The following is a 121,896-nucleotide window of genomic DNA, read 5'->3' as shown; positions in this document are numbered from 1 at the left end:
CCTTCCCTCGGCACCTGTGGGAGGGGGAGCGGGGCGGGGGCAGGGAAAGTTTGTCCCTGTGGTTGGCTGCGCGGCCGGGCTGAGGAGGGGGACGGCGGCGACGGCGGCGACTGAGGCGGGCGGCTCCCTCGCTCCTGCCGGCTCCCAGGGCAAGCCAGCCAGCCAGCCAGCGGGGAAGAGGCGGGCGAGGGCTGCTCGCTGCTTTGCCTCGCACTCGGGTTATTGCTTTGTGGCCCCACCCCCTGTTGGAGGCTCCACTTTAGCTGAGGGTCTGCTGGCTCGCTGACCGACTTGGGGGGCTCCGGCTGGCTGGCTCTCGGCGCGCTTCTTGCCCGCCCCCAATTCTGGACGCAGAGGCATGGGGCACCGAGGGGAGGACGCGCCCCTTCTGCTGCTGCTCCTGTCGCTGTTTGGTGAGTCCTTGGAACCTGGGGAGAGAGGGGGTGGGTGGGAAAAAGAGGGGTGGGATGTGCGAGTGGGGGTGGGGGGCGAGAGCAAGGGAGGGAGACACTAGACGATGGGCGATGTTAGCGCGTCCCGGGTGGTGGGGATCCTGACCTGACCTGGCTTTTGGATACGCGGCGTTCCTTATTCGCATGTAGCTCTGTTGCGGGATGTGAGCAGTGCCTGGGTTTTTTTTTTGGTCTTTCTTTGTCCTTTTTAAAATCAAATCATCAAGGGTTGAACTGTAGGGTTGTTTGCTCGAGAGCCATGTTGTGACCCTTTGAAGCCTGGAAAAATTGTTAGTGGAGGAAGGCACTCTGCCCATGCTTGGAGGTCTCTCCCCCCCCCCCCATACCCGTGCAGGACCCAGCTCTCCAGTGAAGCGACCCGGCACACTTTTGGAGTCCCAAGTGATTTCTCTGACTGGAGGAGGCAGCCCTACTCCGTAACCAAAAATGAGACCCCCTCCTCCCCAGTGCCATATTCCTCTTATGTCCTCAAAAAAACATTAATGCAGCTTTAATCTCCACTTTATAAGCGGGTGTTAAAAGACTGGAAACAGATCCACTCTTGTATTCTTCTTCATCTCTCTGTCATAGCAGAGGTAACTAAACTCTGTGTCCAATTCCTTCCTTAATGTAGCGGGAGGTCTAGCTTTCTATCTAGTCTTCTCATGAATAGAGAATGGTCACCTTTGGGGGAATAGGATGGCTGGCTTTAGCGGCTGCCCTTTAAGGTGTGAGTTCATTAAATCATTGTGAACTTCTCTGTCTAAAGCTTTGGTACTTTTAATGATTTGGGGGAAAGGCGTCTTCTTACATTGTTCATATACGGTGCTTAGATTAAACCTTTCACAGTTTCCGTCAGTATATTTTATTCACTTCTTTCATTTTGGAAGCTGCCATGCCTGCGCGTCCAGCAATTGATTTCACTTCCTAGTTCTTGCTATGACACCTAGTTTAATGGAAACATGCTTCTGCTGAAATTTGCCCACATAGCTTTGCAGCATTAAAGAACTAGCATTAAAGAGTTTTGCATGCATTGGGTGTGTGTGAGAGTGTGTGTGTGTGTTCTGGTATTCAGAGGTGTTCTGGTGTTCAGAAGTGCTTTGGCGCTAATTTTAGTGTTGTTAATTTGAGTTCTGAATATACCATACTAATTAATGCATGGCACATCTATAATTGCTAAAAGTTTGTAGACTCTGTGGAACAGCTGCCCTGGTGTGTTTTCCGGTGCTAGACTAGGAGTGTTCCATACTTGGCTTTTGGGCTCTAGTGTTTGGAGCACTTCAGAACAACACATTTTAAAATAAGAACCATGTGTGGGAGAGTGAAAAAACCTAGAAAATATAGAATGTAGAGGGATTTTTAAATGAGACTGCTAGTGCATCACAGCTTAAAGAGAAGAGCTTCTGTAATTAACCTATAAGATATCGGTTATACAATGCAGTAAAGTTTTATAGAAAAGCTTCAGTGTTTAACATGTCAAGGTTTACAATAATTTTATTGGCTTAAGCAGAGGGTAATGGGAATGGAGGCCTTGGGGTGCATAATGGAAGAACCATTTCTCTTAAGGATTATTCGTTTTCTAAAATCATTTCTTCAGTCCTTAGATCTTCATCAAATCAGAAGTTCTTGGTATTTTCATATGCAAAATATTGGATTTATTATAATTTGGACACACCATTTTTCATGTCTCCAGCCCCCTCCTCTAAGATAAAATGAATGGTTTAAATCAGTGTTCCCCAACCTTGGGCCTCCAGCTGTTTTTGGACTACAATTCCCATCATCCTTGACCATTGGTCTTGCTAGCGAGGGATGATGGGAGTTGTAGTCCAAAAACAGCTGGAGGCCCAAGGTTGGGAACACTGGTTAAAAAAATTCCTTAACTTAAAATATTTAGTGGACCTGGTGTTCCTGTCCGTTTAGTTCAAAGAAGACAGATCTGCCCTTCATGGCCTAGGGCTGTGTACATGTACTAGTTTTGTGGCAGACTTGCTTGTTGACCCAAGTTTGTCCAAATAAGATAAAAAGTAATGGTGTTGGACCCAATGGTTTCTTGCCTTTTTAGAGAAAAGGGGCCACGTGGATGCATATCTGAGTGCTAAACTTACTTCCTTGCAGTTTATTTTCCCCTCCCCATTTCACTCCTCCAGCTGGCCTCCAAGAGTGGAAGTGAGAGGGGCTATGTGAGAATCACAAGGCGGAGGTGGTAGAGGGAAGAGACTACAGACAGGTAAATTGCAGGTATAGGAAGGTTCATTCTTCCTTAATCTGTGTGTCCCTCTTGATCTAAACATAAGACTAGTCCTGATATGAACAGACCTGGGTGTCATCACATATAGTGTGATAATAAAAATGCTAGTTCCAACATTCAGTTGTGCATGTGGTACTGCCCAGTAGAGATGTAGGTGGCGATGTGGTCTAAACCACTGAGCCTCTTGGGCTTGCTGATCAGAAGGTCAGCGGTTCAAATCCACGCGACGGGGTGAGCTCCCAGCTTCTGCCAACCTAGCAGTTTGAAAGCACACCAGTGCAAGTAGATAAATAGGTATCCCTGTGGCAGGAAGGTAAACAGCATTTCCATGCACTCTTGTTTCCATCACAGTGTTCCTTTGCCCAGAAGCGGTTTAGTCATGCTGACCACATAACCCGGAAAGCTGTCTATGGACAAACACCTGCTCCCTCAGCCTGAAAGTGAGATGAGCGCCCCAACCCCATGGTAACCATTGACTGGACTTAACCGTCATGGGGTCCTTTGCTCTTTTTTTTTTTACCTTTTCACTGCCCACAATGCTGATGGAAGATCACTTGTTTTAAAGTGCCCTTGTGTTAACGTTGGCCACAGAGAGAAGGCTGTAGACAAATATTTTAAAAAATAATACTCTCATTTTTGCATGATTGTACAGTGGTAATGAGAGGCAAGTTTGTTGGGAGTTTGATTCTGTCTCCCTCATATGAGTGAATAGGGTACAGGCAACCTGCCATTTATGCGCGTTCAATTATGTGCACGACCGTGCATGCATGCATTGCACCGAACCTGAAAGTGATGCAAAAAGTCACCAAAATGTCCACAAAAAGGGATAGGGCAGGGGTGGAACAGGGTGTTTTTAGGGGTTTTTGTGTTTCAAAAATACACAATTTCACTGATGCGTGCAGTGCCTCGGAACACGTGTAAATGGGAGGTTCCCTGTATCAGAAAATGTCAAGCATATGTAGTTAGGCCTTGCGTCTATCAAGGTTGAAGTTTAGGGAAATAATTTGCTGATATATTTGCAGAGGTTTGGTATGGCATGTATAGGGGACATGACCAAAGGTCTTTCCTGCTATCGGGGTAATTACCTACCGTAGTTATATATTTACCAAACCAAGTAAGTGTACAAGGAAATGCGTCACTATTTCTGCCTTCAACAGAGCGTGTCTTCTAACTATGGTTTGATAGGGAAACAGTTGAGGTACATGTTTTGGGAAGGTGGCTGAACCTGCTGATGGCATGTGGCATTGCATTCTGAGCATGAGTGCTTCAGTCTTTAGTTTACCTGTTAACAGCATGAGAACTGCAGGAAAAAAATTAAATACCCACAAGTAGGTCTGTTTTTTGCCAAACCACGTGGAAAGCCACCTTGCAAGTACTTATGCAAGTTGTGTGTATTTGATCTGTAACCTGAGCAAATGTCAGCCTTTCCAGTCCTAATTAAGATAACTGTTCCATTTAATTAAAAAACTGCTTCTTTCTTTTGGTGGGAAAGGGCTTGAGGGAAAGCAGGTGACTCATGTTGTACCACAGCAAGAACATTCCCAATCAACATTCAAAATCCCCAGGTAATCAATATTTGTCTTCCATGCCTCAGAAGTTCTTGCATTGCTTTTTCTGTCTAATCTCCAGTTCCTGGCTAGCATTAGGGATCTTTCAGAGAGCTTCATTTCATGTCCATTGTTTGCAATGGCTTGCATTTCCAGCTGTTTGATTTCTTTGATGCTACAACAGTTAGTAATTTGAATCAAGGTTTAATTCAAAACCCTGCAGTTAAAGGCTTCCAGTAATTAGTTGCTTGTCTGCTTGTAATCATGAACCTCATGAAACAGTGTTCTTTGCAATGCAATTACGGTAAAAAGTCAAAGCAAGAGAGAGTGTAAAGGGCTTTGCCCATTAGATATGCTATTTCACTGATCAATACTAGAAATGAGTATGCAGAGGAAAGATATGGGGAAGTCCTGATGCTTGAAAGGATTAAAGGGTGAAATTAATATGTGCTGAGTTACCTGTTCTTTTCCAACTGCCAGCAACCTGATATTACATTTTCCTCATTCCTCTGTGGTAAAGAATAAAAACAATTCTGCTCTGTCATCCAGCACTTTTAAGAGTAGGGTTTGCCCAACTTGGTATGAAAAGAGAGATCAGTGCGGCCTTGCTTCACTGAGATCAACCACTTTTTGCATGCTCTTGCTCTTCTCCTCTGTTCCTAAATTTCAGAATAATTTAAGGCTCTGCAAAGTGATTGCATCCAGGTGGATGGTGCAGATATTTTTCACACTAATTATTTCCCATTATTGACCATTGCTGTTGTTGGCATCCATCTGTCTCAAGAGGGAATGGAGTATGCCTCCAGGGGTAGAGTCAAACCACTGTGTTAGCAGCACCGATGTGATCTCCCTGGGGTGCAAGCCTAGGCAGGGTGTATGGAGGTCCTGGGCTACCCAGACAACAATACCCCCTTTCTTGGCCACTCTGATGTGTGGAGAGCAGAGCAACATGTTTGTCACCAGCTTGGCTGCAGAGGTTGCCAGAAGGAGATGTACAAGGTGCCGTCCAACCACCTTAGGGACTCAACTCGGGATTTGTGTAGCCTTTTCTTCTCCTGAAATATCTCGCAAGCCAGCAGAGGTTTAGGATCAAAGTTTTCCTTCTCCTAGATGGGCTGTCTTCCCAGGTTGATGATGCCCATCAGCACCTTACTTCCCTCTACAGCACATGCAGAAACCGCCCTCTTGGCCATTGCACACATTATTGCTCTTGTCTGCTCAGTCTGCCGGAGCTTGTCTTCACATGCAGGGGAAGTTTCTAACTCGCAGAGGATTTGAAACCTATCAGCTGCCCATCAGCTAGCCAGTTGAAGCCATTTCCTGGGGTGTGGCCACTGTTGCATGCTGACAGCTTCTAGGAGCCCCAGCTGAGAGCTGTGCGCAGTGTGGGGACCCAAGGTGAACTTCGAAAGGAGCATGACATGTCCCCCACCAGAAGTACTACCCTTCCCCTAACCTCCCAAACACAGGTGAAATCCATACTTCAGATAAATTGATGTAGTCCCTTCTTGCTGCTTGTAACAACTGTCTGAGCAGAATACACACGGAATTTCCATTTTGATATTTAAAATATATATATTGAGGCTGCAAATTATAGAACTTATTTATGCACATGAAGCAGATAAAATAGTCCTATCTCATTTGAGCAACAAATACACTTTTGAATGTACAGTTCACAATATGAGCTTGAATACTAAGAGCGTAGAGAGAATTGTTGGCGGCTGACTGCTGTCTATGGTGCCACTTTTGGATACTGTTTACTATTCTGAAGCATTCAAGAAAAGAATGCCTACAAATTTGTAGAGTGTTTAAAGTGTTTTAGACTCCTTTTTCTGGACTGTGTTGTAGATGGTTGGACATGATGGAGGTTTACAAAATTGTGTTGGCAAGATGATGGATAGTGTTCTTTTTCTATTCTGTAACCTTGGGGTTGCCAGTTGAAGTTGAATTGAAACACTTGCCAAAAGTACTTCTACGAGTATTTAACAAAATACGTTTTCTCCCATGAGATGCAGCAATGGCTACTAGCTTACATGGCTTTAGAAAATTAAACACATTTATGAAGGATTGGCCTCTTAATGGCTGTTAGCCTTGAGAGAGCCATTACTCTGAGAGGGTGTGTGCTTCTTTGAGTATTAGATGCTGGTGCAAGCAAGAGAAGACAATTATCTCCATTCCCTGTCTGTGAGTTTCTGGAAATATATAGCTCACCAGTATTGGAGGTAGTGGAATTTTGGTCTCAAGGGAATTTTGGTCTCATCTAGTAAAACAGCTTCTTATGGGATAGTATTCATTCATTCATTCATTCATTCATTCATTCATTCATTCATTCATAAAATGTATACACTGCTTGATTGTAAAAATCAACCACCACCACATCAAAGTGGTTTGCAAAAAGTACTTGGAACTCCCACAGAGGGGGAAAAATTCTTAATTTAGCAGTATATAATTTTCTGTATTTTCTATATCCTTGTTGATATCATCGTTTGTCTTAAACACTATCTTTGCTGAGCCCTTGTGGGTTCAGTTGATTATTGATTTAAATTAAATAAAATGCCAGTGTGACTCCATGCTAATATCTCCAAGGACACAGTGCCCTTAATAGTTTCATATTGCTATAGTGAAAGCAGCTGAGGCAGTTTGTTAAATAAGAAGTTGGGAAAATGCTAATGAATGAGAAATGATGGATATGGATGTGGATGTGGAGAGCATATCTCTTCTTAAACTATGTATTGGAATAAAGACTCATGCAAAACATAGACAAGTAAGTCTAAAGCCAATAAAATATTATTTAGTTTCCCAAAAATCATGAAATATGAAATCCAAAGATATTAAACAACTTTTATGCACATCTGGCAAGTGAAGAACTGTTGAAAAATGTGTTGCGGATATAGGATGCAAAGTGCTAATAATGAAGGAAAGCAGATACAGGGTATGTGTGTGAGGCGGGAAGATATTTGGTGGAGAATGTACTAGGTTTAATTATAATCAATGGATTTACTTACACTATTGGTTCACCCAATACTAAGTTGAAACTGAATTTTGTCTTTGACCTTCTCACAGTGCCTATGCTGAAAACATCTGAAAATCTAAAGAGGATCACATTTCTCTGATAATACTTGGCTTGCTGCATGAAATTTAGCACCCTTGTGTCTGGGGGGAGAAATGCCACTCTGTGCATTGCCATCATTGTTGTGATCTGGGACGTGAACTAGTCTGACCATGTACTCTCAGTTTTACTCTTCTTGATGCATGTTTTAATATTCATTGTGGACTTGTGGTGCAAAAGGAAATTAACATGTGCGTTGTCCACCTGATCTGTGTATCGGGTTTCTTTTCTTGTGGTTGCTGCTCATTTGTACAATCTGCAACATTAACTGGCCCTGTACTGTTTCAGTAAAGTGGGAGGTTTTAATAATGTGTTTCTCCATGGAAGAATCTTCGTAATTTGGAGAAAAAATGAGGAATACTATATAGGAAGGCAAGAGTAAAACTTCTCATGTTTCTGGGATGGCGTAAGATAGAGGCCACCAAATCTTGGGTGGGCTTTTTGGCACAAGTTATTGCATGAATATAGATAGCTGTTCTTATGTTTTGGCAGCAGATAAAGGGTAGATTTCCCAATACAAATGAACTTCAGGTTCTGTGAATCATTGAAGCTCAGGGTTGATTTACAGTTTACTGCAATGTTAGACACTTTTATAAAATGAAAATGGTATTGTGAGTGAGTCTAAAGAGATTGCATAGTTCTTTAGAGCTGAGAATGAGGAAATAATTGAGAGCTGCTTGTTTGAACAGGGAATGCTATCTTGGAGGTGTGAGTCTGCGCTGAAATGCAGTAAATGGCCAGGATGGGCTGATGGTTCTAATTTTGGGGTTTGCTTTCTAGTAGGACTCTGTGATCACAACACAGTGCTGAGTTTCCACGAAGAGAAAATTAATAGTTTGTGGTGGTTTATCATATTTTAAGAATAAACATACTGTAAAGGTAGACTTCTCTGAGGCAAAGTAAATGGGCTGCAATGTAGGGTAGAGTTTGAAAGATGACAAGCCATGTTATTCAGCCACTATTGACACACTTGACAGGCATGTGACTCTAAACATGTCTGACTACTACTTAGTTGGTGTTCAAGGAATAAGCTCTTGTTGAAGCTGAGTATTTGTGGGGATGCTCAAATGGTGTGGTAGGAGAAACTCATCCTATTGCCATCTTGGTCCTGCTCTACCAGATGGCAATTTGCCAGATACTGGTTATGATAGCACACTAACCAAAACAAAGGAGTTAAATGTGTAACTGGGATTGTTATTACTGGGTAGAGGAGTGCCCTTGCAAGGTGCTTGGGGAGCAGGGAAGATGCCACCAGAGTCTTTGGCATTAGTGACTTAGCCTTCCTGACCAGGAGGAACAATGCCCGCTATCTTTCCTCAAGCAGTTCTAGGGTAATATGTGTGTCTGCAATAGGATTCTGCTGCTTCCTCTGTCTTCTAAGCCTCCTTTAGGAGACAGGTTCAAGAGGAGGAGTAACTGATGGATATACAAATGTCTAAAATGCCCCTTAACCCCTTTTACTTCTTGAAGGATTTTGGGGGAGCAAGTAGCATGGTCAGGTTTGGGGAAATAGGCTAGCCTCCTCACTTCTTTTCTCTTTGAGACAATGGGAGATGAACAGTGTGAAGGAAGAAGTAGTAGAGAAATGGTAGTGAAGTATTATTTGCCCGCCTGTCAAACTTGAGTATTTGACTAGATCTTAATACTGAAGCATGCTCATAACTGGGAATGACAATTCTGTGCCAAGGAAGGATTTATTGCTATGTGACATTCTTTCCATCCTCCTTCACCTGCATCTCTTCTGTTATTCTCTGCTTAGGCCACCTTTAGAAACTTTTGCTGCTGCAGTGCAGTCCAGTAGTGTATGTTCTTTGAGAGCCGTGCTTCAAAGGACCATCTCAATTAAACGCCCTTTTTATATATGTCAGCAGTCCCAACTTCTGACCCTTTATGTAAGCATAAACGTAGCGTGAGAGTTGACAGATCCAGGTGGAACAATTCCTGTTATCTCGGTAGGTGGAATTGCTGTTAACTGCGTATCCATAAGGACCCAGATGAACACTCTTCACATGAATACTTGCTGCGGATGGTTGAGACTGCTTGCGTAGAACAAAACTGTCATATGAACTGGTCCCAAAGGAGTGAACATTCTGTCTGAATTGCCATCATATGAGGCACTAACTTGCATATTTAAAATTGGTCTTGGTACTCTATAACAGAAGTGCAAAACCTTTTGTTGTCAATGTCAAGGGCTGCAATCTGTCAGGGTGTGCATGCCAGACATGGGTGTGGCAAAAGCCAGTAGTGGTCAAGCCAATCTCTTCTCTTCTCTTTTATCTGCCCCCTTTCTGGATTGTATCATTCCTACTCTTATATCTGGGGACGAGGGTGGCGCTGTGGGTTAAGCCACAGAGCCTAGGACTTGCTGATCAGAAGGTCGGTGGTTTGAATCCCCGCGATGGGGTGAGCTCCCGTTGCTCAGTCCCTGCTCCTGCCAACCCAGCAGTTCCAAAGCACGCCAAAAAGTGCAAGTAGATAAATAGGTACTGCTCTGGCGGGAAGGTAAACGACGTTTCTGTGCGCTGCTCTGGTTCGCCAGAAGCGGCTTAGTCATGCTGGCCACATGACCCGGAAGCTGTCTGCAGACAAATGCTGGCTCCCTCGGCCTATAGAGCGAGATGAGCACCGCAACCCCATAGTCGGTCACGACTGGACCTAATGGTCAGGGGTGCCTTTACCTTTACCTTACTCTTATATCTGCTCTTGCTAGAGTCCTGGGAGAGTGAGAGAGGTGGCCCTGCTTGCTGTAACTAATGTTCTGGGTGGAGAATGCAAAGCAGAAGGGGGTCTATGTGGTGAAGAGGAAAACAAGAACCCCAAAATGGTGCAAAACACAGAATTAACCACAAAACTATACCTGCAAGCTTACAGTCTAAATGGAAACATGAAAAAGGGGGTAGGGAAAGCTAATGAAGGAAGAAAAGAACTGTTTTTTAAACATTTAAACTATGAAGAGTGTCAACAGGTATAGTGCTGAGTTTCTGGAGTCTTATTTTGAATTTACCTCCTCTGTTTCAGAATCTGAATTGCATTCACATTTCAAGTCTTGAATCTGTATATAGTACCTAAAACCATTTCCCCCTCAAATGCAACTTGAAAGGCAATATTACGGTTTGTATCCATGTAACAGTTAGAGGAAAGCTGGTATTCCAGTAATCTGACTTAATGGTAGATTGCAGCAAGTGTTGACAAATGTTGTGTGCTCTCACTTCAGTTTTGCTCATGATAGCTTGCTTTGTAAACTTCTGTAATGGCAGGGACGGGACGGGGCAAGTGTGGGCATATCTCACTTGGATACAGCAAAGTATTATGCACAGTGGATGCTTAAGCATTTGGCTGGCATAAGGCCCATTAAGCTCAGTGAGGTGTGAGCTGGCAGAGCGGCTTCTGATAGCACTCTAAGGGCAAAATGGGGAGAGAGCATCAGTGGGATGTTGTGCATGTGTCAAGGACATTGCACTTTTGGTACATGGTTCTAAAGCATTTCAGCCAAGAAACAAAATGGATGTGTTTTTCTCCCCTTGTACAGTCGTACTTTGGTTATCGAACGGCTTAGTTGCCGATCAAATCTGCTTCCGGACGCCGCAGACCTGGAAGTAAGTGTTCCGGTTTGTGAACATTTTTCAGAAGCTGAACTTCCGACACGGCTTCCACTTGAGTGCAGGAAGTTCTTGCAACCAATTGGAAGCTGTGCCTTGGTTCTCGAATGGTTTTAGGAGTTGAACGGACACCCGGAAGGGATTAAGCTCAAGAACCAAGGTACCACTGTATTATGGAAGAAGGGGTGTTTACAAAGATCTCTTCTTTACCTTATCCATTGTCTCCCCCATATTTCCTCCAACACCATTAGAATATTCAAAGAGCTAAGAGGGGCAGGATTACTACACACCTTTTAATCTCAGGCCCAGGTGGCAGATGTAGTACTATTTCCCAGATAACGTCAGTTGCTTACTAAGTAAATAACACTATTTGAGTGGGAGGGAATAGGAAGGGGAAAGGAAGAAAATGGGTAGCTCTCAGCTAATTTTTTTTTCCTTTTTAGGAAGTGGAATATATCAGGAAAGGCAGGAAATTCTGCTTCTTGGTAATAACCAAATGCACAGATGGGTATGTGTAACGTCTTGCTACCCCAGGTCCTGGAAAGGCAATCTTCCTCTCTCTGTGTATTTTGCCAATACATTTATTCAGCTAACCAACATCACAAAATGGGGTACAAGCTTTTGCGTTCTCTAGATCTTCATAAGGCCAGATGGTTAATGGACCAAGGGGAAGAGAAAAATTGGCTGGTGTCCAAGTTATCTGAGGCTTGTAAACGTCTTAAAGCGGAGTGTGGGAGGAGGTAGCAGACATTCAAATGAGGCTCTTTAGGTGCTGTGCAGGTTTCACCAAGGGCTTCTGGGAAGGACACATAATGGCAGATTCCCCATCTCTAAATCCTGCATTGCCATGATTAACTTTGCTCGGCATACCAGCAGTAACAACTATGGCTTGAGTCAAAACAGCTACTTCAGCTCTGGCAAGGAGCTTGGGCTAGTTTAATGGGATTTTTGGCTTGAAACAGCTGACCTCAATTCTAACTGCAAGCTGCTTTTGAACCTCCTCTCAGTTTTAAAAGCAATTTGCCATGCATCATCAGGTGGTTGCAGAGGTTGTGGTTAGGCCACGACTCCAAAGAACCATGCGGGTGATCGGAGGGAATTACAGAACGCTAACTCTGGTGTTGCGTTATATGGGATCTTTTGTTTCATTTGGCTGATGGTGCAGTTTTGCTTCAGAAAACGGTTATGTGAATTAAATATACGGTTGAGTAAATAAAGGGTGGCTTACTGCAGGCATACAGCTCCTCTGTGTCTATATATAGTACTCTTAGAAAGGACTCTCGGTTTTTAAGCTTCAGAAAGAAAGAAGTCTGTCATGGCTTTCAGTTGGAGCTCATGATAAACAATTGCATTTCCTGACTATGATTTGACTTGTAGTTTGACTTGCAGTTTGAACTCTGTCTGCCATTATTAACTGGAGCGCTTCCCTAGATAGTCTTGGCAGAACTGTGAAACAAGTGGCTTTTATCAGTTCGTTCTGAGTTTTAAAAGGGGGAGTGGGTTCCAGGGAATCGCAACTGACAGAAGCAGCAAAGGTGTGATGCTAATTTTAAATTGTGTGCTGGCTTCCCACAACACACATTTTCTAATGTAATTGGGTTCGAGTGATTAGGGACACTTAGATGACTCCTGGTCTGTGTCATATTTTCTTCCTTCAGTTGAAGTGTAAGCAGTGTTGAGTGTGGGGATCTTGAATAGAGAAGAGGTGGTGAACACCCTATCCATTGTTGGTCTGCTCCAAATCGATCTCTTCCATACAGCTTTAACTCCATGGAATTCAAAATCACCTTTGAAACGTGGGGTTAAAATTATGTGTGGCATTATGGGGGTGGACTTGGAGCAGATAAAGGGAAAGGGTTAAGGATCTCCATTGCCACTCAAAATCCCAATCTTCAAGGTTGCCTTTCTTTTTTATAATGTTTGCCCTTAATGTTTACTTTAGCCCATTGGTCCCAGAGAAAACAGGATGCTCAATTCACCCCTTCCCCAATTTACTTTTCTTTAAGAAAAGCACAGAAAGAAAAGCAAGTACCAGGGCTTTGCTGTGCATATTTGCTCATAACATGTTTCCCCAAATCATTTGGAAAACAGTGATTTTGCATTTTTGATTGGAAATTGTGTTACTGTTGGAGTGGGGGTTGGTAATTAATCATTGGTACTAAGGTAGCTTCTGTTGGCATGATCCTGTATAAATTCAGTGTCTTTATTTCTCACACGGATGAAGTTTGCATTCAAAATGTTGCAGCTTATTCCAACAAAGGATGGCCCTTCCTTACGACAACACAGCAGATCTCCCTGCAGCTGCATAATGAGAATGATACACACCTGGCAACTCTATATGGAAGCACAGGCTATATGGGGTGTAGTACAGAGGCTTTTGTTTGCAGGGTCAGGCCTATAGCTGCTTTCTTGCTCTTAGCTTAGAAGCACTGCTGTTTAGCTCAAGATGACTAGGTGTGTTCATACTGTATAACTGCCAAATGGAGGGGGGGGGGAGGAATTATGCACCCCCTGTGTAAATAAATCTGCTGATTTCTATTAGCATTTTAATGTTCTTGTTTTGCTCTTCTGCTTTATTCTTTGTTCATTTTGTTCACTTTTGATGCAGTTTAACGAGCACTGTAGCACCTCCTGGAAGAGATGGGAAAATGAATTAAGCCTGCAGTTTAGTGCTAATCTCTTGATTTGAGTTCTGTTGTTCCACCTAGACATGTAAATGCACTAAGATTTTCTTAGTGGAAAGTAGCATGGTGGGCTCAACTTGAGAGATGAGCTGTAAATGGACCCGGCTGTTGAGAAGTGCAGGCCATCTGTTCTCTGTGAAATAAAACTTGCGTAAAGTTTCAGAGATCAGGCACTTGAGGACTGAGTCAGAAGAAAGTAGTCCCTGTTCACAAAGTGTTTGAAATATTGCTTTGCTTGTATTGTGATAATGGTCTTATTTATTAGTTTTGGGGACATTTATTAGCATAAATGGAAGAGTAGCGATTTTCTGAGAACTGTAATTTAGGGTTGGCATGTGTTACTATAGTTTGCTTAGTAGAGTCTCCTAAGTAAAAGAAGTTTAATTTGATCCCATCCCTCTATTCCATTTTGTCGAAGACTTATTTGAATAGACTGCTTTATTTAAATGGATTGTAACACAATCTTACAAATGTCTGCTCAGAGGTAGGCCTTGCTGAGTTGAATGGGGCTTATTCATGGGTGAATATAATGAATGGATCTCCTTGCATGTTTACACATGTATGCCTGAACCCATCTTTTACGTGCGTGTTCACGGAAGCACTGTATTACTTTGGGGGATAATAATGTATTTATACCCTGCCCATCTGGCTGGGTTTCCCAGCCACTCTGGGCAGCTCCCAGCAGAATATTAAAAACACGATAAAACATCAAACATTAAAAACTTCCCTATACAGGGTTGCCTTCAGATGTCTTCTAAAAGTCAGATAGTTGTTTATTTCCTTGACGTCTGATGGGAGGGTGTTCCACAGAGTGGTGCAACTAGAGAGAAGGCCCTCTGCCTGGATGTTACTTGGAGGTGATTATGTACCACATACAGTAATAGAAAAGGACACAATTACTTTTAAAATACTAACGTTTTGTTGGCTTGGTGGGAATTAACAAATGCCAATACAAACATATATAGGATAAATATTTACCCCAAATGGTGGATGGTTAATAAAATGGCTTTGTGGCTTGAAGTGCCAGTTTAGAGGGGGGGGGGGATAGCAAGATGGTCCATTGCTACAAATTGCACAGGCAACCCAAACCCATTTAGCCTTGCGCCCATAAGCTTGAATTGTTTCTATCACAGAGACTGAGAGAGGTAGGGATATTGCCTTATATGGAATGAGGTAAGCACTAGAGAGCCAAGCAAATTGCAGCATAAGGTGCCTGAGTGTGCCAGGTTATTCAAAATCTTGAATACAAATGACTGCAGTTTGGGCTTGTGTGAGGTTTCAGAGACAGCAAGATTAGGGCAATGAGAAAGAGATAGAAAGGAGATACTAATAATTGCTTGTCCTGATGAAGGGAAGCTGGTACCTTGTCAGACGATGTCATCCCACTCATCACTGCAAACAGATTTGTTGTAGTCTGCATGTGACATTATGTCTAGATAACTATCCCAGAAATTCTGACTATAGCCTGTTGTGAGTAGCTTATAAATTCTAGCTTAAATATTTGATAGGTCTTGTGGCAAGGATGACCTTTTAAATTCTTTATTCATAAGAATTAAAAATCCTTTCTGGTGCTTTCACAACTTGAGCATAATGCAAAGCTAAACCTGATTAGTTTTGTAATATTGGGAAGTTCCACAAGATCAGTATCTTACTGGGAAGATCACTACCACCCGAACTCTGTGCTTATGTGCATTCCATCTTTCTTAAACATATTTATCCAGTTTTTGTTCTGGAATGCATTCAGGCCTGATTGAGTGCTGATTCTGCCCCTCCCACTCCAAAAGTTGGAGTTAATTATCGTTGATGTGACCATGTTTTAAGGTTTATTTGTTATCTGCCTTGAGTTCCCGTTGACGAAAAATTTATAGGACATAAATTTTAAAAATGAATAATGCTATCAATAGATGTAGCTTCAGAGCTTAAAATATAGGCCCTTAGACCCTGAAACAAGGTCTTTAAATTTGTGCAAGCACAAGTTCAAGACTCTGCATAAGCGAGTGAAGGAAGGTTCTTGCCATAAATCAGCCTTGGAGATTAGAAAACCCATGGACAGCTTTGACTGACATCATCCCTGACCATTGACCATGCAGGCTGGGGCTGGTGGGAGCTGGAATCCAGTAACGTTAAGAGAGTCCTGTGATGACTGCCCCTGAACTAGAATATTGCTACCTTTAACAAGGAGATATATCAAATGCAGAATAAATGCTTGCAGAATTAGCAGCAAATATCCAGCAAGCAAAAAGATGGAAGAGATGGTTGGGTGAAGAGACCTGTTGCTGGCTTACGGATGTGATTGAAGAACACAAGGCATAAACTTCATAAGGCGTATACTTTGTGCTGGTCACCTGGGCACAGTAGTTGGAAGAAGCACTGAATTCTGACTTCATGGTATTTCTTTTGCTTTTATGACAGCTCTTATTGAACACTCTCTTTCCATGACATCTAAGCAAGCTAGGGGGGCAAACTGCTTCTTCTTCTACTCAGTGGATTGTTTTCCCCAGAGTAACTTTTTGCTGGCTTTTTATGAAGTGCCTTGCAATGAGCCAATTCGGGGAGTCTGTTTCAGGTCCTTCAGCACCAAGTGGCACTTTTAAAGCACATTTATCTCTAGACGTTGAGAGCAAGCTTGCTGTCCTTGGCAAGGAAGAATCATACACGTGGCATGATTAGAGAAGGGCTCATCTCTTACTATTTTGCATGTTCAGTTTTGCAAACCAAAGAAGGAGCTAAACATAGTTAACAATAGTTATTGGGAAAGCACACGTTTCTGGAAGGGAACTAGGGAGGCAAACAACTACTGATTCTACACAGTGGATTCCCCCCCACCCAAGTAACTTTTTGCTAGCCCTGCAATGAGCCAATTTGCTATTAGGTCACAGGGAGTCTGTTTCAGGTCCTTCATCACCAAGTGGCACTTTTAAAGCACATTTATCTCTAGCTGTTGAGAGCAAGCTTGTTACCCTTGGCAAGGAAGAATCATACACGTGGCATGATTAGAGAAGAGCTCTTCTTTTTCTTACTAGTTTTGCATGATCAGTTTTGGAAACCAAAGAAGGAGCTAAACATAGTTTCAGGTTATTGGAAGAGCACACTAATTCTAGATATTCTGGTAAATGTGCATGCATATTAACCAGTGATATAGCATCTGCAGTCCCATCAACTCACCATAGTATATTTTAGGGGTATGTAGAGGGGCATGGGGGGTGGTGCTGTGGTCTAAACCACAGAGCCTAGGGCTTGCCGATCAGAACGTTGGCGGTTCGAATCCCCACTACGGGGTGAGCTCCTGTTGCTCGGTTCCTGCTCCTGCCAACCTAGCAGTTCGAAAGCACGTCAAAGTGCAAGTAGATAAATAGGTACCACTCCAGCAGGAAGGTAAACGGTGTTTCCGTGTGCTGCTCTGGTTTGCCAAAAGCGGCTTAGTCATGCTGGCCACATGACCCTGAAGCTGTACGCTGGCTCCCTCGGCCAGTAAAGTGAGATGAGCGCCGCAACCCCAGAGTCGTCCATGACTGGACCTAATGGTCAAGGGTCCCTTTACCTTTACTAGGCGGATATGAGGGGAAAGTCGCATTTGTGCCAGTGGGATGCCACAAGCAAACATCACCCATTATGTAGGCAAGCCATGCAACAGTCTTGTAAAGTCCCCTGGTAATTATCTCCATATTGCAAGGATGGATGCTGAGAAAAGCACACTCTTCACAAGGGCTTTGAACATGTTTGAATAGCCAAAACTTATCCTGGTGGTGGAACATGATTAGGGATGGGTAGAGTGGGGAATCTGTTTTTTCTTAATTGAAGTTGTACTTGGATTAGCAGAATCTAGCACTATTAGCATCTGATCACATTTCTGAGGCTTTGCTTAAGATGCAATATGCTTTATTTCAGCCTGATGGAGATAATAGGTTTTAAGCAATTATACCCAGGCTAATTCCTTTGATAAGCACTTTGCATTATCCATTAAAAGAAAAGTCAGTCGACAAGGGACGAGCAATGCATGCATATCTCAGATGGCTTCTCTTGTTCACCTTTCCCAAATACCATGGGATAGTAATTCTTTAGATCTGCTGGGACATAAACTCCTGCTTGAAGACTGCAGCAAAACTGTATTGTATGCAAGTGACATTTGGAGCATGGCATTTAACCACTTCTAGGCTGATTATAGCTTAGCCATAAAGATTCCCGTTTGGGCTCTTCTAACGGAGCTTGTACTGCTTTTGCTGCACAGCGCCTAGTAAGATGGCAGATTTCTGTGCTGGACAAGGCAATCTGAACACCATTGCAAGGAAAGAGTATGACCCTTTTTAAGGATAGACACTGTGCCACATGCTGTAATGGTCTGCCAAAAAAGAAGGGATTAAAAATCTAAAGGTCAAAGTGGAAGGAATCTATGGGGTTAGGGCAAGGCATACTTCCTTAAAGCAGGTTTATGCAATTGTATTTCAAATGGCTAGTAGAATTTTGACTCTCTGAAATTCTGTTCTGACTTCCAACCATTCTACATGCTTTTGTCCGACTGCAAGCACAGTATATAGTAAAGGTTGTTATTGGATAGATTCTCTTCCTAAATGGTACCGTAGGGATAACCCCACTATATTCAGCAGTTTTATAACTCTAAATAGTAGTGTTCATAAGCTTTTTCTTCTTCTTTCGTTTGTGGGGAAGGTTGGTGGGAAATAATTGTCGAGGTCAGTTCTTAACAAGTTTAGAAACAGGATGGCAATGGCACAGAAGAGCTGATGAATTACATTTGAGTTTATCACATCACTTTGCATGTGCTTTTGACACTGTTTCCTCCATGTGCACATGTTAGCACTATGCGTACAAGTGCACATCTAAATTGTGTGTTTTCGGATATTCGTGGCAGTGCAATTTTTGATCACAACTTACTGAAGAAGGAGCCATCTGCTCTGGTGTTGTTAAGAAATGCATTGTGACAGATAACAAAACAAGTAGTCTAAATAATCATCTATGAATATGGTACCATGCACAGAAGTATAGAGAAAACTGTGCATTGTGACATATCAGAAGGATATGGAAAACAAATTTTGGGGAGTATCTAAATGAATTGCTGGAAACGGTTAGTGGGGTGAAGTTGAAAATTACTGAGAAAAGTAATTTAAGACTGCTATCCTATGTGGGAGTAGGGTCAAATGAAACTTGCACTTGAATAAACATATATAGGATCCTACTGAAGGTATTTTTCATTTGACCCCAAAGAAGCCAGTTGTAGCCTTAGTGCCTTTCATATAGAATCATAGAATCTCAGAGTTGGAAAGGATCCAAGGGTTATCTAGTCCAAACTTCAATGTAGGAGTCTCAGCTAAAGCACCCACGACAGATGGCCATCCAACCTCTGTTTAAAAACCTCCAAGGAAGGAGAGTCTACCACCTCTCGTGGAAGTCTGTTCCACTGCTGAACAGCTCTTACTGTCAGAAAGTTTTTTCCGAATTAATTTTCACCATGATGGAAGAGCATAAGAGATTGGCTTTTATCATATTTGCAAATGACCTAAAGGATAGATAGGATGGCTAAAAAATTATGAGCACAAGAAGGCAATGTACTCTAGATAATTGGTACAGAGGAGGCTATTACGAAAACATGCTATAACAAAATGAAATGGAGGGTTGTTATTTAAATACAAAATGCATTGTGTTCAGATTCTTGGTTAGTAGCCATCGTTGTATCTTGGAAGCAGTGGGTGGCCAGGTGAGTGCATGCATTTTAAGGTGTATACAGATGTATATACCGTTAGCAGTGAGCCTGCTTTGGAACGATACTTGATGCATCTTCCTCCCAACCCCCACATTGCAGACTGTTCTTGTTTTCAGCAGGAGCAGGATTTGCAAAGCACTGATTAGCCAACCCTTGGCATCAGTCATGGAGATGCCTCAAAGCAGTTTTTAATAAGAGTTGGGCTGAGTATTTGGCCTAGACTCTTTCAGAAAGTGTGTGTGTGTGTGTGTGTGTCTGAATGCCACTGCTGAATACTGGTATTATTGGGAGGTAGTTAGCCCATGGGGGCAACCATCATTTCCCCCCAACAATGCCCCTTTGATATAGCATTGTTCCTAATCAGACATTCTTGAGGGTAGAATGCAGCTGTTGATTGCATTTCTGCCCTGCCTCTGCTTTTCATAAAAGGAGGGTGAACTTGAGGAGCTCCTCCATCACCTTGTATTATTATAGTCAACCTCGCCCCCCCCCTCCATACAGAATTTGCCTCCCATGTCACACAAGCGGCAGAAAACATCTCTCCCCTTTACAGGCCCTGGGTTTAAAAAAAGGTTAAAAGGGGGCTTTAAAAAACCCCCAAAGCCCTGCTGAACGAACGCTTGAGCAGATGAACCTACAATGCATTTGGGGGGAAACCACAAAAGTGGATAGTCCATTTGGCTCGGTGACGGGGGAGGTAGATAGGATAGTTTTTAATTTGAAGGCAGTATATGTGTGCTTTTGAAGGTGTGCTTTTTAGGGGAACAGAGCTCACTCAGCAACAGAAAAATGAACACCTCATAACCTGTATGGAGATTTTTATACAAACCTTAGAATGTGCTGCTGCTTTAAAATATCCAGAGTTGGGAAGGATAAAAATCACTAATTCAAGGGAAGGCAATATGTGTGGCCCTCAGGCTTATTAAGTGGGTCATAGCGGGGGGGGGGGAATCACTTCGTATTTTATTTTTCATGTTATAGTATAATATGCTTTTAAAACATACTGGATGCTTATTTATAAAATTGTGTTTGTGCCAGTGTATGTACCACTATCACTTTAACTGAACCCTTATTCTGAAGAAGTAGCTTTTATAATTAATGTGTGTGCTTTACGTATTGGGGCATTGGTATTCAGGTTCAACAAATTTTGCAATAATGGTTCACATTTTGTTCCGGGGTGGCATAGGTGACAGGAGGGAAAAGGAAGTGGGGTGGGGATGTTGTCTTTGACTTAGTCAGACTCTGCAACATAGTATATTGGCTGTGTAATATACCTGAAGTTGTTTTGTTAGTACTGTGGATAAATCTGAGTTAAATCAGACAGAACCCTGAAGGTTTGAATCATTTATAGACAGCAGCTAATTCCTTTTCTTATGCCAGATTCAATTTTCTTAAAACCCTTCAGAAAATTCTTATAAGCAGCGTTCTTTTCCTCCTCTGTTCCTTTTGAAGGCAGAATAACCTTTTGCTTCCCCCTCCTCACCAAGTGCTTCAAGATTCAGTGCTTTAGTTGACATAGAAGAGAGCCTTACTGACCTTTGCAAGGATGGTAGAGTTGAACAGAAGCTGCTAATCCTTGTATAAATATGCAGGCCTTGTTAGAAATAATTCCTTTGATGTCTCCATTTTGGAATGTTGCTGTTTTGGGGATGAGCAACTACAATCTACAGCCCAACGAAAAATGCAACTTCCTGTTTGTTAGAAATGTGAGCATCTTCTGTGAGAACCACGGAACACTATGTTTTTCTGTAATAACTTGATTGTTTTTTTTAAAAAAAACTATTGTCAACCCCAGAATATTTGGATTGTGCCTGATTATCTGGTGGTGGTAGGGTGTGTGTGTATTTGTGTGTGTGAATCTTTCTCCTTAGCCTCAACATTGAACATCTCTGCACTAAATTTTGATTTGGTGGAAGCTGTCGGCAAGCAGCTCGATTCTTTACTAATGAGAACACACTTGACTGAACGGGTTTTATGAGGACAGTGTCAGCTAAAGGATGGCTGATAGGTAAAATCTGGACTTTCCTGTCAGCTTCCCTATAGTTGTTTTAATGCTATAGTTTAATGCTATAGTTGTTTGAGATGCTTGTGTGGCTCAAACTGGAGAATAAAATTATTGATGTGTGGTACTCAGCAAATCCTCCAAAACCCTGTATCTCCTACCTTATTTGTACTCCTTCTACTTTTTTCAAAGTTAAAATGTCCCCCTTTTAGCAGTTTGTATCATTAGATTTCTATTTAATCACATGCAAAGTACTTGGGATTATTACATCACCAAGGTTAAAAATGTTATGGCATATGAACTGTGAAGTTATCTCTGGTTCCCACAGCATTAACCCTGCTGCATTATGCAGATGTACAGTAGAAATAAATGTCCTTGCAAAATGTATTTCTGTGTCTGGCTAGATATGCCCTGAGGAAAGTGCATTACAAGAAATGCTGTGGTGAAGATGATGTAATAATCTGTTTTATTGGTTGGCTGGGCTGTTACAGAAAACTCTCATGGGTTGCGTGCCTGCTTTTAATATTGGCTAATGTTCCTGATGGCCTGCAGAATGGGATCCTGATCATATGTGACTTGAATCATAGTTGTCAGAGGTAACACTGGAATAATCAGTTCAGTGAAACAGAGGCCATTATCGACAGGAATGGATTGTGCAGCATATGCTTCATAGAATGGAGAGAAATAATTATTGTCACTGTCAAATAATTATTGGCAGCAAGGGGCCATAGCTCACTGGTAAAAACATATGCTTTACTAATAACACGAGATGAACTCTGCTGGACCAGACAAAAGTCCTATCTAGTTCAGCAGTATGTTCCCACATTGGCCAACCAGATGCTTAAGGGAAACCCATAAGCAGCACATGAATACAATAGATCCCTACCACTCATTTCTCATAGCAGCTGGCTTTGCCTCTGATACTGGAGATGATATACAGCCATCATAACTACAGTCCATTGATAGTCTTGTTGCCCATGAATCTGTCTCCTCCCCTTTTAAAGCCATCCATGTTGATCACCATTGCTACATCTTGTGGAAGCAAATCCCATAATTCTAACTGTGTACTTTGTGAAGTATTTGTTTGGTCTGTCCTGAATCTCCCACCATTCAGTTTCACTGGATGGCACCATACCATTCGTAATTTTATATAGAGACGCTTTCTATGTAGAAGCTCCCAAGTTCAGTCTCTTGCATTTCAATCTATAAGGATACCGGGTAAAAGAAAGAACCTTGGTTCAGGGCCAGGGTTCAGCAGTCTGATGTGAGCTGGGCACTGGGAACCAGCAGTCATTGGATGGAAACAGGAGTCTGGGCTGAAGAGCAAATCAGTGCCAAAGGGAACAATGAAAATATATAGAAACATGCCAGAGCTTAGGAAGACCTTGGTGACTGAGCAGGGCTTAACTCATGGATAGGGAACCTGCTGTTCTCAGTTGTTCTTAAACTCCATGACCAATGGCCAGGGATGTGGTCCATAATAGACATCTGGAGGGCCATCCCATCTCTGGCCCAGGAAGTTCTCTTAGATCAGGCATCCCCAACCTTCGGCCCTCCAGATGTTTTGGACTACGATTCCCATCATCCCTGACCACTGGTCTTGTTAGCTAGGGATCATGGGAGTTGTAGGCCAAAACATCTGGAGGGCCGCAGGTTGGGGATGTCTGTCTTAGACTCAGGGCCAGCCAAATACATTTTCCCACCTGAGGCAAATAAGGAAATGGCACCCCCCCCCCAGACTCCTGGGAATTGTAGGGGTTTTTTAAGAATACAGGAAGTGGGACTGAACAGTGTGGGGGTGACTTCCCGTGGGGACTTCTCTCTCCTCCATTCTTTCATCTCTCCCTGTCCAACCTGGCCCATCTTGGGGATAAGGGGAAAGGAGTGGGGGGGGGAGGGAAGCGGGGCAGTAGCAGTGGTGGCAGCTCCTAAGGTCTGGCCCAAAATGGCCTGCTGCAGTTGTCTGAGAGGGAGGGGTGGGTAGGACAAGGCAAGAGAAAGAGAGGGTGCTGGAAAGGCCTGCTGGTTGGTGACAAGGCTACAAGATGGCTAGAGTTGTTGACAGCTGCCGCTTGGCATGGCAGCATGTTGGGGGCAAACGAAAGATCACTGTCCGCTGCTGAGCTTGCTGTGAGACTGAGCTGGCAGGGCGGGGATAGGTAACTGCATAGTCAGATCTACTGTTGGAAGTACCAGGGAGTGGGCCAGAACCACGGCTGCTCAATGGAAGTGCTGAGGAGTCAGGAGCCGGTTTATGCTGCTGCCTCGCAGCTAACTGCCACCAATAAAACAGCCAAAGGAGCCACACGCTCAAAGAAAGCACAGACACGGAAACCACACACTCAAGGAGAAGGGAAAGAAAAGGAAACAGGAGACAGGGAATAAAGGACTCATGTGCTCACCACAATACTGTGAAGTAATCAGGGAGAATAAAGTTAATTCGGTCCACTCCAGGTGGTGACAGTATTGCTATCTTGTCCATTCATGTGCTGCCATGGGCCTTCCCAGACCCACCCTGCCTTCCTTGAAGGCTGCTGAAACGCTTCCTCTTCAGCTGCCTGCTTGTTTTCCTGGGAGAAGAAAGCTGATGTAATACTGGCTTCCACACCTTTATCCCACGGCTTTCCCCAGCCCTAATTGTCTAGGGAAACTGTGTCTATGTTTAAGGCTGTTGTGGTATTGAGAATTGCTGTTGAGCTGCTGCAGCATTTTGGGGTGCTACTGTGACAGTCCTGCAAGAAACCCAGCACGCATATGACAGTGTGGGATTAGACATCCTTAAAGTGATTTTGTTTGGAGGCTGAAATTGAAGCATCTCTGCAGCTGAAATGGTTATTCCTTTTATGGAAAGTCTTGAGCTGCAAATAAAAGCAGTGCTTGCTTAGCATTCTTAGGAAATGAGAGATCCTACCAAAGCCCATTTGTAGCTCTTGGAGATTTTTGGGCTTCAAAACAAGCCCACTGCAAGGCAGAAGAGGTTTTGGCTTTCCACATGGGCTGACTGAAACACTTAGGACTTGTGAGGAGCAGTGTTCTTCTATGCAGGGTGAATTGATTCAGACCAAAGTGATTTAAATCAGCAAGATGTAAGGCTAATTATCATTGATTTTAAATTGAGTTTCCTGTTGATGCTACTTCATATACTTCCTAAACTGGGCCTCAGAACTGGCCACTATACAGTGTTAATTTACAACTAGAGAATTATTTACACTGTTTCATTCTTAGAACAGCAGCTTAGCATTTTTCACACTGTATACATCTTGTATGTGAAAGATCATGTCATGGCTGACATTATTAGGTCCAGTAATAGTGTTGCCTGAGTAGATATGTGGACATATCTGTGCTTGCTCCAGGGTCTGATCCCTATATTTGTGTCTATTGTAGCTGGTAAGCAGCTGTTTTAGGGTGGGGTGGGGGCTGTCTCTAAGAAAATGCTTCCCTACCACCAAAGGCCTGGGTGAAGAAGATATAAATACCCAGGATAAGCTGTTGATCATTGATACATTGGGGTGATTTAGATGGACAACAAATGGCTCTGTCACTTTCCCTTCTAGGGCTGTCCTGTAATACAGTGGTGCCTCTAGTTACGAACTTAATTTGTTCTGGGGGTCTGTTCTTAACCTGAAACTGTTCTTAACTAGAGGCGTGCTTTCACTAATGGGGCCTCTTGCTGCCACTGTGCCGCCGGCGTACGATTTCCATTCTCATCCTGGGGCAAAGTTCTCAACTCGAGGTAACTCTTCCAGGTTAGCAGAGTTTGTAACCTGAAGCGTTTGTAACCTGAGGTGTTTGTGACTCGAGGTACCACTGTAGGTTGTTCCTGAGTTATCAGTCAAGTCTTCTTGTCCTGATGTAAATCCCTAACTTGTGAGTCTTTCTCAGTCCGAAACAGATGCAGTTCTGCCATGGGGCATGGCTACAGACAATGGATTATGTAGGATATGCTTAGTGCCCTGTATGTCGTCTTGCTCCCTGTCTCTCCAGCAGCAGCTCTAGATGCTTGACACCAGTGAACACTGAGATGGGAAATAAGGGTTGCATTTCTTTTGTGTTTTCCATTTGAAATATTTGAACCCCCAAAATGTGGGTGTCATTCTTACAATGAAAGCTCAAGGGCTGTAGGGGGCAGATATCTCTTCCACTCCATGCTGTTGACTTTCATATATATTTAGATGATCATGCATCAAAAACACAAGCATTGTGAAATCATTCAAATTGCAACACTGATGTTTTGTTTACTATGAATGAATAAAAGAGAAGCAGGAGAAATTCTTTGATTGCTATTTATAGAAGAAAAGCACAAGGCATACGGTACTTTGTAATTTGATTCAAAGTTGCAGTTTTGAACTTCCTCTTCTGTTAACATTAAATAATCACTTACGTCCCCAACTTAACACAGCAATGAAAATGTTAATAGCATTAACTGATGAGAGATGTCTAAAACATTAAAATGCTGCAAAGCAAACAAACCCTTGGTGGCATGCCTCTTTAACCAAAATGGTTAAAACCTTCAGAATATCTAGGCACCAGAATATCACCAGAATTGGTGGCTCTCTTTTCAGTCATGGCCAGGCAGCTCATTTCAAATGACTTCTGTTTCTGAAACAAGACACACCATTTCATCTGCAAACTAGATGAGGTGGTAATTGGACTCTTTTAAATTCTTGACTCAGTTTTGTTAACTCTTCTAAAGTGGAGCTGTACATAGTGCAGATGAAAGGGAGGATCAAGGAAATCATGTTTGTGGAAAGAACAAGAATTCTTAAATTGTGGCTGACAGTATTCACAATCCCAGATGGCATCCAATGACAAGTCGAATATGGATGTAGTGAAGAGGAGCAATGTCCCAAAGGCCACCCATTGCATTTCACAACTAAGCAAGGATTTGATCTTGCCTTCCGCCATTTCAACCCACTGCGCACTCTCCTAATTCACTGACAAACATTTTCACCTTAAACATTGCAATATACCATCAATTAAACGGCAAACAATAGTGTCCTTTTTACTTTCCTCCCCATGGCTCCCTTTATGTATATGTATATGTGTGTGTGTGTGTGTGTGTGTGTATTACACACACTCACTCTCTCTTGCAATTTTAACTTACAATCCTTTGTTTCCCCCCCTAGCTTCCTGCCATGGGCGTATTGTGAAGGTGCCTGCAGGTCCTCTAGTGCGAGTTGAGAGCACAGAGGTGGTGATTCCATGCAATGTTAGTCAATATGAAGGACCCAGCGAGCAGAACTTTGACTGGGAGTTCTCTAGAATCTCTGCTCTGGACTCTAAATTTGTACAAGTAGTGAGTACTTGGGACCCTTGGTTCACGTCTCAGGAATATAAAGATCGGGTTGACGGTAAAGAGATCACATTGAGGCGAAACAGCAACAACTCTGTGGAACTCGTGATTGGAAACATCCGTCCCACTGACCAAGGGATGTACCGATGCACAACGCCCAGCACAGATTCTGTTGTTCAGGGAAATTACAACGCTGTAGTCGAAGTCAAAGGTACTTCTAAAGGGTGAGGGGTATTTACAATTGGTATTGGGTCTTAGTGTAATTTTGCAAGCGATACGTGAAATGGCTGGAGTAGATGCAATCTAGCCAAATACACTTTTGTATAACCTGAAGGTGGACAGTGCCCCATGTCCCATTGGTGCCACAGCATTGTCCTGTGCTTGCTTAATTGAAGCAGTGGGTTGGTGACTATCTCAACAGGATCATTTGAATTTATAAAACAAAGCAAAATGCTCAGAATAGCTCCTGTTATATTCCAGTCTCTTCCACCCTTCTTCGCTGACATTTGTTTTTAAACAAAGTATACTGGAAGGGGAAGTTTCTCTGCTAATAGATTTACTTGAAGAGGTAATTGTGGGTGGAGGTCTTTCTGAAGCTGAATAATTGATTGAGTTAAGGGAGAAAGTGTGGTGTGTGAAAACACTTTTTTGCTCATGCTTTCCAATGTGAGTGATTTGTTTTGGCTCAGCGTACTCATTATGCTGCATAATTAGTCATCTCTTTCATGACAATCTACCACAGCTTGACTCTGTTTCATCGTTGCTTTATGTAAAGCCATTTATTATAACCCACACGCTTGATAACTTTCTTTTCTCCGAATAGTGATTGCGGATGGCTTAACCGTTGGTAGGTCAACAGCCCGCTCCACATCTACTTGGAACTTATCGGAAGGAGATGCATTTCAGTTGCGCTGCTCAGCGTCCACCAATTCTTCAGAACACACACATCTGCATGTGTCTTGGGAATTCAGAAACGGGTTTGCCTGGCAAGAAATTCTCTCCTTGACGCATGAGGGCAAGTTCCAGCCTGGTTCAGAGTATAACGAGCGCTATATCAGTGGAGATGTGCGTTTAGATGCCATGGCCAATGACATTTACCGCTTGTCTGTGTCCCAAGCTCTTCCAACAGATGAAGGTGCCTATAGGTGTCGAGTGAGTGAATGGGTTAAAGGTGCAGATGCTTCATGGCAGAAGATACAAGAGAAGGCTGTGGATATAGCAAATGTTGTGGTGCAGCCAACAGGTGAGCATGCGGTATTCATGAAATGATGTTGCCTGTATCAGCATCTATGCTGTGACACCATTGTGGCTGTGGGACAGAATGTGCAGGCCACCAACATTTGGTGTAAAGCCATAGTGGCTGCTCCCTTAAGTATCTCAGCACAGTATATAATATAGTAACAGTGTGTACTTTCCTCAGTACATGTGTTAGATATGTTGTGAAGGCACTGCAAATAAGAACTTAGATATTTGTATTTTCTTTGAATACCTACTGCATAGTTGTGTTTGGAATCTATTTAAAACCCAGGCTTCATAACAGAGGACTCTTTTCTTTTTCAGTAGTTTGTATAGGATATTTGTGTAAAAGGTCTTGTTACCTGGCTTTGGGGATTGCCTAGGGCTAAAGGAGAATTTAAATCTACAGTTGTTTTAAGTTCGCAACTTCCCCCCAATAGCTTAGCTACTAGACAGTAGTCTTTAAATGACTGTTCCCCTCCCTTTGTTTAAATATACCTGTGTGCAATGCATGTGCTTTAAAGGATCATGCCAGGCTGCAAAATGTGTACGTTGGTAATTTTGGAGAAGGAAGAATAAGCAAGTTGGCTTCTTGGCAGCAAAATGAAATTATATGTTTTTGCAAGTATACTCATACTGGACCTTTAATCCTTTAATCACCACACAGAGAATTTGAAAATGCCACAGCAATCATTCAGATGTGGTTCAGTTCTTCATAGTAGTTAGCTTGTAAAATCTGATTTGTATTCCTTTGGGAGTGTGTCTTGGCTTTAGGTGTATTCATTATGAGAAACAACATCTCTGTGATGGTGAGAGACCCCCTTGATCTTCCCTGTGCTTGAAGTTATAATGCTTGTTATGTTGGAGTAGGTAGGCATGTGAGGTGTTTTTCTCCCCTGGGCGGATTAATTGTACGTAGCAAAATGTAGAGCCATTTGGAACACCTTCTGTTGGAACGATGTCATAGCTAGACGTAAATTGTGTGAAGCTGGATTGACAGTGAATTTGATTAGAAAAAAATTGTTGTGTCCTTGCATTTCCCTGCACAAGGCAAAGGTAGCTGTTTTTTTATTCTAAGAAAACTGAAATTGCACAATGATTTGCTTCAGAACATAGAATTAAATAAGTAGTGAAACTTGGGGAAAAAAGTTCACTGCCTGTTTTTCTATAGTTCAGCAATAATATATGTGAACTTTGCCTGTAAATATGTAGGCGACTAATTAAAAAAGCAGGCAGCAGAAGCCAACAGTTAGGCTACCTGCTGTATTAAAGAGTTGAAAATAACACTTTTTTGTCTTGCTTCCCTCCTGCCAAAAGCTTTAGGTGTGTTTATCACCAGAAGCAATGTATCTGTGACAGAGGGGGACTCCCTTGACCTTACCTGCAACTTCACAACAGACAGAAGTGGCATTTTCCAAGCAGAGGTCAGGTGGTACTTCAGTGAATCACCTGATAGCACCATGGCAGAAGCTCAGGTTTTGCTAAGTGCAGACCGTGATTCTGTTGTTAGTGATTCTACCCTCATCAGCCTCAGCCATGTGGATCGGAGTTCTTACCACCTATTGGTACGTGATGTGAGCACTGAAGATTCCGGTTACTACTACTGCCAAGCAACTCTCTGGGTGCCACAGCACAATGGTAGCTGGCACAAGGTAGCAGAGAGGACATCTGTCCCTGTCACTGTGGAGGTGTTGGCATTAGGTGAGTAGCTGGGTGGTGATGCTATAAAGTTGATGGATAATTTTTCTTGTGTAATGATAGGGAACCTGTGGCCCTCCAGAGGTGGTGTGCTTTGAACTTGCATCAGTCCCTGCCAGTATGACCCAGTGGCAAAGTGATAATGGCAGTTGTAGTCCCAACAGCCTCTGGAGGTTCACAAGTTTTCTATCCTGGGTTTATACCACAATATGGAAGTGAACAGAAAGTGGCATTCAATAGGAGTGATCCCTCCTGCCCTGGACTCTGTGTTGGAAGAAAATTATGTAGTTCTTAAAAATGCTAAACCCTTTAAGACTTACCAGTTCATGCTCATTGGTGGTGTGTCCAACATGGTCTCTTAATTATACCAGCCATCCTGGGCTTTTTTCATGACTAGTCATGGATGCCTTTTTGTGTCTATTGTATCAGTCCTGAGAAAACATTTTAAAATGAAACATTTGTTCTGATCAAACGTGGCTCTTTAACTTGACTTAAAAGAACACAAAGATGGAATAGTTTTAATATTTAAAGTGATCCCTGTCTTGGAAGAGAGAGGGGACATTCAAAAGCTTTCAACAAGCCCAAAGGTAGTGTTGGTAGGATAGATAAGCTGGAAATCCCCACAGGACCTGCCATGACATAAAACAGACTTATGCAGTGCTGGTTGTTGTTAAGTCTCGGTCTTCTTTAACAGCCTGCCTGAAAATACATGGGCTGCCATCCTCTGTAGCAATGTAATTTTTCCCATTAGTCATCCAAAGAGAAAATTCAAAATCGTTCAGTTTTTTTAGCTGGGAATGTTCCGTACTGTTTTAAGTTCTTCTTTAAAAAAAAACCCCAAAATAAAATGTGTTTGCTCCAAAGACAAGAGATAGGAAGGGAAACAACTGATAAATAAAAATATAGTCAAATGCACACTTGTTCTGAAGGCCACATCTATAGTTTCTATCAGGAAGATAGTATCGTTTGGCAAAGCTGCATAATAGAATCTGGTCTCAGGTAGTCCAGCGACTCATCTAGACACCTTCTTGTGCTCTGATTTGTTGTTCTTGAGTGTGGCTTGGACGACTGGACTAATCCCACAGTCACTACTATAATGGTTCTTTCAGACCCATTGTCAGATCTGCCATATTTCCTTGGGGAAATCCTAAAAATAATATAGATCACTTTCTATTATTTAATGGATGTTATATCATATAGAAAGATTAGGAGTTGAACCAGAAGTTTGTCTAGACAAAAACATTGTTTTTCACTTTTCCTTACCCCAATATTCAGCTTTGACTTTATGGAGAACTGTGTTTTCACTAACTCTGTTTTTCTGGCTGAACTCTTAAGCTACTGAGATCTGCTTTTTATGCAGATGTTCTAGGAAATGAGCATCCAGGCAGGAGAGATATGGAAAACTGAAACCCTAGCACAAATTTCTAAAGAACCATGTTGTTCTGTAGAGTTTGCCTTGACGTGTCAGCATCTCTTAGAGGATAATTAAAAAAATCAAGTTTCTGGCTTTTGACTTTGCAATTAGGAGCCAGATGATTCTTGACAGCCTTTCAAGCAGTGGGAGCAAGCATTTCTACTTATACTCTGCTGAAATTCAAGCATTGTGCATATACACTTCTGAATGCTATCGTAGCACAAATCAAGATCTGGTTGATGATAACCCAGTCCTGACAGCCACAGCATCTCTTGTTCTTCAGAGAGCCAAGAGAGCTGAAAATCCACTTCTGCAGCATTTGTACAATCCAATTTTAAACATGTTTATCTGCAAGTAAATCTCTTTGGCTGTGTTACCGTTTAATAGCAAGCCCAAGAGTATAAGCTGATAACAAATAATAGTGTAAGCCTGGCTAGTGATGTTGGTTTGTTTAGGCAATGCAAACCACAACCTTGGATTTGGATGAAACTAAGCCAGCTGCCTTTTTATTATTTGTTTCTCTGCTCTCAAGGACTAGAATAGTGAAACAGCCCTTGTGCACTACCTAGCATGGTTTATGAAACTTCAGTTAGTATTTAGCACTATGTGTAAATGCAGCCATTGAGTTCAATAGGCTAATAGGTTAGTTTAGAATTATAGCCTTAGAGGAATGAGAATAAGCTGTGCAAGTTTTTAAAGGAAAGGAAAGGAAATCTCAATATGGCCTAATGATTTCCATCCTGCTTGCTGTAGGCCTAATTATGAGAGAGAGCTTGTCTCTTATTCTTCTCATCCAACAGATATCAGGTGCCACTGATTCTGTACACTCAGTGTACTTCTGTTACCAATATTATCTGGAAAGCATCCATAGCTTTAAAAACTGCCTTGAATAGGGTGCCTCTTTTCTGCACTGAAAGTATTCTGTTGGTCAGTGGGAATTTCTTCACCTTTGCATCCCAAATTAGTAATTATTTTGATGCAGGTTAAGGGGGAGGAGCAAAATGTTTTTCAAATGATCTTACATTGCCTGCGGGTGGGAAAAGCAGGAGAGGAATTCTCATCTGTAGTACATAAACTGCATCCAAGATTCAACAGCAGCCCCCTCCTACTTGATTGAAGTTTGAGAGCTTGGCAGGGTATTAAGTCGTTGAACTGTCAGCAAGGCTGTTCTTTGACAGCTGACAAGAGTGCAGGAATGAGGCTTATCCAGCAAGCCTTTTATTCCTTCCTGCTAAATCCTCTGTCTGAGAGTCAGTGTGAAGAGACTAGCTGGAGCACTCCTGTCAAAGCCAAAACTTGCCCCAGCCATCCTATTCCCTATAGGTCTTCCAAATGCTGGATATGATTAGCTGACATCCCATTTGCCTTCAACTTTCTTCTATTTCCTAATGAGGACATGAAAATGTTGTTGGTGCTTCTGTTTGGAAGCAAGCTGCTCCAGTGAATTATGTGGGCTGGTTCAGATTATCATATACCATTATGCTGAGCCGAGAACAAGCCTTTTGGCCGCACATGAGCAGCTCTTTTGCTCCTCCCTTCCCGCTAACAAACCAAGGAGATGTTGATTAACTATTGCTTCCTGTATCAGCCAAACCAGGAAATTAATTGTTGTGGAACAAGTAAGGGTATCAATCCAACTTCAAACTAAGTTTTCATATCCTGGCTTGTTCAGAAACTGTTAACCATAGTTTCCTTGTTTGGACAAAATAGTAAACTGTAGCAAAGCAGGGAGCAAGGGCACTGTGTGTGCATCCATAAGCCTCATTCAGATCTTGACTTATTAAGATGAGGTATGATTGGCCAACCCAACCCTTTTTGTGGCTCATTAACTACCTTTCCCTCCACTACCTTTATAAATATTGTTATTGCATTGTATTTCTTCTTTTCTGGGATCCTAAATATGGTTGCTAAGAGCAGAAAGTAGGCCCTTCATAGTTCTTTCAGACTTGTGATTATGAAACTGTCAGAAATTGTATTTTAAAAAAACCCCAGTAACGTTAACTTGAAGGGTATTCAGTTTCTAGCACTGGCATTCAACACCAGGAACAAGTAAATGTGGGATTCTCTCCAATATTGGCTTGCTCTAGTGCCAGCTTTCCTCTGCCAAGGTCGCTGAAGTGGGCAATAAAATGAATGGTAAAGCAGTGTACAGAAACCTGACACGCTCTTGGCATGCCCTTCCAAAATGGGGAGCATGTTCATTAAAATGAAACATTTCCCTGAGAGGCAGACTTTGCAATTGCAATGCAGTGTTCTGTAACCAGAATGTTGTATTATGAAATTCCTACAGTATAGTGTGACTTACTAAATGTTGGCTTTAGAATCTGCCTTTTGTTTGACTTGGGATTGCATGCTATGAAGATACTCCATTTCTGGGAATTACATGGTCCACTGTCACCAGCTAAGTAGTAAATGCCCCATCCTATGCCATGACTTGCAAGATGCCAAAAGAATGTTGCCGTTCTGAAATGATAAATGTGAAAATGTAGCCTGTATTCTGAATTGGTCTTTATTTCATACTTTTGTTTCCTTGTCTGTCTCCCTGCTTTTCAAAATGCTCCGCAGAGCCAACTTACCATGTGTTTTTGAATGCGACTAAAACACCTAAGTATGCAGAAGATCCCACAGAATTGGAATGTAGGATCACAGAGGCACAGAACACTGAAACAAATGTGCGTTTCACTGTCTCATGGTACTACCGATTACCTATGCGCAGTGATGAAGTAGTGAAAGATGAACTTCTTGCCACCATGGATGCAGACTGGACGCTGGTGGTTGGGGACAGAAGCAAACACCGGGCCCAGAATGGGGAAATTATTTTCTCTAAACCAACTGTGGACACCTTCCGCTTACGAATCCAGTGGACCTCTGAAGCAGACAGAGGAGATTATTATTGTGTAATTTCTTCATGGAGCAGGCAACGAAATAACAGCTGGATAAAGATCAAGGATGTGGCTTCTGTGCCTGTAAGCATTTTATGGTCTACACAAGGTAGGAATCTTGTACAGCCTGACTTTAAAAACTTGTGATGCAAATTGTTGGTGACTCAGTGGCTTGCCTTTAGAGACTCCGAGATGGAAAATTTCTAAAGGGTTTTGATAGATGTATATACATCTGCCATTGCCATCTTTGGATGGGAAAGTGGAAGAAAGTGGCTAATGATGAGATCAAAGAGCACAGTACCATTTAGGAATGTTCAGCACAATCAACAATAATTCCAAGCTAAGGTTGCTAAGAGTCCTGTGCTAGAAATATTTTAGGGCAGCATACACAGGGCTACTAGTGCATCAGGGCTTCCCCGCTTTCCTGTCCCCCAGCTCCAGCTCCCTCCACTCCCCCCCCCCAATTGACTTGGAGGCATCAGGAGAACACCCAAAACAATGTGTGGAGGGAGAAGAGGGGAAATGATTCCATCCAGCAAGCACTCTGGCAATGTTGAATTCCTTCCACAGAGTGTTATTCAACTAAAATTTCCTCAGAGTGGTCCCACTGAAATGAATGAACATGGCTAGGTTAGGTCAATTAATTTCAGCAAGTCTGCTTTTAGTAAAGCTTAGTTGAATATCACCCACACCATCACAAACTCTTGTCCAAACTCCTTCTGGCAATGTACCAAGAAGCAGCTTGAAATGTATGTGAAGGTGGAGTCCTGAGGAAATAGCAGCCGCAGGGAATTGGTGCAAGGAGTTGTGCAAGAGATTGAAGGTTTATCTGGAATTCTTAGAGTTCATCATATGCAGACTACACAGTCAGGATATTTTTTCACACCCAGGCGACAAGAGAAAATTTTAAAAAATGCTATTACGTTTGTTTTGTTTAGAACGATTTACAGACCATTTAATCACAACTCTCTACTCTTAAGTGGATGTGGGAGGTGGGGACATGGAAGATGGGCCACAATGCTGGTTGTCATGGTGGCCTGGGATATCCAGCCCCCTCGGCCTCATGATTAGAGTGAAGGAAATCAAGTAATTGACTTGGATCATTATCAGATTCCTGTTCTTTTAATAGAGTAAACTAACAGCTGTTTTTGGTTAGAGCTTTTATCTGATGGAAAGTTGTGTCTAGACAGCAGCCAACAGTCCTGATTGGGCACTCCTGCACATAACTTAACTTGAGTGTGGGAAACATGCTTTAAAAAGGCAAACTGCCCTTTTCCTTGGAACACCTTGTGTTCATTGCCTGTAGAAAGCACAAGCAGAAACTTGCATTGTTCCCGAAAGCCCTGTGATCTGGCCCTGTGATATTCAAGAACAGACCAAAGTAGCCTCGAAGTCTGGGCTGTAAAGGGTGGAAGAAACAGAAACAGCATTTCCAAATCCACATGCTTCAGAGCTGTCAGCAGTCACCTTCATGAAGATTTTTCAGAATGTAATTATTTGTTGGTAGCAGCAACAATACTGTGTCATACTCTGCACTAAGGGCTGACTTGAAAGTTCATGTGATCAATGGCTTCAGTTCTTGTTGAATGCCCGGGACAAGTAGCTACTTCTGAACCTGAGTTTTTCTGTCTCCATTTTTACATGCGGGGATCTGTCACAAGGTGTTTGTAAGAATGAAAACACCACGGTGAATCAGAGTTGCTGTGTTCTTTTTCTGTCAACTTGCTTTGAGTATGTGTTTACTGAACCCGTCGAGAAGCAGTTTTGCCATGAGGCTAGATAGTGTACAGTATGCTGCACCAGGTATCCAATTAAAGCACTGAATCTGGGCTTCAAGTGTTAGATTGAAACAATTCATGCTATTATTCCTTTTTGAGCGATGGTCTCAGCAATACAAAGGCAAGGCTTCGGTGGTACTTTGGACAGTTCTGTGTGTGGCCCAGGCTGGAGGCTGTATTCAACAGCAGTCATCCCCAGACTTGGGCTTAGAGCTGCAGTTTATCAGAGTTGCTAGCTCTGTCTTTCGTGGGAGCAGCCCCTTCATTTAAATGGACTCTGCGTGCTTTATCTTTCACTGACTCTGGCAGAGCAGGCAAGGCTGTGGTTCTTCTAAGGCTTCTGAGCTGGAGTTCTCAGAGGAAGGCAATGCAGCACCCAGCAGCTGGAGAGGTACTGACACAATGGGCTCCTCTTTTTCCAAGTGTAAATTTGAGGCTTCCACCCTGAGTTCCTGGTCTCATCCCCTGGAGAAGGATGTCATGATCCCAGTGTCATGGCAGACAGGCTCATTGTCAAAGCCCTGCATTACATGAAAGGCAAAAACAAAAAAACCAGTGTTTTCTATTAACAGTGCAAAAAAAAGCCCATTTATTGTACAATTTCCCTTATTCTGCAAATTTCATTAGTTTACATAATTTTATTTTGGTTTCTTTTAATGATGTGGTGCAAAGAGGTATGCAGAGCACTGAAGCCCCACTGCCAACCAGGAGTTTTTTTTTAAATGGCATTTACAAGCCACCCTATAATAAACATTCTTGGCATTTACAGAATTAAAATAAAATAAATGAAAACTTAAGCTTTGTGCTTAAATTAGTCATACAATGCAGTACTATAAAAGTATGGGAGGAGGTAAAAATCAAGACCTTAAAACCAAAGCTAAAAGAACAAAGAATGAAACCGAAAATCTAAAACAGATTTAAAAGGCTGCAGCAACCTTAAAAGGCCTGGGGGAAAACTTAATCTGGCACCAGAAAATCTGAACTAGTTTCTGCTGTGCCGTTCATTGGTTGAGGCATGCTTTTCAAGATAGGTATCTTTCTTCTTCCTCTTGCTTGGTAACGAAAAGTTAACTGATAAAGAAGGGACAAAGTCAGCAGGGAAACCCTGGCCTTGTGTCTAAGAGTGTCACATAGTGAATGGACAACTTGCAGCTCAGTGCAAAAGGTTCAGTGCAAAAGGAATAAATTAGTGGATCAGGAGGAAAGATCTGTGGCTCACTTAATTTATCGGCATGCAGTGATTATTTTAGTAACTAGATGCTTATTGAAACATCCAGGCTTAGAGTTTCTGGCGCTAACACCACACTGGCAAACTTTTTGAGAGCAAGTGTGCAATTCAGCTGTGGGATGGGACTAGGAGCATGTTCCTTGGCCATGGGCTTCTATCTAATACAGTAATATCGTTCAAAGGATGAAGAACTAACTACACGTATGCATTGCACAACTCACTATCGTCAGGCAGGAATGCTTAAATTAGCAGCCCAGACTTCCATCACAAACACTAAAACTCATTCTCTTGGGATATCTTTCTGTGTCATAAAATTAAGTTTTGTTGTGTTTTAAAAGCAGCTTATTGGCTGCCTGATGAATGCCAAGCTGCTCTGCAATTTTTTGCTCCATTGGGCCAAGCAGGTATTGCCCATGGGCAAGCACTTGAGTGGCAAACAACACATTCACCCTGTGCTCTCCACGTACTTGCTGCTGCTCACCAGAGAGCTAGGTGAGCATCAGTTGCATACATGGGACTCTCTTAAGGAGCTAGTAGCCCTTTGTGGCTAAAAAGGAGAGGAGAGTCATGCCTACAGCTGTCATGTTTAGCACTGGGCCTTCACTGTTGCTGCTGTCAGGGATAGAATTGGGGCAGAAGTCCTGGGCCCCTCTGGACAGGGGTTTCCCCTAGATGCAGCAGGACTGGCTTGCCACATTTCAGTGCAAGAATTAAAGAAGGGCCCCTGTAAGATTGTCTGGAATAATGTCCATTACCATCTAAAGAGCCCCACCTCCACTTTTCATACCATTAGGTCTAGAGTCCAGAATTTATCTAATGGATTGTAGTCTTGCAGATGCATTTGTGGTGTGTTCTCCAATCTTAAAATCATGTTTGTTTGTTGATTTGTTTTTATTATTTAAGCAATTTATATACTGCAAAGCTATAATTGTCTCCAAATGGTTTTCAAGGCTGGGATGGTTGTGTGGCTGCTGCAGTACAGAAGGAAGGGGAACAGAAGGGAGGCAGCAGCAACAGTGCAGGCAAGCAGAGCGAGGCTGAGAGATCAGTGCCTTGAATGTGTGTCCAAATTCAAAAGTGTTGCATGAAAAATAAGACCTTTGAAAAACAAAATGCCTTTTCTCATACATTTGATGCAGTACAGTCTTTATCATATATATTGCTGTTCCAAGAGAGCTTGACCTTTTTTAAAATGCTGACCTTTCCTAGATTATGACTCGGATGGCAAATTGCCAACAATATGTGTGATCTAGTCCTTCTGCTTGTAATCTATTCCTCCTTCCTCTTTTATTATAATGAGTGACCTGTTCCCATTTGCTCAGTGGCATTATCTATTTGCAGCATTTGTACCCTGCCTTCCTATAATAATCAAGATAGCTTACATTGGTCAATAGAAATACACAACAACCCATACCCATCAATAAATTAATATTAAAGTAACAAATTAAATTAATATTAAAGTTAGGCACCACAGCAGAGAAGGCCCTGTCTTTTATAGGCCCTGCTATGTTCCTGTTGGCAGAAGAGCATGGAGCAGGGCCCCTGGCTTATCAAGGGTGCATTTGGGAGGCAACTGACCGAATATACCTGCAGTGGCTCAGATAATAGTTTTCCTTCCTTAGTACAATTTATTCTTAGCATATTTGGGACCCAAAATCCTACGGGAAAATAAGAGATGGCTTCAGCAAAGGCAAAAGCCTCTCTGTGTCTTCAGTTCATTGAGGGGGGCTAAGTGTATACCACATCCATACGAAATACCCAAATCTGATTTTAAAAACAGAACTCTGCAATTTCTATGTTTTGTAAAGTAAAATTTAAAAATTTTAACTAAGAGTTAACTAAAGCCCTGATCTGACTAACATCTAAAGCAAAACATAGAACAGACAGTGTGGGATTGGGGGAGGGGGGCATGTGGACCTACCGTGCGCTACTGCACATGGTTTTCAGATGCGACCTGAAGTTAGTTTGTGTGAAACAAGTCTGCAGATTGGTTTATATTCATGCACCATAATAATAATAATAATAATAATAATAATAATTTATTATTTATACCCTGCCCATCTGGCTGAGTTTCCCCAGCCACTCCCAATCAGTGTTAAAAACAGTACAGCATTACATATTAAAAACTTCCCTGAACAGGGCTGCCTTAAGATGTCTTCTGAACGTCAGGTAATTCTTTATCTCTTTGACATCTGATGGGAGGGCGTTCCACAGGGCGGGCGCCACTACCGAGAAGGCCCTCTGTCTGGTTCCCTGTAGCCTCACTTCTCGCAATGAGGGAACCGCCAGAAGGCCCTCGGCGCTGGATCTCAGCGTCCGGGCTGAACGATGGGGGTGGAGACGCTCCTTCAGGTATACAGGACCGAGGCCGTTTAGGGCTTTAAAGGTCAGCACCAACACTTTGAATCGTGCTCGGAAACGTACTGGGAGCCAATGCAGATCTCTTAGAACCGGTGTTATGTGGTCCCGGCGGCCACTCCCAGTCACCAGTCTAGCTGCCGCATTCTGGATTAATTGCAGTTTCCGGGTCACCTTCAAAGGTAGCCCCACGTAGAGCGCGTTGCAGTAGTCCAAGTGTAAGATAACTAGAGCATGCACCACTCTGGCGAGACAGTCCGCGGGGAGGTTAGGGTCTTAGCCTGCGTACCAGGTGGAGCTGGTAGACAGCTGCCCTGGACACAGAGTTAACCTGCGCCTCCATGGACAGCTGTGAGTCCAAAATGACTCCCAGGCTGCGCACCTGGTCCTTCAGGGGCACAGTTACCCCATTCAGGACCAGGGAATCCTCCACACCTGCCCGCCTCCTGTCCCCCAAAAACAGTACTTCTGTCTTGTCAGGATTCAACCTCAATCCGTTAGCCGCCATCCAACCTCCAACCGCCTCCAGGCACTCACACAGGACCTTCACCGCCTTCACTGGTTCTGATTTAAAGGAGAGGTAGAGCTGGGTGTCATCTGCATACTGATGAACACCCAGTCCAAACCCCCTGATGATCTCTCCCAGCGGCTTCATATAGATATTAAAAAGCATGGGGGAGAGGACAGAACCCTGAGGCACCCCACAAGTGAGAGCCCAGGGGTCTGAACACTCACCCCCCACCACCACTTTCTGGACACGGCCCAGGAGGAAGGAGCGGAACCACTGTATGACAGTGCCCCCAGCTCCCAGCACCTCTAGACGGTCCAGAAGGATGCTATGGTCAAATATATGGATTCCTCTGGTGGCTGATAAAAATGTGACGTTTTAAAATTTGTGTGACATACTTGGGCTAAGAATGTTTTCCTCCTCCTGGACTGAAATGGAAGCTTTTCTTTGTAAACTACAGTATCCAAATTGCTTGTCACTCATACGAGGCTTTTTAGCTGTTGTGTCTCTTGAGAGAAATGTAGCATAAACAGTATAATAGCTGCTCAGACTTTAAAATGTAGCCTTGTTTGTGAAAGACAGGTTTATCCCATTTTTGTTAGACTGTGGAAATCTGTTTCTACTCTTTGGAATGTGCTTTGAGTGATCTGAAATGTGGTGGCTGCATGTGTGGCATTCTCTCCCCCTGCTTTTTATTTATTTTAAAGTAAACACAGTTTTCCTTGATATTTTAGCAAGTTCCATTTCTTGCCAGATGTGCAAAACAGTATTTTGACAGTTCATCTTTGTTTCTGATGCTGGTTTCTCTCCCCCCCCCGCCCCCTTGCTTTTCAAACCCCATTTCTTCTTACCAAGTGATGAGTTGGGGTCTCATGTGCTTAACTTAATTTTGAGTTGCTCTGTGTAAACCAAATAACATTAAAACTAAACTATGTTAACTGAATTACATAGGTCTGTGCATATGTTTTTACTAGACTTTGCAGCTCCTTAAAGCACTTGACCTGAGGGTTGTTGATTATGATCTGCAGTGGAATGGCTCTCTGCAGGGACTGAACATTGGTGGTCCTAGCCTCAGGCAGATGATCTGGACATAAAACCAGTCAGAATATGTGGCTTAGCTCCAGATTTGCAATAGTCCTGACCTCCTGTTGACCCTGGTGGGTCATGTAGTATTTGAGGTCCTGTGTTCACAGCTTCCTCACCGTTGTCTGCCACCATCTCTGTAATGCTATCTCTTGATTTAGCCTTCAGCATTGCATTCTAGAGTTTGTGGCAATCTGAATTTTGTTAAGATTACATGCCAGGAAATGATGGAAGTACCTCAGGCCCACTGCTGTTCATACGCTGGAGGTTCTCTGTGTTGGACTTAAGTCTCTGTGGATTACGTACAGCTCTTGTTTGTAGGATATCTATTTTTATTAAATTTTGTTTTATGAGAAGCATTGAGACCTAGGAACGTTTTGCCTATAGCTTTTAACAATGATTTGTGACTATAGGCAAAACTTTTCCAGGCACCGTGAATTGGCCCAGTGGCTTGAAGAAGTAGAAATACTTGAACTAGAGATCTGTAGCGTTCACTCTGAACATTCCAGTTTTTGGAAATATTAAGGACGCTGTAGGACTCCCTTCACTATATCTGCAAACCTGAATATCTGAGGAGGAAGATTGGGCAGTGGCAATACAGTGGTACCTCAGGTTAAGAACTTAATTCGTTCTGGAGGTCTGTTCTTAACCTGAAACTGTTCTTAACCTGAAGCACCACTTTAACTAATGGGGTCTCACGCTGCTGCCGCACCTCCGCTGCACGATTTCTGTTCTTATCCTGAAGCAAAGTTCTTAACCTGAGGTACTATTTCTGGGTTATCAGAGTCTGTAACCTGAAGCGTCTGTAACCTGAAATGTCTGTAACCCGGGGTACCACTGTAGTGACCTTAAGAAAAGGTCAGTGTGCTACACTGGCCAGCCCTAAAATGCAAAAGATGGACAGAATAAATAGGTAGGAAGCTAAGGGGAAAGGGAATATTCAATCTGAAATAATCTATAGCTATTCCACTAGACTCTTATTTTTAACAATATCCACCGACCTTCTCTCTCTCCCCCCACCTTACATTGTACCTGACGTCTGTTGTACTCCTGGATCCTTTAACATACTATTTTCTAAACTTGACTGTTTTAATGGCATTCTCTCAATATGTCATGCTGATACAACAATAATTATAGGTAACTTAATCTGAGTCTGTAATATTCCCTGCGCTTTCAAGGGATGTTTGTGGGGGATATTGAAGATACTGAGACAATGTACCTAGTGTTAGAAAAGACTTAACAGCCAGCTAGTTAAAATGCAAATCTTGACCAGACATTTTCCTTTTAATCTGAAGATTTGCATCTAGAATAGAAAACTAAATCTGGCATTTATCTGATTGTATGCTGCCAGAGCAGAATTATAACAAATCCATCCCCTTTCAAACATGCTTTCAGTAGTTGTAGGATGTTGAAACATTGCTTGAGAATAATTGCCTGCCCGTGAGGGTCCCTTACATGTTTTCCAATAAATAAATAGCGTGCTGGGTAAGCTTACATATTGCCAAAAAGAGGGCACAGATTTGCATAAATTTGCATGTGTTTATATAATATGCAAACTTAGAAATAGTGGGTGGAATTTGACGTCACACTGTTACAAATGTTTCATCAGCACAAGCATATCAGCTCCCCTCTCCTCTCGCTACTGTTCTCCCAACCACCCACCCCAAAGCAATTTAGGGAGGCACAGGGGAGGGGAGCAGAGTCCTATTGTGAAGCCTTCTGCTGACAGCGTTTGTAAGGTGAATCTGACCCAATGCCTGTAATAGAAATAGAAGTGCAATACATCTCTCACTGTCAATGGCAAGGCTGGCCCAGTTGACCTGTGTGCCTATTCAGTTTGCTGTCCAGGAGCTAACTGCTGATGGGCAGCCTCTGCTCTTCCTCCTTATAGTTCTTTCATTTGAAAGTGGACTTGGACTGATCAGCCCTTCAACCAGAGGATGACTTCAAAGTAAAGCAAAGTGGGACATAATAGCTACCCTAAGTGAGCATCATATTTGGGACTGACCTATGGTACTTAAAAACAACAATGCCACACACACAGTGTAAGTATGTGTCTGGCCATGCCACAAAACTAGAAAGGCTCTCTCAGCCTTTAAATTTTTTCCTCTTTTCATTTTGCCACTATACACTTGATAAGAGTGTAGGCACTTGGTGTTTTTGAAGGTTAACTCTACTGTATCTAGAGCACTGTGGATTGCATTAAATGCAAAATACTGTACTCCACTGACAAGTCTAAGATAGATACTTAGTCCTTGTAAGATCGATCACAAACGGAAACTGAGAGCTAAGTGGCAAATCAAGGAGTACTTCTTAAGAACAGGCCTGCCTTTCAGAGACAAGAATCAGTAGCTTTTTACTGACAAGCTTCTCCTATCTCTTATTCATATTTAATATCTCTTGATCATCAAAGGCAAGTTTTTAGAGGCAGAGGAGGAGGAATAGAAATTACGGCTGGGTTCGGAAGGAGTTCAATATACCAGTCAAGCTACTATAAACTACTTCCCTTGTTGCTAATCTGATTTTCTTTTTGAAGCTGAAATTTTATCCTGTAAAGGAGTAGGGAAACTGGTTTGATTTTCAGCTTAGAACAGATAAAGGAAGATAGCAAATTATAGAGTGCCTGAAACTAAAATTTACAATACCATAAACTATTAAATTAAAGAAGCATTAAATTGGTTAAACATCAGTGAGCAAAATCAACATACTGTACATCCCCTGCCCACTTCAATTTTAAAATCGCATAGTCATAAATGGACAGTATAAACCGACACAGACACAGGATTCAAGCTTTATGAAAACAAACATTTACCAAGTCAATCAGTTTTTATAAGTCTCCTCCTCAGTTCATTTAAAACAGCAGTGAAGAAGCTGCAGACCACAGACATAATTTGGTCCTCAAGACATCCCAGTTTGTCTCACTAGGTTATTTGACCAAACCATGTCCATCTGCCCTAGGCCTGACATCATATATGACATATGGAATGTTCAGGGAGCTCCGTGGATCTCGAATTTAAACTTCTTCCTGCCATTGGCCCAATTTACATATCACATTAAAAATAAACTATTCATATATGATGCCAGGTGTGGGTCAGATAAAGATATATCTGGCCTAAAGGGGCTTTGCCAGGATCACTGATCAGCTGAGTGACAGCATCTTCAAAGCCATGTGCAATTCCCTGTACACAGTGCTTTGTAAGTATGAATAGTCAACTGATAGTTTTGGTAAAGTGGCTCACCTGATATCATTGTGATGTCAGGTGACTGACAATGCTACCCACCTGTCTAAACTTGACCCACAGGAGTTCAGGGGAATAAGTATGTGGCTCATCAGCCAGATTCAATTCCCAGCTTAAAATTAGATGTATAGAGGTAGCCATAAGAACTCATCATTCCTTGGGTATAGCTTTGCTGAAGAAAACCTAATACCAGTTCAGTTCGGCTAAACACTGATAATCTGGTCTATGCTAGAGATGCTAATTCAAAATTAATTCAGTTTCACAATCTTAGATCTTGTGTATCAAATCTAAATTCCCTAGACAGCAACTCCCCCCCCCCCGCAAAAAGAACATATTTTTGGGACCGAGCAAGGTCTAAAGGGTCAGCAGAATTGGCTTTCTCAAGATCTATCTTTTAAGATGTCCTAAGTATCATAACTGAGCCATACACTCAGTACTGTACAAAGCTGGGCTGAATTACTTTGGGACAGTCTCATCCCTAGTACTCAAAAGTCTCTTGGTACCTCAAGGTACCTCAAGGCTGGTGCCACTGCCTACCAATTTAGGCTGGTTGGAAACCGTATACAACTGACCCTAATATTTGTAGAGTAATTACAAACACTTTAAAGGGAACACCATGTAAATAGGGGGGTTTCTAATATGAGCCAGGCATGGCACTGAATTGTGAAATTAACCTCCTTGAAACCTGCTCCTGGCGAAAAATAAAATAAAAAATAAAACAAATCATTACAGAGAAAATCAAACAAAATAAATGTATTTATTGCTCCCTTCTGTTACCAGGAAAGAAGGCATTGGTTCTTAGTTGTTTAAAAATTCTGTCCAAAATCCTAGACTTTTTTAAAAGGGGAAATTGTTTCTGGCATGTCTTGTCTTTCAGGGAACAAGGGAGATACCAGGAGATGTAGGAGGAGTGTTTCTTGGTTTCCGTATAGACTGTCTTGAGTATACTCAAGGCAGGATGGGGGGTGAGGGAGAAGAGAGGGAATTAACTGAACAAACTTGCATCTTATTATAGCAAAAACAATTTACCTAGAAGAGGGGAGGAAATGTGAATAGGGAGTTGGATTGTTGCCCTGTGATTACAGGAAGGCAGGCATTTGTCTGGGCAGTCGAGGGCAGAAGGCCAGGCTACCTCTCTCATTATTAAAGTACTTAACATTAGCCCACGGGAAAACAGAAGGGCAGGATTTGGAAAGGTGTCAAATTCAAATTTACCCAGGGGATAAGTGAGCAAATGGATGTGTTTAAAACTAGGTTGTTGGGCTTTCCAAGTTGGAGGCTTTGGTACAGACTTGTAACAATGCATCTTGGGTTCACCCACAACGCAGATCTTTCGTATGTGTGGCTGAGCCTGGGGGTGGTGGAAACCACCTTCCTGACCATTGGACCCACTATTGGTCCTGTCCACTCAGTCTGCTGCCTTTGCATGAAGGGGAATCCCTAACTCGCTGAGGGTTTGAGACCCTTTGGCTACCCTCCCCTGGTTTAATCAGCCAGTCGAAGCCGTTTCCCAAGGTGTGGCCACTGTCACATGCTGACAGTTCCCATGAGCCACAGGTGAGAGTTGAGTTCAGAGTGGGGAGCAAAGATGGACAGACTACCTCAGAAGGAGCACAGTGTGTCCCTCACCAGAGGTACTACCCCTCCCCTAACACCCCATACACCCTGTGACTGCAGATAAGCTGAAGACAAAATGCTATATACAGCAGTAGCCCTCTTGTAAATCACTATCTCTGGCCTTGAATCCACTTACCGTGTGCCTTACTCTCCAGTCTGCCGTTGGTGGTCAGCCAGATGCTGCAGAGAAGTATCTGGAAGACAAATGTGTGAACATGGGGGTTTCCTTTTAATCGGTTTTAGCTTGCAGGTGCCAGTATACTTGCTCTCCCAAGAGCCATTTAGTATCCCTGGGGTATTTAAGTACATTTTGAAAGCTACTTGGGTGGAAACCTTGTAATGAGAACCCTGTTTTCTGTCCCACGATTATTTACTTCCTTCTAGAGAGGTGGATACAGAGAACGCTGCTGCCTCATGAATTCTGCAAAACGTGCCCATGTTTTTTTCCTCTCCAGGAGAGGAAAGCAGTGGTATATTAGGGGCATCTGTTAAACTATTTGCAAAGAAGTATACAACCTCAGTGTTCTTGCAGTCATTGGTTTTGAGCACTAGATTAAGACAAGGAAAATGAGAGAGAGGTGGTGATAATGTAACTTGTTCTATCTCCTTGTCTTCAGTCTGAAATTAAATGATCCCTTGCCTTTGTATTTCTGAAATGCAGTACAAAAAAAGGACCATGAAAAGATGCTAACAGTGCACTCGTTTTGGAGATCATGGAAGCAATTTATATGAAAAGAAAGCAATTATGCTACGGAGGCTGCTACCCTTAAACTTTGTACTATGCAGCAGTTCTTGTGAAATAAGTAGGGATTTCTGGGGTGGGGGGAGGGCCTTGAAGCTTTATCCAAAACCCAGAGCACTGCAATCTGATACTTGCAATTAGTTCCACCTCCTGAGTCAATATTCAGTGGCCTAAGTGCACCAGCAAAAATGTGCTGCAGTTATTCTACACAATAGCTTAGTTGAGGTGATAAAACATGGAAACACAAACAATTTATTTTCAGTGTACATTATTATTCAGGAATGTGGGCATTAAGGGGAAAAAAACACCAAGTCAATCTTAGACATTTACTTCCTAGTCTCAGGATCATAATTGCAGCACTTAACACCAGCTTCAACTTGATAACATAGGCATGAAATGTGAAATACCACACTTGAAATGCTTTTTATAAAGTCAGAATTGGTCTTGAAGTACTGTTCTACTTTTCTGTATAGCAACTGCATAATAGTAAGTTGACGAAGTGTTTGCCTAGTTATTCCTTGTTAAAATATTTATGTCCCACCTCTGCCAAGATGGCTAATAACAATCACCTAATAAAAACCATGGTGAAATGTAAAAGAACCTTAAGGGGGTTAAAACAGCTCATCAGCAACTGCATTAAAATAAAATACTATTAAAAGCCAGTGAGAGAATAAAGCATATTTTGTCTGTTTTCTGAGCACCATCCATGAGGGTGTTTGGTTAATATATAAAGGGAGGGAAATTCCAAGGAGAAGATGTCACAGCTGAAAAGGTGATCTCCCCTTTGCAGCCACCATACCTCAATGTTCAAAGGGCATTTGGTTCCGCCCCCTGGTGACGTTGCGTGTGTTACATCAGGACATTGTGTCGGTCCCCCTCATTCATCTTGAGACGTTGGTGCCTCTGATGAGGAGCCTGCCCCCTTCCCCTTTGCGCAAATTCATAATACCAACTGCTGCACCTTGCATTTGGCCTGGTAACAAATAGGCAGCCAGCATGGATCTCTGAACAGAGTTGTAATATTGTGACAGGGTCTCACTCCTGTCAACAATTGCTCTGCATAATTCTGCACTGACTACAGATTACAGACCAAGCACAAGGACAGACCCATATAGATTGTATTGTATTGTATTGATGCTTAGCGTAGTCTTCGTTCTCAGGTGTGATGGTAAGCTGCTTCCTGGCACCCAGGTGCTCTAGGAACCAAAGGCCGTGTTGGATTCTGAAATGCCACAAAATGAAGTTCAAAGTAGAGGAGAGGGATCTTCTTTAACCTTGCTTTAAGGTTGGGGACATCCTGTGCTGCAGCCTCTAAGTAATGAGACTCTCTACCCACAGAGGTGGACCTGACAGCTTCACTATACAGCTTTCAGCAAATGCTGGAGACAAACCTGTTCACCCTGGCCTTTGACACTTTAGGGGCATATTTTTTAGGACCCACTCTGTTTTTGTGTTCGTAAGCTGTTTTAAATGGTTTTTCATGCTGTATTTAAAATTGTAACCTGCCCTGGGATCTTAGAGTGAAGGGTGGATAAAAAAAATAAAATGATTTTGATGGTAGTAAAGCATGCAGAATATTGCAAGATGTGTCAGAGAGTTTGCTGCTGTTCATCTCAATGAAGCCTAGAGGAAGGAGGCTCTGGAGTGGTCATATTCTATCCTAATCTGTTTTGTTGTGCATAGATTTGAGATGTAAAATCAAGGCAACTTCATTTACAACCTTCACAATCAACTTGCCTACTGTTGCTTCCTTGCAGAATTTAATTATAATGGTAATGATTTTCAGGAACTACTCTTAATAGTTTTCTCATTATTATACATCATTGTAAATCCACACTATTAGCGCTAAGTACAATCAAATACTCTTCATTTAACTACTAGCACATCTTAACGTTGGTTTATGGAATGTTTCAGCTTTTTGCCTTGCTTGTGCGTAATTGGAAATATAAAATCAACACTGAGCAAGTAAAAGCTGTGTAAACAGCTTGGAGCTTCTGGAGAGTTTAATAGCTCGAACTGCCTCCAGTTTTTTTTTTTTTTAGTCTGTTTTTATTATAAAATGAAAATAGTCAAGGGCAGTTCATAGGGAAAGCACATTAGGAGAATGTATCCTTACTTAAGTGATTAGTCAAAATATTGTCACAAAGAAATGTACCGTATTTTTCGCTCTATAACACGCACCCGACCATAACACGCACATAGTTTTTAGAGGAGGAAAATCCGTAGGCATGCCACCTGTAGGCATTCCCTCCATAACACGCACATTTCCCCTTACTTTCTAGGAGGAAAAAAGTGAGTGTTATGGTGCAAAAAATGCGGTACTTGTGGGAGAGTTTGTTGCAGGCATTCACATTACAGTTGATTTGTAATTCTTAAGAATTAGTAGAAGAGAATTTGGGAAGACACAGGAACCAGAGAGAGGAACTAGAGAGAGAGGAGACCTCTGAAGGCACCAAGAACAGCATGTTTGGGCCCAATCTCTTTTGAGTCATATGAGACATCTTTGGAGAGAATTGACTCTGTCTTCAAAGGACAGCTAAGACCATTAATGAGATAAGATACAAGTTTGTTTGAGCTGTCCATTGCAGAGATTGGATGTTACCCCTTAAGAAGAATCTTGCATATTTAGGCATTTAATGCAGTACTCACATTGCCTTTGAGGCTGCCTCCTGAAGTCAGTGGCAAACTCTTGCTGAAACGAATAAAGGCATAACCATTTACTGCCTCTGGCAGGCATCTGGTCAGAACGTTGCTTATCCAATGTGTGATGCATTTTGTGCCTGGAATTAGGGTGGATATTTTGAGGCAACTGCATTTGTTTGGGCAGTGTACTGCACAGTCACAAGTCCTCTGGTGCAGCAAATATTACATGGTGTTCATTGGACCGACTTGCATATATAACTGTTCTGAAATGCCTATGTTAAAACTGTGTATGAGACCCTCTCTTGTAATAAGAAATGTAACTGTTCTATTTAATGCAAATAATGCAGTAGTAATTGAGCTTGTAACTGATGACCAACATTACTACTACTAAGCATTTAAAACAATCTATATAATAGCCACTGGATAATCCTCTTGTAAATGAAGATGATACTTTTAAATAAAAGAACATTCTGCATGCATGCTTATAATACTATGCTATGCATACTATAATGTTTGGCTTAAAATTTCCTGTTTGTAACCAGCATTTGTTGTCATTCATGTGGCCAATGAACTGTTCTTAGGAAGTTTATAAAACTACTCAGTGATTTGCGGCAACAAGGTGTCATTAGAAAGTATTGCCTGAAGGCAGTATTTTCTTTACTTTATTCAACAAATGGAGACATGGAATAGCGCCAGTAAGGGAAGGGTCTGGACAAAATGAGGAATGGAAATTTATTTCCCTTTCTTTGCAGCTTTCCTTATAGATCTCCACTGAACCTCAAAAATGACTCTCCAAGGGATCAAGTGCAAATCCGCTCAGTTGGGAATTCACAGGTTGAAAGAGTTTGTGGCAGTGATGCTGATCATTCTCAGACATTTATTAGTATTAGACATTTATTGGCTAGATGCAGCATTTAAGGGAATACCAATGGCCAATGTAGGATATGATTTCCTGCTTTCATTCCCAAGTTCTGTGAGGACAGTTCATTGGCTCAGATTAGCATGCAGATGCTTACCCATAAGGCCTTAGGAGGGGAATCATTTGACTGCTCTCTCTGTTTTGTTAATAAATGATCAGCAAAGCTGTCATCCTGTCCCATCCCCCACGCCCCCCAAATAGCTTCTTTAGTCAGGCTGTGAACCACTGATGTAGAAGTGTTGTGCCTGTCTTTACCTTCTTGCAAATGGCTACAGTCCATGATATCAGTGATGCAGGGGTCAAACTTGCCCTCGCTTGTGACACTACTGGCAAAGGTTTCTGGGTAAGGGACCTGGTTTTTATCTCTCTGTATCCCCGAGTACAGTAGCTTAATTGTCTTCTACAAAAGTGATTGACATCTTATTAATATATTAAACATGGAAGTTGAGGAGAAAATGTGAAAGAGTAGGTTGACAACTTTAAATTACAATACCACATGGGTTTGCCAGCAATACATGTGAAAAAGATCTAGGGTTCTTAGTGGACCACAGGCTTAACTAGAGGCAAAAAAAGTGATACAGCTGCAAAAAAGGAAAAAGAAAAGCTAATGCTATTCTCTTGATCTGGAGACTATACTTCTAGAAGTAATAGTACTGCTCTATTCTACCTTGGTCAGGCCACATTTGGAGTTTTGACAAATTAGGATGTGTGCAGAGGAGGGTGACCAAGATGATAAAGGGTCTGGAAACCAAGCCTTATGAGGAATGGTTGAGGGAGTTGGGTAGTTTATCCTGGAAAAGAGGAGACTGAGAGCAGATGGGATAGTCATCTTCAAATATCTAAAGGGCTTCCTTCCACATGGAGCAAGCTAGCTTTCTCCTGCTCTGGAGAATAGGACCCAAACCAATGGATTCAAACGACGAGAAAGGGGATTCATGCCAAACATTAGGAAGAACTTTCTGACAGTAAGAGCTGTTCAACAGTGGAACAGACTTCCTTGGGAGTTAGTGGACTCTCCTTCATTGGAGGTTTTTAAGCAGAGATTGGATGGCTATATATCAGGGATGCTTTATTTGTGATTCCTGTGTTGCATGGGTTGGTCTACATGACTCTCACGGTCCCTTCCAAGTCTACAATTCCAGGATTCTATTATTTATTCATTCCATATGCAAAACACACCACTGTTCTTTCCTTGTGCCCTTTTCTAGTTTTCTGCCCCTGTTCAGCTGTTCCAGGTTTCATAGCTTGAGGACAACGATTCCACTCAGCAGGGCAGCATAGAGACTTTAAAAGTGTGTTCTACATTGCCACAATCCTTGCCCAAGTAAACCACCCATTTTCCAGGCACGACACTATGTATCTGTGCTAATTATTGATGGGACGGAAGACTCTTGCATGCTTTCTTGGGGGTAGGAAGTTGAGAGCTTTCCATTCAAGAAAATGATCTTCACCTTTGAGGAATTGAGTCTGCAGCATTAAACTATTTTTAACATGAGCAATTGAGCAGTTTGGTGCTTAGCAGTTTGCGCACTGTGCTTCCCCCACCTTTTGCTGTTTCCTTTAGATAGCATTGTACTGTGATCTCCTTTGTACAGTGCTGATTGTCATACCCAGTTTTCTCATCTTCTAGGCAGTGTTTACTCATTGTGAAAACTGCTGCTTGAAGGCAAAAGCACTGCAAAATGTAATCACAAACAAGTACCTTGCGGATCTCTTGGGGGAGGACAAAAGTATTATTGTATGTAGTTTTAATTTTGTGAAGTGTGTTGCGAGCTTGGTATATCTTATTTCCCTGTTGCCTTGTAAAAGATTCACCTTGTGTTTAATATTCAGCCAGCTTTTTTATTGGAAGAAAATGGATTGTTGTTCAAACAGCCTAAATGCCAAGCTAGTTCAAATCTATAAATAAAAGCCCTGCTTTCATGGTACGTGACCTGCCTCTTTCATACAGAAAAGCTAAAATGTATGTGATGTACCTGTAGAAACATGTAGAGGCCAAATGAGGGAGCAGGTTGAGGGGAAACCAGTGTTTGGCACCACCAAGTTGCATTTCCTAGTGTAATTCCAAGCCCTTTTCAGATAGCAGCAACAGGCTATACTTTTTTTTTTAGACTGATCGACTAGTCACAAAAATATGACTAAAATGCTATATTTCATGAATTGTCAGCTTCTGCCTGCTAAAATAGGATGGTGATAGAAGCAGTAGATTTGATATTCTTATGAAGGGCCCTGCGAGCTGTAGTCCTGATGATTTGTTGTGAACTGATCACAAAGCCTAGATGTAATGTTTGCTGCTGCTTTTACATATGACCAGTTTTGGCAAAGTGCCATTATCTGAACTAAGCTGCCCTACTTTGTAACAAAACTTTTGCAGGATCAGGCAAAAAAAAAATAAATCCCTCCAATGTAGGTATGAATCCATCTTATAAATCTGGATACTGACTTCATTCTTCATAATATATTAAGCTTTTTTATCATGCCCAGATTGGTAGATGAAAAGTGTGTAACAATACTTTTGAACATGTTTGCATTTAATACCTTTTTATCGCAGCTCTCCGTGATAACTACCAGTACTGGTAAACTTCTTCTCAGGTTGTATGATAGGTAATGAGCAGTAAACTATACGGTTTTTACAGTTCATCTTATTTACATTTGTGCACCTTCAGAATGTGGCTCAGTTCTGCATGATATTAACTTCTGTTTAGTGAAAAATGTTTATTTTGGCACTGTATTCCATGTTGCTGCAGGATGTGTCTTAGTAGTATAGCAACAGTATTATTGATTCAAATCGTTTTGTTTATTTAAACTCTCAGGTTACCATGAGAAACAAACAAACAAACAAGCATTAATACCTACAAATATAAATAAAGTCCTTTCAAGTTTGGTAATAAGTAGCATAAAGCAAAAGCCAGATAATTCATTAGAACAACGTAAACAGCCATACATCATCACCAACTTTATCATTGATAAATGCTGATCTTTGATTATTTTCATGGGCCTAAATATAATAATTTATATTATGCTATATTATATTTATAATTTCTGCATTAATGGTCTAACCTGAATCCTACAGTATCAATCAAGTAGAGCTGGAACTTCTTTCTTTTTTCAATGCATGGCTATTGATATTTTAGCTGCTGTTGACAGATTTATTGGTTTTTTTGGCATTCAGTGCAGCCTTCAAAATGGTTTAGAGGCTAAACCATCTTATTTGGAATATTGTATATTGTGATTGATTATAAAACAGCACTAACTGTCAAAAACTTTTAATTTTATTTCATCCCCAAAATATGTGGCATATAATCTGCATGAGGTTTTCCCAGCAGTTATCCTCAGAGAGATTTATAAATCATGTTCAGTTTATAAGATGTCAGATGCCATTGATGCATGGTTTTATATCCCCCCCCCTTAAGGTTGGCTGTAATTAATGTTTTACCTATTTTTTTTCTCCTAGCCCTCCCCAAATTTCTTCTTAAATATTCAATTGCAGGTTTGCTAATCATTTATTGTGGTAGTTCATGGAACTTTTACTTTGCATTCACTAAAAATCTTACATATTTTTCTATTTACAGTAATAGTGTTTTTCCCCTCACTGCTGTTGGAATTCTTACTGATTCTCTATGTGTGTTTGTGTTTAACTATTTTTAATGCAGCAATAGCAAGCTCTGTATGAAAAAAAATATACATCTTTGGGACAAAATGAGACATCACATTACTTATGTGCTCAAGGATATTAACCTATTTTTCAAATATATATATCTTCAAAAAAATATATGCTCAAGCCTCCCAAACAGATATGTCCCTTAATATTTCTCTCTGTCTGTTCATTATACATATGATGTAAATGTCAACAATCCTGTATTCATATGGCCTATGAGACTGCATTGCCACCACCATCTCAGACTGCGCACATGATATATCCCAATTCTGCCTTAAGAAGTCCAGTAGTCTTAAAGGAGGGACGTGGGTGGTGCTGTAGTCTAAACCACTGAGCCTCTTGGGCTTGCCAATCGGAAGGTCGGCGGTTCGAATCCCCACGATGGGGTGAGCTCCTGTTGCTCTGTCCCAGCTTCTGCCAACCTAGCAGTTCGATAGCACACCGGTGCAAGTAGATAAATAGGTACTGCTGTGGCGGGAAGGTAAACGGTGTTTTCATGTGCTCTGGAACTTGTCACAATCCTCCATGCACCAGTAGCGGTTTAGTCATGCTGACCACATGACCCAGAAAGCTGTCTGTGGACAAATGCCGGCTCCCTCAGCCTGAAAGTGAGATGACTGCCACACCCATAGTTGCCTTTGACTGGACTTAAGCATCCGGGGTCCTTTACCTTTGCCTTTAGACCTTAGTCTTAAAAATGGAGGTGAGGCAATACGCACAGTGAATAGGTGTCTTTCCAGAACTTGACACTATGCTAAATGGTTGCAAGTAGGTAACTTCTGAGATAAAGTACTTCTGAGATAATGGAACATAACCTGCCTAATCGTGGATGCATACCTGATATTCTTGCAAACAAGTCAAAGATCAAATAGAAGACTTGGGTGTTTTGTTTTTTTAAAAATAATAGTAGCAGAAATGCTAAAAGTTTGCAGATTTTTTGAAGTATTGTCAATTATTGTGAGATTAATCCGAAAACCAAATGAATGCTGTATCCTGAATTAAGCTTTGTTTCACTCAAATGTCACCTAAATCATCAGCAACAGGAGGTACTGTGGGTGCATCAGGTGATCTTGGAGGAAGCTGATTTTCTAGATCCATTACAGACAGGGTTTAGGCGCAGCTTTGGCACAGAAACTGTTTCAGTTACCCTGTATAATGACACCTGTCAGGAGAGAAATGCATCCCTGTTAACTCTCCTTAACCTCTCAGTGGTTTTAGATACCATCAGCCATAGTATCCTCCTGGACTGGCTGTCCGAGTTAGTGAGTGGGTAGCACTGCTTTGCAGTTGTTCTGGTCCTACGTGGATGGTCGATTCCAGATGAGGATGCTTAGAGAGTGTTCTTCGACCCTATGGAGTCTTCAATGTGGGGTTCCTCAGGCTTCCATTTTTATCCCCCATGCTGTTTAACGTGCTGGGTGGAGTCATCTGGAGCTTTGGACTATGCTGTCAGCAATGTACCGATGACACACAGCTCCACTTGCAGGTGTCGCAGTGGATGTGCTGGACTGATGTCTTGCCTCGGTAATAGACTGGATGAAAGCCAATAAACCGAAACTCAATCCAATAAGACCGAGGCACTGCTAGTGGGCAGTTCCTTAGACCGGATGGATGGGAGATGGCTTTCTTTTGATGGGAGTATATTCTCTCTGAGAGAGCAGGTATGCAGCTTGGGGGTACTTCAGCATCCATTGCTGTTGCTTGAGGCTCAGGTGGCCTCAGTGGCATGGAGTGCCTTCCATCAGCTTTGGGTGGTGGCCCAGCTGTGCCCCTATCTGGACAAGGATAGCTTGACTTCTGTCGCCTATTCACTGTTAACCTCTAGGTTGTATTCCTCCAAAACAATATATCTGGGACTGCTTCTGAAGATGGTTTGGAAATTACAGTGGGTGCAGAATTCAGTGGACAGGTTAGTCACTGGGGCAAGACGGTTTGAGCATATTACATTGATCCTGGCCTGATTGCACTAGTTGCCAATTAGTTTCCAGGCCCAATTCAAAGTGCTGGCTTTGACCTGTAAAATCTTAAATGACAGAGGTATGCAATATGTCAAGGACCACCTCTCCCCATATGAACTGACCATCATTTGAGGCCCTTCTTCGTGTGCTGCCAGGAGAACAGGCCTTTTCTGTGGCGTCTCCCCATTTGTGGAATGCTCTCCCCAGGGAGGCTCGTCTGGCATCTTCATTACATATCTTTAGGCAATAGGCAAAAACTTTATTTTTCTCCCAGACCTTTGTTTAATTAGCCAATGTATGGTTTTTGAACTGTGGTGGGGGATATTGTTTTTGTTTGCTACTATGTTATTTATTTTTGTGGTTTTTAAAAAATATTGTAAACTACTCTGATCTTTGGATGAAGGGCGGTGTAGATAATTAATAAATAAATAAACAAAATTTGGTAAAGCTATTTTTCCAGACTCTTAAGTTTACCCATGCCCATTTAGGCAACCACTGCGTAGTGTTAAATTGAAACTCTAACTTCTTATTAAGGCTCAATTAGGACTTCACCCAAGCATGAAGATTAAATTCTCAGTATATAATTATTCTGCATGCCTACCTTTCCTTGCTGCTTCTGTTCCTCATGTATTGTCACAACATTCTGCTAAGTAGCCACTAAGGGCTGTGTCACTTGGGCTGTGGTCTTGTGCATACCATACTTGCCTGAGAGTAGCCCCATTGAACACAGTGGGAATTATGCTATTAGGTTTGCATATTGTCCTCAGATTCTTTGTGTGTTTGCCTCTAACAGACTATGATGCCCACTCCTCAGGTTTTTTTTAACATGAAATGCACTGCTGAATGTTAGATTGCAGCACTAATCCCTTGCTTGCCGTATATGTTTGTCCATCCTTTGCTTGTAGCTTATGTCTGTGCCTCCTTTGCTCTTCTCAGATTATATGCTGACCGTAGAGGCTGTGAAACTGAAGCCATTCTTCATGGCAGGGCACACCTTTGAAATGACATGCAAGGTGTCTTCCCAGAACATCAAGACTCCTCGTTACTCAGTCCTCATTACAGCCGAGAAGCATCTGAATGATCGGTCAACTCCTAATGGGACCACTCGCATAATTTCTCTCAATCAAGATTCAGTGGTCAGACGGGAAGATTGGACAGACCAGGAACGGGTGGATGGTGTGGTCTTGGAAAAGGTTCAGGAGAACGAGTTCCGCTACAGGATGTACCAGACACAGATTTCTGATGCTGGGCTGTATCGCTGTGTGGTGACTGCATGGTCACCAGGGGGTGGAGGCATGTGGCGAGAGGCAGTCAATGGTTTATCCAACCCGATCCAGATAGACTTCCAGACCTCAGGTCAGTGCAAAGCTCAAAATGGTAATCGGTGAGAGAACATGACAATAGTGCCTGTTGCAGAGATTCATTCAGAAAAGCTGTGGTCCGTGGATCAGAATTTCCCCTTTATATTGCTGTGTTAAATGCATTTAAGAAATTCATGAAGTTCTGTTCCACAAAGAAATCCTACAGTGGCGATATTGTCAAATAATATTTATGTAGTCTTTATAGCTGGTTGAAATCCAGGAAATTGGGATGGAAATGCCATGCTTAGGAGCACATCTTTTACTTCTCTCCATATGAATTTGAGTACTTGCCTTATACTTCTCTTGGCATCCCTGCTTCTTAACTTGGTTTGTCCCAAACTCTGGAATTGATCATTCATTTAACACCTCTGGACACCAATGTAAATGGAAGTTGTTCTAAAGTTATGGCATCTGACTGCTTCCATAACTACTGGAGCAATAAACAAATCATAAAGTTACAGTACTCCCTTCCTGGAAAGAAAGGCTTAACAAAGTTTGGCTGTAACGGAAAAAATAGCACCTAAGAGCGAGAATTGTAGGTGAATATAGAAATAAATTTGGGGGAAACTGATTGCCCAGTACAGTATTACAACATTGACAAGGAAATAATTACCTCCCGCAAAAGCAAATTCAGTCAGGTTTGATTTTTTTTTTTAGAAGAAATCTTGTAATTTTGCGTTAATTTGTGTTTACTTGCAAAGTATTATGATATTAAGTAATATTTTTGGAGCAGAGTTTTGTTGATTACTGATAATCATCAAATGATTAAATAAATAACAAAAACGGGAAGAAAATAAATCTGCTTTTGGGCCCATTGCCTGCTGGTTGGCACATGTACACCTACATAGTGCACCCTGTGCAGCTGAGAGAGTCAGAGCATTGCTAGTCAGGACACATGCCTCTTCTTTGTAGTGCCTCACTTGCCAGCTAGAGAGTCAGTGTTGTGTGAAAAGGGGATAATATTGCAATTTTTTCTGAGGGGAAAAACAACCATTATGCAGTGTTGAGATCAAGCTGTGTGTGTGTGAAGAGATTTGATCATCATACCTTCAATGAACTGTTTCTGCTGGGTGGGTTATGTTTCATAAGGTACTGGGAAAGGAGGAAATGCTACAGCTTCCCAAGCAATAGCAAAATTTCAAACATAACTATAACGTCCTTGCAGCAGACTTCTAGAAAGCAGCCTGCAGATCTGGGACTGTTAGGTACCAGTAGTGGTGCATTCTCCCAGCACCAGTGGAGAGGTGCCACTGCTGCCACCACCCCAGGAACCACCAACAATTGTCGGTAGCTGTGGCTTAAATCAGGATTGCATAAATGAATGTTGTGTTACAGCTTATTCCTTCCTTTGCTACCGTGGCCGGTCTGCTAGCTCCTTTCTGAAGTGTGAAAGCACATGGGTGGCCATACGGTGGGGTGGCACTCAACAGTGCACCAGGGTTTGCTGCAGTAGACTCCAAAAGTGTGAGCAAGAAGTATGAGCCAAAGGAGCCATACCCAATGGTAGCTCTTCAGTGTATGAAGATGCTCAGTCATTTCTCTTCACGCTACACACAGCTCCAATAGTATGACAGTGTTTGGTGGGTGAAAACAAAACGTGTGAAGTGGCTCTAACATGTTGCCCATGCTTTATTTTAAAACAAGACCTTCAATCTGAACCATGCCCAAGTCAGGCAATACCCTGTGTAACCTTAGAAGCTAATAAAGGGTGTAGGGACTACGGTTAAAGGAAATCTCAAAGATTTCCACATAAAAGCTTTTAGTGGTTGTTGCAATAGATGTCTGTGTTCTTATTGATTTTTTGCGTGAAGCTGGGAGGACTTATTTGGATCGAAAGACTTTTCAACCACTGGTTTGGCTTACTGCCAGAGCTGTTTGGAGCATCACTTTTGTCTGAATGGTTTCATGTTTCAAGAAAAGCTCTTCAGGATGTGAATGTGCAATTTAGCTGAACTGTAGGAGGTCTCTCTGTCTCTTTTCCCCTGTGTAAATTGGTGTCTGTGCTCCAGCCCAAGTTATTTATTTATTTTTACCCTAGGAGCCCTGACACGCAGATGTGCTTTAGAAAGGTTTCCATGAACTCTCATAGAAGAATGTGTATCAGATTCTTTCCAGTGGAGAAGCAATGTTAGTTGCAGAAAGCCAAGGGAGTCTTGAGGATCTTAAAAGCCAAACAGATTTATTATGATATTGGTTGCATCTGATGAAGTGGATTTTAGTCCCTGAAAGTTTATGCCCTAGTCCATTTGTTAGTCTTCTAGTTGCCACAAAGCTTCCTTGTTTATCCTGGGAGTAGTAGAATTGCCAGCTTGAGACAAAAAGTTTCCTTACGACTCTCACTCACTGATCATTGTTTTGCTGTGGTGCAATGAATGCACGTCTTTTTAAAACACTTGTCTGAAGCAAGGACATCTTCTAACCTGGAGCTCATAAATCAGGACACACAAGATCTCTAATCTATATTCTCCTTCATTCGGTATCAATAGAAGGTTGTTCCCAACTGTGCAACAAAAACCTCTGTTCAATTTACTGTATTAAGACTCTTAAAACAGGAACTATCACTAATTTGCTCAAGGCTATTTCACAGTCTAAGAGTTCTCATTGCTAGCAAATGATCCTTTATTTTCACCAGCCGAAAATTTTCCAGTTTCTATTCACCCAATTGACGTAGTCTTTTAGGTACTCTTGAGTTTCCTTTTCTATCTCATACTTACAATCCTGACTCACGCAACTTGGTAAGTCAAACAGTAACTTACCGGGACTGTGTGGCGTTGCGGCTGCTTTGTTCTTCCCTAGTTGTTTTTATTCTCTCACCACTCTAAACCAAGGTTTGGATTAGTGTGTTCTCCAAACACATGGGCTCATGGTTCAGCTCTTTCCTCACTAATCATGAGCTGCAGTCATAACCCTATTCTACTTCCCATTCAGCTAATTATATACACACCTCACCTCAAATTGTGTTAAAGGCAAGAGGCACCAAAATCTGTTCAAGGCATGATGCAGGCACCCCATTTTGTCTGCAAGATCTTGGACACCACAGGTAAAAGGGTCTGAGCTTGGAGGAAGGTCAGAGTACAAATTTAACTGTTAATAGTATATCTGATCCTTCTTTAACATATGGTGCTGCAATTCCTGGAGCTTGTAATGATGTGAGCCAGTGTGGTGGTTTTGGGCACATTTGTACTTTTCTTTTCCCTTTCAGCATATCCTTCTGCTAAGCAGAACGAGGAATTACTTTCAGGTTGGTAGCAAGATCTCTCGTTTATTATAATGGATCCATTGTTGTTTCTGGAACATCATGTTGGTCTTAGGACATTCCAGGGCATCCTTGGGCTCTTGTCAACAAGGCTGCCAGTTATGTAAGGGGTAGGGTTGGTTTGGGGTTTTTTTGCTTTTGAGAGGCTCCCATCTCCTGAAGCACATGTCCTAAGCCGTTCAGCTGCTCAGCACTACTTTTCTGGGCTTTAGATGTATGAGAGCTGTATGGTTGCAAACTGCGAAAGGAAACCTTTTGCAGGCATGGTTGCATAACCTGGCCAGTGAACTCTTGAGTTCCCCGAAGGCAAGAGATAGCACAAGGCAACACTTCAGCACCAGAGGCATAACGAAAATACGTGAGGGCAAAACCTCAGACACAACTTGTCTAACTTGCTTTATATGTTTTAATAAAAGAGGTTGGCTTTTCAGTAACAAAGTAGTATGTGCTCTTTCAGGGCTCTAGGTAGTGTGATATCACATTTATTATGTCCCCTAGCAAGAGAACAACAACATGTTCAATACTAGGGTTGAGAGAACTGCACACATAGGTCCTATCCTGAAATGTTGTACGGGACCTGGATGCCCTGTTTCCGTGCTTGGTGGTGCTGTTCCATACGCTAGCTGTTAACTATTTTTAGCTTAATATCCCGGGCATTGAGCAATCCAGCCTCCTTGTGCTTTGCTTATGGAGCCCTGCACAGCTTCCTAAATTGTGCCTAGACCCTTCTGCAAATTTGTGCTTCATCCCAACCAGGACCCATGTGTTCAGCAGTCCCTATACTTGCCTGCCTACAGCCCAGCACTAATATTCAGCATGCGGCCAATTACAACTGTGTGTGAGCACACTGTCGGTGTTTACTCTCTGGAGCATGTACCTGGGACTTGCTTGTACAGCATGCAAAATGAGACCATCAAAGTATTTATTTAAACATGTATATCCCACCTTCCAGTTCCACTACAGAATTCTCAGGGCAGCTCTGGCTAAATGAAGCCACCATGAGCCAGCCATGAATTTGAGGCCGCCTTTTCCCTTACAGCCGGTATGAGTCCCTGCAGTCTGTGGGGCTTGCAATGGAAGGGGAGAGGCTGTTTATGCCCTTCCTTGAGCCCACTGTATTGTAAGAAAGGGCAGCTGTGTCCCTCACTATTCAGTAATGCTGACCCCACAAGCACTGTTAACCTTTACAATTCCCAGGTAGGATGAATCATGGTAGGCCAAAGCAGTTTCTTCCAGAGAGACAGTATACTGTACTTCTCAGCCAAATCCCTCTCAATTTATCAGGAACAAGAGGGCTGGCATCCAAAAAACAACGACAACAACAACCCAAAACACCAAATAAACCCCACCCCATTTATTAATTCTTATTTTCACAACAATTCCTTTTGGAACTGTGTTTGTTAAAGCGCCCTCCCCTCTTTCACCTTTTCTGTGAGAGAAGACTACAATAATTGGCACTTTTCACTTAAATAATCATAGTAAGGCAGCTAAGGGGAAACTTGATGTAGATTTAGTTTGTGGAGAAAGGGGATGGAGGTTTGCAAAATTATGAATGGCATGAGGAAAGTAGTTAGAGAGAAATATTGTTATTCTTCTCCTACTCTCTAGAACTTGGGTTCATCCAAAGAAGCGGACTGGCTAGAAATTGAGGACAGCTAAAATTAAGGACAATTTCACACAGTGCTTAGTGAACTCAAGGAGTTTGCTGCTGTAAGTTGTGATGGCCACTAGCTTAGGTGGCTTTAGAAGGGAACTGGATAATCTCATGAAGGAGAATGCTGTGAGTGGCTGCTATGTAACTCTGTGCTCAAAGCAGTGGACTTCTTGAGTCCCAGTTCCTGTGAAGAAGGGGGGAGGCTCTTGCCTTCATCTCCTGCTAGCTGACTTTGCACTGGCATCTGATTGGCCACTGTCAGGACACTGGACTAATGGACCTTTTTGGTCTGATCCAGCAGGGCTATTTTTATGTTCACACAACACAATCCTACTTAGCCTTTTCCTTCTTTTTGAGGCGAAGCAAAAAGAGAGACTGTCGGCCTCCCTCCCCTGCACAGGCCCAGGATAGCGCTTTAATAATTCTGGTACGGCTTCTTGTCAATTGGTGGCTGGAGATACAAGCCGCAGCTAAAACACACAACGTTTTGTTTTTGTAATATCTTCTGCTGTGTGGTTAGTGCTAGTCGAAGAATGTACACAGAAAAAACAGTTATGACTAGAATTATGTGAGAGAAGGGCCTATTAAATGACAAGATGATAGCAACTTCACAATAATAATGCAAGGTCTGAGGCCAGGGTAGATGTGAGTAATATTTTGGAATAGGAAGGGCTTGTGGATGACATCAGTTTTTCCTATATCTCATACTATGGGCATGCTGTTATATGGTCTGTGTTCAATGTAGCATTGAAAGTCGCATTCTTATGAACCTAGGATGGCCAGACAGCAACTGCGTGCTGCTACTGTCTGTTGGATCAAGTTTTCTGTGTCTCTTTCTGTCCCAGTGGAGGATATATTGTAATATAATTTGCTTCTTTGGCACTGTTTCTGTGAAGGTCACAGTTGTTTCACTGAGATCCTTAATGCATATTTAGTTGTATTAGAATGTGATCAACACAGCAGTTATGTGTATATTCCTTCTTCCCACCCCATCCCCTTTTTCAGGGTGGATTGATGTAAATCTAGGCAATTTTAAAAGGGAGGGGGAATCCGATTTAAATCAGGTTTCTCACTGAAATGTCATACTTCATCTCAGTAGGGGTGTGGGTGGCACTGTGGTCTAAACCACTGAGCCTCTTGGGCTTGCCAATTGGAAGGTTGGCAGTTCGAATCCATGCGATGTGGTGAGCTCCTGATGCTCATCCCAGCTTCTGCCAACCTACCAGTTTGAAAGCATATCCGTGCAAGTAGATAAATAGGTACCACTGTGGCAGGAAGGTAAACGGCATTTCTGGCACTCATCACGGTGTTCTGTTGTGCCAGAAGCAGTTTACTCATGCTATCCACATGACCTGGAAAACTGTCTGTGGACAAACGCCAGCTCCCTTGGCCTGAAAAGCAAGATGAGTGCCATAACCCCATAGTCGTCTTTGACTGAACTTAACCGTCCAAGGGTCCTTTACCTTTTCTTACCTTTTTATCCTACCTCAAATAATGGTGCATGACAGACTAGATAGTCTAACATTTGTTTCAGCAGAACTCCGCCCCCCACCTTTGGGGCAAATCATATTTCCTAAACCCAATGCAAGAGCTGAGAACGTCTCCATAGGAATCTTTTTAGAGTTGTCAACACTTCTGATTGAAAAATTGTTCCCATTTTCATATTACTACATTGTTCATTTTTTAAAAAAAACAACCCCTCCTTTGTAAATTTAAAAGTAAAACAAACATCATTGAATCATAATATTTAATAAAATGACAAGCAACAGAGAATTAAAGTGCATTTATCAAATGTGTGTCTGCAAACATACATACATCCTGATTATGAACACTTTTTGATAATAAGTAGCACAGAGAAGCCTTTTAATGCTACACCTGGCTAATACCTACACTAGAACAAGTCACAAAATATTTTTATTAGTATTTATTGAATTTGCATACCATCCTTCAGCTGAAGATCCCAGAGTGGTTCACAACAGAACACACACACACACGAATATAGTTCTAATAAGAATATAGTTCTCTAGAATACTTCATCACAGCAGTTTGTTTTCATCCTAATAAAATAATGCGGCTTCCCCAGTGATGATCACATGAGTGAATACTAAAAGATCTTCTTTGAAGGTTACTAATTATCAGTATTCTCTCCTGTTTTACATGATGGTGTATTCCTTAAGGTAAAACCTGCACACTATCCAAGTCTTTCACAGGGATTGTGGCTCATGGGCCTGTTGATTCGTATGATGCCCAATTGTTAGGGTTCTCTTTTGGGAACTTGGATGAGGAGAAGAGGTCAGTAACTAACACCTGTTAAACCAATTGGGTTGTATGGTAGTTCTTGGGTTATGGTTGCCAGTCTTATCATGGAAAGCTCTGCTGCTATCACTAACGTGCTGTCGGTACTGGGAACAACCTGAGACCAGGAACTGGCATTCTAGGGTTGCCAGACAGAAATATGCCACCTCTGAAAATGGCAACTCTGTCCTTTCTGTAGCAAGCCAGCAGGGTTCTGGATATGGCAGTGGCTCTCCTACGAATCTCCCCTACTGAGTGAGGTGGGATTGCTCTAGCCATGTTCCTTCTGCTTTCTGCAGTCTTCACAAAATTGTGCCTGCTTATGCATAGACCATTCTAAGTGACACTGAATATATGGAATGCCTTCCATCATTTTTTAACGATTGGCAGTAATTTCTAGGGAAGAGCTGTCATCAGGGACATAAATTTCGTTTTCCTCTTATTGGCTGATAAGGCACTAGAAAATGCAGTAATTCCCTCTTAACTTGATACAGGATTAATTTAATGCAACTATTTTTGTCTGAAGTGGAAAGCATGTAGAACAGATTTTTTTTATGGCACTCTTCCTATGTAGGAATTGCTTTATCTGTAGAAAAATTCAGCAGCGAGGAAGAAAATGTGCCCATCTTATATTTATATTTGCGAATCATTGGAATGGTCTTGATTATGTGGGTTCACTACATGCTCTGTGTTATTGCAGTACTCATATGTAAATATTTATTTATTTAAAAAATATTTTTGCTATTGTTGGGCATCCTTCTTATCTAAGTAATTAGGGCAAGAGATAAATTCAGTCTCATGCTGTACGATACAAAAATGTAATTTAGAAGAGAAATTTGATACCATGTTAATTTTGAAATAATAATTGAGGTAATAACTGCTTCTAACAGTTGAATTTGGTCACAGTAAAATGTGTCTGTGAGAGTGGTTGTATATCAGGTTTTCCTTTTCAAAAAAGTTATCTTAATAAAAATAAATTCTCTTTGCAATACAGAGGTTTGACTTCTATGGCTGATTCAGCATAGACCAAGAAAAAAATAACATGGTTTGCAAGCTGCTAACATCCTTAACAGAAACTTGCTTTGCTGTTGAATGTGTCCCTTGAGAATACTGGCCTAGCCTGACTGTAAGAGAAACAGCAAATATTGGAGTACTGGTTCACTTTGAAAGAGCAGAAATCTCAACAAAGACTAAGGCCATGTTGCAGGAACATATATCTTTTCTCCATCTTTCTTTTTTAGCCAGCCAGGAGCAACCCTGGAGGCTGTGATCTTCAACACCATGGGAGCGGGATATTTCTAAATCTTTTGGTTGATCTTCATAAGATTCTGTTGGAGCCTTTTTGGCCAAAGACTGGAGTAAAAATGCTTTAAATAAACAGAGATATTAACTTTTTTACTCCCCCCCCCTTTTTTTTGCTCAGCATCTCTCTTCTCCCTCTCTCATAACTGCTTTCTGCTCGTGGAGGTTAAGGGTAGGCTTTAATAGGTATAAGGTCCAAGATGGAGAATAAGACTTCATGGTCATTCCTCCTGAGCTCCCCTAGTTAGTCTCATATTCTGGGCAATGGTCTTTGGTTGTTGCTCCCTTGGCTGGCATGCTGTTTCATTAGGTGAGCTTCCCACAGCACATTACAGACAGTTCCGTTGGGCAAGTAAGCAGAGTGGCCGGCAGGCGAGGCCATGCATTTTAGTAAGCATCAGACTTGTATGTGCTGTCGGAACCGTGGGATGGAAAGCCAGCTGGCTTGGCCCCAGCCGGAGTGTCTCCCTTCTCAGCCTTGCCACTGCGGAGATCCATCAGTCATCCTCCTCTGATGTGCGTTTGCGACTCAAGCTTTTGTGCATGCAAGAACACACATTACTCAGCAAAGTAAACACAGAACAGATCAGGCTTGAGGCGTGGATACTATACTAAACTACGTATTTATTACACATAAATTAGTACAAAGAAAAACACGGCCTCTCTCCTTGTCGTTCTTCTTGGAGAGAGAGAAAACAAAAGCAGTACAGAACGGATGTTCCGCTCACGGGACTCCAGCAATCTGTGCCAGAATGTAAACAGACATGTGACATGTAACAATCTCACATATCTGCAGCAAGGGTGGAATGGAATTCCCAACGTGTGCATTGTTCTACTCACATGGTGCACACTGGCACCACCTGTTTCAGTGGGGAGAGAGCAGGTGTCGTCTTGGAGAGAGAGAAAACAAAAGCAGTACAGAACGGATGTTCCGCTCACGGGACTCCAGCAATCTGTGCCAGAATGTAAACAGACATGTGACATGTAACAATCTCACATATCTGCAGCAAGGGTGGAATGGAATTCCCAACGTGTGCATTGTTCTACTCACATGGTGCACACTGGCACCACCAGTTTCAGTGGGGAGAGAGCAGGTGCCGCAGAGCAGGGAGTGAGCTGCAGCAAGGTATTTCGAGTGTAGAACTGTGTGTGTGTGTCTTTCACAGCCTGGCCCCTGCAGTGGAGTATGCCATCCTATTGCCAGTCCTGTATGTATAAAGAGGAAGGGTGTTCTTGCCCCATTGTTTTAGGCAGCAAAATTAGGGTGGACTTAGCACGTGTAAAACTTTCTGTGGCTTGAGTACTGGCAACCTGAAAGATAATGAATCTGCCTGGGTGCTAAGGTCTTTGGATGAGCGCGAGCACATTCACTTGCTCCCATATTCTGGCATTCCCTCTGAAGAGAGGTTAGATTGGCTTCCTCTTTGTTAACCTTCCACCGGCAGGCTAAGAGCTTCATATTCAGACAGGCCTTTGAAGATTAAAGTGCAGGCGATGCTGCACTGGAATGCTGTCAGGAAGAACTGTATTTTAATGGCTGGTTTAAAATATGTTCTGCTGCATTTTAATTACTGTTTTTAACTAGTTTGCTTTTGTTACTTTGTATTTTATAATGTTTTAAATATTTTAAGCTGCCCCGAATCCCAATTTGGGAGAAAGGCAGAATATAAATACATCAAATAATCATAATAATGTAGCAAAAATTATGTCCCTGGTACCATCAAAATATGCACGGAATATCATTGGATTCATAGTGCTTTTTAAAATCCTAGTTTTAGTGGTGCCAAGCTCAAAAGCAAGTACAGCTAACAGGTAGCCTTAAGAGCTCTCCTTGTGCTCTCATAAATGTCAGCACTGACAACAGAATGTGTGAAGTACTGTTGAATTTTCATAGAATCATAGAATTGGAAGGGAACATGAGGATCATCTAGTCCAACCCCCTGCCCTGCAATGCAGGAATCTTTCACCCAACGTGGGGCTCGAACCACTGCCCTGAGTGGTGCAAAAGCTAATTCTGATGGTGTTGAGCACATAAATGTTCTCAGGGGCTGAACACTTTGTTTTGCTTCAGTTTTTCTAAGTACATTTTAGAGGCATGAATCTTTAACCAGATGCAGCTTATGAATATATGTTTATATATATATGAATATATGTTTATACTAGGTAAGGCTTTCTGTTTGTGTGTAATATATGAGATCACACACGAGAAATATGTGTTTTTCTTCATAGGTCCTGTTTTCAATGTCTCTGTGGAATCGCATAAAACAACAGTTTATCGAGGAGAGCTGGTGAAATTAGATTGCATCATCTCCATTGCAGGGACAGTACTCAGTCCAGGTATGATTTGAACCTCTTGAATGATAATGGCTTTTCCTTTCCCCCTGTTTATTTTTGAACATGCTCACAACTTAGGATGTGTTATGCTTGCAAGTAGAAGTTGGAATTAAATGATCCATTTCCACAATACCATGGAAGATCTTGAAGACTTGCCCCTTTTAACTTACATAACTTGCTAGCTTCACCCTTTATCAAACTTCTTATAATCTGAGTTGGATTATAATTATCAGGTGCTTCTGTAAGCTGCAGCTGTGCTTGGGTGAGTCCCACTTTCTTAGTCATACCAGGGAGCTCTGGGTCTGAATTTTCCTTGAAAGCATAGATGGAGTTGATGCAGCCCTGAATCTTGTGGAAGTGAGGAAAGAGATCCACACCTGCCACAATCCTACACTTCATTATCCACTGTTAACTCACACCCTTTCTGTACGCTATGAGATGCCAGCTGTTTGCCCATCTGTCAAGACAGAATAAAAACTGTGGACAGAAGTTTTATCATGCACAACTGGAGATGGTTCCCAGAGGACAGATGATTTTTGGAGCTATCTTTCAGGCCAGTTTGTAGTGGCTGCCCATCTAATTTTGAACACGGTTGCTTATTAATTAATAGTTGCTGCCACATTGGCTAGTTTAGCAGTGAACTAAGACTTTCTTTCATTACCTGAGTACTGTGTCTCAGTTGAGAATGGATCCCTGAGATTAATTGCAGGTCTTCAATAGCTAATCTCAGCAAAACAGTACATCTGAAAGTGTCCACATAGTAAGGAATCCTAGTCCTTCGTGAGATAATATAAAATTTTACTTTTGTACTCAAAATCCTGCTGTTGTTTTGTTTTTTCTCCTGTGGAAGAGTTGCATGTTTAATCATCACTGTATACCTCTTGAAAACACACTGCATCCAGCACATTTCAGAATATGCTTATTTGCCTGAGCAGCCTGGTCGTTGTGGGTGTTCGGCACACAAATCTGGGCTTAGCTATTTTCAGTTAAGCTTTGCAGCTCACCTATACAAATGTAATTCTGATGGGTGTTTATACTTTTTATGCAGTATGTTGAGGACACATCTAGGGCAAACAATTCATTTTTCCTTAATCCTTAGTATTTGTGTTGATGTGTTCAAAGTGCTTACAGGAAGCATTTCAAAAACCTTGCTGAACTAAGAAGCCAAATGCCCTTTTGTCTGTCAGCCTGTTCCTTTCCTTAAAACTTTTTTTTTTTAAATCAATTTGTTCAGTAACTATAAGTGTTGGACCTTTGATTTGTTAACACAATACCATAAGTTACTTAATGTCCAGTGAATGGTACTGCCAAAGGTACTCCATTTAACTACTGGTCCAGACAATAAAAGGCAAAAACCTACAATCTGACAGGCAACTTCATACCCTTATTGCTAATCACTCCCACAATAAGGAATAATTCTTCATTATTAACGAGGAAGAAGGATGTACTGGGCTTATGGGTGAACACATGAAATAGTCCATTTCTGGTCCATATCACTTTTGCATGTGTTCACCCATAAGCCCAGTACATCCTTCTTCCTCGTTAATAATGAAGAATTGTGTTTGTATACATATTTCTAAATGCCTTCTCTCAAAACATACTTTGAAATTTTTATGACCCGAAAACTACAGAGCCAGTCAGTTTGTATCAGAATTCACAAACGTCAAATTCTTCAAGTATTCCTACCAAACTCTGCATGCAATATGCACTTGGCACAGTGCTGCGTTATAGAAATATACCACAAATATGTCTACTGTTGAAAGTCTTCTTCAGCCTTCTGGTTTAAGAATCCCAGAAGGAACCAGGAGTACAGCTGCCATGTTTGGAGCTGTTTCTGCCCAGGCCAAAGGAAAGTGGTTCCTTTCCTTTTCTGTTTGTGTCTCTCACGTCTGATCCCCCCCCACCCCCTCGGGATTGGTTCTGTCACTAGTCTGTGTGATCACCAACCCCATTCAGTTACATCAGATTATAAGGAGCTGACAGGTACGGGTAGTTTGGTTGTGCTGGATGGAGCGTCACCTGTATTTTCCACCATTCAGCAGTACATACTTCCTTGCCGTTACTTCACAGCAAGAGTTGGATTACTAGAGCAATAACGCTACAGATATTTCATTAGCACTTGGTTTCTGATAAACAGAATCATTCCTATTTTCATTTTAGATGTAGAGAAGATGTGCCCTGAAAGCAGGAGTGAGTCACCTGTGGCTGTTGTGATGTTGTTGGACTCCAGCTCTCCTCACCCTCAGCCGGCATAGCCCATGATCGGGGGGCGGGGGATGGAAGTTGTAGTCCAACAACAGCTGGAGGGCCACAGGTTTTTAGGTTAGCTTTTCCATAGGTCCGTGTGCAGAGTTCATATTTTATGGACAAGCATTTGAATAGAAGACTTTAATATGCTGCAACTACAACTTGTAAACACTACCGTGGGAATTACAAAATCAAGGAAAAGTCTCTATGTCCTTGCTTTCTTTTGTTAAATACAAATGGTCTCAACACTGAGATTCGGCAAGGCTTAAGGAGCTCTATTCTGTCAAGCCGATGTACACAGTGCCAAGCAGATAGGCTGGGAATGGGACTCAGAATCTTGAAGGCTGGTTGACCAAGGGAATTGACTAAAGATCAGAGAGTTTAGATTTGCATGCCAAATCAAAATGTGCATATAACTGTGTGCTTTACATGTTGATCCACTTCAAAATTCCTTCCAGGAAGGAAGTGTCCTAGCACTGTAATTTGCCCCATGTGCACAGTTTTAAGGCTTAATTTGTCACAGTTCCAATTGCTATCTTTCTCTATCCCCCAAAATGCCACAAGAGCTTCTCCAAAGTGTGACAAATATTATTCACATCTTAGAATAGTAACTGCCTACAGCCATCTCTCTTTAAAGTCCATTAGTATAAAAATTAAATCCAACCAGGACTTCTGTTAGATTCCACTGCATCTTGATTCTGACTGATGTTTTTATTCCTGCTTCTGCCACTGTTTCTGCTTTTATTGCTGCTTCTGCAATCCCCAGTATCGTCCAAACTCACAAAATATTCACCAGATTTACTGAAATATTGTCCACATGTATTATAAATTTACAAAGGTTAATGTCAGGACTGTGAGAGATGAAAGCAAAATGAAACTGTGGAAAAGATAGGTAGTAGCTTAAGACATGCTCCTCTTCCTAGGAGTTAAGTCTCTTGGCGTGTTCTAGTGTAATTGGATCAAGTTAGTCAGAAATGTGAAGTCCAGGAATGAGATGGATAGATATGTGGGTAATGAATGGCTTTAGGGATTGAAAGTAAGGTATCTGGGACATTCGCATCCCTCTGGTCAGAGATTCTGATAACCCATCTGGATGAAGATAGATTATTCCCATCTGTTGGACATCTTAATGTTGGGTCTTGGGCAGTTTCTCGGATAGGCTGTCCACATGACAAACTACAAATATGCAAGGTTTTTTTTAATTGGCTTCCCTTCAGCTACAGCGGATGAATGGACTGCACAGATGATGCAGGTTATCCAATAGAAATGATCCTATTAGGGTGCACAGCTTGTGAATAATGCTTGTTTCTGGTACCTTTTTATCTGCAACAGAAGGCAGGATAACATAATTTCCACAAGGGCAATCAATAAACAGCTTATGACAAATGGCAGTACCTAATAACAGCAAAAAATATCTTAATGCGGCAAAAACCAAGCTAGAGACTTCTAGAGTTCTCTAGGCTGCATTTTGTATTTCACGTGGGCAGGGTAACTTTCATGAGTTACAAGATGTAGACTGGGAGCCTCCTTCTGGCTCCCAGTCTATGTCTTAATGCCTCTGTAATCTTTATGCTTTGATTTGCATTCCCTACTGTTCCCTGTAGACAAAGGCGTAGTTTTGCAGTCAAATAAACCCAAGATGTGCATAATTGCACCCCTCCTCCAATGAAACTTTTGTTGATTTTGGTTTTGTAATTTTGGGAACATTTTCATTACATTCTTCTAGAGCCTTGTACATCTTCCATGTTGATATTATTGTAACTGGATGCTGATAGACGATTTTCAACTTCTCTTCTTAGATTGTGGTGTGAGTGTAATTTTAAGATGATTTATTTTATTGCTAGCCACCTTGAGTATTGCACAGAGGAACATGGGATATAAATTTAACAAAGATATTAAAATGTACACGTACTTGCTTCTCATGTGTAAAGCACCTTTCACAAGTCTAGTAAAAATGGATAAGCATCATGCTTCTCTTCAGATGAGGCAACTGCCTTCTGTTATCATGAATGTAATCAGTTGACATCCACTTCGTGCAAAGATTGTCATAATGAACTTTGGCTTTGAGGGTACAGCCCAAGCAATATTGCAGCAGGCATATTTATGGTAAATCTATTCTTTGTAGTATGTGATGGTTCTTACACTTGCTTCCCAGCTCTCAGAAGACTAGGACTAGAAGACAGTTGCAACGATTAAACTGCATCCTCAGCTACCAGTCTAATGAGGTTAAAAGTGCAGATCTGCTAATGGATTTAGTATAATCTTGCACATTGGAAGGAAGAATGCAGGATATACTGATGGACTCTGACTACCTGTCATCCAGTGTTAGAGGTGGAAGTCAGTGCAAAGACACTTGAGAGAGATTAGTCTGTTAGTGAAATTGGAGGCCTTTGTTCCTAATGGCACACCACCCAAAGTAGATAGGTAGGTAGGTGATCTGAATTGGGGCAGTGAATACAGGGAACAAACCTTGCAATGTCACAGAAACTTGTTTGTACTAGTGTCTGTAAGGCAACCTGCTTTACCTCAGTTTTAGGGGAATACTGCTGTCTGATATCGTTTCATAACCCATGATTTGATGTCTTGTTTTGAAGGTTACAATAGCTTGCCCTTCCACCTTAAACAGGTTGGATATTCCTATGAGCATTGCTATACTTTCCTAAAGCCATGCTATGTTTTCCTCTTCTCTTCCCATGTCCTCATAAAGAACAGTTCAAGCATATCTTAAAACTACGGTAAATGATGCAAGAATGAACACATACTGGCCTGTAGTAAGCAAAACCAGAAATCTCAGATAGGAGCATACACAGCAATCTGTCTTTTCACCACATATGAACTGGGGATTATGCTTTAAAACAGCCCTTTTATAACGGGAATATCAGGTTCAGTTTTTGAACTATGCAGTTTACCCAGGTGGTGAGCAAAGAACTTTGCAGTAATTCAAGATAGAGAACAGAGACTGGAAAAAGAGGACTGTGGTGATGCCATCAAAACCAGTTTTAGATCATATTTATGTGATTTTGCAGTGAATATAGTGGAGTTAAATGCAGTGTAGCTGGAGATTAACATGCAGCCCCTCTGAGTTCTTGCTTCCTCATCAGTCTGAAGCAGAATATCAATCTGAAGCAGAATAACTGTGTAGTATTGCCCCAAATGTACTGCTGCAAATAGAGCTTCTTTTGCTAATAATCACATTAGCCCAGGGGTAGGCAAGCTAAGGTCCAGGGGCCAGATGCGGCCCAATCACCTTCTCAATCCGGCCTTTGGACGGTCCGGGAATCAGCGTGTTTTTACATAAGTAGAATGTGTGCTTTTATTTAAAATGCATCTCTGGGTTATTTGGGGGCATAGGAATTCATTCTTTTTTTTCCTTTCCAAAATATAGTCCGGCCCCCCCCATGGTCTGAGGGATGGTGGACCAGCTCACGCCTGGAAAAGGTTGCTGACCCCTGCATTAGTCCTTTCTTCTGCTCCTGAGAAGCTTACAGTTGAGGCTATTGCTCAGAAGGACCCACAAATCGGAGACCATTCATTGTTGGATGCAATTAAGCCTTTTCAGTTTAGCAAACTTGACTCTGGGAAGGGCAAGAGGAAGCTCTGTACCTACCTGGGACTGTTGTGTTTAGTGATACCTACCCTTTACATTGGTTTTGTTTGTGTTTCCCAATTCAGATGACATGTCCTTCGATGTCTCCTGGTTTGCCATGCACTCGATCGCAATGGACAGAGACCCCGTTTTCCTCGCTTCATTAGATCGGAAAGGGATAGTCACCCAGGCTAAAAGAAATGGAAGCAGTGATGTCAGCTTGGAAAGAATCAGCCCCATGGAATTCCGTCTTAGGATTCATGGCTGTGAAGACCAGGACTTTGGCAACCACTACTGCTTAGTAACCCCCTGGGTACGGTCAACTGCAGGGATCTGGCAGCAGGAGATGGAGGTCAAATCCAAGCCAATCCTTGTAACTGTGAAAATGGATGGTAAGAGTGCCTCCAATTTGTTTATATATATCATTATCAGTTGTCATTGAGAACTAATCAACATACTTTTTCTTTTAGCATAGTGGCAAACAACAGAATGCTTTCTACAACTATTGGTTGTTATGACTGCCCATGAGGGTTTTCCCGTTCTTGCATCGCTAAGTGATGATCCAGGGAAAATCAGACAAAACTGCTAGAACGCACTAACATGAGAGCTTGCAATTTGATTTCTTGTAGTAGTAGTTGCTCTGTTTTCTATTTGTTTTATTTAACTAGTTTGTATAATTAGTCTGCAGAAATCTTCTGTTTTTCTGTTGAATGTGAGTTGTTTGAAGCAACATACATTTCACTCTACAGGCAGATGCTCATTCCAAGCCACCATGTTATGCTGGCTTACAGTGTTGTTTCGATTACTGGCCTTCATGGTAATTGGTTGCCTTTTAAATATAGATTGAACTGGACATTTGCTGGTGGAAAGTCTCAGTGTTTGATTCTTTTTCTTAAAATTTAGAATGGAAGGTGGGATGTTCAGGTAATCATAGATAACAGTAGCTGACCAAAATTTCTTTCAGTACTCTTAACATTTTTAATCTTTATAAATTGACCTGGGACTGCATTGACATCCTTATGAAACTCTGTTACTTTTTCTGTCCAGGTCAGGTGCAAGTAACAAATGGCAAAGGAATACGTTTTCTAACTTGCATATATCCAGATCTGAAATAGCCCCTTTTAATGCAAGAAACATTTACTCTCTCTGGATTGTGCATAACATTTCTTCTTCTTTTTTCTCCCTCACCCTCAGTGCTGAATGCTTTCAAATTCCCACTGTTGATTGGCATTGGCCTGTCCACAATCATTGGACTCTTATCCTGTCTGATTGGCTACTGCAGTTCCCGTTGGTGTTGCAAGAAGGAAGTTCAAGAAACCCGACGAGAGAGACGCCGACTTATGTCTATGGAAATGGACTGAGCTTCAAAGTTGAGGTGGATGCACACGTTTTTGGGAGGGAGCGGATTTTGGAAGGCCTGAGGCTACTCAGACTTGAGTGTGTCAAGCCAAAATGCCCTGACAGCCATTGTCTGACCTTCTCTCCTGGACATAGAACTTCTCCTTTTACCAGTGTTTCACATTTAGAGCACAAGTAGTGTTTGTCAGCATTGAGCTCTTCTTCAAGTGGCACTTTTTTGAGGGATAGTTCTTTTTCCCCCCACAGGCAAACTGTTCCACAATGTGCTTCCTGCAGACCTTTAGCTAAGACTCACTATCAAGGCTTGTGTTTAAAACGTTTCCCCTTGTTGTTTAATAGGAAGATGGAATTGGAAGAGCTCAGAGGCAATAAATGTCTTCCTTTATAACTAGCTGATCCCTAGAGAAGAGAGAACAGGTTCCCTTACTCCGGACAGAATCTGGCGAGGAAATCCTTTTGTCTGCTGTTGGTGGGATTGGAATTAATCCTAAACTAAAACTTGGATTGTAGTTTCTGAAGTCTTTTTTTTTTTTAATAGTGCTGGTTTAGCAGCCCTGCAAAGGAAGTAGGCAGCAATACAAACCTTTTCTTACAGTGCCCTTCCTCCCACTGTGCTTCATATTCTGCCCACTATTATCATACTGATAAGAGGGGCTGGAGCTTCTGTGCCCTGCATATTCCTAAGAGCCTCAACATGAAGTGCCACCACTTTTTCCACTTCTGCTCACTGTGCTGGTGATTTTTTTCCCCATAACGAACATGTCCCCTCTAGAAACTGGATGGAGACTGCTAGATGTTCTTAGGTGGATCACAGGTCTACCTAACTCAAGGACCAGAAGGTCTAAAATTGAGGCAGAATCCTCCTTGTACAAACATTCCTGACTCGGGGCAAGTAGAAAAAAGTCACAGAGAGCAGTGTGCCATGACAGATTAAGGTGCACCATGACAAAGACCCCTGCAGATCAGTGAACAAGAGTCCAGATCTGCAGCTTGTTATTGGGGAACTTACACAATTGGTTTTGCAGCCACCACGTAGACTTTGGCATTGATCAGTGTCTGCAGTTGTAACTCAGGGTAGGGGTAAGGAGGGAGGGAGGAATACAGTGCATATACGTGGGGGCTAGTGCTTCTTTTCTGGATTCCCTTGTGCATGCCGCATAGTGCAGCTTATCCTTTGCTGATACACTAGGATAAATGATCATGATAGGGATCTCTGGTGCTAAAGTAGAGGGATCTAGATCTTGTCTTCCACATACCTTTATCCCTTATCCAAGGAGCTGCCCCTGTGACTTAAGGCATCTAAATCTTCCAGCACAGCCAGCATCTCTAAGCAATAAGAATTCAGAACAGAGGCATTTTCCAGAAAACTTTAGGCATTAAACATGTGTGACTTGAGTCAAGCCTAAGACTGAACGTTCATGCAAAGAGCAAATAGTCATTCTACTCTATTGTGCTTGGAGGTGAAGTTGACCTGCAGAGTAAACTGGTTAATACAAGTTGAATGGAGATTGTGCACATACACAAGGAGGCATGCAGGATGTTATGCGTGTGAACATCAACTTAGCACATTCATCTGAAGGCACAAATGGTGTTCACAAATCACCAGTTTCAGCTTGCATTGACTCCAGTGTAAGATTGTGCATATTGCTAGGTTTGCAAGCTTTAATTCTGGGGTGTCCAAACAGATTCCTGAAAGGTTCCTTGAGAGCTACAGGAACCCGCTGGAAATCTGCAAACTTTAAAGTTGTATGGAGTCAACATGGCTAGAGTCCTCCAGAAGGCTTAGTAAATATGAGAGTTCTGGTTGGCTGACCATGGTAATCTGCCCCTTTGGGGCCTTCTCTGTGGCAAACCGTTTTTGCACTTGACATTTAGAGCATTGCCCCTGGTGGCTTATATTTAATCCGACATCCCACTCATCTAGACAAATCCTATGTCTTAACCTTTCATATTGCAAGCTAATGTTTTAGTTGCATTCTCTACATTGTAAGACTTATTTCTTTCTTTTTTAAAGTGGAGCAGAAGCAGTTGTCTAAAGCACAAATTATCCTTCCATGCATATTGTGTTTTGAGTCTTTCTGTTCTCACATTTTGAGGGATGAACAAAAACATTTAAATGCAATAATTATGAAATGGCTTAGCCCAGGAAAGTTTGATTTTCTTTGAACACTTATTGCACACTTTGCCTCTCCATGGAAAGAAACTCAGGGTTATTTTGGTTCAGGGATTCCCTGCCTTTCATAGCAAGGTTCTCTCAAGTTGTTGCCCAAGCTTCTTAGACCAGAGGGTGGGGAGCTATTTTTCTTCTAAACAAATCTGGCTGATAGGTTCAACTGCTCCTTTTGATTTGGGATTATGCTTCTCCCTTGTACTTAAGTATACCTTGAAGTAGTACCACTCCAGAGTCTCCTTCCAATTGTGCCAATTTTATATTGTTCCTCTTTTTAAAAAGTAGCTCTTCTGTCTCTCCAGAAAATATTTGTTGCTTCTGTTTTGTGTTAACTCTCTCTGGTATCTCTGTGGAGAAGAAGTTGCATGGGATTCAGTTAGGTGTTCAACAGTATTTGTCAGAGTTGCAGTCATGGAATCAACAGTCAAACATTCTAAGGGCTCCTGTCAATCCTGATTTGTCTCTTTCCATGCTTCTAGCTCACAGTTGGGAATTCAGGACATTTGGAACACGAATTGGGTAACATTTCAAAAGCATCTTTCTTAAAGGACAGGAAATCTTTTTGGTTGATTTTGAAAGAAAGGTTTTAGGCACAGCTCTGGAAGCTTTTAAAGAAATGTGTTCAGCATGGCTTTGGAAGATATGAGTTGAACAGTTAAACGATGCTGTGTAATGTGTTTTTTACATTGAAAATAAATTGTCTTTTTATAAAATCGTGTTCTGTGGTCATTGTGTTAAATTACATCTTCCTCTCCTTTTATATGTGGTGTTCAGTGTACTTTATTGTTTCCACTGCATGCAGTGGTGTATTATCCCATTTTAGTCAAAGGAAAATGAAATAATGTTGTTGATTGTCTATGCTGTCAAAAGCAGCCCTGATCTTCAGTCTTGACCAGTCCCCTATATTGGAATGTCAATATTGCTGCATCCTGCTCTAAAATGATGCACTGAAGATCAAAATCACCATTGTTGTTGTTGTTGTTGTTTAGTCGTTTAGTCGTGTCCGACTCTTCGTGACCCATGGACCAGAGAACGCCAGGCACCTCTGTCCTCCACTGCCTCCCGCAGTTTGGTCAAATCACCATTAGTTGATGCTTTACAGTCCGCTCTATATTGACTTGAGATGCCCCTGTAATGTTTTTCTCTCAAAGGGTTTTTTGTTTTGTTTACAATCTCTTGCTTTACATAATTAGCACATTACCACAATTGTACCATTATCATTATTGAATTTGCCAACAATAACAAATTGTCCCAGAAGTTTGTTGATATGCTTGTTCTTTTACTAGACACATTCAAATTCTACTGAGTCCGAAGTTGAATAGTTAGGATAGTTAGGTTGATTTGCTAGGTTCATTGATTTTTTTTGGTACAGTGGTACCTCGGGTTAAGTACTTAATTCGTTCTGGAGGTCCATTCTTAACCTGAAACTGTTCTTAACCTGAAGCACCACTTTAGCTACTGGGGCCTCCCGCTGCTGCCATGCCACCAGAGCACGATTTCTGTTCTCATCCTGAAGCAAAGTTATTAACCCGAGGTAATATTTCTGGGTTAGCGGAGTCTGTAACTTGAAGCGTATGTAACCCGAGGTACCACTGTAGTAGTTTTGTTCAGGGAATGGTACTCAGTATATTTTGAGTCTGGGGTAGTGAGCTTCAGCAGGATCTTTCTGCCGTATGTAGGCTGCAGTTTTGAAACTGATCAGATGAACTTTATGGGAGGGTTGTCTCCAGCTACTCCACACCTTGCCTTTGCAAGCGGCTACAGGAGATGGACACTGAGCAATATCATGGGAGAGGTGTTTCTGGGACTAAGATGAAACTGCAACTCTCCTTTGCTAATGGATGCTGCTTGTTGCTTAAGTAATGTGGGGTTTTTTTTTTGTTTTTTTGTATGTTACTATATTCACTGTTGTTTTGCTACATCATTACGAAATTGTTGTAACATGTATTCCTGCTTTCTTTTTCATAAACCGCTTGGAATATGATTATTATTTTTTTGCAGAAAAGTGGCATACAAATAAAACGAATGAGTGATGTGTTGAATGAGCTGGTAATGAGCGAAATTGAGTTAGATCTGTGCCTGTGTGGCAGTGAAGCTCATTAGCTAAGCCACAGTTAAGTGGGCACATGTTTTGGGACTCTGGTCATGACCTGTTTCCCTTCTTATCCAGAACTGCTTGCAATTTTCTGCTCAAGATGAAGACAAGCGAAGGCATCTCTATATATCTTGACAGTTCAAGCTGCGTATCAAAATCTGCCAAGAGGCCTTGCAGATATACTCCTCTCAAGCCCTAATTTCCTTACCACTTACTTGCTTTTGTTCTTCTTTGCTTCACTTTGCTTCTTTTTCTGACAGATGAATTAAGTGGAATGGCTGGATGCAGACGATGGCAGAGCTGCTGTTTTATTAATGATTATGTAGAAGAGGAAACTTGGGCACATAAAGCTTTTCTCATCCCTGAACGGCAAAGTCCTGCTGACAAAATTGCCTCTCTTACACTGGGATGATCTGGATCTGGGAGGGTTTTTGTGGAATCCCTCGTCATAGTCAAACCCAGGCACAGGCAAACTCCGGCCCTCCAGATGTTCGGGACTACAATTCCCATCATCGCTGACCACTGGTCCTGTTAGCTAGGGGTGATGGGAGTTGTAGTCCTAAACATCTGGAGGGCCGGAGTTTTCCTATGCCTGGTCAACCCACTTCCTGTAGAGATGTAGACTTGCTTCAGCAATTTCCTTCCTTAGGGGCGGACCTACTGGAATGGTCTTCCCCCAGAGGTTTAAGGAATCTGAAGCCTTCCTGTCTGCTTTTGGAGAGCTTGCATTGTCATGGGCTGTAGCTCTTGCTGAAGTCCTAGTTGCTGTGGGGCAGGAATGGGGAATCCCCCCCCAACCATAGGGCGCCTTGACTTCAGGGCAACCCTCCAGTGGCCAAATGCCAGTGCTGGTGGCAGGGAGGAGAAGCAAAAGTGGCTGGAGGAGCTAATGTGCATTTTACATTTGAACACCCTTCTCTGTCCTCCATCTAGGCATGCAAGGACGAGTTCTAGCTGGGCAAAAGCATTCAAGGAGGGTGTGAAGCAGGAGAAGTGAAGTGAAGGAGGAGTGGTCCTAGGAGAGCCCTGAGGGCAACTTAAGAGGCTTGGAGGCCTGCGCTTCCTCCCCTCTGTTCTAGGGGACTGAAGACCACTTTTGAATGGGCAGAATTGGGCACTGTCCTGTTGAGCCCACTCACCTCCCTGGTTTACTAGAAAGCGAGGAGAAATGAAAGGTAGGGAAGATGGGGAGAACGTAAGTGGCAGGCAGCAACAACTCATAGCTCCATGGCTGTGAAGAAGCAATACTTTCCACCACCGCTGTATCTGGAGGGTGCTCTGCTGTGGAGTTTTTACAAGTGGATTGAGGGTCCGTTCCAACTTGGTCTCAGAGGCATACTGTTAGATGTGTTGATTTGAGGCCAATTTAGGGTCAATTAATGTTAAGACACTGGTCAGGTGAGCATTGACAGTCCTTCCTTTGAAGCTAGACGTAATCTGTTAAAAAGTACTTTTTTACTGTATCTCCTTCATAGACTAGCAGGTTTCACCCCCACCCAAAAAAAGATTCACATGTGCCATTATCTTAAGGGATGGGCAGACGTTTTGGCAAGGGATGATTAACTGCATTTAATGAGCACCTCAAACTAGTTATTTCCACACAAAGGAAAAGGTGGTTGTTACTTTGAGATCCATATTTCCTAGGATTCACACTTGAGCAGGCAGCCTTAGAAAAGCATGGATTGTGTGCAAGGTTTATAGCGGGTGCGTAACAATAGATTAAAAAGGGGGAAGGGCTTGCCACAGAGAAGTGCTCATCCTGTGTCATGCTTGGTTCTTATGCTGAAACTGAATTGACAGCCCACATCCTCTGTTTAATCACATTGATGATACTACAGTGCTCTGAACTACTGTACAAAAGTGTCTAAAAAAATGTAGTATAAACACTGACAACTGGGAAACACTGGCCTGCGAGGTCACCAGTTGGAGAACAGCCTTTACCAAAGGTGTCATGGGCTTTGAAGACATTCGAACTCAGGACACAAAGGAGAAATGTGCTAGGAGGAAGGCATGTTTCGCAAATCCACACCATGATCAACTCCGGCGCGGAAACCAATGTCCCCACTGTGGAAGGATATGTGGATCCAGAATTGGCCTCCACAGTCACTTACAGACTCATTGTTAAAACCATGTTTATGGAAGACAATCTTATGGAAGGCACGGCTACAAGTGATTGCCAAAGAATTTGTGGGAATTGTAAGCACATTCCTATAGCCCTGCCTGGGGAAAATTCATGGCCAGGGAGGGAACTCTTCCATGTTCCAGAGTCTTAGAAATTAGTTTTGGCACCAGTGAAATGATTTATATGCCTATTTCTAAAATTGTGTGGCCACAAAGACTGCAATTAAGATATATTTGGTGGTGAATAGCATAATCCAAGGGGCTAAGCCATTCAAAATTTGGAATGACTTTTGAATCCCAATAGTGGAATCTGGATTCTGTCACAGGCCCATAAAAATCCCTATATTTGACAAATAACCTCTGAGGGAATCTGTCCTTGACTCACGGTATCCACTAGATCCTACGGATGAGCATACAAGTGCTTCTTTCATCTGCTTCTCCATAGGAACACTGGGCTGTTAGGTGTTTGCCATTTGAGGCTGACCCTCATGTCTCCTCACTGCCACTATACATTATTAGACACTTTCAGCATGGCGTTGATTGAAGCTGCTTGTCTACTGAATATAAAGCATTGAGGGAAAACCTTGAAAACATGACCAAGTCTAATTCTATGTCAAATGTTTGCAAGGAAGGAGAGAACAAATGAAGTTTTGTTCTAATAAACGTTCGACTCTTTAAGGCACTTGTAGCTTTTGAGAGGGTCTGAATCGTTCTTCCTGAACGAAGCTTAGCCTTCGTGTGAAGTGAATGAGATGCACTGAACTACGATGCGCAATCTGCCCCGTAGCTGTTACGTTTCTTTGTTCCAGAGTTGTTTTAAATCTCTGTGTTTAGATACAGGCCAGTTTATGCAGCAGAAAGCTTCGGGTTTCTCTCTTCTTTTTACTATTGGTTGATCCATCTACTTTCCTTTCAGAAAGCACAAACGTGAATGAATATAAAAAAGCTCAGACCTGATCAGAGGCTTTTGTAGAAAGGGAGAAAAAAAGAACTCCAGGCTTCCAGACAAAGCTGTTCAAAATCTAATGGACCTTGAGAAATAGAGGCAGACGCCTGTGGGTAGTCCCTTCTAAGCAAGTTAAATTTTCAGAGCAGCAGCAGGAAGAGAATCCAGTTTATATTGTGTGGGGGGGCTCTATTAACAATCTGAAACAAAATAATCACTTAATGCTGATGGGAATGAAGAGAAGCTGCTGAAATCAAGTTAGCAGTAGGACTGATTTGTATATGCATATTCATCACTTGATTGCCTGTATCCATTAAAACAGGTGATGTTCAGTCTCTTAGGATCATGTGAACAAGCCTTTGCCAGTGCTTTTTTTATGGGGGAACGCAAGGGTGCACATACCCCCTAAACATTTTGTGAATCTTTGCACTTTTGTCCATTTGCTGCATTTATTTTTCCCAATTTGAATTATAAAATGGTGATTTTCTTGAGTCAAAATGTGAATACCCCTAAACATATTTTTTTAAAGAAAAAAAAGCACTGGTAATTGCTATATATGCAGCAATCTTTTCTATGAATCCAACAGACTCTGCTCTGAAGGCAGCCCTGTTTAGGCAAGTTTTTAATGACTGGTGTTTTCATGTACCGTATTTTTAATCTTTTGTTGGAAGCTGCCCAGAGTGGCTGCGGAAAACCAGCCAGATGGGCGGGGGTATAAATAATAAATACATCATCATCATCATCATCACCATTATTATTATTATTATTATTATTATTATTATTATTATTATTATTATTATTTTATTCCAAGTCCTGACTGAAGATAAATATGTTGGATTGCAAAATGACTCCAGTCTAACAACAAAAGTTATTTTATTGATCCCCACAATGTTAATGTGAATTCCTCATTGGGCTCCTCCAAAATCTAGAAATCACTATCTTCCTGAAATTCTGCTGCTTTGGGGCTGCTGTCGCTGTCTGAAATTTGCCTTATCAAGTTGTTGTTCTCTGCTGGGTTTTTTTTTAGATGAATAATAATTGGTGGCTGTGCATACTTTTAAATCCTGCCTTTTTAATAGTCATTTAATTTCCCCCTTCTAAATCTTCTGCTTCTAGAAATGCTGTAATGGAATCCAAGCTTCTGTCAATCTAATTAGTTTTGAAATGCAAGTATCTCCAGAACTTAGAGACCTAAATAAGCAGCTTAATATTAAAATCCAGCTTCTTTCCCTAGCACTTAATACTTTTTATAGCAAAACTGGAATTATTGTTAAACAGGACTCTTATTCCTCCTGCTTCCATGACAAATGGAGCAAAATGACCATAATAATATGTCATGAGGTTAGAGGGAAGGCGACCAGTTACCTGTGACACCCCTTCAGCTCCGACCATCTGGAAGCTGAACTTTATAAAGATTATGATTCTTAATAAGATGCTAATGCAGCTGCAAATCCCAATACAGACGAGATTTAAACATGTTATGCAATACTTTCTAATACCATGCTAACGCCTAGTTAGGCAAGTCCAGCAGTGGATAAAAGTGAGGCAGTAATCTTTTTTATTTTTATTTTTCGCAAATGCTACCATAAAACGAGCAGTCCTTTTGTTTTTAACAGCAACAACAGCTTATATTGTGCATCCCTCTTGGATACTCTTTGTTTTTTAAATGGCAAGGAGATCCTCCATTTCCCTTTTAAAACAACACAGTTTTGTCTACAGTTGTGATATATTCGACAAGAAAGAAAATGTGTTCTAATGACTCTGAAATCTAGCAAGATCCAGAGAAGCATGGTTTTTTAGACCCTTATGTACACAGTGATACCTCAGGATGCGAACGGGATCCGTTCCGGAGCCCCGTTCGCATCCTGAATGGAATGTAAGACACGACGGAGTGTCTGTGCATGCACGAGTCGCATTTTGCAGCTTCCGCGCATGCACGTGACGTCATTTTGAGTGTCTGTGCATGCGCGAGCGGCAAAACCTGGAAGTAATGTGCTCTGTTCCTTCCGGGTTGCCACAGTGTGCAACCCGAAAGCACTCAACCTGAAGCACATTCAACCCGAGGTATGACTGTACTTGCTAAATATCAGGCAGTTGCAGGCATGGAGTAGACAGGGTGTCACTGAAGGGCCCTTTCTTCTATCACGGGTGTGTTCTGCAAAGTGTTCTTTGCACAGTATTAGTACAGTAGGGCTGGATTTATTCTGCTTCAGCTTGCTGGAGAAGGTAAAGCGTAACGAAAACGGGACAAAAATAAACCAGAGCACTTGTGGTGTTAAGAAAAAAACCCTAATGGGCTTCAGCAGGAAGTGACATGACAGGCAGTTACTGGAAATGAAGCAATGTAACCACCACAAAACCTTTTGCAGGCACAATCATTACTGAAAGCAGGATCGTGTGTGACTGCCCCAAATAGCATCATGCTCACAAGCCATCATGAATGTGCGATAAAAAGAATGTCTGGAGAGGTTCCGAGTTGGGAGAGGGTGTTTCACTAAGGGCATAGGAGAGCTGTCACATGTTTGGCTGAAAGTAAAAGGCAGATTAAGATAAGTTCTTAACTGGAAACAAAATTATTTGAGGGGGAGGGTGAAGTGTCCATGACATCAGATATATTTTCTTTTGCAGAGACTTGAGAGAGTTACCTTGCATGTAACAAGTGGTAGTACTGATTTTATGTTGTTTATTTATTAAGTTCGTATGCTGTTCTTCATCCAAAGATCATAAGGTGGCTCGCAACAAAAATTCAAAACTGAGAACACAAAACACATAATAAAAGAAAAACAAACACAAAACCCTTCTGCAAACAGGGAGCCACCACAGAAAAGGCGCTTTCTTATGTTGCCACCCTCTGGACCTCTTGTGGAGGAGGCACATGAAGACTGAGAGCCTGGCCTGCCGCACTACCAAGTCCGCCATGCCACTTTCCTTGATGACGGCAAGACCTTATGGGAAGCTATCAGCTTACAAATTTCCTCTCTGCAGTCATCAAAAGTGCTGGACAAGAAAGAGGAACATGTTCCCCCCTCTTCAGAACTCGAGAGTTGGTCCTTGTAGTTGTGTATTGTGCACACTTTCATAACGACACTTAAACCTGAAACTGTCAATTCCCTTAGTATCCAAGTGCCTCACATAGTTTATGTATCCATCCTTATAATGTATTTATCCTCACCTATCATAGTTATCTCTTACTAGCAACAAGACCCATTCAAGGATGACGGGAATATCAATTTCCAGAGTGGTAGTTGTGTTCATATGTTACAGCAAAAACAGAGTCTTATGGCATCTTAAAAGCTTATGCCAAAATAAATTGTTGTGGGTCACAGGCTGTTTCATCAGACACAAGGAGTATAATCCTGAGTTACATATATGGTTGGAAGTAGGAGAGATTGTTAAATAGTGAGGTCAGGGGAAAATTAATTACAGAAAGGAGAAATTGATAATTATGGTATTAATAGAAGCCATTCATAAACAGTTGTTGTTAACTTAGGCATCCTGGCATCGGTAAGCAAATTAACACTTGTAGTATGATTATTATTTTTAAGGAACCTTTGATCCCTATTCAAGCCACAGGTGATAGAATGGAATCCCTTGTTGAATTGATGTTTCCTGTTGCTGCTGCCCTGTTGGAAGTTGCTTTGTTCAAGAATTCATTCATTCGCTCATTCATTCATTCATTCATTCATTTTATTTGTGTGCCATTTTTCCATACAAGAAGTCATGCTCAAAGCGACTTACAACAAAGGAAACAGGAATACATTTCAAACTCTACGAGAACAACTTCATCATAACATAGCAAAACAATAGCAAATATAACAACATACAAAATACCACATTTCAATACTATAAATATAACAAGATTACTTAAACAACATGCAGCATTCAATAGCAAAAATAACAAGGGAGCTTCACAGTTTCACCATTGTCCTAGAAACACCCCTCCCATAAAGAACGACCACTTTATAGTTCTAGAACAGGGATGGAGAACCAATTTGGCTTCACCGGCCAGATCTTTACCTGGCCCTCTCTCCACAGGCCAATGTAGGCAGGTGGCTAGGTCACATGATGTTATGACATCAGATGATTGGCGAGTGGTTTGTCCCACCCACCGGTCCAAATCTCTTTATCAGCAGCTCTTAAGCAGTTGGGGCTTTGCCGGCACTTTGGGAAGTGCCGAGCATAGGGCTGGCAAAGCACTTTGCATAGCGGTTCCTGCTTGATAGCCACCTGGCTGTCAGACACTTAGGAACCACAGCTGGATCACCGTGATGCAGCAAACAGATGTTGGGCCTGCTTTCCCTTTCAAATGCACGATTGGGAGTGTATTTTAAGGCTCCCAATTGTCAGCTGGCAGCTGTGTCTCTGCCTGCCCCACACCTGATGCCACATATGGGCATGATTTTGGGGAAACGGCCTTGCAGGCCAAATTTGAATCCTTGGCAGGCCATGTTGGGCCCACAGGCTGGAGCTATCTAGGATTTCAGGCAGGGGTCTCTTCCAACCCTACCCAGAGATGTCTGAGACTGAACCTGAGATCTTGTGCATGCAAAGTGGATGTGCCATCTCTGAGCTTCAGTCCTTCACCAAAGTAAGACTGAATTGACAACTTCTGTATGAGGAATTGGGGGGTGGGGAGCACCACATTGTCCTTTACCCATGGCAGCAAAATTTCTTGGGATTGTTCAGCAATAAAGCATTGTTGACACCGAGAGAGTTTTTTGTACTTTTATTTCTGCTGAAGTACTTTTATTTTCACTTCCATTCACAGAAGGAAGGTCATTCAAATAGGAGCACCAAAGGTACATTCTACAGCATCATTGATTGCTTTGTTTAATAAATGTCCCAAACTGATTTATAGCTTCGGTTGTTAATGCAGGATGAACACAGGCTTCCTCAGCTTAGCTGAGCCGAGCCTATGGTCAGACCCATGTTAGGTAAATAAAAAAAAGGCCTTGAAGGGTTTTCCTGAGTGCTTGGAATAGATTATATATCAACACAGACGGTAGCTCCTTGACAAATAGTGCCTAAGCCATTTTCATGCTATGGAAAGAAACAACACGTGAGTAAGCAGCAGTGTTTCAAGGCTGGGACTAGACAGATCCCACCTCCACATCTCATGCAGCGACATACTGTGGAGACTTTTAAGTGAGAAGCAAACCTACAATAACTGTATTTAAAGCACTATGCAATGTTGTTGCTTTAAAAAAAATCAACCAATTATAAGCAGACTAAATGGTCAGCAATAAAGTCAAGAGCATTTTAGCCTAGTATTGAAATGCCATCAAGGAGGAAGTCGATTGGATCTTCCTAAATGAAGGAGTTCCATAGCATAGAAGCTGCTCTATCTCTTCCCTGTTCCCACCTCTAGGGTCAGACAGACCCGGCCTACACACGAGGTGAGGTGATCCACAGGGGGACAGTAGGATCCACGGGGGCAGCAGATCCAGCACCGGTGACAACAGCCACAGCTTCTCTTCCAGTTGCCGTCACTTCCGACTGCCCCCAAGGCAGACAGAGAGAGAGACCAGGGAGCAAAGTCTTGCAAATGCCTCCCATTTGCTAAGAATCCATCCCAGGGAAAGGGAGACATTCCTGTCCAGCATTGCTTCCTGATTTTGCAAATGCAACCCGCATTTATCACTTCCCTTCCTATGCGTGTTTAAACAATGGTGCTTACATACAAGGAAGTGTGACTGCAACCTTCTTTTTTATTTACAGCCTTGCATTGGTCTTCTGCTTCCTCCTTCTGTCCGGCTCATGAGTCCCCTTCGCTTGTAAACAAACCACCTGCATTTCGGTGGAGTTACTTTCAAGTGCAACGTGTTTCTCACCCAGATGTGCAGTGTTCACAGCTCCCTCTGCCAGTTGCTGGTGCTGGCTGTCCCCCCACCTCCCAAGAAAACCATAGTTTTGGGTGTTTTGCACAGGAAGGGGAAAGCCATCTCTGTACAGGCTGCCGCTGCTGTCTTAAGCACAGAAAACTAAGGTTGGGGGGTGGCTGTGGTCAGCATCACCTCCTTCCCCCTTCCTGAACTTTATATTGAATGAGAGAAGCACCCTAAACCAGTGTTTCCCAACCGGTGTTCCGCGGCACACTAGTGTGCCGCGAGACGTTGCCTGGTGTGCCGTGGGAGGGAGGCGGGCGAGTCGGGCGGTGAGGAGAAAAGGCGACAAGCGGCGTCCCCTCAAAGCGCGGCGGGGCCACGAGCGAGCTGCCTCCTAGGCGCGCCTTCCCCGCCTCTCCTTCGGCTTCAGCGGCGTCCCTGCGCTCCTTCTCCGACACTGGAAGCAGCGGCAGCAGCAGGCAAGCAGCCCCTCCTCATGCTGCCCTGGGTGGCGGAAGGGACAGGTGGGCCAAAGGGTCGCCGCCGCTCGCCTTTCCCGCGCGTTTCTCCACTTCGGTTGGACTTTGGGACTCGAAGCGCGCCGGCGGCGGCAGCTCCCTGAGAGAGAGAGAGAGAGAGAAAGAGCGAGCGGCTTCGCTTCTTTTCGACTGGCTGAGGGAGCTCTTTGCCGGATTTCCTCTCGGCGCTACCACGGCTGAGGGAGCTGCAGCTTGCTTGCTCGCTCGCTCTCTTGCTCGCTGAGGGAAGGTGGCGAGGTGCCAGTCAGCGCTCCAGCCCACCCCCTCCGCGCGGACGGACGCACACGCGCACCTTATCAGCATGCAAGATCCTCCCACCCCCGTCCCCAGACTCGCCACGCGCCCTGCACGCGCGTGGCTGCTGCTGCTGCTGCGGGGGAGTTTTCGCCAGCGACGCGCGAGAGCGGTGCTTCGCCTGAACGTGTGAATGAAGATACCTGTGGCGCTCGTTGGGTGGTTTTTGCAGGAAGGTGGATGTGAGCGAGCGCTTCTTCCTTCCTAACGTGGCGTGTCACCTGTGCACAGAGATGTTCTACCTGCAGAGTCAGTTCTCTGCTCCCCGCTTCATCCTCGCACAACTGCCATGCGAGGTTAGTTAAGCTGAGAGTCAATGGCCAGATTGTTCCTCCAAGTGCTTTTACTGATGTAGAGCCGCATACACAGTCAAGCTGCGGTCTAGCTTGCAAGCAAATACAAACATACCAACCACATATGCCTGTTTTCGCTCAGGTTGGAGTTCCTCATACGACATTCCCAGACCATACATGAACACAAATCCTTCCACATCTCGGCCAGTTGTGACTTGCCATAAGTGCCTGCACTTGTTGGGTGTGCACAGTGCTGAACTGAGCAAGAGTGCAAAAATCTCCAGCACTCCTTAGCTCACAGCTCACACTCTGGCATCAACACGTGGAAAGTGGCAATCTTGAAATGTTCACACTCACCAAGCAATGGCAAGGTGTTCACACTGCTGCACTGTGTGAGATAATAGGTAAACATTTAAAAACTCGCGAGGGGAAGTTGTCATTTTATTTCTCTTCAGTCTCCACTGAATGCCTTGACTGGGTTAGGGACCCTTATAGCTCAGCATCAGTTGGTGGAAAGGACATGACTTTACAGGAGCAGGAGGAACTAACTGAACTGAGACAAAATCGTGGTTTCAAGCTAAGATTTGCTGATCTACCTTTGGACAGTTTTTGGTTGGAAACTGCCAAGGAGTTCCCCCTTCTGGCAAACAAAGCTATTTTGACATTGCTCCCATTTTCCACTACATATCTCTGTGAGTTGAGCTTTTCAAGCATGATTGCTATAAAAACTAAATACAGAGAGAGACTGAGAGCTGTTGACGAAGAGCTACGTGTGTGTCTTTCCAGCCAGAATATCAGCTTTGTGTTCAGCCAAACAGGCCCAGGTTGCGCACTGAATAAAGTATTTTATAATTTTTCATATTTCTGTTTACTTACTATTTCATATTAAAGTAATTATAAAATACTTTCTTTGTGTTTATTTGATTCCTATTAAAGAGAGTTACTTTATATATAGTCAATATAGGCACAGAGTTAATTTTTTAAACATTTTCTAATGGTGGTGTGCCTCGAGATTTTTTTCATGAAACAAGTGTGCCTTTGCCCAAAAAAGGTTGGGAAACACTGCCCTAAACAACAGCAATGCAGTTTATGCTGTGGCCTTTGCTGTAAGAAATTGGCATGAATCTTCCATGTGTGTATTCAGGGGCACAATTTTCTAATTCACCTCAGGTGCCAAAATCCCTCAGGCTGGCCCTAAGGGCAGACCAGACACAAAGGCTTTCCAAATGCTCTAAGGCAGGACCAGTGCTTCTTTTCTCGGGGATGCAGGGGGACGCATACCCCTAAACATTTTGTGAATCTAAGTTTGACCTCATTGAGAGGCAGTATTTCAATATGAGTAGGAAAATGAGAGTACCCCTAAACATTTTTTTATAGAAAAAAGCACTGGGCAGGACCATATGGGAAGGGCCCTGGGACCAATGGATGAGGAGGTTCAAAGATACTAATTGGACCACGAAAACCATTAAGTCAGATACTCAGAAGGCATGTTAAAGGCCTACAGCTGCATGCGCTGAGCCAAGTGTGTGAGTCTTTGACACACAACTTGCTCGCTCCCTCCCTCATGGCAAAAAAATCCATTTCCTGAAGTGGGCCATCTAACACACACACACACACCCCTAAGCCTTTGAAAGGTGGGGTGGGAAATATTATAAAAGGGCAAAACACCACAGTCTTTCTAAATCTAACTCTAGTCTAGAGGACCAATCCATTAAGGTGCATGAGGCAAACCCACAAACTGCAGCCTGCCCTCACTTGTCTCCCTGCTCACCACCAGGCACTGCCTGTCAAATTCCTACTCTTCAGTCTCAGTGTTGCCTTTGTAAAACTTGGCAGGGAGGAAGATGGAGACAAACAAGAATTAGTTGGTTCTGCTTGTCATCGGCTCTGGCGCCCCCTACTGTTGAGCTCCCAGCTTTCAGCCCTACTGGTCTCAAAGGCCACCGTTGCCTAACACTGAACAAATGTGGGATTGGTTTTAAAGGACTAACTGCGGGTGACCCATGTAAAGAGCCCCCAAATTAGCTTGTAAATGATCTGAGATAGTTTTAAATTGATGCATTGCTCAGGAAATCTGGGAGCAGGATCCTGCTCCTCTGGTGCAAGCCGCTTTTAGAGAACCCACCAGGACACGACTGAGCAATCTTTTCATACAGTCATATAGCATTTTCACACCGATGAGCCAGTTGTTTTTACTGGAAGTTAGTAGGGAACAACTCTTTATATAATCAGTCTTGCATTAAGAAGACTATACAGGACTTCGAAGTATTCCTTGTTCACAACTGTAACGCTAATGAATGGGAGCTGCCCTCGAGAAACGCACAGTTAGCTATTGTACCCCTAGAGGGCGCTAAAGTAATGCTTGAAATCTATCGCTAGTTAAGCTGGGGGGAGAAACTTGGGAAACAAGAGCTCAAATAATCAATATTGGCACACATCAAATAATAGCCTTGGGAGCCTATGTAATTTTGTGCAGTACTCTTTCTAGGAATGCTTAATTTCTATTCTATACGTCTTATTTGTTCTCTTATTTCCTGCTAGTGTACCCAGATGCAAACACACACACACACACACACACAAAAAACCCCAGGGCTCCTGTTCGCTTTAATATCATTTTGCAAGGAGAAATTCAGCAGCTTTTTCTTACCGCTTCAAGACAAGCAGCACCTTCCAGGATTCCTTTACGTAACCAAATGGTACAGGTGCCCTGTCCTTTTCCTCATCGGATCTCCCAATTTCTCCTGTCCTGTTAAATTGGGGATACTGGTGTAAATATGCAATATAGGGTTTTGTAAAGAATAAGATTCTCTTCTGTTCAGCTGCTTGGTCTTGCAAGTGCTGCTGAATATTTGCATGCATCTGTTTATGGGCTGGCTACTTTAGGAAATCTGAAGTGTGTATATAATGTGCAGTAATTTTAGCAGGAAAAAACCTCATAAGGATCAAGGAGTAATATAAAAATTAGGGGGAGGAAAGATTTGTGTCATGGACAAAGAGTTTTTTAAGGAAAGTCTATCACTGCACTTAACCTTAACCCTAACTCTGTCCCATTCCTGCTTGAAATTTATTATTAATCTGGAGGACTTAAAACTGAATTCAGCACAAAGGTAGAAAGTATTTTTTTTAGCCCCACAGTAGATAAGAAGAGTATATAAAGAGCCTGCTGGATCAGCCCAATGGTCTATCTAATTCCAGCAAACTGTTCTCACAGTGGTCAGAGCAGTCCCAGAAAAGAGCACAGAAAATTAAGTGATGGCAGAAATTTGGAATGCCTGACAATGAAACTTTAAAAATGACTGTAAACATCGTGAAACTCATAATAGCACTGCAGGAAACCAGGGGATGTAAATAATATGATGCTGGATTTCTACAATCATCAGCAAAGTAAACCATCATTTGTGGATGTCCCTAAAGCACCAAACAAATTTATGATTCTGTCATGCAAGATTATTAGTTCTAGGTTCCCCCACCCACGGCCAATGAAGAATTCCATTCTGCATTCCTACAGTTAAAGATCCAATGCTCAGCCATCTGTTAATATTATCTGACAGACAGTGGGTCAAAAATCCATCACTAGGGCCTGGAAGTGTTAAAAGATGTTTTAGCTGTGGGGCAGAGTTACATCCTAATTTGCTTCTGCTTTTGTCGTGGAGTAGCTAAGGAGTGTCAGAGTGCAGCCGGGTTATAAAATTGGGGTGGACGGTGTGTTTACTACTACTGTACCTGCATATTGTAGACCCCATTTTTATTCATATATCTTTCCAAAAAAAGCTTTGCTGTGAAACCAGAGTATTGTTTGCACACACATTGTACTGGACAGGACAGGATAGGATAACTTGCAGCCCACAGTCCCAACAACCCTCACCAGCATAGCCAATGGCTATTGGGAACTGAAGTCCAGCCACAACTGGAGGGCCACAGGTTCCTCATGCTTGCTGTACAATATTGTAGGCTTTCTCCTTTAAATGCAAAGATCTTGACATTTGATGGGAGGGTGTTCCATAGGCAGGGTGCCATTGCCAAGCAGGCCCTCTGCCTGGTTCCTTGTAGCTTCACTTCTTGCAGTGAGGAAACCACCAGAAGGCCTTCAGAGCTGGACCTCAGTGTCCAGGCTGAGCGATGGGAGTGGAGATGCTCCTTCAGGCATACAGGGCCGAGGCCGTCTGAGGATAAAGTGGGAGAGGACCAAGTGTGTTACTCTGAGCCTCATGGAGGACAGGTAGGATAGAAATGTCACAGATCAACAAACATGCGAACAGCAGTCTCTTCCGCTCAATCTGCATTTCAGATTTCAAGTAAACTACCATTTTTTAAAAGTAGCTAGTATCTGTCTTATTTCTTTAAGTGAATCATTTTTTCTTTCTTTTTGACTTGAAGTGAAATACAGAGAACGTGGATTGGTTTACAATCTGTATTCCAGTTTCAAGTTCCTTAAATGACACAGATGCAAGTGAGTTATTTAAATGAGTACTGATTTCAAGTGGTAGTTTTGCAACCCTGTGTGGAATTATCCAGGCAAAGGAAACCAGCCTTTCATGGGGCGATCACCTTACTCTAACACAATGCTCCTTTCATAAATTCAAACAAAAGCTAGTGCACTTTAATCAGTGGGTGGGTTAGGCTAGAGAGGAAGGTGTAATAGTCCCCAAATCCAAACACTCTGTCCTGTGTCATTCATTGCTTTCAGTATGAGCTAATAAGTGTGACCAGGAGAAGTAATTAAGAGGGACAGGAAACTGAGAAAGAGAGGCGGAGACTGAAGTATTCTGTATTTGCCTATTAAACTAATGAGAATGTAGTGTTAGACTCCCAGGGAATCCATAATTGCCATTCCAACCCTGCAACGACAGCTTAAAAATTCAGTTGTCGCTATATCCATCACAACATACCACCCTTGCCTACAAACCTCTTGTGAACAGGGGGAGTTGGAACTCAATTTTGCCTGTGGGGATAGCTTTCTTCATATATATGGGTTAGTACAAACTATTGCTGGGGAGCTTTCTGGTTCTACACTGCAGTGCTCCTGTTCCTTCAGCAAAGGAATCCCAAAAGCTTATCAAGTGAGAAACCAGTTGAGGAGTTTATAAGGCACAGCCATAAAAGTTAATTGAATCAAAATCCTATTTCTGGAGCACAGACTCTAATGAGGTAATAGATACTGCAGGGCAGGCTCTCAATCCTTCCATTAAGACTCCTTGTGTTAAAGGAATCTATAGGGGGAAAAGAAGGGTTGTTTTCTATACAAGAGGCAGAGAAAGAAAATGGGCAGCTTCCTAAAAATCTCTCATTGGCCCCTAGAAGCCAGTCTGTGCCAAGACCAAAACCAGATGATTGTGGTATGTCATGAAAATGGCTCAGCATTCAACCAGTGTGTAAACACCAAGGTGGTCTGTGTGCATTTTTGTGTTGAAATGAGAGCAGTCTTCAAATGCGAAGTACATAGGGCTGAACTGGGGAAAATTAGATTCATTTATCTAATTATCATTGCAAGAAGTATGCCTCTCCCACCTGGAGTCCTTTTAGAATTATTTGCAACTTCTAAGGTGGTGTCCAAATTAGCTGTGGTGTGGTAGCATGTCTAGACTCAAAAATAAATTGGTCACAGTCCTGAACTTGTCATAGGAACAGGAATGTTGGAGGTTTTTTTAATTATTGATATTATTGTACTAATATTGTTGCTGTTTTATTTTCTGGGTGTTAATGCTGCTGTTCTTATTACAATGAATTTGTGATTTTTAAAATATTGTATGGCTGTTTTAGTTATACTGTTGCTAGGCAGACCCAGCCTCCAAATAAGAGGAGGGGCAGGATAACAAATATCCTGAAAAGGGGGAAATATGTTTAGGGGAGGTGTACGCCTTGAAGTTACACACTAGTCACGCAAGCATGCCCCATAGCTATAAAATGCTTAGGTTGGGGACTGGAAGCCCTCAAGTACTGGATAACATAATAGAGAAAGTTGTGTATGTGGAGAGGTACCCTTTCCCTTTTTTCTTGAGACTCCCCACTGCCCCACAAGCTCCAAACAGTCCTGTAAGACTCCTTGTCTGTTCTGGAGGAGTTGACTTGGGAAGGCAGGACCATGGAGAGCTCCTAGTGAGCAACTTGCTCCAAGAAAAGTTGGAAATGAATTGATGCCTTTCAAACCTCTGCATCTAGTCCACCTCTGCCAGACGCCACCCACTTTTGGAGAATTGAAAGCTCTTAAAATGCCACCCCACTGGACTGAAGGCAGGTATGTCTCCTGTGTTCCATGGCTTCCTGTCTGGTGTGTTCCCTGGACCATTCAACTGGTGAGACACATTGTCCAAGTTGTTGCTGGACAATGAGGTCACGACACTCCCAGGCTAGCTGGAGCCTAGGACAGGACCACTTTTCCTGGGGACTGAGAATGCACTGAATCTTTCAATAGTGAGTCTCACTGGTACCCCAATAATCAAATGCCAGAGACATACAATAGGCGATGGACATCACATTCACCCCCAGCTTGGAAGCTCCCAGAGGCATTTAGCTAACCACTGATACAAACAAAACTTTGGATGAATTTCTATTTTCATATGAAGTTGAAAATGCAAGCAATAACAAGGAAGAAGGTCACCAATTACAAAATGAGCAAATTAAACTCATTGGTCCATAGGCCTTAGTATGTAAATATGCAATTTTAAGAATTGGTGCCTGCTTTGCTTGTTTTCCTCTCCTCTCCCCATCCCTTTTCTCAGCCAGTGTGGTGTAGTGGTTAAGAGTGGTAGTCTCCTAATCTGGGGAACCGGGTTCGCGTCTCCGCTCCTCCACATGCAGCTGCTGGGTGACCTTGGGCCAGTCACACTTCTCTGAAGTCTCTCAGCCCCACTCACCTCACAGAGTGTTTGTTGTGGGGGAGGAAGGGAAAGGAGAATGTTAGCCGCTTTGAGACTCCTTAAAGGGAGTGAAAGGCGGGATATCAAATCCAAACTACTACTACTACTACTACTACTACTACTCTTCTTCTTCTTCTTCTTCTTCTTCTTCTTCTTCTTCTTCTTCTTCTTCTTCTTCTTCTTCTTCTTCTTCTTTTTGCCATGTCTTTTTCACAGTCTGAAAGTCTTTTTTTTAAATGATCTGTGACTCATTCTGAGAGGTTTTCATCATCATTATTATTGAAGAGCACAGTAAAACCACATCAATAAATAAATATGGGGGGGGGGGAGTTACAGTAAAATAGCCTGAATAAACACTCCCTAACAGTTGAGAGAGTTTGGTTGTCTAATGATGCAATCCTATACTCACTTACCTGTGAGCAGGTCTGTTCAACACATTAGGTTTTATTTCTGAGTAGACACACATAGATCACACATTTTCTTTAAAAATAACTTTTACCATCCCCAGACAGGATGCCCAGTGGTCAGGAATGGTGAGAGTTGTTGTCCCTGAAAGGTAACCAGTTCTTCCTCCCTGCTCTAAGTTAATGTATGCGGCTTCTTCTGTGCGTTTCTGAGAAACATTGCATCTTCAGTCTGTCTTCTGTGAAAAGACAGGAAGCCACAACAGCATTGTGACAGACAACTTCCCCACCATTACTGAGGCAAGGTTAGTTGCTGGAGCTCAACTAGAGAAGAGAATTCTAATCCCCGAAGAGGAAGAAAGTATGTTCTTTCTACTAATAGGACCTATCCGGTGCTTGGCAGCTGTGCTCCTCCTGCTGTCTGGTGAGTTTCATGTAATGTGTTTAGCCTTCATGGGAATATAATAGAGACAGGGAAAGGATGCATTGGACTCCAAGCCTCATCATCCATGAATATTGATCGTGGTGGCTAGGGCTGTTGGGTGTTGGTGTCCAACAATATCTGGAATGCCACAAGCCCCCTACCATTGGAATACAAGAAATGCCTTACTGTATTACAACTATGTTGACCTCCTGCGGTGTTCTGGTTGGCTACTGAGGTTTTGGATGCTTACAAAGTAGGGCATGAATGTGATGTTCCTTCATGGAACAGAAGAAGGACCTGCTGGATCAAGCCAGTGGCTCATCTAGTCTAGCGTTGTGTTTTCACAGTGGCCAACCAGATGCCTGTATTTGTTGCCATGATGGCTATGCCTGCAGATGCCTGCAGGAAACCCATAAGCAGGACCTGAGCACAAGAGCACTGTTCCCCTCCTGAGGTTTCCAAAAGCTGGTGTTCAGAATAATTACTGTCTCCAACCGTAGGGGCAGAGCATAGCCATCATGGGAACAAATAGCCTTGTCCTCCTTGAATTTGGATAATCATCTTTTAAAGCCATCCAAGTTGGTGGCCATCACTGCCTCCTGGGGGAGCAAGCTCTTTAGTTTAACAATATATTGCACGAAGTATTTTCTTTTCTCTGTCCTGAATCTTCCAAAGTTCAGCTTCAGTGGACGTCCACAAGTTCCAGTATTATGGGGGGGGGGGACTTTTCTCTGCAATGGTACCTCAGGTTACAGATGCTTCGGGTTACAGACTCCACTAACCCAGAAATAGTACCTCAGGTTAAGAACTTCACTTCAGGATGAGAACAGAAATGGCGCAGCAGTGGTGTGGCGGCAGCGGGAGGCCCCGTTAGCTAAAGTGGTACCTCAGGTTAAAAACCGTTTCAGGTAAAGAACAGACCTCCAGAATGAATTAAGTTCTTAACCCAAGGTACCACTGTATTCACTTTCTCCATCTTATGTATCAAAAACTTTAACAACCTTGATCTAAAGTTATCAGCTCTCATACTAATTATATACAGACAAAAGTAGCAATTTTTAAGTAAGCTAATTTTAGATTTAGAAAAGAAATATTTTAGTAATCCTACAGCTGGTTGCTTGTAGCTAACATCAAATGTTATAGATTCAGTTTAATTGGTTGGGCAAGAAAGTTTGAAACCTGAATATAGATGCTTGTGTATATAGAATATATATGTAGAGCACCTCTTTAAAAAGGAAAAGGGGGAAATGAAGAAATAAAAACACTGCATTATTTTTCATTTAACTTTTGCTCAAGCCTGTAGTATTTGTGAATTCTGATGTAAGGCTGCTGAACATCAGAGTTTTGCCATTTTTGCATTTCACCCATTACTTTTGTCTTATTGCACTTTGTTCAGAATGCCAGCTTTACTTGATTATATTTTGATATAATCTCTGCTGCCGTGTTATGGTTTGCTTGCAGATCTCTGTGCAGGAGAAAGGATAGTATCCATCCAGAAAGGCCTTCTATATCGAGCAAGAGGCTACCACATCACTATCTGGTGTAATGTCAGTGGTTACCAGGGACCAATGGAGCAGAATTTCGAATGGTCCATTCATCGGCCATCGGACCCAAATAGAAAGCTGCAAATTATCAGCACGGATGATGCCTCCTTTCCTTATGCTGTCTACTCTCAGCGCGTTGGAAGTAGGGAGATCTACATAGAAAGGATCCGAGGAGATTCTGTTCTGCTGCACATCACTGAGCTCAAAGACATGGATACCGGCGAGTATGAGTGTTACACACCCAGCACAGATGTTGGTTATCTTGGGAATTATGGTGCCAAAACGAACCTTTTCGGTAATATGACTATTTACTGACCACTTAGCAGTTACCTTCAACAGTCTTTGGCTCACAAAACTTATTGCACAGCCCACCAGACAGTTCTTATGGCTTGTCAGGTGTTTAACTACACTGCTGGATTTTGCCATTCCACGGAGGCAGCAAAAACAGAAGCTGTTCAAAAGGGCTGCCATACATGGCTGCTTGGCTCGGCTCCAATTGGAGATCAAAAGTTTGTTCAGGCTTGTGTTAGACAGTAAATGTGGATGTTTTTGAATTCAGCTGGAGAATGAGCTCCACTTTGCAACAGCTGCTAAGTAAGAGGCACTGGAATGGAGATGCGAGACAGCTCATGTGCTTTGCTGAACTGTTCTGCCCATGACTTCTGAGGCTCCATTAGTTTGCTTGGAAGGTGTGGCCAAGAGTTAGGGAATCTTTATTTATAAAATCCTGTTCTTCCTTCAAGGAGCCAGGGTGGCATACGTGAACCCCTAATGACTCAGAACAACCGTGTGTTGAGGCAGTTTAGTCTTGAGAGGGACTTAATCCAAGATCACCTAGTACACTTCATGCTTGGGTGGGGATCTGGATCGGGCTCTCCCTGCTCCAAGTCCAGCACTGGTAAGGTATAAACATTCCTTAAAACCACTGATTGGTTCCTCTTAAAAAATAATCACTGCAAGGGGCTCAATGGATGCTGGCCAGTCGCTTCTAGTCCGACCTCTTCTAAAAGAAGTGTGTGGCTCTGTATGCATCTGTGATCATCCATCCATCTGTGTTTTCTTGTATTTCTTCCTTCATTTCATTTTAGTAATTCCAGACCTGCTCGCTGCCACCATGAGGCCACAGGCTCTCACTCGAGATCAAGGGGATTCATTAGAACTCATTTGCGAAGTATCAACAGCTACAGTCCAACACACCCACCTCTCGGTTGGCTGGTACCTTCTTCCAGAAGGAGGCAATGGACAAGCCCAGAGGATCCTTTCCCTGTCCAGAGATTTTGTCTTACTACCAGGATCCTCTTACAATCAGAGGTTATCCTCAGGAGATATCAGGCTAGACAAAATTGGGAGCAGAGAATATAAGCTCTCCATTGTCAGCGTACAACCCTCAGACCAGGGGGAAGTGTACTGTGAGGCAGTGGAGTGGATTCAAGATCCCGATGAAACCTGGAAAGATATTGCCCGGAAACAGACAGGCAAAACATCACTGACCATCAGAAGCCTGGGTAAGAGTTGTATTTTCTACCCGTCATATATCCTGCCATTCCTGAAAGAGGCAATGAGCTACTTGATAGCCGGTGGGAGAGTAATTGTCTATGTATTTTTCCAGCACACAATTAACTTGATTCGCCATTTTGCTCCAAGCCTTCTATACAGCTCTGACAGGCTTCGCATCCCAAAAACAAATATTTGATTCCATACAACAAGAGGGGAAAGAAATTCAAAAATGCTAGAGAGGCCATTTTCCATTACTGAAAATGTAAGCAAGATTAGAACAGTACTCCTTCACCATTTTGTAAAAGTTGCTTAGGAATCTTTATCGCTTGGAATGCAAACTTTGTAACTAATTTAGTTATGTGAGATGGTGTTATCTGTGAGAAGGAAGGCTGTATATTTTACTCTAAAGACCTTCCTGGGAAGGGCACAATAAAATAAAATTTAATTTGCAGCTGATGATCTTCTTGGAGCCAGCTGGAGCATCAAAAAGTAGCATTATGTATAAACAACTCTGGCTTTTTCATTTACCAGTTTGTCAGTGCTTCTTTATATAATCAGCCATTCTGGATTGCTGTTGTTGTTTTTTAAAGTTAACATTTTGCTGCTCTAAGCTACTATAATAAAGCTATGGAAGAATGAAAGAGAAAAGCACTCCATCTATGCAAAGAGAAAAGAGACTGTCTGCTCTGTCAGATCCAGGTGTGGTTCGTCCTATTAACATCCTGGAGTGTGGGGAGGAATCAAGGACCATACATCATGCAGACATAAACCATGAGACTGGCTAAATAATACATGGTGCTTAACGCAAATACAACTGATGATGATGATGATAAAGTGGTAGTTTAGGTTTATTTTATTTTTTTACTCTTTCAGTTGCTACAGCTGTGCTGCTGTTGAAATGTGATCCTCCTACACTAGGGAATTGAAAGCTAGCTGGTTGATTCTGTTCTGCTTCTTTTCGCTTTTGGTTGCGGCTTGTTCTTCTTTGTCTCAGCACCAACAGCTTCTGTGGATCATGAAAATCATGTAGCGTTTTGAGCAAGAGGGCGGCAGGAGACCCAGCTCGCTTCCTAGTCCAGCCGCTGCCAAGGCAGATTGTGGTCTCTTCTGCAGCACGGCTGTGTATTGTAGGGATCAGGGAGGGAAGTATTGATGTAACAGGGAGCAGGACAAGGTTTGTGTGCTAGAATAGAGGCCTGCTCACCCCTTGTGCTAACCAGAGGATTTAACACCAAATCCTGCACCTTGATACATACCTAGCACCAGTGCATTAGGCAAATGGATTCTATAATTGCCTCTTTCCACGTAACATTTATTGAAATTCTATATCCTCCTCCCCTCCGCCAGCTCCCCATTTGTCGAATTACAATCTGTTGAGCTCTGCTGTGGGATTAGTGCTGCAAGAACATGGAGAAAGGGATGGGATGCCTTCCCACATCCTCATTCACCCCAGGGGAGCTGCAACCTAAATTGAAGAGCACACAGCACACACCCTTTCTCAACAAGAGCGATGCTTTTTTAACCCACTTCCAGGCTGATACACGTTGGTGCCACGTTGTTGGCATAAGATATTCAGCAAATATTTGTGAATGGCAAACGTTTGTTCGGGATTTCTGCTCTGAATTATTTATGTGCCTGCATTCAATGCCTTGGATAATTTATGCGCAGTAAGCAATTAGACCAGCGGCTCAAGCTATGATTAGCTGCAGTGCCTTGGCCTTTAGATGCATGGAGCGAGAGCTCTGAAACTGCACTGATCTTAGGGAATGCACAGCACAGGGGCACAGGAGATGTAAGAAGCTTCCTTGCACTGAGTCAGGTCACTGGTCAGTATTGTCTACGCCAACCTTTGCCAACCTGGTGCCCCCAGATGTTGTTGGACTACAATTCTCATCAGCCCCAGCCAACACATGCTGACTGGGGCTAATGGGAGTTGTAGTCCAACAACATTGGAGAGTCACATTTTCAGGAAGAAGGTCCTCCAGGACTTGCAGCCAAGATGGTCTTTGAATGTCAGTATTCCTAGGAAGAAGACAGTGTACAGGGTGGGAAAGTTGCCAAAACTGCCCTGGTTTTGTGGCTGTAGCATTAACAAGGGGAGCTGATTTTTGCATATCACATTTTAGCCCCCTTCAGCCTCCTGCTTTCATGCTGGAAATCATAGAATTTTATGAGTTGGAAGGGACCCTTGCAATGCAGGAATCACAACTAAAGCATCCAAGACAGATGGCCATCCAGCCTCTGCTTAAAATCTTTTCCCACAGTCAAACAGCTCTTACTGTCTGAAAGTTATTCCTGATGTTTACTCAGAATCTCCTTTCTTGTAACTTGAAGGCATAGGTTTGGACGCTACCCTCTGGACCTAGAGAAAAGGGCTTGCTCCATCCTCCATGTACATATTTGAAGATGGCTATCATCCCTCCTCTCAGTCTCTTCTTTCCCAGGCAAAAAATACCAAACTCCCTCAACCATTCCCCATAAAGAAATTCAGATCCTTTATAAATTTAGACTTAATCTAATTGCTGGAGGAAGATACCCATGAAAATATGTCACACATCAAGTATGGTATACTCCTGCTTATTGCACTAAAGATACCACCTGAAAGGCAAAATTGAATCTGGACTTAACTATCTCTGCTGCTTTATATTTTCACAGACCAAAATTTTGATGTTGACATCTCTGTTGCTAAGAGGTCTCTCCTGGAAGGGGAAGCCTTGCAGATCAACTGCTCTGTGAAAGCCCGGAATACGCAAAACAGATGGTTCCAGGTGGTTTGGCGCCATCACGGTATGGTGATGGCTAGTCTCAATCATTATGGCACCTTGTCTTTTCGAAATGACAATGAGGAAAGGTATACTGTGGGAAATCTCCTAATGAAGAAGCAGAGCAATGATAAGTACACCCTCAGAATCATCAAGGCGGAACTGAAGGACAAAGGCACCTATAGCTGTTTTGTTTCTGAAGTTGGGCAGACTCCCACCGGCTCCTTTGCTATCGCACAACAAAAGTCTTCACCAGCCATTGATATAGATGTGAAGCCTGGAGGTCAGTCATGCCAAACACTTTCCCTCCAAACAAAATATGGGAATAGCCCCTGGGCTGGGGTTCACTGATGCCCTTTGCCAGCAGACTCTAAACCAAAAACTCCCAGGTATATTAGACCATTCTGTAGCATAGGGCAGTCCAGTGCTTCTCTTCTAAAAATAAGGCTCCAGTAACCTTGAGTACCCCCAGAAAAAAGCACTGGGCAATCCAACATGAAAAGAAGTCATTCAGAACTGACCAGAGACTCCAAATTTTGCAATCAAAGATCAGTCTCCAAAATCCTACAGGAGAGGTGAATTGTGCAACTATAACAATTTAAGGCTCAAGAGGGTGAACAATGAATGTGTCCTTTTCTATATACCATCTTTCCATTGTGGGCTACAGATAGAAAATAGGAAGTGGTTTGAGAGCACTGTCTCTTCCTCTGTGGTGTAAGCCATTTCCTGACATTACCTTTAGACAAACACATTTGACAGCTTTTGAAACACTACAAATTCCTGCTTATCAGGGATAGTTGGATGTACAAGTGCACTAGTATCCCACTTTCAAAAATGATTTCATATTTCGGGGGCGGGGGGGGGGGCGGGGACTGCTGCCTGTATCCAGCCTTAGTTTGCAAAGTGGGAATAGACTGGTGACATCATCACCACTCCAGACTCTCTCTCAAGTTTTTCTTCATTAGTTAAGGATTCCATTCTAATGCTTTCACTATTTCCCCATTTTTCTCCCTATGTACCTCTTTGTTCCATGATTTCCTGTCCTATTTCTGTGGGCCTTTTTACAAAGCTATGCAGCTTCAAGTGTGCTCCTTAAAAAAAATAAAATCTGGCAAACTGCTGTTGAAAATTTGCATGAGGCAACTATACAGGAATGTCTGTGGTCCAGGAATAGATGAAAGTTTCATTCAGGATAAAGCTCCCATTCCCTTCAATCTCATGAACACTCCTGCCTTCAAGTTAGATTTATGTAGTATACCATAGCTTATTTCAGTGTTCAGGGGCATATACCCTTTTGTTCCTTTTTTTTAAGTTTTGTGATGGAGGAATTGGGAAAGAGTAACAAACATGACGCAGGTGGCGCTGTGGGTTAAAGCCTCAGCGCCTAGGACTTGCTGATCGAAAGGTCAGCGGTTCAAATCCCTGCGGCGGGGTGCGCTCCCGCTGCTCGGTCCCAGCGCCTGCCAACCTAGCAGTTCGAAAGCACCTCCGGGTGCAAGTAGATAAATAGGGACCGCTTACCAGCGGGAAGGTAAACGGCGTTTCCGTGTGCGGCTCTGGCTCGCCAGAGCAGCGATGTCACGCTGGCCACGTGACCCGGAAGTGTCTCCGGACAGCGCTGGCCCCTGGCCTCTTAAGTGAGATGGGCGCACAACCCCAGAGTCTGTCAAGACTGGCCCGTACGGGCAGGGGTACCTTTACCTTTACCTTTAACAAACATGAGCATACTAGTTTCCTAACCCTTCTGGTCTGATCATGGAGTCTTCCTTCCCATTACTGAAAACTCTATATCTCCATAGCTCTACAATTCAGTGATAAAAAACATTTTTTAAATTGTGAAGTTCCTTCTTTGACGAGTGGCATTTGCATTTGACAAATGAAAATGGATACCAAGGGATGTCTAGATTCCTCTTCTTCTTTTCTCATTAAATTCTGCCTACTGTTCCTATAATACTATTATTTGATTGATTATTTAATTTTGCTATCCCACATGTCTCTAACAATATCAGGGTAGCATACATAATTCTATTTCCTCCTCCTTTCTGTGACTCAAGGTCACCCAGTGGGAATTTGAACTCTAATCTCTCTACCAATCCAACCACTCCATCAGCTTCAGCTGTGCCCCTACCTGGGTAGGGATAGTTTAGCTATTGTTGTCTATGCACTTTTAACACCTAAATTAGATTAGTGCATTGCATTATACATAGGGCTGCCTCTGAAGCCAGTGCGGAAACTTCAGCTGGTGCAGAATTTGGTGGTCAGGGTGCTCATTGGTCACAGGAATGTCCAGCTGATGATTCCTCAGGATCATTGGCAGTCTGAATATGTGCTGGAGGGTTCAGCTTCTCTTGGTCCTCATTGAAAGGAATCTCAGGTTTGAGGTTTAGACACAGCTGAATTATGGCCATGTTGGATGAGGAGTTCGAGATGTTTGGGATCCATTTTAAGTCATCTGATTCAGACCTCCTTCACAAAATGAGGAGAAGACCAGTTCTGCAACACTTTGTTATGGTTATATTACTGCCAAAGAGCAAAGGCATAGATTGTAGGAGACAGTAGAGTTCTCAACCATGGTGATCTGGTAAAACCAAGGAATTTGGTGATCTCAGTGTTATGGAAAACAACAAGTCAGGAACCAAAAAGCCTCCTAGTGAGAGAGGGCGAGTCACTTATCTCTTCATGCCTTACATTTTGTCCTATGGAGAAATGAGCTCAGTGTGAAAAGATCTTAACACATGATGGTGTATAAGAACATAGTATGAGTCGTCTGGATCACACCAACGGCCCATCTAGTCCAGCACCCGGTTCTCACAGTGACCTTTGAGAGGCCTTAAAGGAGGACCTGAGCACAACAGCACACTCTCCACTAGTGATTCCCAGCAACTGACATTGAGAAGAAAACTGTCTCCATCAGTGGCGATAAAGATATGGATGATCTCTATATAGAAAAGAAGACATGTATCAGACGGGAAACGTAGAGGACATGTATCAATGAAACTTTCCCATTAACCAGTTAGAATGCTCAGTAGAAAACTAAGATGATCTTCTATGAAACAGATAGTGTCAAAATGCAAACCTATTCTGTGTCTTCTTCCTTCTTTCCCTTTGATTCAGATTTATCCATCTATATAACCTGTTGCGTTTTGTTCACAGAAAGCCACTTGCAACTGTTTGTGTGGGTCAATAAGAAACAAATAATGGAGGGAGAAACTTTGGTTTTCAACTGTAATGTGAGTATAGATGCAAATTCGCTATCTGTGAACTGGTGGCATATCCAGAGGGACAGAGATCCTCCACTGCTCATAGCCAGCCTGGAGCAAAATGGCAGACTAAAGATAGGTGCTTCTTACTTGGAGCGCAGTGCTCATGGTGGGCTCAGGTTAGAGAAGAAGGACCCTTCCACATTTACCTTGACCATCTACAACACTTTAGCCACAAAGGATACAGGGCTGTATCGCTGTGAAGTGACAGAGTGGTCCGGCAGCAGGAGCTGGAAACACACACAGGAAATCTCAACAAGAGTTGAACCACTGGGTAAGTTCATCCTATAGTCTTTCTTTCCCTTTCACATACTTCTAGCTATCCTGTCTAATTATCCAAGCTAAATGTTATACGCAACATGACAGCTCTTTAAGCACACATATTTTTCTTTGGGAAGAGACCGTAGCTCATTGGTAAAGCTTGCCTTGAATTCAGACAGTCCCAGGTTCAATCAGAGCATCTGTTTCAAAGGATCAGGTAGCAGGTAATCTCACAGGCCTCTGCCTGAGACCCCAAAGAACCACTCCCATTCGAGTGGACAGGACTGGATTAGATGAACTGACCCAGCCCTAGTACAAGGCAAGGGCAGTATATGAACCGAATGGTTTGACCTCCTAACACTGTGCTGCAGAGATGTATAAAGTACTCCTGGAACATCATTCCTCCTTCCGTGAACTTCCTTCTATAACTGAGCTGGGTTATTTCTTGCTAAGCCCAAGGCAATGCTTTTGTGATTTTGACTCAGTTGACTTGGAAGCAATCCAGGTCAGCAAACATGTATTCAACAGAATGGGTGTGATATGATAGAGAATATAATATTTTATGACATCTGTCCTTACCTCAGCAGTGAGACTTTCTAGACAAGTAGTGAGTAGTGATCACTCACTGTAGCACAAGATGTTAGGGAAAATACTGTCTCTCTTTAAGTAACTGAGACTCTGATAGCAACTACTGTATGTTGGCTACTACAAGTGTAATGTCCAAAATAGTCAGGTGGGCAAGACTTTCCTACAAATAGAAATTTGATGACATTTCGGAGAGAAACTGACAAGGTATCTCTGGTGTTGATGTAATGTCCTCAATTTTCTCTGGCTTAACAGGGCAGAATTTGAAAGCTATACTGAGTAGCAGAGTTCCAAATGTAAAACTGCAGGAAGACCTTGTACTGTTCTGCAAGGTGGCTGGTAATGATGACATCACCAACAATGTGCCAGTCTCCATCACCTGGCTATTCCAGCCTCACTTGAAGCTGAGTGGCTATCAGCAAGTGGTCAAAGCCACCGCAAGAGGCACCATCGAATGGGGATTGGCGTTTATGCAATTTGAGAAGAAAACCAAGATTACAAAATCCTCTTCTTTATCCCAACTCCTTATCCACAGTGTCACATGGCAAGAGAGAGGGATGTATAAGTGTGAAGTTGAAATCTGGAGAAACTCTCAGGATACCAGAAACTTGTCTGCAATAGCAGCTTCTGTGCTATCCTCTAATCCTGTGGAGATCAAGGTCACCCAACCAGGTAGGTGTTTAGAAACCATTGTCAACCTAACATTTTCCTTTTGCTACAGTATTAGCCACTGTCTTCTAGGAAGTGTCTCTCATAAGTCTTGGTGGATGACTCAAATCACTGTCCACTATGTTGAATGCAATAGATTTTATTTTGCCCCATAGTGTTGACTATCTTTTCTCAAACAAATCCAAGACCCTGCCCTATCTTATGACAGTTGTATTAAATTTTTCTATTTTATTTAAATTTCCAACCAGCTTTATGAATGGATAATCCCTAAAATCCCTCCAACAGTGTATAAGGAAACACTGATAAAACAAATACCCTTGGTTGTATCAAGCGCTCAGAGTAGACCCATTGAAACTAATGAACTGAAGTTAGCCACGTTCATTTTTATTTATTTATTCATTTTCACTCTGAGTAGCACAAATCATGGATACAAGCCACTATTCCCATCTCAGTGATTTGGTTACTTCTGTTCTTAAATTTGCTAAATGTGTTTCTTGTTTTTAAATGTTTTTATAGATTGAGTTGTTTTTAAATGCTTTAAACGTGTTCTGATTTTATTTTTAATTGTCACGCATCAGTGATGGTTCTGCCGCCATGGGCTCCTTTAGAAAGAAGGACAGAATATACATTTAATAAAAAAAATAAAAAAAATAAAGCCTCTTTTGTGAAAGCAACCCCCCCCACCCCCGTCTTCTGTTTGCCAAGAACAGGCAATAAGTTAAGATGCTAGAGGAAGCTGATAACTTCTTACCATAAGTCTGACCAATGCTGTGGAAAGGGGAGACGTTTTGAAATGACTCATACTGGGGGTTTTGCACCCACAGTGGGTAGACAATAGTTTTTGCAGAAATGCACCCGATGACAGCCTGCGCATATAATGGGAAGCAGCTGCTGGGTTCTTTTGCATACTTCACTTGCCACCACAGAGAGAAGAGATTGCACTGTCAGCAGCCGGGTTCAAAGCAAGAGAAGGAACTTGGAGATTGTGCTCAGTTAATTAAATTGAAGTGGGTTCTGATTTCCCCTTTCAAGTCATCTCTCTTTAGCAAGGCCACTGTGGGTGACAAGAAACTTAAAAGAAAGAGCTTGGCTATCCTTAGCAAGATCTGCTTTGGGGGAAAACTGTAGCAGGTTTTTGTAATCGGCATCTTCGGATGAAAATCAAGTGCAGAGCTCTGAGATCTAATGAGAATATTGGAAGCAGGACAGGATGCCCTTATTACAGCCTTTTCCAAGAGTCCTTTTTCTGTGCTCTTAGAAGCGATTCAGACGCTATCCGTGATACTTCCTTGAGAAAAGCCAACAACCCGTGCAGTCCTTTCCACAATCCCTTGTGGGTCTTCCTTTTGCTATAGTCTACAACTTCTTCATTGTTGATGAGGCACAATGTGAAAACCATTAAGATGCTATTTCCACTTGCTGGAAAGGTTAACAAGCCAAATCATAGAATTGCAGAGTTGGGCCCCAAGGGTCATCTAGTCCAACCCCCTGCAATGCCAGAATCACAACTAAAGCATCCATGACAGATGGCCATTCAATCTCTGCTTAAAAGCAGCCAAGGAAGAAGAGTTCACAACCTCCTGAGGGAGACCATTCCACTATCGATCAGCTCTTACTGTCAAAAAGTTCTTCCTAATATTTAATCAGAATCTCATTTCTTGTTGTTTGAATCCATTGGTTCAGGTCCTACTCTCTGGGGCAGCAGAAAGCTTGTTCCATGAATTATTGTATGTTAATCTTTTGTTGGAAGCCGCCTAGAGTGGCTGGGGAAGCCCAGCCAGATGGGTGGGGTATAAATAATAAATCATCATCATCATCTTCTGTGTGGAAGCCCTTGAGATATTTGAAGATGGCTCTCATTTCACCTCTCACTCTCCTCTTTTCCAGGCTAAACATACCCAACTCCCTCAAGCACTTCTCATAAGGCTTGGCAGCACCCAACATACCTTCTCTGATCATTTCACTTAGGCAGCCCTAAATCCTTTTGCAGGAATGTGATGGGCAAGGTTAGGATTAAAATGAAAGGCAGGGCACGTAAGGAAGGAGGAGTAAGGAGATGGACAGACAGCTGCTCTGAATGAGAGAAGATCGTAAAATGGATAATAATGAAGATGGTGCTCGGATATTTTCCAGATCTCTGAACATCTTCCTTTCCATCCAGTCAGAACTCTCCCATTTATGTCACAGATAGTTTTAAAATCACAACAGAGCAAAAACTAAAGTGGAGGCAGAGTTACATTCAGCAGGAATTTGCAGCAATTTATGATATGCATATAATTCCTTTTATGATTTGAGGTTTTGGTTGAGCCTAGCCCACCTTATATAATCACTGCTAAAGGTTTAAGGATGGGGGGCATTGCTTTCTTTCTAGTACCTCTGAATAAAGTGCTGATTTCTAAAGCTTTCTGTGGAGCAAATATGCGTGTTAAAAGAGGTTCTAAAATGTAAAGAGAAGTGCAGCAAATTAAAATGTGCTGGAATCCTGAAACCCAGATGGGATCTAACTCCATTTTTTATTTTTTTAAGGATATGAATGAATCATGGTCTTCATAAGAGCTTGAACAAAATTGTTTGACCTGTGTTCTGAAAAAATTACATTAGAATAGATTGTTTTTTGTAATATATTTAGTTAATTTAAATTTTCATATTTCAATATACATTTTAAATGGTTTAGAACAAAAAAGCATAAAAATACAATATAATTCTACATTCAAAAGTAAGCAAAATTGCTATGATTACTTATTATATTGTTATTATTCCATATTTTAATAATGGTGTCAATATTACCTAGTAACTACTATTTCTTTGCCTTTTATTCTAGAAAGCAATCTAAGACTCAACATGGATGTAAAGTCTTTGGAAATCGCTAGCAATGAAGATGTAAGAATTGATTGCAGAATCAGGTCATGGACCAATGAGAATTCTCGGTTAGGAGTTGCCTGGTACTTTCTCCCATTTTCTCCCACGAATTCAGTTCCACTGCTGATTATAAGAATGAATTACACTAACATATTGGAATATGGGGAGGCGTTCAGTTCTCTGCATCAGAAATCCAGGTTTCATAACAAGAGGGTCTCCAACCACCTGTACCAGCTGCTTATTCTGTCAGGGGGTTATGATGCCCATGGCGAATATTACTGCGTAGTAGATGAATGGATCTGGTTAACAGATGGGGGCTGGTACAAACTTGGAACGATGGAATCTGGAAAAACTACGCTAAATTTCAAGTTTTCAGGTAACCAACCTTATTTATTCATGGATCTTTTAGATGAGGGTAGCCAACATGGTGCATTTGGGATGTTTTGGCACTGAAATGACAAGAGATTCTGCCATTCCCTCTCCCCGCCCTCAGGGTGGTTCAGCTGAGCTGGGCATCATTGCAGAAATGGGAGGACTGGCACAAAACATTGGGCTGCCTGAGAAGATTAGACCACTTATCACTGTACTTGTCTCCACTTACTCCTGGCTTAGCTCTTTGGCGGCATGCTGGGGACCTCAGTGCCACTCTCTGAGGGGGGCACAGGGAATAATGTCACAATGGAGAGTGTCTACCCATGAAAGCAGCAGATGCATTTTAAACTGGCTTTAAACATTTACTTTAACCCAGGCTTCCTCAACCTCAGCCCTCCAGATGTTTTTGGCCTACAACTCCCATGATCCCTAGCTAGCAGGACCAGTGGTCAGGGATGAGGTGAATTGTAGTCTCCAAACATCTGGAGGGCCGAGGTTGAGGAAGCCTGCTTCAACCATTTAATCAACTCTGCTTGTCTCTGTACTGGTATCCCAAGCTACAAAGCCATTTTTCTTGCTTTTGAGTCTTAAATTGGCACCTTACTGCCTTTAAAACTTGATTCTTTTATAAACTAACATCACCATCACAAGAGTCATGTGGATATTGTTGGCTCTCCGGAGAAGAGACACTAACATTGGTTCATTATTGGTCTGTTTCAAATCCCACAAATAAGCAAGGCATTACTATCGCCAATGCAATTGTGTTTGTGTGTACGCAATTGCCTCCAGTAAAGATCCCCAAAGTCAATACTCTTAATTTCCCCAATTTAGTGCATTCACCTTTGTTCTACCTTTTGCATTAACATTACATGCCCCAGGCATTGTTGTTGTTAGATACAAACAGCAAGCTGAGATGCCTGCTTGCAAGTAGGTCTCCGCCTGCTTTTTGAAATGATAGATCTCCCAGGTATATGGCCAAATAATTTGTTGTTATAAACAGCCACTCCAATATTTGAGCAGACTGCGTGGGTGACGCTGTGGGTTAAACCACAGAGCCTAGGGCTTGCCGATCAGAAGGTCGGCGGTTCGAATCCCTGCGACGGGGTGAGCTCCCGTTCCTCGGTCGCTGCTCCTGCCAACCTAGCAGTTCGAAAGCACGGCAAAGTGCAAGTAGATAAATAGGTACCGCTCTGGCAGAAAGGTAAATGGCATTGCCATGTGCTGTTCTGGTTGGTTCACCAGATGCGGCTTAGTCATGCTGGCCACATGACCCGGAAGCTGTACACCGGCTCCCTCGGCCAATAAAGCGAGATGAGCACTGCAACCCCAGAGTCGGTCACGATCGGACCTAATGGTCAGGGGTCCCTTTACTTTACCTTTACTCATGAGTACATCCAAATCTTTGCCTAGACATTGTAGGGGAGTTATGAACCCTTTAAGAAGGTGATGACCTACCCTTCAATATCTCTGACTCCAGCAAGACACACAGGGCCTCTTCCAGACCGGTGTTGATTGCGTGTGTATTCTGCAACATCTTTGTGATGTAATACCAGTGCATTGGCAGTGGATTCATTCTGCTTTGGTTCGTTCTGCAATGTTCTCCCCCATGCTACCACATTATTGCTGTCTGGAGGGGGTATAGCACAACAAAAGCAGGATAAAAACAAACCAGAACATTTGTAATATAAAAATAAATAAATTGTGGGATTTCAACAGGAAGCTACAGGATCTCCACTGGCTGGAAGTGAAGCTCTAAAACTTTTGCAGGTGCAAACAGTATTGAAAGTGGAATTACATTAGACCATCCAGAACCATCTCAGCAACTGAGCAGACTGAGGTGGCTGAGGCCCTTGAGGCACCAGCCCCACGGGCATCTTGCCTGCCCTGCCAGCTGGGCAGAAGTGGCGTTGGTATCGGCCAAAATCATGTGAGATCTTGTGGAGTGTAGAATTTTGACTAGATCTCACCCAAAATTGGTGCTGATGCTGATGCTGCTTCTCCACCAGTGACTGAGCCGGCAGCATAGGCAGAGAAGCGGCACTGGTGGCAGCAAGTATGGTGGCAGTGGCAGGGTAGGGCGGCACTTCTTGTTTTGCCCCACTGCTCCTGAGACTGCCCCTAGAGCATCATGTGTGCAAATCAACATCAATGCACACACCAAAAGCTGTCTGGAGGGGCCCACAAAGTGTAGCTTGGACCAGCTATTTCTGGTATGTCCCGGGACAATTCCTAGGATTGGGGAATGCATAGTGCCAATTGGAGTGATTAGAGGTGTGACGTAATATCCCAAATAACACTTTCTTTTTCTTTCTTATTTTGATTCTCCCCCAGAAAATAAACCGCTCGTTGGAAGAACGAACTACAGCATCACTGTCCTTGAAAATGACGACGTGACCTTGAACTGTACCCTGCAGAGGCCATTCCAGCCCACCTCCCACTTCTCCATCAGTTGGTTCAGAGTGTCAGAACAGTCCAATACGGAAACCCTGGTGCATATGAAAGGCAATGGCATCATTGACTATGGTAATGGCACAATGGCAAGGAGGCTGCACCCCCACTGCCCTTCTGTGGGTGATTTTCTTCTGATCCTGCAGAATGTGGAGAAGGATGATGCTGGGCTGTTCTACTGCCGGGTGGAAGAATTCAAGGCTGTCGACTGCAGTGCTGCAGGAGCAAAACATGAATGGGGTGAATCAGGATTCAGCAAGCTAGTTGTACTCCCTTCAGGTAATGCTGAGCTGACTCCTGGGTGCATTTCAGTGCTGAACGCCCCAGCCTTATACCTGGTTTAAAGGCGATCCTTACCCTCTTTAGACAGTTCAGATTGGGGAAAGTAAACACATAAGAGGAAGCATTTGGGCACACTAGCTCCACCCCCTTCACATTTATTCCATTCACTTTCCATCTTGTGGAATCAAAAAAGGGGTCACCAAACACTGGGGACGAAGAAGGAACAGGAGGGCTTAATTATGGAGTTGGGATGTGGCGAGGCAATAGGAAGAAGAGTAGTAGTAATGGGTTCTTCTGTAAGAATATTAGAAGAACCTGCAGGATGAGGCCAATGGTCCATCTAGTCCAGCATCCTTTTCTCACAGTGACCAATCAGGTGTCTAAGGGAAGCCAGACAGCAGAATCTGAGCACAACAGTACTCTCTTCTTTTAAGCCTAATTTCAGTGGCAGGTAGAGATCCTATGGGTGTCAGGAAAGGCCTCTGCAGGGACTTTAGTAACTGCTGGTGCCCCTTGGTGACCCCTTTCGATTGATCAACATAGTAGGTAGACAAGCATTCCACATCTGGAGCACAGAAAGGAGGCAGAAGGTTTGTTTTGCTACTGTTATAAAGTGAGGCCAAAAGACCAAGCAATCAATAAGTGGAAGATCCAATGAGTTCTGGAGCAACCAACTTCCCCCTATCATATACTGAGAATGAATAGATGTAGAAAAACGAACAGTGTAAATAAATACCAAAAGAGAGGCAATAGTTTTCTCTAGCCGCTTCCAGTCTCTGCTGAATAACAGTCCCATAGTGTCAAATTGGCTAATAAATTCCAGTTCATGATTTTTAGTGCAGTATGGTAACTTTAAGTTCTGCCCAATAATGCCTTAGGAGACTGAAATGCTATCCTAGTGGTTTGTGTCTCTGTTTATGCGATCTCACACAGATTTTTATCTGGCCTATGAAAATGGGAGAAGCACGTTGCTTGCAGTTAATGGCAAATTCTAAAACAGTGCTAAAATGGCAGTGCAGACACATACCAAGAATGGAAAGGTGACAATCCATGCCGTGTATTGTGCATGTGATCTAAATATAACGACTCAGTCACAGACATTTCACTTTTGCATATCTGTTAGAATGGGTGATAATGAAGATTCTGAAAATATTTTTTTAAAAGATGTATTCAACATATATTAAAATGCATGGTTTTTAAAAGATGTATTCAACCTTTTTGCAGCCTGCATAGATGCAGGAAATTCAAGAATGAACAGCTATGTTTTCACTCTGTTTCCCTCCCTGCAGTGTCAACCAGTTCCACCCAGATCTGTTCTTCTCCGCCGCTCTTCCGTTTCCTTGTATTCTACCCTCTCGTCCTGTTTGCTATCCTGGTGGCTGCCTTCCTCGTCTGGCACTTCAAAAAGAAATGTGCTCAGAAGAACAAACTGAATCAGTGGGAAGAGAAGACATCTGTTGAAGCTGCTGAGATGGTGGCACCATCCCACTCCAAGCTCAGTTCCGAAAGCCACAATGACATAGCGGAGGAAGAAACCAATCGTCTCAAGGGTAATGAAGAGGACTGACCATTTGTTGAAGAGTGAACAGAGGCATTTTGTGCTGCATTGAATTCTGATGACTTTGGGGGAGACTTCTCTTTAGCACTCAGTCAGAGCAAATGGCAATTTGGGTTCTCCCGAGACAGACAGACGTCAACAACTGATGTTGGAGGCTATCACCATTCTCATTGATGGTTTGGCTTACAGCTCCCTCCCCTCTTTTCTTCCTCTTCTTCCTATACTTTTGGACTCTGAGGATCTTCACAAACAGGTACAGTATTTAGCAGCAGGAAGTTTTATTCGACAATCTAGAACTTGCCTCTAGATAGTGCGAAGTGAACTCTGTTCCCTTCCCAGGCAGCGCATGGGAATGAATTCCTGGCTCAGTGCTTCTTTTAAATGGAATTGTTACTCGTGGGGCACGAACTCAACACGGTACTTTTTTAACCATGCAGAGAGGCACTTTTAACCTTTCATAAAAAGACATAATAAAGCAATAATGCCATGGATGTATTTCAGCATTAAATTTAAAGACGGTTAGCACTTAAATTCCCGCTGCCTTTCTCCCATTCTAATTCTATTCTCTGCTGACCCCGCACAGTTTTATGAAGCTCAGATTTAAGGTGATTCACTGTGGGTTTTTAAACAAGGCTCAAGACAGCAGAGACACACAAATATCCTCTCTTAATCTCTTTCATGGACACACTGAGACATATTCCAGAAGAACTGAACATTTAGAATGCACACTTTATCAGAATTTTGCAGCAGTTAGAGAGTCGGACTAGGACCTGGGATACCATGACTCAGATTCCCACTTGGTCATGATGAAGCTCACTGGGTGACCCGGGTCAGTTGACTGCTTCTCAGCCTAACCTACCTCACAGGGTTGTTGTGGAAATTATATGCGGGAGGGGGAGGACAATGTATACCACTTTGAGCTCCTTGGAGAAAAAGGTGGGATAAAAATGCATTATAAAAAAAAAAAAATTGCCAACTATATAGAAGGTAACACAATCTTGAGACTAGTCCCAAGGGTGATCAATGAATCAATGCCATGCAAAAAAAAATTGCAAAGCAGCAGGGGACGCTGTTACCGGGTGGCCCTAAGAATCTGTTGCCCCAGGTTTCCAGCCCCTTCTCCTTGTTTTTTCTTTTCTTTTTAAACTTAATATTTATTTTATTTTGCTTACAGGACTGCTGAGCATTTTCAAGGCACACTGTTGCTGAGACCCCAAGCACCCATTATCTTAATTTGATCAGAGACCTAAATTCCCTTCTCTCTATAAAGTACCATGTTCAAATTGTATGCAAGTCTGTGTCATAGGCCTGCACCCTTTTAAACACCTAGTGGCATCCCCAAGAGCAGGCAACTCCAGAAGAACTATAGATCAAGTCGCAATGCACATTACACGGTCAAGGAATTAAGTACCTAGAAAGCACATGTGCGCACATGCATATATAAAGGTACTTGCAATGCAGATTTTGATGAGAGCTGAGGCTTTTTAGCCTAGTGACATCAAGCTTTTGGATCAGTGATCCTACATGCACCTACAATGCTGATATTTCATCTCCTGCTGAAACCATTTGTTTCACCAAGTGTTTTTAGAGAATTAATTTGATTTATGTTGGTATTTGTTCTGTGTTTTATGCTTCAGTAATTATATGATGTTTTAATCATTTTTATTGTACATTGCTATGGAAAAGAAAACTGAAAGAGTATGTGTGGGGGGGGGGGAGAGAGATGCCTGCCATGCTCCTTCCAGGTTATTGTATCTTGGAGGAGAACATCAGTGGCAGGCAGGAACCCTGACCAGGAGTACTATTGTCAGGAGGTCCTCCAAGATTTTGCACTATCCAGGGTTCCCCAAACTTGGGTCTCCAGCTGTTTTTGGACTACGATTCCCATCATCTCTTACCACTAGTCCTGTTAGTTAGGGATGATGGCAGTTGTAGTTTAAAAACAGCTGGGGACTCAGGTTTGGGAAACTCTGGCTGGACTCTGGTGAACCCTGGACTAAATGGATGACTGAGCGGGAGATTCTGATGGCCTCCCATCAAAGGGGATTCCTGCCAGGTCAGTGGCAAGACAGAGCAGCCGAAAAGGGACTGATAGGAGTATGGGGCTGGTGGTGTGCGTTTTTTCTGCTTTGTTTCTTTGCTGTGCATTTGTGCAGATAAAAAGAAGAAAGGGAAAGACAGAGAGAGCCTTAGTCTCTGGGGCTGTCAATCCGGTATGAAAATTCACAGTCAGGGGGAAAGCATTGCCTTATTTTACTTAAAAAAAAACAACACATGAAAACGAACTGGTAATAACAAGAGAAGGATGGGAAAACACCCAAAGGGGTGGGGGTCGCAGCAAGGCTGCTTTGTTCCCCCTCTGATGGGGCTTTAATACCAGCGTGTGGAGCACTGTCCAATTTGGAAGAGAAGGACCATGACCAATCGGTGTTAAATGTGGCAATAATGTGTCATGCGGCGGCCACAGGATAAAAGGCAGCGACAGCCTGAACTGTAACAGATTTCATTCTCTTGCTAATGAGTGAGACGGCACAGTGGCAATGAAATCGAAGGGAAATGCCATGAGATTCTAATTTCTCTTCCCGCTGTTGCTGCCTCTTCTTTGATCTAAAGCGAGTGCCTGTTTTAAATTGCAAACGGATACAAGGAAGATACCATCCAGCCAGTGGCTTACGGGCTTAATGAAGTGGGGCATACGCTCGAGTCAGATAATATTCTGAGCGGCAGGAATTCAGAAGCAGGATTACGGAAGGACTCGGGGAATAAGGTGTGCGTTTTGACGCAGAGGCAAAGGCGAGGACTGAGAAGGGTAGTTGTTATCGGAGGCCACGCTTGCAAGGTGATGACCAGGGATGCAAGGGAGAAGACGATGGACTGTTTAAGGAGCATTCATCCTAATTTGTTTGTGGTGAGGTTGGGTGAAAGTGCTGGCCTGGATAATCCAGGGAATTCCCCATCAGTTTCATTACCAAACAACAAGCAACAAGCAAACAAACAAAACCCTCTTTGCCTTAGCACAGCAAATTATATCAACATATTTAAGGATATCCATAAAGCTCATTGAAGTAAATGCAGACGTAAGCGCAGGTTTAAAATTAACCAAGTGCTTGGGTTCACACTTCATTTTTTAAAAAGAAGCTAAGACCTACATTTGCCTGAGTTACTTGATCACTGGCCGACTTGCTCCTTGGATCATGGCAATGATAATTTCTCCTTTGCAACAAATGCATTAGACTAGGATATTTCAATCAGAGAGCACCAAACGGTAATAGACTCTTCTCATTAATGGCCAGTGTAGTTGCTAGGAATACTCAGATGGCTGGGTAGTTTATTGTTGTGTTAATTAACTCTTACTCTATTTACATGCAGATTTAAATTTACATGGGGTATTTATTTTGCAGATGAATGCAGTGGTGATTATCAGATAATTAACTGGAGAATTGATAGCGTTAAGAGGAGACAAGGTTCCATCCTAAAGGGTCCCTCTTGCTTCCATCTCTTTATGGCCCACCAACATTTTAAAGATGGAATCAGTTCTTAATATCAAGCCTCCTAATTGCTTTTACTAGGTCTCTGCGCCTGTAAATAATTGCTTTTCTTGGATCTGCTTATGTCTGTTTTATGTTGGATTTATTTATTTTTTATGATTCTCTCTTGGACTGTTTCTACTCAGCTGAAATATTTGCATGGATTATTAGGTTGGAGCCAGAGTTGTTTACCTCTTTGAGTTGTTGTATGAGGGCTGGAGGGTCAAGTCATTTTGCTTTAAATATCTGTACTTATGAAGCAAAATGTCAGAATCATAGAGCTGGGAGAAGGCAAATGGATCACCCTTGCATCTGCACAAGGTGCTAGGAAGAAAAGTGCAATCGCACCTATTCAACACATCTGGCATCCTGACAGACTCCAATGGCCTCCAGGTCATCCATGATGGATGAAGATATTATTATGGCTTTTGGTGGCTACCCTGGATAGATTCAACTGAATGTTGGCCAAGCAGTGGAGGGCACACACTGGCCATTTTTGTGCAACTGCAGACAAGGTGGTAAAACTGTTCCTAACCAATACTGCTTCAGACCACATAGGAGGAGCCACATGGGTAAAATTCCCGGAAAGTGGGGTCATCGCATGTGCAAAACTGACGTTTGTGGAGTAAGAGATGCTAGAACTCTTTTCAGTGATACCTGGTAAGCAAATGGAGCATGTGACATGGAAGAGTGTTCAATGATCATCCTCAACAATGTGCGCACACACTTCAGTCAGAAGTGGATACAATCCAGGAACAGTTTTATCACCTCACCCCTGCTGTTTGCCTGAACTAGACCTCAGACGTTCTGTTTTCTAAATGGTGAGTGGTAAAATTCTAATCATCACATCAGCAGAAACTGTACATGTGGGTGGATTTCTGAAGTAAGAAGCTGCTATTTGGTGCAATCATATGTATTCACCCAGGGTCTGGACATGAAAGACACACACTTGGCAGAGAGCTCCTATATTTCTAGGGATTTTTTCCCACACTCTCCATATTATTGCTAACAAATTGAATTTCGGATGCATTTTCATGAGAGATTCCTGTACTCTAGATCCCACTCCTTCCTGCAAAACAGGATCTCCTTTTTGAACCTGGTGCCTCTCAGGAAACCTTGAATGAAAAGACTCCATATGGTGAAGAACACTTTAGACCAGAATTTGACAACATATTTACGCTCCCACCACAAATGAAGAGGAGAGACCCACTTTCCACAACCACATAAAGGAGATAAGGTTGGATTGATGTGATGGGGCTTTTCTGCCTGGCATCCAGTGTGCCAACTAATTCAGTGCCAGCCATTTCTGAAAGGACTTTCAAATAGCCCCACACTGCTCTTTCGCCCTCCAGTTTTCAACTGGCCCATGGGGGCCTGTGGCTCCCCACCACAATTCGAACCATTAACTTAGAATTCTTGGGAAGGGAGTGCTTTGTGGTGTGTATGCAGCCTAACATTCTTACCTGTTCCTCTGCCCATTTGGGCCACTAGCCATCACAACTTTTGCCTGTGGCTCTGCCCACCACTGGCATGTGATGCCCAAAAGCTTGGGGGGAAAGTGGGAAATTTTCCCTTTGAGGAGGCTACCAGCTGCCATGCAGCCCTGAGGAAAAAGTAGTTCTCTGCCCCTTCCTTATCATGCTGCCACAGCCATCCTTCTAGGCCAGCTTTTGCCAGTCTGATGCCTTCCCAGGTGTTTAGAACCAGAACTCCCATCGCCCCAGAAAGCTGCCCTAGGCTATCATAATTTGAAACTTACTGAGGATAAATAGGAGATAACCATGTCAGCAACGTGGTTGTGGGGAAACTATCCAAATTCATTGTGTTGTCCTAAGAAGCCCCGTGTCGGCATAATCTTATTTAAAGATTATTCCTCTTCCAAACTTCTCCTTTATCTCTCCTGTGTTCCAGGTGTCGCATCTATTGCCTAGGCATGCTGGCTGCTGAAATGTGCGTAATTTGTAATGCTTACAAAACAGCCAAACATCAGGCAAGGCTTCTCCTCTTCTCCAAATCATAGCCCAGTCTGGGTACTTGTATCCTCTAAGGCAGGGGTCGCCAACCTAAGGCCCATGGGCTGGAAGAGGCCTTCAGAGGTCGTTTGACTGGCCCATGAGCCACCTCCGAACCGAGCTGCCTGCTCACATGCTGCACTAAACCAGCGCATCACAACGCGGGGACTCACTTCCGCAGTGCTGAAAATTGCGTCTACACAGATGCACATGCTGAAAATCGCATCTGCGCATGTGCAGATGCTGAAAATTGTGGGTGCACACGCTATCTGGCCTCTGGAGGGATCTCTGCAGGACTGATCCGGTCCAGGCAAGATAAACCTTGCTGACCCATGCTCTAAGGGCACATCCACACCACAGACTTAAGCTAGTTTAACAATCATTCCCTCTTCCCAGAGAACTCTGGGAACTGTAGTTCTGTGAGGGGGAATAGGAGTCATCTGAGAATTCACTGCACTCTTAACAAACTGCAGAATCCCAGGGTTCTTTGAGGAAACCATGACTGTCAAAAGTGGTATAGAATTGATATAAATGTCTAGTGCAGATGAGGCTTTAGGTCAGTATCTCTAAACTGGGGCGATGCTTGTAATCTCTTACTGCAGAGCTTCACAATTCTAGCAGGGGCTCCTTCTGTCTAAAATCCTAGAGCAATCATATGTTTCGTGGCCTCTCAGTGTTAAAAGGCAGCTTGTGTGCTGGAGGAAGTGACATGCTTTAAAATGAATATTTTGACTCATGCTGCTAGACTCCCCTGAAAGAACATATTTACTCACTGCTGCACTAGAATCATTCGCTCGGTGTAACATGCGCATCCTGCTGTTTTCATCTGTCAAACACTGGGAGCTTTGCCATTTGATCATTCTGGATGTCTTCCAGGCCATAGAGATAAATAAGGTCATATTTTTCATCTTCCATTGTTAAAACCTTTATGGGTTTGCTTGCATCCTGGCAGGTCAGATTTCTAGACAGGTTTTTGAGAGGGCATGGGGACTACCTTATTCTGAGCTTCATAGTCTGCTAGATACCCTACTGTTCTCTCTTGTGTTTTATATTTGCATTTTTAAACCAAGGATGGGGAATTACTTCTTGTTTCACTTGTACTATGATTCACATCAGACCAGCCAGTGGCCAGAGAAGATGGACAGTGGAGTCCAATAACCTGTGGAGGACGATGCAGTGGCTACACCTACCCTAAAAAATTTCACAAAAGTGACAATGGCACTTCTCCCATCTTATTTTCTTCACGGACACGGATGTCTCCCAAAGAGGCCCACATCAATTTAAAAA

At 42.6% G+C, this 121,896-nt stretch overlaps 2 protein-coding genes across 4 annotated transcripts; both read left to right on the top strand.

Annotated features, from left to right (window-relative positions):
• The first annotated feature begins 296 nt into the window (after positions 1-296).
• PTGFRN (prostaglandin F2 receptor inhibitor) lies at positions 297-77,888 on the top strand. Of its 2 annotated transcripts, XM_081907863.1 has the most exons (9): positions 297-413; positions 26,484-26,861; positions 27,474-27,893; positions 29,204-29,587; positions 33,564-33,989; positions 56,548-56,967; positions 67,709-67,816; positions 73,733-74,038; positions 74,841-77,888. In XM_081907863.1, the coding sequence occupies exons 1-9, from the start codon at positions 359-361 to the stop codon at positions 75,005-75,007; spliced, it is 2,664 nt and encodes an 887-aa protein (XP_081763989.1). In that variant the 5' UTR covers positions 297-358; the 3' UTR covers positions 75,008-77,888. The 2 variants fall into 2 exon arrangements, with proteins under 2 accessions (XP_081763989.1, XP_081763990.1); XM_081907864.1 differs by lacking the exon at positions 56,548-56,967.
• An 18,919-nt stretch (positions 77,889-96,807) lies between these two features.
• On the top strand, positions 96,808-116,729 carry CD101 (CD101 molecule). 2 transcript variants are annotated; one of them, XM_081908701.1, is made up of 9 exons: positions 96,808-96,973; positions 98,435-98,812; positions 99,606-100,022; positions 102,670-103,059; positions 105,930-106,310; positions 107,138-107,554; positions 110,373-110,786; positions 113,114-113,509; positions 114,802-116,729. In XM_081908701.1, exons 1-9 carry the CDS (start codon positions 96,913-96,915, stop codon positions 115,077-115,079), a joined length of 3,132 nt encoding a protein of 1,043 aa, XP_081764827.1. In that variant the 5' UTR covers positions 96,808-96,912; the 3' UTR covers positions 115,080-116,729. The 2 variants fall into 2 exon arrangements, with proteins under 2 accessions (XP_081764827.1, XP_081764828.1); XM_081908702.1 differs by lacking the exon at positions 96,808-96,973 and adding an exon at positions 97,479-97,551.
• Positions 116,730-121,896: the final 5,167 nt, after the last annotated feature.

The sequence above is a fragment of the Podarcis melisellensis genome (genome assembly GCF_964234715.1).
Source record: "Podarcis melisellensis genome assembly, chromosome: 4".
NCBI classification, from domain to species: Eukaryota; Metazoa; Chordata; class Lepidosauria; order Squamata; family Lacertidae; genus Podarcis; species Podarcis melisellensis.
Note: the sequence above shows the minus strand (reverse complement) of the source record. Positions and strands in the feature narration are given on the sequence as shown.

Bases quoted from the DNA above. Each gene is read 5' to 3' on its own strand.
- CD101 (XM_081908701.1), top strand. From the start codon at position 96,913: ATGTTCTTTCTACTAATAGGACCTATCCGGTGCTTGGCAGCTGTGCTC. The intron at 98,813-99,605 runs GTAATATGACTA...ATTTCATTTTAG, and splicing joins TGCCAAAACGAACCTTTTCG to TAATTCCAGACCTGCTCGCT. The intron at 107,555-110,372 runs GTAGGTGTTTAG...CTTTTATTCTAG, and splicing joins GATCAAGGTCACCCAACCAG to AAAGCAATCTAAGACTCAAC.
- PTGFRN (XM_081907863.1), top strand. From the start codon at position 359: ATGGGGCACCGAGGGGAGGACGCGCCCCTTCTGCTGCTGCTCCTGTCG. The intron at 414-26,483 runs GTGAGTCCTTGG...TTCCCCCCCTAG, and splicing joins GCTGCTCCTGTCGCTGTTTG to CTTCCTGCCATGGGCGTATT. The intron at 29,588-33,563 runs GTGAGTAGCTGG...AATGCTCCGCAG, and splicing joins TGTGGAGGTGTTGGCATTAG to AGCCAACTTACCATGTGTTT.